This window comes from Macaca mulatta, chromosome 11 (assembly GCF_049350105.2).
Source record: "Macaca mulatta isolate MMU2019108-1 chromosome 11, T2T-MMU8v2.0, whole genome shotgun sequence".
In the NCBI taxonomy this organism is placed as follows: domain Eukaryota; kingdom Metazoa; phylum Chordata; class Mammalia; order Primates; family Cercopithecidae; genus Macaca; species Macaca mulatta.
In genome coordinates, this window is record NC_133416.1 from 45,849,129 (window position 1) to 45,993,307 (window position 144,179).

The following is a 144,179-nucleotide window of genomic DNA, read 5'->3' on the forward strand; positions in this document are numbered from 1 at the left end:
AAAAACTGGAAAAAATCATTCTGTGAAACTGCTTTGTGATAGATATGTCTATGCAGCTCACATAGATATAACTTTTTATTACGCAGTTTTGGAACTGTGTCATAAACAAATTTCTGAAGGGACATTGGGAGGCACATTCAGGTCTGTGGAGAAAGAGGAAATATCTTGTGATAAATACTGGACAGAAGTTTTCTGAGAAACTGATTAGTGATGTGTGCATTCCACTCAGAGAGTTATACCCTTTCTCTCATAAGGCAGTGTTTGAACACTGTTCCTGTAAAACTGAAAAAGTGATATTTTGCAGCGCATTGAAAACTATAAGGAAAAGTGAAATATCCGGAAATAAAACCCAGAAAGAAGCTTTCCAAGAAACTGCTCTCTGATGTCTGCATTCATTTCAGAGAGTTACAGCTTACTCTACGTTGCCCAGTTTAGAAACTCTGTCTTTGAGGAATCTGTGAAGGGATATTAAGTGGCACCTGGAGAGTTGTGGTGAGAAAGGAAATGTCTTCTGATGAAAACTGGAGAGAAGCTTTCGGAGCAAGTGCTTTGTGATGTATGTATTCATCTCATTGAGTTAAATAATTCTTTGGATTGAGTAGTTTGAAATCACCAGTTCTGGGGAACCTGAGAAAGGACATTTGGGAACACTCTTAAGAATGTGTTGAAAAAGAACTACCTCCGATAGAAACCAGAAGGAAACTTTCTCTGGAACTGCTCTAGGTCAAGAGAAGTCCACTTGCACAGTTAATCTTCTGTTTTCATTGAGCAGTATTCTAACACTGTTTTAAGTTAGTCAGCTAAGGGATACTCGGGAGAGCTTTGAGGCTTATGGTGAAAACTGAAATATCTTCAGATAGATAATGGAGGGGAGATTTCCGAGGAGCTGCTTTATGACGTGTGCATTACACTTACGGAGTTATACTTTTCTTCTCATAGAGGATTGGGGAATCCCGTTTGGAGGAATAGCTACCAGTGGACATTAGGGAGTATATAAATGGCTATGGTGAAAATGGAAATATCCTCAGACAAAACTGGAAAGAAGCTTTCTGTGAAACTGTTTTGTGATAGATATGTCTTTTCATCTCACATCAATAAAACTTTCTTTCTATTACGCAGCTTTGAAATAGCATCATGGATGAATTAGCGAAGGGACATTCGGGAGCACATTCAGGCCTGTGGGGAAATATGAGATATCTTCAGATAAAAACTGGAGAGAAGCTTTCTGAGTAACTGCTTTGTAATATGTGCATTCCACTCAGTGAGTTATACCTCTTTTCTCATAAGGCAGTGTTTGTACACTGTTGTTGTAAAAAAGAAAAAGTGATATTTTGCAGCGCATTGAAGACTATGACGAAAAGTGAAGTATCCTGAAACAAAACCCAGATAAAAGCATTAAGAGAAACTGCTTTGTGACGTGTGCATTCATTTCAGTGAGTTAAAGCTTACTCTACGTTGCCCAGTTTGGAAACTGTTTTCGAGGAATCTGTGAAGGGATATTAAGTGGTCCCCGGAGGCTTGTGGTGAGAAAGGAAAACTCTTCTGATGAAAACTGGAGAGAAGATTTTGGAGCAATTGCTTTGTGATGTGGGTATTCATGTCATAGAGTTAAATCATTCTTTAGATTGAGCAGTTTGAAAACACTCTTTCTGTGGAACCTGTGAAAGGACATTTGGGAATGTTCTTAAGAATACGCTGAAAAAGAAATACCCTCCGATAAAAATCAGAAGAAAACTTTCTGAGAAACTGCTCTAGGCCATGTGAAGTCCAATCACACAGTTAAGTTTCTGTTGTCACTGAGCAGTATTCTAACACTGTTTAAATTTAATCAGCCAAGGGATACTCGGGAGCGCTTTGAGGCTTAACGTGAAAACGGAAATACTTTCACATAGGTACTGGAGAGAAGATTTCCATGAAGCTGCTTTGTGACGTGTGCAATCCACTCAAAGAGTTATACTTTTCTTCTTATAGAGGATTGGGGAATCCCATTTGGAGAATAAGCTACCAAGGGATGTTTGGGAGTATATGGATGGGTATGGTGAAAAAGGAAAAATTCTCAGACAAAAACTGGAAAGAAGCTTTTTGTGAAACTGCTTTATGATAGATATGTCTATTCATCTCACATAGATAAAACTTTCTTTCTATTACGCAGCTTTGAAACTGCATCATGGATGGATTCATGAAGGGATATTCGGGAGCACATTCAGGATTGTGGGGAAATAGGAAATATCTTCAGATAAAAACCACAGAGAAGATTCCTGAGAAACTGCTTTGTGATATGGGTATTCCACTTGGGGAATTTTACCTCTTTTCTCATAAGGCAGTGTTTGAGCACTGTTCCTCTAAAACTGAAAAAGTGATATCTTGCAAAGCATTGAAGACTATGGTGAAAAGTGTCACATTCAGAAATAAAACCCAGAAATAAGCGTTCCAAGAAATTGCTCTCTGACGTTTTCTTTCATTTCAGAGAGTTAAGGTTTACACTACGTTGTTCAGTTTGGAAACTCTGTCTTTGAGGAATCTGTGAAGGGATATTAAATGGTGCCTGGAGGATTGTGGTGTGAAAGGAAACGACTTCCAATGAAAACTGGAGAGAAGCTTTTGGAGCTACTGCTTTCTGGGGTGTGTGTTCATCTCATGGAGTTAAACCTTTCTTTGGATTGAGGAGTTTGAAATCACTGTCTCTGTGGAACACAAAAAAAAACATTTGGGAATGGTCTTAAGAATATGATGAAAAAGAAATACCTTCTGATAAAAACCAGAAGGAAACTTTCTGTGAAACTGCTCTAGGTCAGGTGAAGTCCACTGCCACAGTTAAGCTTCTGTTATCATTGAGCGGTACTCTAATAATGTTTTATGTTAGTCAGCTAAGGGATATTTGGGAGGGCTTGGAGGCTTACGGTGAAAATGGAAATATCTTCAGATAGATACTGGAGAGAAGACTTCCGTGGAGCTGCTTTGTGACGTGTGCATTGAACTCACAGACTGAACCCTTTCTTCTCATAGAGGATTGGGGAATCACGTTTGCAGGAAAAGGTTAAAGGGGATATTCGGGAATAAATGGACGGCTATGGTGAAAAAGGAAGTATCCTCAGATATAAACTGGAAAGAAGTTTTCTGTGAAACTCCTTTGTGATAGATATGTCTATTCATCTCGCATAGATAGAACTTTCTATTACTCAGTTTTGCAACTGCGTCATGGACGGATTCGGGAAGGGACATTCGGGAGCACATTCAGGTGTGTGGGAAATGGGAAATATCTCCAGATAAAAACTGGAGAGAAGCTTTCTGAGAAACTACTTTGTGATATGTGCATTCCATTCAGGGAGTTATACCTCTTTTCTCATAAGTATGTGTTTAAACACTGTTCCTGTAAAACTGATAAAGTGATATTTTGCAATGCATTGAAGACAAGGGCAAACAGTGAAATGTCCGGAAATAAAATGCAGAAAGATGCTTTCCAGGAAACTGCTCTCTTACGTGTGCATTCATTTCAGAGGGTTAAAGCTTACACTACGTTGCCCAATTGGAAACTCTGTCTTTGAGGAAATTGTGAAGGGATATTAAGTGGCGCCCAGAGGCTTGTGGTGAGAAAGGAAATGACTTCCGAAGAAAACTGGTGAGAAAATTTTGGAGCAACTGCTTTGTGGTGTGTGTATTCATATCATAGAGTTAAATCATTCTTTGGATTGAGCAGTTTGAAATCACTGTTTCTGTGGAACCTGAGAAAGGACATTTTGGAATGCTCTTAGGAATATGCTGAGAAAAAATACCCTTCAATAAAAACCAGAAGGAAACTTTCTCTGAAACTGCTCTAGGTAACGTGAAGTCCAATCGAACAGTTAAGCTTCAGTTTTCATTGACCAGTATTCTAACACTGTTTTAGGTTAGTCAGCTAAGGGATATTCAGGGGCGCTTTGAGGCTTACAGTGAAAATGGAATTATCTTCAGATAGATACTGGAGAGAAGATTTCCGAGGACCTGCTTTGTGACATATACATTCCACTCACAGAGTGAAACCTTTCTTCTCATACAGGTTTGCGGAATCCCGTTTGAAGAAAACGCTACCAGGGGACATTCAGGAGTATATGGACGGCTATGGTGAAAAAGGAGATATCCTCAGACAAAAACTGGAAAGAAGCTTTCTGTGAAACTGCTTTGTGATAGATATGTTTATTCATCTCACAGAGATAAAACTTTCTTTCTATTACGCAGTTTTGAAACTGCGTGACGAACGTATTCGTGAAGGGACATTCGGAAGCACATTCACGCTTGTGGTTAAATAGGAGATATCTTCAGATGAAAACTGGAGAGAAGCTTTCTGAGAAACTGCTTTGTGATGTGTGCATTCCACAGGGCGTTACACCTCTTTTCTCATGAGGCAGTGTTTGACACTGTTCCTGTAACACTGAAAAAGTGATATCTTGCAGCAGGTTTAAGACTATGGCAAAAAGTGAAATATCTGGAAATAAAATCCAGAAAGAAACGTTCCAAGAAAGTGCCCTCTGACGTGTGCATTCATTTCAGAGAGTTAAAGCTTACACTATGTTGCCCTGTTAAGAAACTCTGTCTTTGATGAATCTGTGAAGGGATATTTAGACGCGCCCATAGGCTTGTGGTGAGAAAGGAAACGTCTTCCGATGAAAACTGGAGAAAATCTTTGGAGCAACTGCTTTGTGATGTGTGTATTCACCTAACGGAGTTAAATCATTCTTTGGATTGAGCAGTTTGAAGTCACTGTTTCTGTGGAACCTGAGAAAGGACATTTAGGAACACTCTTAAGAATATGCTGAAAAAGAAATACCCTCCAATAAAAACCAGAAGAAAACTTTCTGTGAAACTGCTCTAGGTCACGTGAATTCCACTCGCACAGTTAAGCTTCTGTTTTCATTGAGCAGTATTCTAACACTGTTTTAGGTTGGTCAGCTAAGGGATACTCAGGAGTGCTTTGAGGCTTAGGATGAAAACAGAAATATCTTTAGATAGATACCGGAGAGAAGATTTCCGAGGAGCTGCTTTGTGACGTGTGCACTCCACTCACAGAGTTAAACCTTTCTTCTCATAGGGGATTGGGGAATATCGTTTGGAGAAAGCGCTATCAGGGAATACTCGGTAGAATATGGATGGCTATGGTGGAAAACGGAGTATCCTCAGGCAAAAACTGGAAAGAAGCATTCTCTGAATATGCTTTGTGATAGATATGTCTATTCATCTCACATAGATAAAACTTCCTTTCTATTACGCAGTTTTGAAACTGTGTCATGGACCGATTCGTGAAGGGACATTCAGAAGCACATTCAGACCTGTGGGAAATAGGACATATCTTCAGATAAAAACTGGAGAGAAGCTTTCTGAGAACCTGCGTCATGATGTGTGCATTCCACTCAGGGAGTTATATCTCTTTTTTCGTAAGGCAGTGTTTGAACACTGTTCCTGTAAAACTGAAAGAGTGATATTTTGCAGTGCATTGAAGACTATGGCAGAAAGTGAAATATCTGGAAAGAAAACCCAGAAAGAAGCATTCCAAGAAACTGTTTTAGAGAGTTAAAGCTTACACTACGTTGCCCAGTTTGGAAACTCTTTCTTTGAGGATACTGTGAAGGGATATTAAGTGGCACCCGGAGGCTTGTGGTGAGAAAGGAAACGTTTTCGGATGGCAACTGGAGAGTAGATTTCGGAGCAACTACATTGTGATGTGTATATTTATCTCATAGAGTTAAACAATTCTTTGGATTGAACAGTTTGAAATCACTGTTTCTGTGGAACCTGAGAAAGGACTATTGGGAATGCTCTTAACAATATGTAGAAAAAGAAATATCCTGCAATAAAAACCAGAAGGAAACTTTCTGTGAAACTGCTCTAGGTCACGTGAAGTCCACTCACACAGTTAATCTTCTGTTTTCATTGAGCAGTATTCTAACACTGTTTTAGGTTAGTCAGCTAAGGGATAATCGGTAGCGCTTTGAGGCTTATGGTGAAAACAAAAATATCTTCAGATATATTCTAGAGAAAAGATTTCCGAGGAGTTGCTTTGTGACTTGTTCATGCCACTCACAGAGTTCTACTTTTCTTCATATAGAGGATTGGTGAATCCTCTTTGGATAAAAAGGTACCAGGGGACATTGGGTAGGAGATGGATGAGTATGGTGAAAAAGGAAATTACCTTAGACAAAAACTGGAAAAAAGCTTTCTGTGAAATTGCTTTGTGATAGATATGTCTATTCATCTCACCTAGATAAAACTTTCTTTCTATTACGCAGTTTTGAAACTGTGTCATGGACCGATTCATCAAGGGACATTCAGGAGCACATTCAGGCATGTGGGAAAATAGGAGATATCTTCAGATGAAAACTGGAGAAAACCTTTCTGAGAAAATGCTTTGTGATGTGTGCATTCCACTCAGGGAGTTATACCTCTTTTCTCATAAGGCAGTGTTTGAACACTGTTGCTGTAAAACTCAAAAAGTGATAATTTACAACACCTTGAAGACTGTGGTGAAACGTGAAATATCCTGAAATGAAACCCAGAAAGAAGCGTTCCATGAAGCTGCTCTCTCCCATGTGCATTCATTTCAGAGAGTTAAAGTTTACACTATGTTGCCCAGATTGGAAACTCTGTCTTTGAGGAATCTGGGAAAGGATATTAAGTGGCGCCCGGAGGCTTGTGGTGAGAAAGGGAATGTATTCCGATGAAAACTGGGGAGAAAATTTCGGAGCAACTGCTATGTGATGTGTGCATTCATCTCATAGAGTTAAATCATTCTTTGCATTGAGCCATTTGAAATCACTCTTTCTGTGGAATCTGAGAAAGGACATTTTGGAACGCTCTTAAGAATATGCTGAAAAAGAACTACCTCTGATAAAAACCAGAAGGAGACATTCTGAGAAACTACTCTTGGTCACGTGAAGTCCCCTCGCACGGTTAAGCTTCTGTTTTCATTGAACTGTATGATAATACTGTTTTAGGTTAGTCAGCTAAGGGATACTCGAGAGCGCTTTGAGGCTTATGATGAAAATGGGAATATCCTCAGATAGATACTGGAGAGAAGATTTCTGAGGAGCTGTTTGTGACGTGTGCATTCCACACAGGGAGTTGTACCTCTTTTCTCATAAGACAGTGTTTGAACACTGTTCCCGTAAAACTGAAAAAGTGATACTTTGCAGCACATTGAAAACTATGCCAAAAGTGAAATATCCTGAAATAAAACCCAGAAAATAGCATACCAAGAAATTACTCTCTGATATGTGCATTCATTTTAGAGAATTAAAGCTTACACTACGTTGCCCAGTTTGAAAACTCTGTCTTTGAGGAATCTGTGAACGGATATTAAGTGGCGCCCAGAGGCTTGTGGTGAGAAAGTAAATGTCTTTCAGTGAAAACTGGAGAGAAGCTTTCGGAGAAACCACTTTGTGATGTGTATTCATCTCATAGAGTTAAATCATTCTTTGGATTGAACAGTTTGAAATCACTGTTTCTGTGGAACCTGAGAAAGGACATTTGGGTATGCTCTAAAGAATCTGCTGAAAAACAAAACCCTCTGATAAAAAAAAGAAGGAAACTTTCTGTGCAACTGCTCTAGGTCACGTGAAGTCTTCTTGCACTGTTAAACTTATGTTTTCATTGAGCAGTATTCTAACACTGTTTTAGTTTAGTCACCTAAGGGATATCGGGAGCACTTTGAGGCTTATGCTGAAAGCAGAAATATCTTCAGATAGATACTGGAGAGAAGATTTCTGAGGAGCTGCTTTGTGAAGTGTGCATTCCACACACAGAGTTACACTTTTTTTCTCACAAAGGATTGGGGAATCCCGTTTGGAGAAAACGCTACCAGGGGACATTACAGAGTATATGCATGGTGATGGTGAAAAAGGAAGTACCCTCAGACAAAAACTGGAAAGAAGCTTTCTGTAAAACTGCTTTGTGATAGATATGTCTATTCATCTCACATTGATGAAACTTTATTTCATTACGCAGATTTGAAACTGCGTCAGGATGGATTCATGAAGGGACATTCAGAGGCACATTCAGGGCTGTGGGAAATAGAAAACATCTTCTGATAAATACTGGAGAGAAGCTTTCTGAGAAACTGCTTTGTGATGTTTGCATTCCACTCAGGGAGTTATACCTCTTTTCTCATAAGGCAGTGTGTGAACACTGTTCCTGTAAAACTGAAAAAGTGATATTTTGCAGTGCATTGAAGACTATGGTGAAAAGGGAAATATCCTGAAATAAAACCCAGAAAGAAGCATTTCAAGAAACTGCTCTCTGACGTGTTCATTCGTTTCAGAGTGTTAAAGCTTACACTACGTTGTCCAGTTTGGAAATTCTGTCTTTCATGAATCTGTGAAGCGGTATTAAGTGACACCTGGAGGCTTCTGGTGAGAAAGGAAATGACTTCCGAAGAAAACTAGAGGGAAGCATTCGGAGCAACTGGTTTGTGGTGTGTGTATTCATCTTATGGAGTTAAATCATCCTTTTGATTGAGCAGTTTGAAATCACTGTTTCTTTTAGAGTTGAATCATTCTTTGTATTGAGCCATTTGAAATCACTGTTTCTGTGGAACCTGAGAAAGGACATTTGGGAACGGTATTAAGAATATGCTGAAAAAGACATAACCTCCGATAACAACCATAGGTAAACTTTCTGTGAAACTTCTCTAAGCCACGTGTAGTCCACTTGCACAGTTTAGCTTCTGTTTTCATTGGGCAGTATTCTAACAGTCTTTTAGGTTAGTCTTGAATGGGACACTCGGGAGCACTTTGAAACTTATGGTGAAAACGGAAGTATCTTCAGATAGATACTGGAGAGAAGATTTCCGAGGAGGTGTTTTTGACGTGTACATTCCACTCACAGAGTGAAACCTTTCTATTCATAGAAAATTGGGGAATCCCATTTGGAGAAAACAGTCCCAGGGGACATTGTGGGGTATACAGACGGCTATGGTGAAAAAGGAATTATCCTCCCACAACAATTGGAATGAAGCGCTGTCTCACACTGCTTTGTAATAGATATGTCCATTCATGTCACTTAGATAAATCTTTCTTTCTATTACACCGTTTTGAAACTGCGTCATGGATGAATATGCGAAGGGACCTTCTGGAGCACATTCGCGCTTGATGTTAAATAGTAGATATCTTCAGATAAAAACTGGAGAGAAGCTTTCTGATAAACTGCATTGTAAAGTGTCCATACCACAGGGCATTATACATTTTTTCTCATAGCAGTGTTTCAGCACTCCTCCTGAAAAACTGAAAAAGTGTTATTTTGCACCACGTGGAAGACTATGGTGAAAATTTAAAGATATGGAAATAGAAACCAGAAAGAGAGGTTCCAAGAAACTGCTCTCTGGAGTGTGCATTCATTTCAGAGAGTTAAAGCTTCCAATACGTTGCCTAGTGTGGAAACTCTGACTTTGAGGAATCGGGAAGGGATATTAAGTGGCGCCCGCATTCTTCTGGTGAGAATGTAATCGTCTTCCGATGAGAAGTGGAGAGAAGCTTTCAGAGCAGGTGCTTTGTGATGTGTGTATTCATCTCATAGAGTTAAATCATTCTTTGGATTGAGCAGTTTGAAATCACTGTTTCTGTAGAACCTGAGAAATGATATTTGGGAATGCTCTTAAGAATATGCTGAAAGAGTAATAACCACTGATAAAAACCAGAAGGAAACGTTCTGTGAAGCTGCTCAAGGTCACGTGAATTGCATTCGCACAGTTAAGCTTCTGTTTGCATTGAGAAGCATTCTAACACTGTTTTAGGTGAGTCTGCTAAGGGATACTCGGGAGTGCCTTGAGGATTACGGTGTAAACGGAAATATCTTCTGATAGATACTGCAGAAGAGATATCCGAGGAGCTCCTTTGTGACGTGTGCATTCCACTCGTCATAGTGTTGAAACTGCGTCATAGACGGATTGATACTCGTCCTACACAGATTCGCGAAGGGACATTCGGAGACACATTCAGGCCTGTGGGGAACTAGGAAATATCTTCTGATAAATACTGGAGTGAAGCTTTCTGAAAGACTTCCTTGTGATGTGTGCATTCCAGTCAGGGAGTTATACCTCTTTTCTCATAAGGCAGCATTCGAAACCTGTTCCTGTAAAACTGAAAAAGTGATATTTTGCAGCGCATTGAAGACTCTGGCAAAAAGTGAAATATCTAGAAAAAAAACCCAGAAAGAAGTGTTCCAAGAAACTGCTCTCTGACGAGTGCATTCATTTAAGAGAGTAAAAGCTTCTACTATGCTGCCCAGTTTGGAATCTCTGTCTTTGAGGAATCTGTGAAGGGATATTCCGCGGTGCCCGGAGTCTTCTGGTGAGAAAGGATACGTCTTTGCATGAAAACTGGTGACAAGCTTTTGGAGCAACTGCTTTGTACTGTGTGCATTCATGTAATAGAGTTAAATCATTCTATGGATTGAGTAGATTGAAACAACTGTTTCTGTGGAAGCTAAGAGAGGACATTTGGGAATGCTCTTAAGAATATGATGAATTAACAGAACACAAAGCAGTTTCTCATTTTTATCGAAGGATATTTCCTTTAGCCCAATAGATTTCAAAGGGATTCGAATTATCACATCTCAGATTCCACAGAAATAAGGCTCGCAAACAGCTCCACGAAATACAGCTGTAACTCAGTAAGTGGAAGTCACATTTCACAAAGCAGTTTCTCAGAAAGCTTCCTTCCAGTTTTTATCTGAGCATATTTTCTTTTTCACCATAGCCTTCTATGGGCTTCCAAATATCACTGTGCAAATTCCACAAGAACCATCATAGCGAACGGCTTGCTGAGTGGAAAGCTGTAAGTCTGTGAGATGAATTAAGAGAATGTAAAGCAGTTTCTCAGAAAGCTTCTTTCCAGTTTTTATCTGAGGATATTTTCTTTTTCACCCTAGCCCTCCATAGGCTTCCAAATATCACTTTGCAAATTCCACAAGAACTGTCTTAGTGAAAGGCTTCTTGAGGGGAAAGATGTAACTCTCTGAGATGAATTCACAGATCACAAAGAAGTTTCTCAGAAAGCTTCCTTCTCATTTTTATCAGAGGATATTCCCTTTGGCCCTATAGTCTTCAAAGGGATCCGAAATATCAGTTCTCAGATTCCACAGAAATAAGGCCAGCAAACAGCTCCAGGAAATACAGCCTAACTCAGTGAGTGGAAGTCACACATCACAAAGCAGTTTCTCAGAAAGCTTCTTTCCAGTTTTTATCTGAGGACATTTTCTTTTTCACCATAGCCCTCTTTGGATTTCCAAATATGACATTGCAAATTCCACAAGAACAGTCTTAGCGAACGGCTTCCTGAATGGAAAGCTGTAACTCTGACAGATGAATTAACAGAAGACAAAGCAGATACTCAGAAAGCTTCTTTCCAGATTTTATCTGAGGATATTTTCTTTTTCACCATAGCCCTCTTTGGACTTCCAGATATGACTTTGCAAATTCCACAAGAACAGTCTTAGCGAAAGGCTTCTTGAAGGGAAAGCTGTAATTCTGTGAGATGAATTAACAGAACACTAAGCAGTTTCTCAGAAAGCTTCTTTCCAGTTTTTATCTGAGGATATTTTCTTGTTCTCTGTAGCCCTCTATGGGCTTCCAAATAGCACTTTGCAAATTCCACAAGAATAGTCTTAGCGAACGGCTTCTTGAGGGGAAAGCTGTAACTCTGTGACATAAAATCACAGATCACAAAAAAGTTTCTCAGAAAGCTTCTTTCTCATTTTTATCAGAGGATTTCTTTGGCTATTTAGTCTTCAAAGGGATCCGAAATATCAGTCTCAGATTCCACAGAAATAAGGCGAGCAAACAGTTGCACGAAATAGAGCTGTAACTCAGTGAGTGGAAGTCACACGTCACAAAGCAGTTTCTCAGAAAGCTTCTTTCTAGTTCTTATCTGAGGATATTTTCTTTTTCACCATAGCCCACTAAGGGCTTCCAATTCTCACTTTGCAAATTCCACAACAACACTCTTAGCGATCGGCTTCTTGAGGGAAAGTTGTAACTCTGTGAGATAAATTAACAGAACACAAAGCAGTTTCTCAGAAAGCATCTTTCCGGTGTTTACCTGAGGATATTTTCTTTTTCACCATAGCCCTCCATGGGCTTTATATATCACTTTGCTAAATACACAAGAACAGGTTTAGGGAAAGGCTTCTTGAGGGTAAAGCTGTAACTCTGTGAGATGAATTCACATATCACAAAGAAGTTTCTCAGAAAGCTTCTTTCTCATTTTTATCAGAGGATATTTCCTTTGGCAATATAGTCCTCAAAGTGATCCGAAATATAAGTTCTCATTTTGCACAGATATAAGGCTAGCAAAGAGCTCCTCGAAATACAGCTGTAAATCATTGAGTGGAAGTCACACATCACAAAGCAGTTTCTCAGAAAGCTTCTTTCCAGTTTTTATCTGAGGACATTTTCTTTTTCACCATAATCCTCTACGGGCTTCCAAATATCACTTTGCAAATTCCACAAGAACAGTCATGGCGAATGGCTTCCTAAAGGGAAATCTGTAACTCTGTGAGATGAATTCACAGAGCACAAACCAGTTTCTCAGAAAGCTTCTTTCCACTTTTTATCTGAGGATATTTTCTTTTTCACCATAGCCCTCCATGGGCTTCCAAATATCACTTTGCAAATTCCACAAGCACAATCTTAGCAAAAGGCTTCTTGAGGGGAAAGCTGTAACTCTGTGAGATGAATTCACAGATCACAAAGAAGTTTATCAGAAAGCTTCTTTCTCATTTTTATCGTAGGATATTTCCTTTGGCCCTATAGTCTTCAAAGGGATCAGAAATATCAGTTCTTCGATTCCACAGAAAAAAGTCTAGCAAACAGCTCCACAAAATACAGCTGTAACTCAGTGAGTGGATGTCACCCATCACAAAGCAGTTACTCAGAAACCTTCTTTCCAGTTTCTATATGAGGATATTTTCTTCTTCACCATAGCGCTCCATGGGCTTCAAAATATCACTTTGCAAATTCCGCAAGAACTGTCTTAGCGAAAGGCTTCTTGAGGGGAACGCTGTAACTCTGTGACATGAATTCACAGATCACAAAGAAGTTTCTAAGAAAGCTTCTTTCTCATTTTTATCAGAGGATATTTCTTTTGGCTATACAGTCTTCAAAGGGATCCGAAATATCAGTTCTCAGATTCCACAGAAATAAGGCAAGCAAACAGTTGCACGAAATAGAGCTGTAACTCAGTGAGTGGAAGTCACACATCACAAAGCAGTTTCTCAGAAAGCTTCTTTCTAGTTCTTATCTGAGGATATTTTCTTTTTCACCCTAGCCCACTAAGGGCATCCAATGATCACTTTGCGAATTCCACAACAACACTCTTAGCGATCGGCTTCTTGAGGGAAAGCTGTAACTCTGTGAGATAAATTAACAGAACACAAAGCAGTTTCTCAGAAAGCATCTGTCCGGTTTTTACGTGAGGATATTTTCTTTTTCACCATAGCCCTCCATGGGCTTTATATATCACTTTGCTAATTCCACAAGAACAGTTTTAGCGAAAGGCTTCTTGAGGGGAAAGCTGTAACTCTGTGAGGTGAATTCACAGATCACAAAGAAGTTTCTCAGAAAGCTTCTTTCTCATTTTTATCAGAGGATATTTCCTTTGGCCATATAGTCTTCAAAGGGATCCAAAATATCAGTTCTCAGATTCCACAGAAATAAATCTAGCAAACAGCTCCACGAAATACAGCTGTAACTCAGTGCGTGGAAGTCACAGATCACAAAGCAGTTTCTCAGAAAGCTTCTTTCAACTTTTTTATCTGAGGATATCTTCTTTTTCACCATAGCCCTCTATGGGCTTCCAAATATCACCTTGCAAATTCCACAAGAACCGTCTCAGCGAACGGCTTCTTGAAGGAAAACTGCAACTCTGTGAGATGAAATAACAGAACACAAAGCCGTTTCCCAGAAAGCTTCTTTCCAGTTTTTATCTGAGGATATTTTCTTTTTCACCATAGCCCTATATGGGATTCTGAATATCACTTTGCAGATTCTACAAGAAAAGCCTTAGTGAACGGCTTCTGGAGGCGAAAGCTGTAACTCGTGAGATGAATGAAAAGAACACCAAGCAGTTTCTCAGAAAGCTTCTTTCCAGTTTTTATCTGAGGATATTTTCGTTTTCACAAAGCCCTCCATGTGCTTCCAAATACCACTTTGCAAATTCCACAAGAACTGTCTTAGCGGAAGGCTTCTTGAGGGGAAAACTTTAACTGTGTGACATGAATTCACAGATCACGAAGATGTTTCTCTGAATGCTTCTTTCTCATTTTTATCGGAGCATATTTCCTTTGGATCAATAGTCTTCAAAGGGATCCGAAATATCAGTTCTCAGAGTCCACACAAATAAGGCTAGCAAACAGCTCCACGCAATACAGCTGTAACTCAGTGAGTGGAAGTCAAACATCACAAAGCAGTTTCTCAGAAAGCTTCTTTCCAGTATTTATCTGAGGATATTTTCCTTTTAACCTTAGTCTACTAAGGGCTTCCAAATATCCCTTTACAAATTCCACAAGAAGAGTGTTAGCAAACGGCTTCTTCTGGAGAAAGCTGCAACTCTGTAAGATGAGTTAACAGAACACAAAGCAGTTTCTTACAAAGCTTCTTTCCAGTTTTTATCTGGGGATATTTTCTTTTTAATCATAGCGCTCTAAGGGCTTTCAAATATCACTTTGCAAATTCCACAAGAGAAGTCTTAGCGAACGGTTTCCTGAGGGGAAAGATGCAACGCTGTGAGATGAATTAACAAAATCAAAGCAGTTTCTCACAAAGCTTCTTTCTCATTTTTATCCGATGATATTTCCTTTTTCACCATAGCCCTCCATGGGCTACCAAATATCCCTTTGCAAATTCCACAAGAACAGTCTTAGCGAAAGACTTCTTGAGGGGAAATCGGGAACTCTGTGAGATGAATTCACAGATCACAAAGAAGTTTCTCAGAAAGCTTCTTTCTCATTTTTATCGGAGGGTATTTCCCAGGGTCCTATAGTCTTACAAGGGATCCGTAATTTCAGTTCTCAGATTCCACAGAAATAAGGCTAGCAAACAGCTCCACGAAATACAGCTGTAACTCAGTGAGTGGAAGTCACACATCACAAAGCAGTTTCTCAGAAACCTTCTTTCCACTGTTTATCTGAGGATATTTTCTTTTTCTCTATACCTCTCTATGGGCTTTCAAATGTCACTTTGTAAATTCCACAAGAGCAATCTTAGCGAACGGCTTCTTGAGGGCAAAGCTGTACCACTGACAGATGAATTAACAGAACACAAATTAGTTTATCAGAAAGCTTCCTTCCAGTTTTTTACTGAGGATATTTTCTTTTTCACCATAGACCTGTAAGGGCTTCCAAATATCCCTTTGAAAATTGTACAAGAACCGTCTTAACGAACAGCTTCTTGAAGGGAAAGCTGTAACTTTGTGAGATGAAATAACAGAGCACAAAGCAGTTTCTCAGAACGCTTCTTTCCAATTTTTATCTGATGATATATTCTTTTTCACCATGCCCTCCATGGGCTTCCAAATATCACTTGGCAAATTCCACAAGAACTGTCTGAGCGAAAGGCTTCTTGAGGGCGAAGCTGTAACTCTGTGAGATGAATTCACAGATCACAAAGAAGTTTCGCAGAAAGCTTCTTTCTCATTTTTATCGGATGATATTTCCTTTGGCCCTATTGTCTTCAAAGAGATCCAAAATATCAGATCTAAGTTTCCACAGAAATAAGGCTAGCAAACAGCTCCATGAAATACAGCTGTAACTCAGTGAGTGGAAGTCACACATCACAAAGCAGTTTCTCAGGAATCTTCTATCCAGTTTTTATCAGAGGATATTTTCTTTTTCACCATAGGCCTCTATGGGCTTCCAAATATCACTTTGCAAATTCCACAAGAACCGTCTTAGTGAACGGCTTCTTGATGGGAAATCTGCAAGTCTGTGAGATGAAATAACTGAACACAAAGCAGTTTCTCAGAAAGCTTCTTTCCAGTTTTTATGTGAGGATATTTTCTTTTTCACCATTGCTCTCCATGGGCTTCCAAATATCCCTTTGCGAATTCCACAAGAACAGTCTTAGTGAAAGGCTTCTTGAGGGGAAAACTATAATTCTGTGAGACGAAATCACAGATCACAAAGAAGGTTCTCAGAAATCTTCTTTCTCATTTTTATCGGAGGATATTTCCTATGGAAACATAGTCTTCAAAGGATCCAAAATATCAGCTCTCAGATTCCACAGAAATAAGGCTAGCAAGGAACTCCACGAAATACAGCTGTAACTCAGTGAGTTTAAGTCACACATCACAAAGCAGTTTCTCAGAAAGGTTTTTTCCAGTTTTTATCAGAGGATATTTTCTTTTTCACCATAGCCCTCTAGGGGCTTCCAAATTTCACTTTGCAATTTCCACAAGAACCGTCATAGCAAACGGCTTCTTGAAGGGAAAGCTGTAACTCTGTGAGATGAATCAACAGTACACAAAGTAGTTTCTCAGAAAGCTTCTTTCCAGTGTTTATCTGAGGATATTTTCTTTTTCACCATAGCCCTCCATGGGCTTCCAAATATCCATTTGCAAATTCCACAAGAACCGTCATAGCAAACGGCTTCTTGAAGGGAAAGCTGTAACTCTGTGAGATGAATCAACAGTACACAAAGTAGTTTCTCAGAAAGCTTCTTTCCAGTGTTTATCTGAGGATATTTTCTTTTTCACCATAGCCCTCCATGGGCTTCCAAATATCCATTTGCAAATTCCACAAAAACACTATTAGCATAAGGCTTCTTGAGGGGATAGCTGTAACTCTGTGAGATGAATTCACAGATCACAAAGAAGTTTCTCAGAAAGCTTCTTTCTCATTTTTATTGGAAGATATTTCCTTTGGCCCTATAGTCTTCAAAGGGATTCAAAATATCAGTTTTCAGATTCCACAGAAATAAGGCTAGTAACCAGCTCCACGAAAAACAGCTGTAACTCAGTTAGTGGAAGTCACACATCACAAAGCTGTTTCTCAGAAAGCTTCCTTCCACTTTTTTATCGGAGGATATCTTCTTTTTCACCATAGCCCTCAATGTTATTCCAAATATCACTTTGCAAATTCCACAAGAACCGTCTTAGCGCACGGTTCCTTGAGGATAAAACTGTAACTCTGTGAGATGAATGAAAAGAACACAAAGCAGTTTCTCAGAAAGCTTCTTTCCAGTTTTTATCTGAGGATATTTTCTTTTTCACAATGCCCTCCATGGGCTTCCAAATATCACTTTGCAAATTCCAGAAGAACAGTCTTAGGAAAGGCTTCCGGAAGGGAAAGCTGTCATTCTGTGAGATGAATTCACAGATCACAAAGAAATTTCTCAGAATGCTTCTTTCTCATTTTTATTGGAGGATATTTCCTTTGGTCCTGTAGTCTTCAAAGGGATCGGAAATATCAGTTCTCAGATTCCACAGAAATAAGGGTAGAAAACAGCTCCACGAAATACAGCTCTAACTCAGTGAGTTGAAGTCACACATCACAAAGAAGTTTCTCAGAAAGCTTCTTTTCAGTTTTAATCTGAGGATATTTTCTTTTTCACCATAGGCCTCTATGGGCTTCCAAATATCACTTTGCAAATTCCACAAGAGCAGTCTTAGCGAACAGCTTCTTGAGGTCAAAGCTGTAACTCTGGGAGATGAATTAACAGAACACAAAGCAGTTTCTCAGAAAGCTTCTATCCAGTCTTTATCTGAGGATATTTTCTTCTTCACCTTAGCCCTCCATGGGCTTCCAAATATCCCTTTGCAAATTCCACAAGAACATTCATAGCAAAAGGGTTCTTGAGAGGAAAGCTGTAACTCTGAGGGATGAATTCACAGTTCACAAAGAAGTTTCTTAGAAAGCTCCTTTCTCACCTTTATAAGAGGATATTTCCCTTGACCCTATAGTCTTCAAAGGGATCCGAAATATCAGTTCTCAGATTCCAAAGAAATAAGGCTAGCAAACACGTCCACGAAATACAGCTGTAACTCAGTGAGTGGAAGTCACACATCACAAAGAAGTTTCTCAGAAATCTTCTTTCCAGTTTTTTTCGGAGCATATTTTCTTTTTCACCATAGACCTCTACGGGCTTCCAAATATCACTTTGCAAATTCCACAAGAACCGTCTTAGCGAACGGCTTCTTGAAGGGAAAGCTGTAGCACTGTGAGATGAAATAACAGAACACAAAGCAGTTTCTCAGAAAGCTTCTTTCCAGTTTTTATCTGAGGATATTTTCTTTTTCACTATAGCCCACTATGGGCTTCAAAATACACTTTGCAAATTCCATAAAAACAGTCTTAGCGAAAGGATTCTTGACGGGATAGCTGCAACTCTGTGAGATGAATTCACAGATCGCAAAGAACTTTCTCAGAAAGCCTCTTTCTCATTTTTATCGGAGGATATTTCCTTTGGCCCTATAGTCTTCAAAGGTATCCACAATATCAGTTTTCAGATTCCATAGAAATAAGGGAAGCATCCCAGCACTTTGGGAGGCCGAGACGGGCGGATCACGAGGTCAGGAGATCGAGACCATCCTGGCTAACACGGTGAAACCCCGTCTCTACTAAAAAAAAATACAAAAAAACTAGCCGGGCGCGGTGGCGGGCGCCTGTAGTTCCAGCTACTCGGGAGGCTGAGGCAGGAGAATGGCGTGAACCCGGGAGGCGGAGCTTGCAGTGAGCTGAGATCCGGCCACTGCACTCCAGCCTGGGCGGCAGAGCGAGACTCCGTCTCAAAAAAAAAAAAAAAAAAAAAAAAAAAAGAAATAAGGGAAGCAACCAGCTCCACGAAATACAGCTGTAACTCAGTGTGTGGAAGTCACACTTCACAAAGCAGTTTCTCAGAAAGCTTCTTTCCAGTTTTTTTTTAAATTTATTTATTATTATTATACTTTAAGTTCTAGGGTACATGTGCATAACATGCGGGTTTGTTACATATGTATACACTGTGACATGTTGATGTGCTGCTCCCATCAACTCGTCAGAACCCATCAACTCGTCATTTACATCTGGTATAACTCCCAATGCAATCCCTCCCCACTCCCCCCTTCCCATGATAGGCCCCGGTGTGTGATGTTCCCCTTCGTGAGTCCAAGTGATCTTATTGTTCAGTTCCCACCTATGAGTGAGAACATGCGGTGTTTGGTTTTCTTTTCTTGTGATAGTTTGCTAAGAATGATGGTTTCCAGCTGCATCCATGTCCCTACAAAGGACACTAACTCTTCCTTTTTTATGGTGCACGGTATTCCATGGTGTATATGTGCCACATTTTCTTAATCCAATCTGTCACTGATGGACATTTGGGTTGATTCCAAGTCTTTGCTATTGTGAATAGTGCCGCAATAAACATACGTGTGCATGTGTCTTTATAGCAGCATGATTTATAATCCTTTGGGTATATACCCAGTAATGGGATGGCTGGGTCATATGGTACATCTAGTTCTAGATTCTTGAGGAATCGCCATACTTTTTTCCATAATGGTTAAACTAGTTTACAATCCCACCAACAGTGTAAAAGTGTTCCTATTTCTCCACACCCTCTCCAGCACCTGTTGTTTCCTGACTTTTTAATGATCGCCATTCTAACTGGTGTGAGATGGTATCTCATTGTGGTTTTGATTTTCATTTCTCTGATGGCCAGTGATGATGAGCATTTTTTCATGTGTCTGTTGGCTGAATGCATGTCTTCTTTTCAGAAGTGTCTGTTCATATCCTTTGCCCACTTTTCGATGGGGTTGTTTGTTTTTTTCTTGTAAATTTGTTTGAGATCTTTGTATGTTCTGGATATTAGCCCTTTGTCAGATGAATAGATTGCAAAAATTTTCTCCCATTCGGTAGGTTGCCTGTTCACTCTGATGGTAGTTTCTTTTGCTGTGCAGAAGCTCTTTAGTTTAATGAGATCCCATTTGTCAAATTTGGCTTTTGCTGCCGTTGCTTTTGGTGTTTTAGACATGAAGTCTTTACCCATGCCTATGTCCTGAATGGTACTACCTAGGTTTTCCTCTAGGATTTTTATGGTATTAGGTCTAACATTTAAGTCTCTAATCCATCTTGAATTAATTTTCGTATAAGGAGTAAGGAAAGGATCCAGTTTCAGCTTTCTACTTATGGCTAGCCAATTTTCCCAGCACCATTTATTAAATAGGGAATCTTTTCCCCATTTCTTGTTTCTCTCAGGTTTGTCAAAGATCAGTTGGCTGTAGATGTGTGGTATTATTTCTGAGGACTCTGTTCTGTTCCATTGGTCTATATCTCTGTTTTGGTACCAGTACCATGCTGTTTTGGTTACTGTAGCCTTGTAGTATAGTTTGAAGTCAGGTAGCATGATGCCTCCAGCTTTGTTCTTTTGACTTAGGATTGTCTTGGAGATGCGGGCTCTTTTCTGGTTCCATATGAACTTTAAAACAGTTTTTTCCAATTCTGTGAAGAAACTCATTGGTAGCTTGATGGGGATGGCATTGAATCTACAAATTACCTTGGGCACTATGGCCATTTTCGTGATATTGATTCTTCCTATCCATGAGCATGGTATGTTCTTCCATTTGTTTGTGTCCTCTTTTATTTCACTGAGCAGTGGTTTGTAGTTCTCCTTGAAGAGGTCCTTTACATCTCTTGTAAGTTGGATTCCTAGGTATTTTATTCTCTTTGAAGCAATTGTGAATGGAAGTTCATTCCTGATTTGGCTCTCTGTTTGTCTGTTACTGGTGTATAAGAATGCTTGTGATTTTTGCACATTAATTTTGTATCGTGAGTCTTTGCTGAAGTTGCTTATCAGCTTAAGGAGATTTTGGGCTGAGACAATGGGGTTTTCTAAATATACAATCATGTCATCTGCTAACAGGGACAATTTGACTTCTTCTTTTCCTAACTGAATACCCTTGATTTCTTTCTCTTGCCTGATTGCCCTACCCAGAACTTCCAACACTATGTTGAATAGGAGTGGTGAGAGAGGGCATCCCTGTCTTGTGCCAGTTTTCAAAGGGAATTTTTCCAGCTTTTGCCCATTCAGTATGATATTGGCTGTGGGTTTGTCATAAATAGCTCTTATTATTTTGAGTTACGTTCCTTCAATACCAAATTTATTGGGCGTTTTTAGGATGAAGGGCTGTCGAATTTTGTCAAAAGCCTTTTCTGCATCTATTGAGATAATCATGTGGTTCTTGTCTTTTGTTCTGTTTATATGCTGGATTATGTTTATTGATTTGCGAATGTTGAACCAGCCTTGCATCCCAGGGATGAAGCCAACTTGATCATGGTGGATAAGCTTTTTGATGTGTTGCTGAATCCGGTTTTATTGAGGATTTTTGCATCGATGTTCATCAGGGATATTGGTCTAAAATTCTCTTTTTTGTTGTGTCTCTGTCAGGCTTTGGTATCAGGATGATGTTGGCCTCATAAAATGAGTTAGGGAGGATTCCCTCTTTTTCTATTGATTGGAATAGTTTCAGAAGGAATGGTACCAGCTCCTCCTTGTACCTCTGGTAGAATTCAGCTGTGAATCCATCTGGTCCTGGACTTTTTTTGGTTGGTAGGCTATTAATTGTTGCCTCAATTTCAAAGCCTGCTATTGGTCTATTCAGGGATTCAACTTCTTCCTGGTTTAGTCTTGGAAGAGTGGAAGTGTCCAGGAAATTATCCATTTCTTCTAGATTTTCCAGTTTATTTATAGTATTCTCTGATGGTAGTTTGTATATCTGTGGGGTCGGTGGTGATATCCCCTTTATCATTTTTAATTGCGTCAATTTGATTCTTCTTTCTTTTTTTCTTTTTTAGTCTTGCTAGTGGTCTGTCAATTTTGTTGATCTTTTCAAAAAACCAACTCATGGATTCATTGATTTTTTGGAGGGTTTTTTGTGTCTCTATCTCCTTCAGTTCTGCTCTGATCTTAGTTATTTCTTGCCTTCTGCTAGCTTTCGAATGTGTTTGCTCTTGCTTCTCTAGTTCTTTTAATTGCGATGTTAGAGTGTCAATTTTAGATCTTTCCTGATTTCTCTTGTGGGCATTTAGTGCTATAAATTTCCCTCTACACACTGCTTTAAATGTGCCCCAGAGATTCTGGTGTGCTGTATCTTTGTCTCTTTGGTTTCAAAGAACATCTTTCTTTCTGCCTTCATTTCGTTATGTACCCAGTAGTCATTTAGGAGCAGGTTGTTCAGTTTCCATGTAGTTGAGTGGTTTTGATTGAGTTTGTTAGTCCTGAGTTCAAGTTTGATTGCACTGTGGTCTGAGAGACAGTTTGTTATAATTTCTGTTCTTGTACATTTGCTGAATAGTGCTTTACTTCTAATTACGTGGTCGATTTTGGAGTAAGTACCATGTGGTGCTGAGAAGAATGTATATTCTGTTGATTTGGGGTGGAGAGTTCTATAGATGTCCATTAGGTCTGCTTGCTGCAGAGATGAGTTCAATTCCTGGATATCCTTGTTAACTTTCTGTCTCGTTGATCTGTCTAATGTTGACAGTGGAGTGTTGAAGTCTCCCATTATTATTGTATAGGAGTCTAAGTCTCTTTGTAAGTCTCTAAGGACTTGCTTTATTAATCTGGGTGCTCCTGTATTGGGTGCATATATATTTAGGATAGTTAGCTCTTCCTGTTGAATTGATCCCTTTACCATTATGTAATGGTCTTCTTTGTCTCTTTTGATCTTTGATGGTTTAAAGTCTGTTTTATCAGAGACTAGGATTGCAACCCCTGCTTTTTTTTTGTTCTCCATTTGCTTGGTAAATCTTCCTCCATCCCTTTATTTTGAGCCTATCTATGTCTCTACGTGTGAGATGGGTCTCCTGAATACAGCAGTTGATGGGTCTTGACTCTTTATCCATTTTGCCAGTCTGTGTCTTTTAATTGGAGCATTTAGTCCATTTACATTGAAGGTTAATATGGTTATGTGTGAACTTGATCATGCCATTATGATATTAACTGGTTATTTTGCTCGTTAGTTGATACAGTTTCTTCCTTGCCTCGATGGTCTTTACATTTTGGCATGTTTTTGCAATGGCTGGTACCGGTTGTTCCTTTCCATGTTTAGTGATTCCTTCAGGGTCTCTTGTAAGGCAGGCCTAGTGGTGACAAAATCTCTAAGCATGTGCTTATCTGTAAAGGATTTCATTTCTCCTTCACTTATGAAACTTAGTTTGGCTGGATATGAAATTCTGGGTTGAAAATTCTTTTCTTTAAGAATGTTGAATATTGGCCCCCACTCTCTTCTGGCTTGGAGAGATTCTGCCGAGAGATCTGCTGTTAGTCTGATGGGCTTCCCTTTGTGGGTAACCCGACCTTTCTCTCTGGCTGCCCTTAAGATTTTTTCCTTCATTTCAACTTTGGTGAATCTGGCAAATATGTGTCTTGGAGTTGCTCTTCTCGAGGAGTATCTTTGTGGCATTCTCTGTATTTCCTGGATTTGAATGTTGGCCTGCCCTACTAGGTTGGGGAAGTTGTCCTGGATGATATCCTGAAGAGTGTTTTCCAACTTGGTTCCATTTTCCCCCTCACTCTCCGGCACCCCAATCAGACGTAGATTTGGTCTTTTTACATAATCCCATACTTCTTACAGGCTTTGTTCATTTCTTTTTCTTCTTTTTTCTTTAGGTTTCTCTTCTCGCTTCATTTCATTCATTTGATCCTCAATCGCTGATACTCTTTCTTCCAGTTGATGGAGTCGGTTACTGAAGCTTGTGCATTTGTCACGTATTTCTCATGTCATGGTTTTCATCTCTTTCATTTCGTTTAGGACCTTCTCTGCATTAATTACTCTAGCCATCAATTCTTCCACTTTTTTTTCAAGATTTTTAGTTTCTTTGCGCTGGGTACGTAATTCCTCCTTTAGCTCTGAGAAATTTGACGGACTGAAGCCTTCTTCTCTCATCTCGTCAAAGTCATTCTCCGTCCAGCTTTGATCCGTTGCTGGTGATGAGCTGCGCTCCTTTGCCGGGGGAGATGCGCTCTTATTTTTTGAATTTCCAGCTTTTCTGCCCTGCTTTTTCCCCATCTTTGTGGTTTTATCTGCCTCTGGTCTTTGATGATGGTGATGTACTGATGGGGTTTTGGTGTACGTGTCCTTCCTGTTTGACAGTTTTCCTTCTAACCGTCAGGACCCTGAGCTGTAGTTCTGTTGGAGATTGCTTGAGGTCCACTCCAGACGCTGTTTGCCTGGGTATCAGCATCAGAGGTTGCAGAAGATAGAATATTTCTCAACAGCGAGTGTACCTGTCTGATTCTTGTTTTGGAAGCTTCCTCTGAGGGGTGCACTCCACCCTGTGAGGTGTGGGGTGTCAGACTGCCCCTAGTGGGGGATGTCTCCCAGTTAGGCTACTCAGGGGTCAGGGACCCACTTGAGCAGGGAGTCTGTCCCTTCTTAGATCTCAACCTCCGTGTTGGGAGATCCACTGCTCTCTTCAAAGCTGTCAGACAGAGTCGTTTCCGACTGCAGAGGTTTCTGCTGCTATTGTTATTGTTTACTTTGCCCTGTCCCCAGAGGTGGAGTCTACAGAGACAGGCAGGTTTCCTTGAGCTGCTGTGAGCTCCACCCAGTTCGAGCTTCCCAGAAGCTTTGTTTACCTACTTAAACCTCAGCAATGGCAGGCACCACTCCCCCAGCCTCGCTGCTGCCTTGCCAGTAGATCAGACTGCTGTGCTAGCAATGAGGGAGGCTCCTTTGGCTTGGGACCCTCCCGGCCAGGTGTGCAATATGATCTCCTGGTGTGCCTGTTTGCTTAAAGAGTACTATTGGGGTGGGAGTTATCCAATTTTCCAGGTGTTGTGTGTCTCAGTTCCCCTGGCTCAGAAAAGGGTTTCCCTTTCCCCTTGCACCTCCCAGGTGAGGCAATGCCCTGCCCTGCTTCAGCTCTCAATGGTCGGGCTGCAGCAGCTGACCAGCACCAATCGTCCAGCACTCCCCAGGGAGAGGAACCCAGTACCTCAATTGAAAATACAGAAATCACCGGTATTCTGTGTCGCTCGTGCTGGGAGTTGGAGACTGGAGCTGTTCCTTTTCGGCCATCTTGCTCCGCCACTCTTTCCAGTTTTTATCTGAGGATAATTTCTTTTTCACCTTAGCCCTCCATGGGCTTCCAAATATCCCTTTGCAAATTCCACAAGAACAGTCTTAGCGAAAGGCTTCTTGAGGGGAACGCTGTAACTATATAAGATGAATTCACAGATCACAGAGAAGTTTCTCAGAAATCTTTTTACTCATTTTTATTGGAGGGTATTTCCTTTGGCCCTATAGTCTTCAAAGGGATCCCAAATATCAGTTCTCAGGTTACACAGAAATAAGGCTAGCAAACAGTTCCATGAAATACAGCTGTAACTCAGTGAGTGGAAGTCAAACATCACAAAGAAGTTTCTCAGAAAGTTGCCTTCCAGTTTTTATCCGAGCATATTTTCTTTTTCACCATTGACCGCTACGGGCATCCAAATATCACATTGCAAATTCCACAAGAACCGTCTTAGTGAATGGATTCTTGAAGGGAAAGCTGTAACAATGGAGATGAAATAACAGAACACAAAGCAGTTTCTCAAAAGGATTCTTTCCAGTTTTTTTCTGAGATTATTTGCTTTTTCACCAGAGGCCACTATGTGCTTCCAAATACACTTTGCAAATTCCAGAAGAACAGTCTTAGTGAACGGTTTCCTGGTGGCAAAGCTGTAACTCTGTGAGTCGAATTAAGAGAACACAAGGCATTTTCTCAGAAAGATTCTTTCCTGTTTTGCACTGAGGATATTTTCTTTTTCACAACAGTCCTCCATGGGCTTCGAAATATCACTTTGCAAATTCCACAAGGACAGTCTTAGCGAAAGGCTTCTTGACGGGAAAGCTGTAACTCGGTGAGATGAATTCACTGATCACAAACAAGATACTCAAAAAGCTTCCTTCTCATTTTTATCGGAGGATATTTCCTTTGGCCCTATAGTCTACAAAGGTATCCAAAATATCAGTTTTCAGATTCCACAGAAATAAGGGAAGCAACCAGCTCCACGAAATACAGCTGTAACTCAGTGAGTGGAAGTGACACATCACAAAGCAGTTTCTCAGAAAGCTTCTTTCCAGTTTTTATCTGAGGATATTTTCTTTTTAACCATAGCCTCTACGGGCTTGCAAATATCACCTTGCAAATTCCACAAGAACAGACTTAGGGAACGGCTTCTTGTGGATAAAACTGTAAATCTGTGAGATGAATTAACGGAAAACAAAGCAGTTTCTCTGAAAGTTTCTTTCCAGGTTTGCACTGAGGATATTTTCTTTTTCACCGTGCCCTCCATGAGCTTCCAAATATCCCATTGCAAATTCCACAAGAACAGTATTAGCAAAAGGCTTCTTGACGGGAAAGCTGTAACTCTGTGAGATGAATTCACAGATCACAAAGAAGTTTCTCAGAATGCTTCTTTCTCATTTTTATCGGTGGATATTGCCTTTGGCCCTATAGTCTTCAAAGGGATCTGATATATCAGTTCTCAGATTCGACTGAAATAAGAGTAGCAAACAGCTCCACGAAATACAGCTGTAACTCAGTGAGTGGAAGTGACACATCACAAAGCAGTTTCTCAGAAAGCTTCTTTCCAGTTTTTATCTGAGGATATTTTCTTTTTAACCATAGCCTCTACGGGCTTGCAAATATCACTTTGCAAATTCCACAAGAACAGACTTAGGGAACGGCTTCTTGTGGATAAAACTGTAAATCTGTGAGATGAATTAACAGAAAACAAAGCAGTTTCTCTGAAAGTTTCTTTCCAGGTTTGCACTGAGGATATTTTCTTTTTCACCGTGCCCTCCATGAGCTTCCAAATATCCCATTGCAAATTCCACAAGAACAGTATTAGCAAAACTCTTCTTGACGGGAAAGCTGTAACTCTGAGAGATGAATTCACAGATCACAAAGAAGTTTCTCAGAATGCTTCTTTCTCATTTTTATCGGTGGATATTGCCTTTGGCCCTATAGTCTTCAAAGGGATCTGATATATCAGTTCTCAGATTCGACTGAAATAAGAGTAGCAAACAGCTCTACGAAATACAGCTGTAACTCAGGGGGTGGAAGTCACACATTACAAAGCCGTTTCTCAGAAAGCTTCTTTCCAGTTTTTATCTGAGGCTATTTTCTTTTTCACCATAGCCCTCTATGGGCTTCCAAATATCACTTTGCAAATTAAACAAGAAGAGTCTTATGCAAGGCTTCTTGAGGGGAAAGCTTTAACTCTGTGAGATGAATTCACAGATCACAAAGAAGTTTCTCAGAATGCTTCTTTCTCATTTTTATCAGAGGATATTTCCTTTGGCCCTAGTCTTCAAAGGGGTCGGAAATATCAGTTCTCAGATTCCACAGAAATAAGGGTAGAAAACAGCTCCACGAAATACAGCTGTAACTCAGTGAGTGGAAGTCACACATCACAAAGAAGGTTCTCAGAAAATTACTTTTCAGTTTTAATCTGAGGATATTTTCTTTTTCACCATAGTCCTCTATGGGCTTCCAAATATCACTTTGCAAATTCCACAAGAGCAGTCTTAGCGAGCAGCTTTTTGAGGGCAAAGCTGTAACTCTGTGAGATGAATTAACAGAACACAAAGCAGTTTCTTAGAAAGCTTCTTTCCAGTTTTTTTCTGAGGATATTTTCTTTTTCACCATAGCCCTGCATGGGCTTCCAAATATCCTTTTGCAAATTCCACAAGAAAATTCCTGGCGAAAGGGTTCTTGAGGGGAAAGCTGTAACACTGTGAGATGAATTCACAGATCACAAAGAAGTTTCTCAGAAACCTCCTTTCTCACTTTTATTGGAGGATATTTCCTTTGGCCCTAGAGTCTTCAAAGGGATCCGAAATATCTCTTCTCAGATTCCAAACAAATAAGGGTAGAAAACAGCTCCACGAAATAGAGCTGTAACTCAGTAAGAGGAAGTCACACATCCCAAAGCAGTTTCTCAGAAAGCTTCTTTCAAGTTTTTATCTGAGGATATTTCCTTTTTCCCCATAGCCCTCCATGGGCTTCCAAATATCACTTTGAAAATTCCACAAGAACTGTCTTAGTGAAAGCCTTCTTTAGGGGAAAGCTGTAACTGTGTGAGATTTATTCACATATCACAAAGACGTTTCTCAGAAAGTTTCTTTCTCATTTTTATAGGAGGATATTTCCTTTGGCCCTATAGTGTTCAAAGGGATCCGAAATATCGGTTCTCAGGTTCCACAGAAATAAGGCTAGCAAACAGCTCCAGGAAATACAGCTGTAACTCAGTGAGTGGAAGTCACACATTATTAAGCAGTTTCTCAGAAAGCTTCTTTCCAGTTTTTATCTGAGGATATTTTCTTTTTCACCATGGCGTTCCATGGGCTTCCAAATATCCCTTTGCAAATTCCACAAGAAGATTCTTAGCAAAAGTCTTCTTGAGAGGAAAGCTGTAACTCTGTGAGATGAATTCACAGATCACAAAGAAGTTTCTCAGAAAACTTCTTTCTCATTTTTATCGGAGGATATTTCCTTTGGCCTTATAGTCTTCAAAGGGATCCAAATTATCAGCTTTCATATTCCCCAGAAATAAGGGTAGAAAACAGCTCAATGAAATACAGCTGTAACTCAGTGAGTGGAAGTCACACATCACAAAGCAGTTTCACAGAAAGCTTCTTTCTACCTTTTTATCTGAGGATATCTTCTTTTTAACCCTTGCCCTCCATGGGCTCCCAAATATCACTTTCCAAATTCCACAAAAACAGTCTTAGCAAATGGCTTCTTGACCGGAAAAATGTAACTTTGCAAGATAAATTAACAGCATACAATGCAGTTTCTTAGAAAGCTTCTTTCCCGTATTTATCGGAGGATATTTTCTTTTTCACCAGAGCCCTCCATGGGCTTCCTAATATCCCTTTGAGAATTCCACAAGAACAGTCTTAGCGAACGGCTTCTTGAGGGGAAAGCTGTAACTCTGTGAGATGAACTCACTGATCACAAAGACGATACTCAGAAAGTTTCTTTCTCATTTTTATCGGATGATATTTCTTTGGCCCTACAGTCTTCAAAGGGTTCCAAAATATCAGTTCTCAGATTCCACAAAAATAAGGCTAGCAAACAGCTCCATGAAATACAGCTGTAACTCAGTGAGTGGAATTCACACATCACAAAGTTGTTTCTCAGAAAGCTTCTTTCCACTTTTTACTTGAGGATATTTTCTTCTTCACCAGAGGCTTCTATGTGCTTCCAAATATCACTTTGCAAATTCCACAAGAACAGTCTTAGCGAATGGCTTCTTGTGGATAAACCTGTAACTCTGTGAGATGAATTAACAGAACACAAAGCAGTTTCTCAGAAAGCTTCTTTCCTGTTTTTCTCTGAGGATGTTTTCTTTTTCACCATAGCCCTCCATGGGCTTCCAAATATCCCCTTGCAATTTACACAAGAACAGTCTTAGCAAAAGGCTTCTTGAGGGGAAAGCTGTAACTCGGTAAGATGAATTCAAAGAACACGAAGAAGATACTCAAAAGTTTCCTTCTCATTTTTATTGGAGGATATTTCCTTTGGCCCTGTAGTCTTCAAAGGGATCCGAAATATCATTTCTCAGATTCCACAGAAATAACGTAGCAAACAGCTCCACGAAATACAGCTGTAACTCAGTGAGTGGAAGTCACACATCACAAAGAAGTTTCTCAGAAAGCGTCTTTCCATTTTTTATCTGAGGATATTTTCTTCTTCACCATAGGCTTCTATGTGCTTCCAAGTATCAGACTGCAAATTCCACAAAAGCAGACTTAGCGTACGGTGTCTGGAGGGCAATGCTGTAACTCTGTGAGATGAATTAACAGAACACAAAGCAGTTTCTCAGAAATCTTCTTTCCAGTTTTTATCTGAGGATATTTTTCTTTTTCACCATAGCCCTCCATGGGTTTCCAAATCTCACTTTGCAAATTGCACAAGAACTGTCTTACCGAAACGCTTCTTGATGGGAACGCTGTATCTCTGTGAGATGAATTCAGAGATCACAAAGAAGTTTCCCAGAAAGCTTCTTTCTCATTTCTATCGGAGGATATTTCCTTTGGCCCTATAATCTTCAAAGGGAAACGAAATATCAGTTCTCAGATTCCAAAGAAATAAAGCTATCAAACAGCTCCACGATCTACAGCTGTACCTCAGTGAGTGGAAATCACACATCACAAAGCAGTTTCTGAGAAATCTTCTTTCCAGTTTTTATCTGATGATATTTTCTTTTTCACCATAGACCTCTAAGGGTTTCCAAATATCACTTTGCAAATTCCACAAGAACAGTCTAAGCGAACGGCTACTGGAGTGGTAAGCTGCAACTCTGTGAGATGAATGAACAGATCACAAACAGTTTCTCCGAAAGCTTCCTTCCAGTTTTTATCTGAGGATATTTTCTTTGTCACCGTAGACCTCCATGGGCTTCCAAATATCCCTTTTCAAATTCCACAAAACTGTCTTAGCGAAAGGCTTCTTGAGGGGAAAGCTGTAACTCTGTGAGATGAATTCAAAGATATCAAAGAAGTTTATCAGAAGGCTTCTTTCTCATTTTTATCGGAGGATATTTCCTTTGGCCTCATAGTCTTCAAAGGGATCGGAAATATCAGTTCTCGGTTTCCATAGAAATAAGGCTAGCAAACCTCTCCACGAAATACAGCTGTAACTCAGTGAGTGGAAGTCACACATCACAAAGCAGTTTCTCAGAAAGCTTCCTTCCAGTTTTTATCTGAGGATATTTTCTTTTTCAACATAGTCCTCCATGGGCTTCCAAATATCACTTTGCCAATTCCACAAGAACTGTCTTAGCGAAAGGCTTCTTCAGGGGAAAGCTGTAACTCTGTGAGATGATTTCACAGAACACAAAGAAGTTTCTCAGAAAGCTTCTTTCTCTTTGTTATCGGAGGATATTTCCTTTGGCCCTATAGTCTTCAAAGGGATCCAAATTATCAGTTCTCAGATTCCAAAGATATAAGAATAGAAAACAACTCCACGAAATATAGCTGTAACTCAGTAAGTGGAAGTAACACATCGCAAAGCAGTTTCTCAGAAAGCTTCTTTCCAGTTTTTATCTGAGGATATTTTCTTTTCCACCATAGCCCTCCATGGGCTTCCAAATATCACTTTGCAAACTCCACAAGTACTGTCTTAGTGAAAGGCTTCTTGAGGGGAAAGCTGTAACTGTGTGAGATTTATTCACATATCACAAAGATGTTTCTAAGAAAGTTTCTTTCTCATTTTTATTGGAGAATATTCCTTTTGGCCTTATAGTCTTAAAGGGATCCGAAATATCAGTTCTCAGATTCCACAGAAATAAGCTGAGCAAACAGCTCCATGAAACAGCTGTAACTCACTGAGTGGAATTCACACATCACAAAGCAGTTTCTCAGAATGCTCCTTTCCCCTTTCTTATCTGAGGATATCTTCTTTTTGACCAAATCCCTCCATGGGCTTCTAAATATCACTTTGAAAATTCCCAAATAACAGTCTTAGCGAACGGCTTCTTGACGGGAAAACTGTAACTCACTGAGTGCACATCACACATAACAAAGCAGTTTCTCACAAACTGCCTTCAAGTTTTTATCTGAGGATATTTTCTTTTTCACCATAGCCCTCCATGGGCTTCCAAATATCACTTTGCAAACTCCACAAGAACTGTCTTAGTGAGAGGCATCTTGAGGGGAAAGCTTTAACTGTGTGAGATTTATTAAAATATCACAAAGATGTTTCTCAGAAAGTTTCTTTCTCATTTTTATCGGAGGATATTTCCTTTGGCCCTATAGTGTTCAAATGGATCCGAAATATCGGTTCTCAGGTTCCACAGAAATAAGGCTAGCAAACAGCTCCAGGAAATACAGCTGTTACTCAGTGAGTGGAAGTCACACATTATTAAGCAGTTTCTCAGAATGCTTCTTTCCTGGTTTTATCTGAGGATATTTTCTTTTTCACCATAGACTTCAATGGGCTTCCAAATATCCCTTTGCAAATTCCACAAGAAGATTTTAGCGAAAGACTTCTTGAGGGGAAAGCTGTAACTCTGTAAGACGAATTCACTGATCTCAAGGAAGATACTCAGAAAGCTTCTTTCTCATTTTTATCGCAGGATATTCCTTTTGGCCTTATAGTCTTAAAGGGATCCGAAATATCAGTTCTCAGATTCCACAGAAATAAGGTGAGCAAACAGCTCCATGAAACTGCTGTAACTCACTGAGTGGTATTCACACATCACAAAGCAGTTTCTCAGAATGCTTCTTTCACCTTTCTTATCTGAGGATATCTTCTTTTTGACCAAATCCCTCCATGGGCTTCTAAATATCACTTTGCAAATTCCCAAATAACAGTCTTAGCGAACGGCTTCTTGATGGGAAAACACTAACTCTGTTCGATGAATTAACAGAACAGAAATCAGTATCTCAGAAAGCTTCTTTCCAGTTTCTATCTGAGGATATTCTGTTTTTCATCATAGACCTCTAAGGGCTTTCAAAAATCACTTTTCAAATTCCACAAGAACTGTCATAGCAAAAGGCTTCTTGAGGGGAAAGAAGTAACGCTGTGAGATGAATTCAAAGATAACAAAGAAGTTTCTCAGAAAGCTTCTTTCTCCTTTTTATCAGAGGATATTTCCTTTGGCCATATAGTCTTCAAAGGGATCCAAAATATCAGTTCTCAGATTCCACAGAAATAAGGCTACCAAACAGCTCCACGAAATATAGCTGTCACTCAGTGAGTTTAAGTCACACATCACATAGCAGTTTCTCAGAAAGCTTCTTTCCAGTTTTTATCTGAGGATATTCACTTTTTCACCATAGACCTCTAAGGGCTTTCAAAAATCACTTAGCAAATTCCCCAAGAACTGTCTTAACAAAAGGCTTCTTGAGGGGAAAGAAGTAACTCTGTGAGATGAATTCAAAGATAATAAATAAGTTGCTCAGAAAGCTTCTTTCTCATTTTTATCAGAGGATATTTCCTTTGGCCCTATTCTCTTCAAAGGGATCGAAAATATGAGTTCTGAGATTCCACAGACATAAGGCTAGCAAACAGCTCCACTAAATACAGCTGTCACTCAGTGAGTGGAAGTCACACATCACAAAGCAGTTTCTCAGAAAGCTTCTTTCCACTTTTTTATCTGAGGATATCTTCTTTTTAACCATAGCCCTGTATGGGCTTCCAAATATCACTTTGCAAATTCCACAAGAACAGTCTTAGCGAACGGGTTATTGAGTGGAAAACTGTAAATCTGTGAGATGAATTAACATAACATAAAGCATTTTCCCAGAAAGGTTCTTTCCAGTTTTTATCTGAGGATATTTTCTTTTTCACCATAGCCCTCTAAGGGCTTCCAAATATCCCTTTGCAAATTCCCCAAGAACAGACTTAGCGAAAGGCTTCTTGAAGCGAAAGCTGTAACTCTGTGAAATGAATTCACAGATCACAAAGAAGTTTCTCAGAAAGCTTCTTTCACATTTTTATGGGAGGATATTTCCTTTGGCCCTATAGTCTTCAAAGGGATCCTAAATATCAGTTCTCAGACTCCAGAGAAATAAGTTTTGGAAACAGCACCACGAAATACAGCTGTAACTCACTGAGTACACATCACACATCCAAAGCAGTTTCTCACAAACTGCTTTCCAGTTTTTATCTGAGGATATTTTCTTTTTCACTATAGGCCTCTATGGTCTTCCAAATATCACTTTGCAAATTCCACAAGAGCATTCTTAGTGAACGGTGACATGAGGGCAAAGCGGTAACACTGTGAGATGAACTAACAGAAAACAAAGCAGTTTTTCAGAAAGCTTCTTTCCAGGTTTTATCTGAGGATATTTTCTTTTTCATCATGCCCTTCATGGGCTTCCAAATATCCCTTTGCCAATTCCACAAAAACTGTGTTAGCGAAAGGCTTCTTGAGGGGAAAGCTGTAACTCTGTGAGATGAATTCACAGATCACAAAGAAGTTTCTTAGAAAGCTTCTTGCTCATTTTTATCAGAGGATATTTCCTTTGGCCCTATAGTCTTCAAAGGCATCCAAAATATCAGTTCTCAGATTCCAGAAAAATACGGCTAGCAAACAGCTCCACGAAATACAGCTGTAACTCTGTGAGTGGAAGTCACACATCACAAAGCAGTTTCTCAGAAAGTTTCTTTCCAGTTTCTATCGGATGATATTTTCTTTTCACCATAGCCCGCTATTGGCTTCCAACTATCCCTTTGCAAGTTCCACAGGAATAGTCTTAGCGAAAGGCTTCATGAGGATAAATCTGTAACTCTGTGAGGTGAAATACCAGAACACAAAGCAGTTTCCAGAAAGCTTCTTTCCAGTTTTTATCTGAGGATGTTTTCTTTTTCACCATAGGCCTCTCTGGGCTTCCAAATATCACTGTGCAAATTCCACTAGAGCAGTCTTAGCGATCTGCTTCTTGAGGAGAAAGTGGCAACTCTGTGAGATGATTAACAAAACACAAAGCAGTTTCTCAGAAAGCTTTTTTCCAGTTTTTATCTGAGGATATTTTCTTTTTTACCATGCCCTCCATGGGCTTCCAAATATCACTTTGCAAATTCCACAAGAACTGTCTTAGCGAAAGTCTTCTTGAGGGAAAGGCTGTAACTCTCTGAGATGAATTCACAGATCACAAAGAAGTTTCTCAGAAACCTTCTTTCTCATATTTATCGAAGAATATTTCCTTTGGCCCTATACTCTTCAAAGGGATCAGAAATATCCGTTCTCAGATTCCACAGAAATAAGCTAGCAAACATCTCCACAAAATACAGCTGTAACTCAGTGAGTGGAAGTCACACATCACAAAGCAGTTTTTCAGAAAGCTTCTTTCCAGTTGTTATCTGGGGATATTTTCTTTTTAACCGTAATCCTCTATGGACTTCCAAATATCACTTTGCGGATTCCACAAGAACTGTCTTAGCGCACGGCTTCTTGAGGATAAAACTTTAAATCTATGAGATGAATTAACAGAACACAAAGCAGTTTTTCAGAAAGATTCTTTCCAGTTTTTATCTGAGAATATTTTCTTTTTCACCAGAGCCCTCCATGGTCTTCCAAATATCCCTTTGCAAATCCAAAAGAACAGTCCTAGCGAATGGCTTCTTGAGGGGAAAGCTGTAACTCTGTGACATGAAATAAAAGAACACAGAGCAGTTTTTCAGAAAGCTTCTTTCCAGGTCTTATCTGAGGATATTTTCTTTTTCATCATAGACCTCTATGGCCTTCCAAATATCACTCTGCAAATTACACAAGAACAGTCTTAGCGAACGGCCTTTTCAGGGGAAAAATGTAACTCTGTGAGATGAAATAACAGAACACAGAGCAGTTTCACAGGAATCTTCTTTCCAGTTTTTATCTGATCATATTTTCTTTTGTGCCATAGACTTCCATGAGCTTCCAAATATCACTTTGCAAATTCCACAAGTACAGTCTTATCGAAAGGCTTCTTGAGGGGAAAGCTGTAACTCTGTGAGATGAATTCACAGATCACAAAGTAGTTTCTCAGAAAGCTCCTTTCTCACTTTTGTGGTAGTATATTTCCTTTGGCCCTACAGGGTTCAAAGGGATGCGAAACATCAGTTCTCAGAATTCACAAAAATAAGGGTAGCAAACTCCTCCACGAAATAGAGCTGTAACTCAGTGAGTGGAAGTCACACATCACAAAGCAGTTTCTCAGAAAGCTTCTTTCCAGTTTTTATCGGAGGACATTTTCTTTTTCACCATAGCCCTTCAAGGGCTTCCAAATATCACTTTACAAATTCCAGAAGAACAGTGTTAGCGAAAGGCTTCTTGAGGGGAAAGCTGAAACTCTGAGATGATTTCACAGAACACAAAGAAGTTTCTCAGAAAGTTTCTTTCTCTTTGTTATCGGAGGATATTTCCTTTGGCCCTATAGACTTCAAAGGGATCCGAAATATCATTTCTCAGATTCCACAGAAGTAAGACTAGCAAACAGCTTCACGAAGTAGTGCTGTAACTCAGTGAGTGGAAGTCACACATCACAAAGCAGTTTCTCAGAAAGCTTTTTTCCAGTTTTTATCTGAGGCTATTTTCTTTTTCTCCTTAGCCCCCTACGGACTTCCAAATATCACTTTGCAAATTCCACAAGAACCGTCCTAGTGCACGGCTTCTTGAAGGGAATGCTGTAACTCTGTGAGATGAAATACCACAACACAAAGCAGTTTCTCAGAAAGCTTCTTTCCTGTTTTTCTGTGAGGATATTTTCTTTTTCACCATAGCCCTCTATGGGCTTCCAAATATCACTTTGCAAATTCCAAAAGAACTGTCTTAGCGAAATGCTTCTTGAGGGGAAAGCTGTAACTCTGTGAGATGAATTCACAGATCACAAAGAAGATTCTCAGAAAGCTTCTTTCTCATTTTTATTGGAGAATATTTCCATTGGCCCTATAGTCTTCAAAGGGATCTGAAATATCAGTTCTCAGATTCCACAGAAATAAGGCTAGCAAAGAGCACCACGAAATACAGCTGTAACTCAGTGAGTGGAAGTCACACATCACAAACCAGTTTCTCAGAAAGCTTCTTTCCCGTTTTTAACTGAGGGTATTTTCTTTTTCACCATAGCCCTCTATGGGCTTCCCAATATCACTTTGCGAATTCCACTGGAACCGTCTTAGCGAACGGCTTCTTGAGGGGAAAGCTGTAACTCTGTGAGTTGAAATAATAGAACACAAAGCAATTTGTCAGAAAGCTTCTTTCCAGTTTTTATTGAAGGATATTTTCTTTTTGACCATAGCCAGACATGGGCTTCCAAATATCTCTATGCAAATTCAAAAAGTACTGTCTTAGCGAAAGGCTTCTTGAGGGGAAAGCTCTAACTCTCTGAGATGAATTCACAGATCACAAAGAAGTTTCTCAAAAAGCTCCTTTCTCACTTTTCTGGGAGGATATTTTCTTTGGCCCTATTGTCTTCAAAGGGATGCAATATATCCGTTGTCAAATTCCACAGAAATAAGGGTAGTAAATAGCTACACGAAATATAGCTGTAACTCAGTGAGTGGAAGTCACACATCACAAAGCAGTTTCTCAGAAAGCTTCTTTCCAGTTTTTATCAGAGGACATTTTCTTTTTCACCATAGCCTTTCAAGGGCTTCCAAATATCACTTTACAAATGCCAGAAGAACAGTGTTAGCGAAAGGCTTCTTGAGAGGAAAGCTGTAAATCTGTGAAATGAATTCACAGATCACAAAGAAGTTTCTCAGGAAGCTTCTTTCTCATTTTTATCAGAGGATAATTCCTTTGGTCCTATAGACTTCAAAGGGATCCGAAATATCATTTCTCAGATTCCACAGAAGTAAGGCTAGCAAACAGCTCCATGAAGTAGCACTGTAACACAGTGAGTGGAAGTCACCAATCATAAAGCAGTTTCTCCGAAAGCTTCTTTTCAGTTTCAATCTGAGGATGTTTCCTTTGCACCTTTGGCCTCAATGGGCTTCCAAATATCACTTTGCAAATTCCACCAGAACAGTCTTAGCAAACGGCTTCTTTGGGGCAAAGATGTAACTCTGTGAGTTGAAGTAACAGAACACAAAGCCGTTTCTCAGAAAGCTTCTTTCCAGTTTTTCTCTGAGGATATTTATTTTTCACCATAGCCCCCCATGGACTTCCAAATATCACTTTGCAAATTCCACAAGAACAGTTTTAGCCAAAGGCTTCTTGACGGGAAAGCTGCAACTCTGTGAGATGAATTCACAGATCACAAAGAAGTTTCACAGAAAGCTTCTTTCTCCTTTTTATCAGAGGATATTTCCTTTGGCCCTGTAGATTTCAAAGAGATCGGAATTACCAGTTCTCAGATACCACCGAAATAAGGCTAGCAAACAGCTCCATGAAATACAGCTGCAACTCAGTGAGTGAAAGTCACACATCACAAAACAGTTTCTCAGAAAACTTCTTTCCAGTTTTTATCTGAGTATATTTTCTTTTTCACCATAGGCCTCTACGGGCTTCCAAATATCACTTTGTAAATTCCACAAGAGCAGTCTTAGCGAACGGCATCTTGAGGGCAAAGCTGTAATTCTGTCAGATGAAAAAATAGAACACAAAGCAGTTTATCAGAAAGCTTCTTTCCAGTTTTTACCTGAGGCTATTTTCTTTTTTTCCTTAGCCCTCTATGGGCTTCCAAATATCACTTTGCAAATTCCAAAAGAACTGTCTTAGGGAAAGGCTTCTTGAGGGGAAAGCTGTAAGTCTGTGAGATGAATACACAGATCACAAGGAAGTTTCTGAGAAAGTTTATTTCTTATTTTTATCGGAGGATATTTCCTTTGGCCCTGTAGTCTTCATAGGGATCCAAATTATCAGTTGTCAGATTCCACAGAAATAATGGTAGCAAACATCTCAATGAAATACAGCTGTAACACAGTGAGTGGAAGTCACACATCACAAAGCAGTTTCTCAGAAAGCTTCTTTCCAGTTGTTATCTGGGGATATTTTCTTTTTAACCGTAATCCTCTATGGGCTTCCAAATATCACTTTGCGGATTCCACAAGAACTGTCTTAGCGCACGGCTTCTTGAGGATAAAACTTTAAATCTATGAGATGAATTAACAGAACACAAAGCAGTTTTTCAGAAAGATTCTTTCCAGTTTTTATCTGAGAATATTTTCTTTTTCACCAGAGCCCTCCATGGTCTTCCAAATATCCCTTTGCAAATCCAAAAGAACAGTCCTAACGAATGGCTTCTTGAGGGGAAAGCTGTAACTCTGTGACATGAAATAAAAGAACACAGAGCAGTTTTTCAGAAAGCTTCTTTCCAGGTCTTATCTGAGGATATTTTCTTTTTCATCATAGACCTCTATGGCCTTCCAAATATCACTCTGCAAATTACACAAGAACAGTCTTAGCGAACGGCCTTTTCAGGGGAAAAATGTAACTCTGTGAGATGAAATAACAGAACACAGAGCAGTTTCACAGGAATCTTCTTTCCAGTTTTTATCTGATCATATTTTCTTTTGCGCCATAGACTTCCATGAGCTTCCAAATATCACTTTGCAAATTCCACAAGTACAGTTTTATCGAAAGGCTTCTTGAGGGGAAAGCTGTAACTCTGTGAGATGAATTCACAGATCACAAAGTAGTTTCTCAGAAAGCTCCTTTCTCACTTTTGTGGTAGTATATTTCCTTTGGCCCTACAGGGTTCAAAGGGATGCGAAACATCAGTTCTCAGAATTCACAAAAATAAGGGTAGCAAACTCCTCCACGAAATAGAGCTGTAACTCAGTGAGTGGAAGTCACACATCACAAAGCAGTTTCTCAGAAAGCTTCTTTCCAGTTTTTATCGGAGGACATTTTCTTTTTCACCATAGCCCTTCAAGGGCTTCCAAATATCACTTTACAAATTCCAGAAGAACAGTGTTAACGAAAGGCTTCTTGAGGGGAAAGCTGAAACTCTGAGATGATTTCACAGAACACAAAGAAGTTTCTCAGAAAGCTTCTTTCTCTTTGTTATCGGAGGATATTTCCTTTGGCCCTATAGTCTTCAAAGAGATCTGAAATACCACTCTTCCTATTCCACAGAAATAAGGGTAGAAAACAGCTCCATGAAATACAGCTGTAACTCAGTGAGTGGAAGTAACACATCACAAAGCAGTTTCTCAGAAAGCTTGTTTTCAGTTTTAATCTGAGGATATTTTCTTTTTCACCATAGGCCTCTTTAGGCTTCCAAATATCACTTTGCAAATTCCACAAGAGCCGTCTTAGCAAACGGCTTCTTGCGGGCAAAGCTGTAAGTCTGTGAGATGAATTAACAGAACACAAAGCAGTTTCTCCGAAAGCTTCTTTCCAGTTTTAATCTGAGTATATTTTCTTTTTCACCAAAGCCCTCCATGGGCTTCCAAATATCCCTTTGCAAATTCCACAAGAATATTCTTAGCGTAAGGCTTCTTGATGGGAAAGCTGTAACTCTGTGAGATGAATTCACAGATCACAAAGAAGTTTCTCAGAATTCTTCTTTCTCGTTTTTATCGCAGATTATTTGCATTTGAACTTAGTCTTCTAAGGGATCCGAAATATCAGTTCTCAGATTCCAGAGAAACAAGGGTAGAAAACAGCTCCATGAAATACAGCTGTAACTCAGTGAGTGGAAGTCACACATCACAAAGTAGTTTCTCAGAAAAGTTCTTTCCAGTTTTTTTCTGAGACTATTTTCTTTTTCACCATAGGCCACTATGGGCTTCCAAATATCACTTTGCAAATTCCACAAGAACATTCTTAGCGAACGGCATCTTAAGGGCAAAGCTGTAACTCTGTGAGAGGAATTAACAGAACACAAGGTGCAGGGGCCTTTGAAAACAGTATGCTGAGAATAGATAGGACTCAAGGACAGTATCTCCAATTGAACTTTTAATGAACTCCCGTAGGTGCCAAGAAGGCGGGCAGATAAGGAAGAGCATAGAAACAAGGAACTGAGTAGAAGGTTACATGTGGGAAAAGAAAGTTTGTTTTGCATTGCATTCTTTCTGCTGACGTGGGGTTTATGGAGTATAAATAAAGTGAGGCAGAGGCTCTGAGTGCGGCCACCATGTTCTCTGTGTGTCTTTGTCTTTTGTGTGTTCTTTCATTCTCCACCACCCCTGGCACCGACCCCAACAAGTGGCGCAGCGAGCAGGTTCAGCACGGGTGAGTAGGGGAGAACACGAAGGGGAACCCCCTAGGGGCGGGTAAGGCTCGGATATTGTTAAGGGGAACTTTCTTAAGCTTTCATTATGGGGAATTCCCTCTCTGGCCTCAGAATATTTACAGCTGTTTGAAGGACTGTTTCTGTCTATAGGAGTGGAAGTAAAAGAAAAAGACTTTGAAGCGATTGTTTGCCCATGTTGAACAACATTGTTACTGGTTTCAGTATCAGACTAAAGTGCAGGTGAATCAGAGACAATGGTTACAGGTAGTAAAAGCTCTGCTTAGAGCTCCCCAGTTAGTGGATATTATGCCTCTAAGATTGTGGACCTTGTGTAACTCTATCACTCAGACATTAGAGGTACTTGAGACTTATTCAGAGGGTGGTAATGTAGCCACAGGAGGAAAGGTATCTGAGGATTTGGAAAAAAAAATAAATCTGAAATGGGGCCCGTTTGTGCTAGGATAACAGAGGATGGGGGGGTAGCAAAAGGGGGAGAAGAGAAAAAGCCAGCTCTTCCTTCTTCTAAGGGAAATTCTGACATGCAGAGTATTATGGAAATGCTTCAACAAATATTACAGATATATTCTTCTAATTCACTTTTGCGAGCTTTCCCTGTTTCTTTTCCTTCTGCCCTGTTAAAAGAGGATTTTCCAGAGCCTCCAACCCCCCGGCTTCCTTATCTTTACATTTGTTTGGCAAAGTTGAAGCCCTGTTCACATCAGACATACTTTAAATTTATACTAAACACCTGTTTAATATGTCAAAACCAGTGTATATGTATATCTTATTGTTTGTTAAAATATTATGAATATTTCAATAGTCAATAAATAAGCACATTAATATTAACTATTATTATTAATATAGTATTAACAACCTCAGCTAGGAAATTGTTATGTTAAAGGGGTGCATAGGTTCCACCAATTTACACTCCAAACAGAAGTTGAGTATTCGAGTTGCTTAACACATTAACTACCTCTTGATATTTTCTGTGTTTTTAAATGTTAACCATTGTATTGTATATGTAATGATTCTCAATTTGGTATTAATATACATATTTCCCAGTGAGTAATGATGTTAGACATATAGGTTTATTGTCATTTCTTTGTTCTGCTACTTTTGGTTGGGTTATTTACCTTTTCCTATTAATATGTTGAGATTCTTTATATTTGGGGATATGAGTATTATTATATATTATATATTATATATACTTTTAACTAAAAAAAAAATTTTTTTAAGGAGCTGATCTGTTTCCAATTATTTGTGCTTCTTTTGCTCCTAATGCTCAGTTTTCAAATGGTGGCAATAATGTCCAATTTAATGCCTTACAAATTAAATTTTTAAAAGAAATGAAAGCTGCCATTTATAACTATGGATCTCAATCTCCTTTTATCCTTGGTCTTCTTGATGTTTTTTCATCAGAAAATTTGATAATTCCTATAGACTGGAAGACTTTGAGGGAAGGCTTTTCTTGATCGTTCTCAGTGGTTACAATTGCACAGCTGGTAAATGAACAAGGCACATGTACAGGCTAGGAAAAATGTTATCTGTGATCCCCCTGGACCCACTGAGGAATAACTCACAGGCACGGGCCAGTATGCTACTCTTAATGCTCAGGCTGGTCTAGATGATGTTGCCTTTACTCAAATCAAGACTTCGTTTTTAAGGGCCTGAAATAAGGTAGAGATAACAGGAAAATCTTCCGTTTCCTCTGTGAAGATTTTACAGGACACAAATGAACCATATCCAGATTTCGTAGACCGTCTTCAGGATGCTGTCTTCAAAATTGTGGGTGCAGGCCTTGCTTCAAAAATTTTGTTACAAACATTGTCTTTTAAAAATGCTTATGCTGACTGTTAAAAATTGTTAAAATCGTTAAAGGCCAATGGGGCCAATTTAGATAAATATATTAAAACTTGTGTTAGTGTTGGAGGGGCTATTTATAATGCTCAATTATTTGCTGTAGCTTTGTCTAAAGCCTTAAAAGGAAATAACAAACAAGGTGTTTGTTTGCAGTGTGGTAAACCTAGACATTTCAAAAAAAAAAAAAAAAAAAAAATGTCATAAAAATTGAACACTTTTATCCCTCAAGGCAGAAAGCTGCCTTCAGAGGTGTAGAAATGTTGTGGTAAAGGTCGACATTGGACAAATAAATGTCATTCCAAAACTGATAAAAGTGGAAATTTACTGTCTCCTCTCCTGGGAAACGGGAGCCGGGGCCCACAGGCTTGGGGCCCCAACAATTACAATACAAGTCTACTACAATACCCAGTGAGTAATGACCTACAACATCAACGAATAAATTCAAGTCCTCCTTAAGGATCCCACACCTTACCCCAGTTTCTCAGCTTTATGCGGCAACTAAGTAGAGTGCTGCTGCTGACTTAGTTATTACTCAACCTTATACCTTGTCTCCTAATAGAGGAGTATATAAATTAGCTATTAGAGTGTGTGACCCTTTACCAAAAGGACATGTAGGACTTTTGTTAGGTCAAAACAACAGTGCTATACGGAAGTTAATGATGATTCCAGAAATCATTGATCTTGATGTTACTAATAAAATTCTTATTATGGTACAAGTTTCACAATTTATACGCCTAGAGGCAGGGGAACGTATTCTCAATAGGGAGGGTTTGGTAGCACAGAAAAAACTGTTTTTTGGGAAACTTTAGTTTCTAATCAAAAGCCCTTATGTTCATTGCATATTAATGGAATAGTTTTTAAAGGGTTAATTGATATGGGGGTGAATATGTCTATTATTTGTTTAAATTAGTGGCCTATACAATGGGAAAAAAGACAAGTTTCAGTCATACTCACTGGCTTGGGTGCTGCTTCTGTGGTTTATCAAGACGTAGAACCTTTAACCTGTGTCGGTCCTAAAGGTCAACAAGGTCAAGTTTTTTTTTTATATTATTCCTATTAATATTAATCTTTGGGGACAAAAATCTTTCATAACAATTTGGTGCTTTTTAAAACATTCTTCGTATTTCCTCAGCTGCCAAAAATATGATGTTCAAAATGGGCTACAATCCTTTAAACTCATAGCCACTGTTCACCAGCCTCAAGTTTTATAATTAAAGTGTAAAACGACCACTCCTCTTTAGGTGAAACAGCGGCCATTATCTAAAGAAATACTTAGGAATTTAAAAGAGTAAGTCAAAAAACAAATGGCTGAGAGGAATCTAAAGCCACGTACTTCTGCATGGAATTCCCGTCTTTGTCTTGTCTTAAAACTATAAATGTTTACATTCAACCTAGGGAAAGTTTACAGCCTGGTCTTCCTAATCCTGCCCTTATCCCACAAAGTTAAAAATTAATGGTCATAGATCTCAAAAATTGTTTTTTCTCTATTCCATTACAACCTCAAGATTGTAAAAAGTTTGCCTTTATTATTCCTAAATATAATAATGGACAACCTATTCAAAAATATCAGCAGAAGCTTCTTCCCCAGGGTATACTTAATAGCCCTACTATATGTCAAAAATTTGTACATAGGACTTTAAATCCTGTAAACAATCAGTTTCCAACTGTGTTAATTTATCATTGTATGGATCTTCTCTGTCCCTGTTTTTAATAATTTTCAGCCACTTTCTCGATATCAATGGAAAGTTTTACCTCAAGGTATGTTAAATAGCCCTACCTTGTGTCAAGAATTTGTCCATAGGGCCTGGGATCCTGTTCAAAAGCGTCATCCTTCTGTTCTTTTATATCATTATATGGATGATATTCTTCTTGCTGCACCCACCAGAGAAAAGCAGCAAGATGCTTTTGTATTATTACAAACTCAGCTTTCTTTCTACTCACTTAATATTGCCACAGAAAAAATTTAACTGGATTTTCCTATTCAATATTTAGGTTATACCTTGGGGGCACAAAATATTCGACCCCAAAAAATTCAAATTCGACGTGATCATTTAAAAACATTAGTCAAAAGAACAAAGCTGGAGGCATCACGCTACCTGACTTCAAACTATACTACAAGGCTACAGTAACCAAAACAGCATGGTACTGGTACCAAAACAGAGATATAGACCAATGGAACAGAACAGAGTCCTCAGAAATAATACCACACATCTACAGCCATTTGATCTTTGACAAACCTGAGAGAAACAAGAAATGGGGAAAGGATTCCCTATTTAATAAATGGTGCTGGGAAAATTGGCTAGCCATAAGTAGAAAGCTGAAACTGGATCCTTTCCTTACTCCTTATACGAAAATTAATTCAAGATGGATTAGAGACTTAAATGTTAGACCTAATACCATAAAAATCCTAGAGGAAAACCTAGGTAGTACCATTCAGGACATAGGCATGGGCAAAGATTTCATGTCTAAAACACCAAAAGCAACGGCAGCAAAAGCCAAAATTGACAAATGGGATCTCATTAAACTAAAGAGCTTCTGCACAGCAAAAGACACTACCATCAGAGTGAACAGGCAACCTACAGAATGGGAGAAAATTTTTGCAATCTACTCATCTGACAAAGGGCTAATATCCAGAACCTACAAAGAACTCAAACAAATTTACAAGAAAAAAACAAACAACCCCATCGAAAAGTGGGCAAAGGACATGAACAGACATTTCTCAAAAGAAGACATTCATACAGCCAACAGACACATGAAAAAATGCTCATCATCACTGGCCATCAGAGAAATGCAAATCAAAACCACAATGAGATACCATCTCACACCAGTTAGAATGGCAATCATTAAAAAGTCAGGAAACAACAGGTGCTGGAGAGGATGTGGAGAAATAGGAACACTTTTACACTGTTGGTGGGATTGTAAACTAGTTCAACCATTATGGAAAACAGTATGGCGATTCCTCAAGGATCTAGAACTAGATGTACCATATGACCCAGCCATCCCATTACTGGGTATATACCCAAAGGATTATAAATTATGCTGCTATAAAGACACATGCACACGTATGTTTATTGCAGCACTATTCACAATAGCAAAGACTTGGAATCAACCCAAATGTCCATCAGTGACAGATTGGATTAAGAAAATGTGGCACATATACACCATGGAATACTATGCAGCCATAAAAAAGGATGAGTTTGAGTCCTTTGTAGGGACTTGGATGCAGCTGGAATCCATCATTCTTAGCAAACTATCACAAGAACAGAAAACCAAACACCGCATGTTCTCACTCATAGGTGGGAACTGAACAATGAGATCACTCGGACTCAGGAAGGGGAACATCACACACCGGGGCCTATCATGGGGAGGGGGGAGGGGGGAGGGATTGCATTGGGAGTTATACCTGATGTAAATGACGAGTTGATGGGTGCAGCACAGCAACATGGCACAAGTATACATATGTAACAAACCTGCACGTTATGCACATGTACCCTACAACTTAAAGTATAATAATAATAAAAAAAAAAAAAAACATTACATGATTTTCAAAAGCTTCTAGGAGACATTAATTGGATGCGTCCTGTTTTAAGAATACCAACATATCAGTTATAACATCTTTTTTCTATTCTAGAAGGAGACAGTCACTTGGACAACTCACGCCATTTAACTCCTTTGGCTTTACAGGAACACCAGCTTGTTGAAGAGCAACTTCAAAAGGCCTTTCCTTTTGTTTATTTCATACTTTACCTTCTCCCACAGGAATGATTCATCAAACTAATCGACCACTAATATGGATCTTTTTGTCCAATAAAATATCTAAACTCTTGGCTAATTATATCGATTGTTTAGCTGAACTGATCATCAAAGGACGGTATCACTGTCGACAACTTTGGGGAGGAGATCCTTCCTTAATTATCTCTCAATTCACTCATAGTCAGATCACTTATCTTCTTGCAACTTCTGATTCTTGGCAAGTTGCTTGTGCTTCTTTTGTTGGACAATTTTCTACCCAATATCCTAAGTCTCCGATCTTTTCATTTTTTAGGCAACATTCTGTGTTGCCTTTCTCACCAATTTCTGTATTTCCTGTTCAAGGTCCTACCTTTTTTTACTGATGCTAGTAGCAATGATAAGGCTGGATATTGGAGTGTTCATCAATCTCGAGTTACAGTTTATCCTTATCCCTCGGTGCAACAGGGAGAATTGTTTGCTGTTCTGATGATCTTACTTGATTTCCCTACTACTGGTTGTAACATTGTTAGTGATTCTCAATACGCTGTTTATGTTACTTCTTATATTTCTCAGGCCACTTTACCTCTTTGTGCTACTTCTTCTCTTCAAAAACTCTTTTCCTTGTTATCTTCTACTTCGAGCCAACGTCGAGCTCCTTTATTCATCACTCATCTTCGTTCTCATTCTCAACTTCCTGGACTATTAGTTCATGGTGATACTCAGATTGATTCACTTTTAATAGGCCACCTACATGCTGCAGAACAAAAATATACTCTACATCACACCAATGGTTCTGGCCTTCAACGACGGTTTCATTTAACTTATAAACAAGCTCGTTCTCTTATTCGAGCTTGTCCTTCCTGTGCTCCTTTGAGCATTCCATCCTTCCATCCTGGGGTTAATCCATGAGATGTCCCTTCTTTTGGACAATTAAAGTATGTTCATTATACCATTGATACCTTTTCTCATTTTCAATGGACCACTCCATTGCCATCTGAGAAAGCTGATTCTGTTATTACACATCTCTTAGCTTGTTTCACCATCATGGGCATTCCTCTTATACTTAAAACTAATAATGCCCCTGCCTATGTCTCTCGTAAATTACAAGTTTTCTTACAGCAATACAATATTCAACATATCATCAGTATCCCGGGCAACAGTCAAGGTCAAGCCATCATTGAGCATGCAAATTTAACTTTAAAAACTCAACTATTAAAACAAAACAAAAAGGGGGAAACGAGCCCCCCAGAAACCAGATTTTGAAGGTTCTTTTTACCTTAATTTTTTTGAATCAATGGAGACAATTGCAAGACTCCGCTGTCGTAAACCATCTTTCCTCACCTCTCTCGGTGATAGTCCCCACTGACAATTTAAAGGTTTGGTATCCTAATGAAGAAGGTAAGTATGTTCAAGGGCAAATTCTAAAACAGGGACGGGGCTATGCTCTTGTCCTTACAGGGAGCGGACCTGAGTGGTTTTCTACAAGACGATTGAAACCCTGTTGAAAAGAAAACTGGATTCAGCATGCATTTCTTCCTTTGTTAGATGTGCCTCGGCGGGGGACTTATTTCTCTTAGTGAAGCTTTGTATGAATATTGGACTTATATTTCCTTTCCACCCTTGTATCAGGGAGTTGCCTGAGGGGAAGCGGAAATTAAGGTTTTTACCAATGACACTACTTGGATGCCTTCCCCCTATATAGACAAGGACAATATAGAATGGGAAACGGGAATTATAAACAACACAATTTGGAGTGGAAGGACTTCCAATATGTATGGGAAATAGTTCTCATTGTCTCTGAAAATCACATGAAGCCTGGGCTGTTCACTATAATCATAGTCATGTGGCTGCTAATACTGTTATTATTGTAACTAGAAGCTTTCAGTATAATCATACTGTATATGAAACTATTCCTAGTTCTTTACCTTTTTGTCCTATTCCAGAGGTTTCTCCTAATATTGAGGTGCTGGAGTGGCAACAATGTCGGGGAACTAAACCCCGGATTTTGTTAGAATACAGTGGAATGTAAATAACTGATTAGAGTGTGCATGGTGATTTTCAAATAAAATTTAGGGTAAATAAAAGGATTTCTGCTAACAGTAATGAAACCTTGGTGTGGCGTGAAGGAGGCCTGAAGTACAGAGTCATCTTTGGAAGTTGTTAGCTGCAGGTGATGCCATTAGCACTTTTGTGAGGATTATGTCCCTTAATCTTTCTAACCCAACTAACTCCTTTCATATTCAGTTATATCAAAATACCTCCTGATATATTATTGCTTGTGTCCATGAGCCCTACCTATTATTAGCAGGGAATTTGACATGGGATAATGATATGGGGATTGTTAATTGTACAGATACGTGTACATTTTTGTCTTGCCTCAATCATTCCTGGTGGCACAACTTTACTGGGGATATTTATATCCTCAGGGCTCGTAAGGAAATTTGACTACCTGTTAACCTTATGCAACCGTGGGGGGCATCACCTCTTGAAACTTATATTTGGACTTCTCTTCAGTGAACCCACCGTGCCCTTGGACTTATAATTGCCTCGGTGATGAGTCTTGTTGCCATCGCCTCCATTGCGACCGTAGCAGGACTCGCTCTTCATCAAAGCATACAAAATGCTGAATTTATGCAGAAATGGCATGAACAATCTCACCGGTTATGGCTTCAACAACGAAACATTGACTCTCAACTTGCTGAAAGATTGGACAACATGGAGCAAGTATTGACATGGCTTGAGGATCAGCTCACTGTACTCAGTACTCGGATGACATTACAATGTGATTGGAACTCCACTCAATTTTGTGTAATGCCTGTAACTTTTAACATCTCTCAAAATTGGACTGTAATCCGAAAATTATTAGTAGGCCATAAAAATATTAGTTTGGACATCCAAGAGCTCATTCAGAACATTTCAGAAGCATGTCGACAACAATTACATGTGTTGTCTGGAACCGTAAACCTGCAGAGCTGGGTCAGTGCCTTGCTGCCTTTAACCCACGGACCCACATGAAAAAATGGATTTCTACAATCTCTGGAAGTATATGGCTTTGGACACTTGGATTGGGTCTACTTCTTTTGGTGATTCGATGCTCCCTCCGTCACCTCCAAAAACAAAAGAAAACACAGGAACAAATATGGGCTACCTTTTTAGGATTTAGGCAAAACAAACACAAAAAGGGGGAAATGCAGGGGCTTTGAAAACAGTATGATGAGAATAGATAGGGCTCAAGGACAGTATCTCCAGTTGACCTTTTAATGAACTCCCGTAGGCGCCAAGAAGGCGGGCAGATAAGGAAGAGCATAGGAACAAGCAACTGAGTAGAAGGTTACATGGGAGGTGGAGGCTCTGAGTGCAGCTGCCATGTTCTCTGTGTGTCTTTGTCTTTTGTGTGTTCTTTCATTCTCCACCACCCCCGGCACGGACGCCATCACAAAGCAGTTTCTCAGAAAGCTTCTTTCCAGTTTTTATCTTAGGATATTTTCATTTTCACCGTAGGCCTCCATGGGTTTCCAAATATCCCTTTGCAAATTCCAAAAGAACAGTCTAGCGAAAGGTTTCTTGAGGGGAAACCAGTAACTCTGTGAGATGAATACAAAGATCACAAGGAAGCTTCTCAGAAAGCTTCTTTCTCATTTTTATTGGAGGATATTTCCTTTGGCCCTATAGAATTCAAAGGGATCCAAAATATCAGTTTTCAGATCCCACATAAATAAGGCTAGCAAACAGCTCCACGAAAGACAGCTGTAACTCATTGAGTGGAAGTCACACATCACAAAGCACTTTCTCAGAAAGCTTCTTTACAGTTTTTATCTGAGGATATTTTCTTTTTCACAATTGGCCTCTACGGGCTTCCAAATATCACTTTGCATATTCCACAAGAACAGCCTTAGCGAACGGCTTCTTGAGGGCAAATCTGTAACTCTGTGAGATGAATTGACACAACACAAAGCAGTTTCTCAGAAAGCTTCTTTCCTGTGTTTATCTGAGGACATTTTCTTTTTCACCATAGCCCTCTCTGGGCTTCCAAATATCACTTTGCAAATTCCACAGGAACAGGCTTAGCGAACGGCTTCTTGAGGTGAAAGCTGTAACTCTGTGAGATGAATTCAGAGATCACAAAGAAGTTTCTCAGAAACCTTCTGTCTCATTTTTATCAGAAGATATTTCCTTTGGCCCAATAGTCTTCAAAGGGATCCGAAATATCAGTTCTCAGATAACACAGAAATAAGGCTAGCAAACAGCTCCATGAAATACAGCTGTAACTCAGTAAGTGGAAGTCACACATCACAAAACAGTTTCTCTGAAAGCTTCTTTCCACTTTTTTCTCTGAGGATATCTTCTTTTTAAACTTTGCCCTCTATGGGCTTCCAAATATTACTTTGGAAATTCCACAAGAACAATCTTAGCGAATGGCTTCTTCAAGGGAAAACTGTAACTCTGTGAGATGAATTAACAGAACACAAAGCAGTTTCTCAGAAAGCTTCTTTCCAGTTTTTATCTGAGAATATTTTCTTTTTCAACGTAGCCCTCCATAGGCTTCCAAATATCACTTTGCAAATTCCACAAGAACAGTCTTAGCGAATGGCTTCTGGAGGGGAATGCTGTAACTCTGTTAGATGAATTCTCAGATCACAAAGAAGTTCCTCAGAAAGCTTCTTTCTCATTTTTACCGGAGGATATTTCCTTTGGCCCTATAGTCTTCAAAGGGATCCGAAATATCAGTTCTCAGATTCCACAGAAATAAGGCTAGCAAACAGCTCCACGAAATACAGCTGTAACTCAGTGAGTGGAAGTCACACATCACAAAACAGTTTCTCAGAAATCTTCTCTCTAGTTTCTATCTGAGGATATTTTCTCTTTCATCATAGGCCTCTATGGGCTTCCAAATATCACTTTGCAAATCTCACAAGAACAATCTTAGCGAACGGCTTCTTGAGAGCAAAGCTGTAACACTATGAGATGACTTAACAGAACACAAAGCAGTTTCTAAGAAAGCTTCTTTCCAGTTTTTATCTGAAGATATTTTCTTTTTCACTATAGCCCTCCATGGGCTTCCATATATTCCTTTTGCAAAATCCACAAGAACAGTCCTAGTGAAAGGCTTCTTGAGGGGAAAGCTTTAACTCTGTGAAATGAATTCACAGATCACAAAGAAGTTTCGCAGAAAGCTTCTTTCTCATTTTTATCGGAGGATATTTCCTTTAGCCCTATAGTCTTCAAATGGATCCGAAATATCAGTTCTCAGATTCCAGAGAAATAAGGAGAGCAAACAGCTCCACGAAATACAGCTGTAACTCAGTGAGCAGAAGTCACACATCACAAAGCAGTTTCTCAAAAAGCTCCTTTCCAATTTTATCGGAGGATATTTTCTTTTTCACCATAGCCCTCTAAGGGCTTCCAAATATCACATTGCAAATTCCACAAGAACAGACTTGGTGAACGGCTTCTTGAGTGGAAAGCTGCAACTCTGAGAGAAGAATTAAAAGAACACAAAGCAGTTTCTCAGAAAGCTTCTCTCCAGTTTTTATCTGAGGATATGTTGTTTTTCACAATGCCCTACATGGGCTTCCAAATATCACTTTGCAAATTCCACAAGAACAGGCTTAGCGAAAGCCTTCTTGAGGTGAAACCCATAACTATGTGAGATGAATTCACAGACCACAAAGAAGTTTCTCAGAAAGCTTCTTTCTCTTTCTTATCGGAGGATATTTCCTTTGGCCCTATAGTCTTCAAAGGCATCCGATATATCAGTTCTCAGATTCCACAGTAAAAAGGCTAGCAAACAGCTCCATGAAATACAGCTGTAACTCTGTCAGTGGAAGTCACATATCACAAAGCAATTTCTCAGAAAGCTTTTCAGTTTTAATCTGAGGATATTTTCTTTTTTAACCATAGGCTTCTATAGGCTTCCAAATATCACTTTGCAAGTTCCAAAAGAGCAGTCTTAGGGAACTGCTTCTTGAGGGTAAAGCTGTAACTCAGTGAGATGAATTAAGAGAACACAAAGCAGTTTCTCCAAAAGCGTCTCTCCAGTTTTTATCTGAGGATATTTTCTTTTTCACCAAAGCCCTCCATGGGCTTCCAAATATCCCTTTGCAAATTCCACAAGAACAGTCTCAGCAAAAGGCTTCTTGAGAGGAAAGCTGTAACTCTGTGAGATGAATTCTCAGATCACACAGAAGTTCCTCGGAAAGATTCTTTCTCATTTTTATCAGAGGATATTTCCTTTGGCCCTATAGTCTTCAAAGGGATCCGAACTATGAGTTCTCAGATTCCACAGAAATAAGGCTAGCAAACAGCTCCATGAAATACAGCTGTATCTCAGTGAGTGGAAGTCACACATCACAAAGCAGTTTCTCAAAAAGCTTCTTTCCACTTTTTTATGTGAGAATAACTTCTTTTTAACCATTGCCTCTATGGGCTTCCAAATATCACTTTGCAAATTCCACAAGAACAGTTTTAGAAAAAGCCTTCTTGAGGAGAAAACTGTAACTCTGTGATATGAATTAGCAGAACACAGAGCAGTTTCTCAGAAGGCTTCTTTCCAGTTTTTATCTGAGGATATTTGCTTTTTCACCATAGCCTTCCATGGGCCTCCAAATATCGCTTTGCAAATTCCACAAGAACAGTCTTAATGAAAGGCTTCTTGAGAGGAAAGCTGTAACTCTGTGAGATGAATTCACAGATCACAAAGAATTTTCTCAGAAAGCTTCTTTCTCGTTTTTATCGGAGGATATTTCCTTTGGCCCTATAGACTTCAAAGGGATCCAAATTTTCAGTTTTCATATTCCACAGAAATAAGGCTAGCAAGCAGCTCCACGAAATACAGCTGTAACTCAGTGAGTGGAAGTCACAGATCACAAAGCAGTTTCTCAGACAGCTTCTTTCCACTTTTTATCTGAGGATATTTTCTTTTTCACCATAGGCCTCTGTGGGCTTCCAAATATCACTTTGCAAAATCCACAAGAACAGCCTTAGTGAACAGTTTCTTGATGGCAAAGTGTAACTCTGTGAGAGGAAATAACAGAACACAGTGCAGTTTCTCAGAAAGCTTCTTTCCAGTTTGTATCTGAGGATATTTTCTTTTTCACCAAAGCCCTCCATGAGCTTCCAAATATCCCTTTGCATATTCCACAAGAACAGTTTAGCGAAAGGCTTCTTGAGGGCAAAGCTGTAACTCTGTGAGATGAATTCACAGATCACAAAGCAGTTTCTCAGAAAGCTTCTTTCCAGTTTTTATCTGAGGATATTTTGTTTTTTACCATAGCCACTATGGGGTTCCACATATCACTTTGAAAATTCCACAAGAACAGTCTTATCGAATGGCTTCTTGAGGATAAAACAGTAACTCTGTGAGATGAATTAACAGAACACAATGCAGTTTCTCGGAAAGCTTCTTTCCAGTTTCTGTCTGAGGATATTTTCTTTTTCACCTTGCCCTCCAAGGGCTTCCAAGTATCCCTTTGCAAATTCCACTAGAGCAGTCTTAGCGAAAGGCTTCTTGATGGGAAAGCTGTAACTCTGTGAGTTGAATTCACAGATCACAAAGAAGTTTCTCAGAATGCTTCTTTCCCATTTTTATTGGAGGATATTTCTTTTGGCCCTATAGTCTTCAAAGGGATCCGAAATATCAGTTGTCAGATTCCACAGAAATAAGGGTAGAAAACAGCTCCAGGAAATCCAGCTGCAACTCATTGAGTGGAAGTCACACATCATAAAGCAATTTCTCAGAAAGATTATTTCCAGTTTTTATCTGAGGATCTTTTCTTTTTCACCATAGGCCTCCATGGGCTATCAAGTATCACTTTGCAAATTCGACAAGAGCAGACTTAGCGAACGGCGTCTTGAGGACAAAGCTGTACCTCTGTGAGATGAATTAACAGAACAAAAAGCAGTTTCTCAAAAAGCTTCTTTCCAGTTTTAATCTGAGGATATTTTCTTTTTCACCGTAGCCCTCCATGGGCTTCCAAATATCACTTTTCAAATTCCACAAGAACAGTCCTAGTTAAAGGCTCCTTGAGGGGAAAGTTGTAACTCTGTGTGATGAATTCACAGATCACAAAGAATTTTCTCAGAAAGCTTCTTTCTCGTTTTTATCGGAGGATATTTCCTTTGGCCGAATAGTCTTAAAGGGATCCAAATTATCAGTTTTCATATTCCACAGAAATAAGGCTAGCAAACAGCTCCATGAAATACAGCTGTAACTCAGTGAGTGGGAGTCACACATCACAAAGCAGTTTCTTAGAAAGCTTCTTTCCAGTTTATAACTGAGGATATCTTCTTTTTCACCATAGCCCTCTAATGGCTTCCAAATATCACTTTGCGAATTCCACAAGAGCAGTCTTAATGAACGGCTTCTTGAGGGGAAAGCTGTAACTCTGTGAGATGAATTATAAGAACACAAAGCAGTTTCTCAGAAAGCTTCTCTCCAGTTTTTATCTGAGGATATTTTCTTTTTCACCAAAGCCATCCATGGTTCCAAATATCACTTTGCGAATTCCACAAGAACAGGCTTAGCGTGCGGCTTCTTGAGGGGAAAGCTGTAACTCTGTGAGATGAATTCACACATCACAAAGCAGTTTCTCAGAAAGCTTCTTTCCAGTTTTTATCTAAGGATATTTTCTTTTTTACTATCGCCTCTATGGGGTTCCAAATATCACTTTGCAAATTCCACAAGAACAGTCTTAGCGAACAGCTTCTTGTGGATAAAACTGTAACTCTGTGAGATGAATTCACAGATCACAAAGAAGTTTCTCAGAATGCTTCTTTCTCATTCTTATTGGTGGATATTTCTTTTGGCCCTATAGTCTTCAAAGGGATCCGAAATATCAGTTGTCAGATTCCATAGAAAAAAGGGTAGAAAACAGCTCCAGGAAATCCAGCTGTAACTCAATGAGTGGAAGTCACACATAACAAAGCAGTTTCTCAGAAAGCTTATTTCCAATTTTTATCTGAGGATATTTTCTTTTTCACCATAGGCCTCCATGGGATTCCAAATATCACTTTCAAATTCGACGAGCAGACTTAGCGAATGGCGTCTTGAGGGCAAAGCTGTACCTCTGTGAGATGAATTAACAGAACAAAAAGCAGTTTCTCACAAAGCTTCTTTCCAGTTTTTATCTGAGGATATTTTCTTCTTCACCGTAGCCCTCCATGGGCTTCCAAGTATCCCTTTGCAAATTCCACAAGAAGAGTCCTAGCGAAAGGCTTCTTGAGGGGAAAGCTGTAACTCGGTGAGATGAATTCACAGATCACAAAGAATTTTCTCAGAAAGCTTCTTTCTCGTTTTTATCGGAGGATATTTCCTTTGGCCCTATAGACTTCAAAGGGATCCAAATTTTCAGTTTTCATATTCCACAGAAATAAGGCTAGCAAGCAGCTCCATGAAATACAGCTGTAACTCAGTGAGTGGAAGTCACAGATCACAAAGCAGTTTCTCAGACAGCTTCTTTCCACTTTTTATCTGAGGATATTTTCTTTTTCACCATAGGCCTCTATGGGCTTCCAAATATCACTTTGCAAAATCCACAAGAACAGCCTTAGTGAACAGTTTCTTGACGGCAAAGTGTAACTCTGTGAGATGAAATAACAGAACACAATGCAGTTTCTCAGAAAGCTTCTTTCCAGTTTGTATCTGAGGATATTTTCTTTTTCACCAAAGCCCTCCATGGGCTTCCAAATATCCCTTTGCATATTCCACAAAAACAGTTTAGCGAAAGGCTTCTTGAGGGCAAAGCTGTAACTCTGTGAGATGAATTCACAGATCACAAAGCAGTTTCTCAGAAAGCTTCCTTCCAGTTTTTATCTGAAGATATTTTGTTTTTTACCATAGCCACTATGGGGTTCCACATATCACTTTGAAAATTCCACAAGAACAGTCTTATCGAACGGCTTCTTGAGGATAAAACAGTAACTCTGTGAGATGAATTAACAGAACACAATGCAGTTTCTCGGAAAGCTTCTTTCCAGTTTCTGTCTGAGGATATTTTCTTTTTCACCTTGCCCTCCAAGGGCTTCCAAGTATCCCTTTGCAAATTCCACTAGAGCAGTCTTAGCGAAAGGCTTCTTGATGGGAAAGCTGTAACTCTGTGAGTTGAATTCACAGATCACAAAGAAGTTTCTCAGAATGCTTCTTTCCCATTTTTATTGGAGGATATTTCTTTTGGCCCTATAGTCTTCAAAGGGATCCGAAATATCAGTTGTCAGATTCCACAGAAATAAGGGTAGAAAACAGCTCCAGGAAATCCAGCTGCAACTCATTGAGTGGAAGTCACACATCATAAAGCAATTTCTCAGAAAGATTATTTCCAGTTTTTATCTGAGGATCTTTTCTTTTTCACCATAGGCCTCCATGGGCTATCAAGTATCACTTTGCAAATTCGACAAGAGCAGACTTAGCGAACGGCGTCTTGAGGACAAAGCTGTACCTCTGTGAGATGAATTAACAGAACAAAAAGCAGTTTCTCAAAAAGCTTCTTTCCAGTTTTAATCTGAGGATATTTTCTTTTTCACCGTAGCCCTCCATGGGCTTCCAAATATCACTTTTCAAATTCCACAAGAACAGTCCTAGTTAAAGGCTCCTTGAGGGGAAAGTTGTAACTCTGTGTGATGAATTCACAGATCACAAAGAATTTTCTCAGAAAGCTTCTTTCTCGTTTTTATCGGAGGATATTTCCTTTGGCCGAATAGTCTTAAAGGGATCCAAATTATCAGTTTTCATATTCCACAGAAATAAGGCTAGCAAACAGCTCCATGAAATACAGCTGTAACTCAGTGAGTGGGAGTCACACATCACAAAGCAGTTTCTTAGAAAGCTTCTTTCCAGTTTATAACTGAGGATATCTTCTTTTTCACCATAGCCCTCTAATGGCTTCCAAATATCACTTTGCGAATTCCACAAGAACAGTCCTAGTTAAAGGCTCCTGAAGGGAAAACTGTAACTCTGTGTGATGAATTCACGGATCACAAAGAATTTTCTCAGAAAGCTTCTTTCTCATTTTTATCGGAGGATATTTCCTTTGGCCCCATAGTCTTAAAGGGATCCAAATTATCAGTTTTCATATTCCACAGAAATAAGTTTGCAAACAGCTCCACGAAATACAGCTGTAACTCAGTGAGTGGTAGTCACACATCACAAAGCAGTTTCACAGAAAGCTTCTTTCCACTTTTTCAACTGAGGATATCTTCTTTTTAACCATAGCCCTCCATGGGCTCTCAAATACCACTTTGCTAATTCCAGAAGAACAGTTTTATCGAATGGCTTCTTGAGGGGAAAACTGTAACTCAGTGAGATGAATTAACAGCACACAAAGGAGTTTCTCAGAAAGCTTCTTTCCAGTTTTTATCTGTGGATATTTTCTTTTTCACCATAGCCCTCCATGGGCTTCCCAGTATCCTTTTGCAAATTCCACAAGAACAGTCCTAGCGAATGGCTTTTGAGGGGCAACCTGTAACTCTGTGGAATGAATTCACTGATCACAAAAAAGACACTCAGAAAGCTTCTTTTTCATTTTTATTGGAGGATATTTCCTTTGGCCCTATAGTCTTCAAAGGGATCTGAAATATCTGTTCTCAGATTCCACAGAAATTAGGCTATCAAACAGCTCCACGAAACACAGCTGTAACTCAGTGAGTGGAAGTCACACATCACAAAGCAGTTTCTCAGAAAGCATCTTCCCAATTTTTATCTGAGGATATCTTCTTTTTAACCATAGCCCTCTATTTGCTTCCAAATATCACATTGCAAATTCCACAAGAGCAGTCTTATTGAACGGCTTTTGAGGGGAAACATGCAACTCGGTGAGATGAATTAACATAACACAAAGTAGTTTCTCAGAAAGCTTCTTTCCTGTTTTTCTCTGAGGATATTTTCTTTTTCACCATGCGCTCTATGCGCTTCCAAATATCACTTTGCAAATTCCACAAGAACAGTCTTAGCGAAAGGCTTCTTGAGGGGAAAGCTCTAACTCTGTGAGATGAAATCACAGATCACAAAGATGTTTTTCAGACTGCTTCTTTCTCCTTTTTATCGGAGGATATTTCCTTGGCCCTGTAGTCTACAAAGGCATCGGAAATATCAGTTCTTAGATTCCACAGAAATAAGGGTAGAAAACAGCTCCACAAAATACACCTGTAACTCAGGGAGTGGAAGTCACACATCACAAAGAAATTTCTCAGAAAGCTTCTTTTCAGTTTAAATCTGAGGATATTTTCTTTTTCACCATAGCCCAATATGGGCTTCCAAATACACTCTGCAAATTCCAGAAAAACAGTCTTACGGAAAGGATTCTTGAGGGGAGAGCTGTTACTCTTGAGATGAATTCACAGGTCACAAAGAAGTTTCTTAGAAAGCATTTTTGTCATTTTTATCGGAGGATATGTCCTTTGGCCCTATAGTCTTTTTTTTTTTTTTTTTTTGAGACGGAGTCTCGCTCTGTCGCCCAGGCTGGAGTGCAGTGGTGCGATCTCGGCTCACTACAACCTCCGCCTCCCGGGTTCACGCCATTCTCCTGCCTCAGCCTCCCGAGCAGCTGGGACTACAGGTGCCCACAACCGCGCCTGGCTAATTTTTTGTATTTTTAGTAGAGACGGAGTTTCACCGTGGTCTCGATCTCCTGACCTTGTGATCCACCCGCCTCGGCCTCCCAAAGTGCTGGGATTACAGGCGTGAGCCACCGCGCCCGGCCCTGGCCCTATAGTCTTAAAAGGGATCCAAATTACCAGTTTTTATGTTCCAAAGAAATAAGGGAAGAAAGCAGCTCCACGAAATATAGCTCTAACTCAGTGAGTGGAAGTCACACATAACAAAGCAGTTTCTCATAAATCTTCTTTCCAGTTTTTATCGGAGTATATTTTCTTTTTCACCATAGCCTTCTAAGGGCTTCAAATATCACTTTGCAAATTCACAAGAACCGTCTTAGCGAACGGCTTCTGGTAGGGAAAGCATTAACTCTGTGAGAAGAAATAACAGGACACAAAGCAGTTTCTTAGAAAGCTTCTTTCCAGTTTTTATTTGAGGATATTTTCTTTTTCACCATAGCCCTTTATGGGCTTCCAAATATCACTTTGCAAATTCAACAACGACAGTCTCAGCAAACGGCTTCTTTTGGATAAAACTGTAACTCATTGATATGAATTAACAGAACACAAAGCAGTTTCTCAGAAAGCTTCCTTCCAGTTTTTATCTGAGGATATTTTCTTTTTCACTGTGCCCTCCATGGGCTTCCAAATATCTCTTTGCAAATTCCACAAGAACAGCCTTAGTAAAAGGCTTCATGAGGGTAAAGATGTAACTCTGTGAGATGAATACACAGAACACAAAGAAGTTTCTCTGAATCCTTCTTTCTCATTTTTATTGAAGAATTGTTCTTTGGCCTTATAGTCTTCAAAGGGATCCGAATTATCAGTTCTCAGATTCCACAGAAATAAGGACAGAAAACAGCTCGAAGAAATACAGCTGTTACTCAATGAGTGGAAGTCACACCTCACAAAGTAGTTTCTCAGAAAGCTTCTTTTCAGTTTTTATCTATGGATACTTTCTTTTTTAATCACAGGCCTCTAAGGGCTTCCAAATATCACTTTTCAATTCCACAAGCGTAGTCTTAGCGAACGGCTTCTTGAGGGCAAAGTTGAAACTCATGTTTGAAGAATTAACAGAACCCAAAGCAGTTTCTGAGAAAGCTTCCTTCCCCTTTTTTATCTGAGGATATCTACTTTTTAACCATAGCCCTGTATGGGATTCCAAATATCACTTTGCAAATTCCACAAGAAAAGTCTTAGCAAACGACTTCTTGAGGGGGAAACTGTAAATCTCAGAGATGAATTAACAAAAAACAAAGCAGTTTCTCAGCAAGCTTCTTTCCAGTTATTATCTGAGGATATTTTCTTTTTCACCATAGCCCTCCATGGGCTTCCAAATATCACATGGCAAATTCCACAAGAACAGTCTTAGCGAAAGGCTTCTTGACGGGAAAGCTGTAACTCTGTGAGATGATTTCACAGAACACAAAGAAGTTTCTCAGAAAGCTTCTTTCTCTTTTTGTCGGAGGATATTTCCTTTGGCCCTATAGTCTTCAAAGGGATCCGAAATATCTTTTCTCAGATTCCACAGAAATAAGGCTAGCAAACAGCTCCAGGAAATACAGGAGTAACTCAGTGAGTGGAAGTCACACATCACAAAGCAGTTTCTCAGAAAGCTTCTATTTAGTTTTAATCTGAGATGTTTTCTTTTTCACCATAACCCTCCATGGGCTTCCAAATATCCCTTTGAAAAATCCACAAGAACTGTCATAGCTCACGGCTTCTTGAGGAAAAAACTGTAACTCTGTGCGGTGAATTAACAGAACACAAAGCAGTTTCTCAGAAAGCTTCTTTCCAGTTTTTATCTGAGGACGACTTCTTTTTAACTATAGCTCTCTATGGGCTTCAAATATCACTTTGCAAATCCCACAAGAACATCTTAACGAACGTCATCTTCAGGTGAAAATTGTAACTCTGTGAGATGAAGTAACAGAACACAAAACAGTTTCTCAGAAAGCTTCTTTCCAGTTAGTATCAGAGGATATTTTCTTTTTCACCGTAGCCCTCCATGGGCTTCGAAATATCCCTTTGCAAATTCCACAAGTACAGGCTTAGCGCACGGCTTCTTGACGATAAAACTGTATCTCTGTAAGAAGAATGAACAGAACACCCAGCAGTTTCTCAGAAAGCTTCTTTCCCGTTTACATCTGAGGATGTTTTCTTTTTCACCATAGCCCTCCATGTGCTTCCAAATATCCCTTTGCAAATTCCACAAGAGCAGTCCTAGCAAAAGGCTTCTTGAGGGGAAAGCTGTAACTCTGTGAGATTAATTCAGAGATCACAAAAAAGTTTCTGAGAAAGCTCCTTTCTCACTTTTATCGAGGATATTTCCTTTGGCCATATAGTCTTCAAAGGGATCCGAAATATCAGTTCTCAGATTCCACAGAAATAAGGCTAGTAAACACCTCCACGAAATACAGCTGTAACTCAGTGCGTGGAACTCACACATAACAAAGCAATTACTCAGAAAGCTTCTTTCCAGTTTTTATCTCAGGATATTTTCTTTTTCACCGTAGGCCTCTATGGGCTTCAAAATATCACTTTGCAAATTCCACAAGAACAGTCGTAGTGAACGGCTTATTGAGGGGAATGCTGTACCTCTGCGAGAAAAATTAACAGAACACAAAGCTGTTTCTCAGAATGCCTTTTTTCAGATTTTAGGTGAGGATATTTTCTTTTTCACCATAGCACTCCATGGGCTTCCAAATATCACTTTGCAAATTCCACAAGAAAAGTGTTAGTGACCGTCTTCCTGACGGAAAAGCTGTATCTCTGTTATATGTATTAAGAGAACACAAAGCAGTTTCTCAGAAAGCTTCTTTCCACTTTTTATCTGAGGATATTTTCTTTTTCACCAGAGCCCTCTATGGGCTTCCAAATATCACTTTCAAAATTCCACAAGAACAGTATTAGGGAAAGGCTTCTTGAGGCAAATCCTGTACCTCAGTGAGATGAATTAACAGAATACAAAACAGTTTCTCAGAAAGCTTCTTTCCAGTTTTTATCTGAGGGTATTTTCTTTTCATCCATAACCCAGGATGGCCTTCCAAATATCACCTCGCAAATTCCACAAGAAGACTCTTAGCGAACGGCGTCCTGAGTGGAGCAGTGTAACTCTGTGAGATGAATTCACAGAACACAAAGCTGTTTCTCACAAAGCTTCTTTCCAGTTTTTATCAGGGGATATTTTCTTTTTCTCCTTAGCCTTCCATAGGTTTCCAAATATCACTTTGAAAATGCCACAAGAACAGTCTTAGTGAAAGACTTCTCGAGGGGAAAGCTGTAACTCTTTGAAATGAATTCACAGATCACAAAGAAGTTTCTCAGAAAGCTACTTTCTCACTTTTATCGGAGGATATTTCCTTTGGCCCTATAGTCTTCAACGGGATTCGAAATATAAGTTCTCAGATTACACAAGACGGCTAGCAAACAGATCCATGAAATACAGCTGTAACTCAGTGAGTGGAAGTCACACATCACAAAGCAGTTTCTCAGAAAGCTTCTTTCCAGTTTTTATCTGAGGATATTTTCTTTTTCACCATAGCCCTCCATGGGCTTCCAAATATCACTTTGAAATTCCACAAGAACAGTCTTAGCGAAGGGGTTCTAGAGGGGAAAGCTATAACTCTGTAAGATGAATTCACAGATCACTAAGAAGTTTCTCACAAAGTTTCTTTCTCATTTTTATCAGAGGATATTTCCTTTAGCCCTAGAGTCTTCAAAGAGATTCAAAATATCAGTTCTCAGATTCCACAGAAATAAGGCTTGCAAACAGCTCCATGAAATACTGTTGTAATGCAGTGAGTGGAAGTCACACATCACAAAGCAGTTTCTCAGAAAGCTTTCTTTCCAGTTTTCATCTGAGGATATTTTCTTTTTCACCATAGCCCTCTATGGGCTTCCAAATATCACTCTGAAAATTCCACAACAACAGCCTTGGGAAAGGTTTCTTGAGGGAAAAGCTGTTCCTCCGTGAGATGAATTAACAGAACACAAAGAAGTTTCTCAGAAAGTTTCTTTCCATTTTTTTTCTGAGGATATGTTCTTTTTCACCATAGCCCTCCATTGGCTTGCAAATATCATTTTGCAAATTCCACAAGAACAGTCTTAGCGAATGGCTTCTTGTGGGGAAACAGTAACACTGTGAGAAGAATTAACAGAACACGAAGCTGTTTCTCAGAATGCTTCTTTTCAGCTTTTATCTGAGGATATTTTCTTTTTCACCATAGCACTCCATGGGCTTCCAAATATCACTTTTCAAATTCCACAAGAACAGTCTTAACAAACGGCTTCTTGAGGGGAAATCTGTAACTCTGTGAGATTAATTCACAGATCACAGAAAAGTTTCTCAGAAAGCTTCTTTCTCATTTTTATTGGAGGATATTACCTTTGGCCCTATAGTCTACAAAGGGATCCGAAATATCAGTTCTCAGATTCCAGAGAAATAAAGCTGGCAAACAACTCCATGAAACACAGCTGTAACTCAGTGAGTGGAAGTCACACATCACAAAGCAGTTTCTCAGAAACCTTCTTTCCAGTTTTTGTATGAGGATATTTTCTTTTTCACCATAGCTCTCTATAGGCTTCCAAAATATCACTTTGCAAATGCCACAAGAACACTCTTAGCAAACGGCTTCTTGAGGGGAAAGCTGTATCTCTGTGAGATGAATTAACAGAACACAAAGCAGTTTCTCAGAAAGCTTTTTTCCAGTTTTCAGCTGAGGACATTTTCTTCTTCACCCCAGCTCTCCATAGGCTTCCAAATATCTCTTTGCATATTCCAGAAGAACAGCCTTAGCGAAAGGCTTCTTGAGGGAAAAACAGTTCCCCCATGAGATCAATTAACAGATCACAAAGCAGTTTCTCAGAAAGCTTCTTTCCAGTTTTTATCTGAGGATATTTTCTTTTTCACCATAGCCCTCCATTGGCTTCCAAATATCACTTTGCAAATTCCACAGGAACAGTTGTAGCGAACGGCTTATTGAGTGGAATGCTGTACCTCTGTGAGAAGAATTAACAGAACACAAAGCTGTTTCTCAGAATGCTTCTTTTCAAGTTTTATGTGAGGATATTTTCTTTTTCACCATAGCACTCCATGGGCTTCCAAATATCACTTTGCAAATTCCACAAGAACAGTCTTAGTGAACGTCTTCTTGACGGTAAAGCTGTATCTCTGTTAGATGAATTAAGAGAACCCAAAGCAGTTTCTCAGAAAACTTCTTTCCAGTTTTTATCTGAGGATATTTTCTTTATCACCATTGCCCTATGTGGGCTTCCAAATATCCCTTTGCAAATTCCACAAGAACTGTCTTAGCAAAAGGCTTCTTGAGGTGAAAGCTGTAACTCTGTGAGATGAATTCAGAGATCACAAAGAAGTTTCTCAGAAAGCTTCTCTCTCATTTTTATCGGAGGGTATATCCTTTGGCCCTATAGTCTTCAAAGGGGTCCGAAATATCACTTTTCAGATTCCACAGAAATGAGGGAAGCAAACAGCTCCACGAAAAACAGCTGTAACTCAGTTTGAGGACGTCACACATCACAAAGCAGTTTCTCAGAAAGCTTCTTTATCATTTTTTATCAGAGGATATTTCCTTTGGCCCTATTGTGTTCAAATATATCGGAAATATCAATTCTCATATTCCACAGAAATAAGGCTAGCAAACAAATGCATGAAATATAGCTGTAACTCAGTGAGTGGAAGTCTCATATCCCAAAGCAGTTTCTCTGAAAACTTATTTCCGGTTTTCAGCTGAGGATATTTTCTTCTTCACCCTAGCTCTTCATGGGCTTCAAAATATCACTTTGCAAATTCCACAAGAACAGATTTAGCGAAAGACTCCTTGAGGGGAAAGCTGTAACTCTGTGAGATGAATTCACATATCACAAAGAATTTCTCATAAATCTTCTTTGTCATTTTTATCGGAGGATAATTTCTTTTCCCTAGAGTCTTTAAAAGGATCCGAAATATCAGTTCTCACATTCCGAGTAAAAAGGCTAGCAAACAGCTCCACGAAATACAGCTGTAATTCAGTGAGTGGAAGTCACACATCCCAAAGCAGTTTCTCAGAAAGCTTCTTTCCAGTTTTTATCTGAGGATATTTTCTTTTTCACCATAGCCTTCTATGGGCTTCCAAATATCACTTTGCAAATTCCACAAGAATAGTCTTGGCGAAAGGCTTCTAGAGTGGAAAGCTGTAACTCTGTGAGATGAATTCACAGATCAGAAAGAAGTTTCTCAGAAAGCTTCCTTCTCATTTTTATGGGAGGATACTTCCTTTGGCCCGAGAGTCTTCAAAGGAATCTGAAATATCAGTTCTCAGATTCCACAGAAATAAGGATATCAAACAGCTCCACGAAACAGAGCTGTAACTCAGTGAGTGGAAGTCACACATCACAAAGCAGTTTCTGAGAAATCTTCTTTCCAGTGTTTATCTGAGGATATTTTCTTTTTCACCATATCCCTCCATGGGCTTACAAATAACACTTTGCAAATTCCACAAGAACAGTCTTAAGGAACGGCTTCTTGAGGAGAAAGCTGTAACTCTGTGAGATGAAATTCACAGATCAGAAGGAAGTTTCTCTGTAAGCTTCTTTCTCATTTTTATCGGAGGATATTTCCTTTGACCCTATAGTCTTCAAAGGGATCCGAAATAAAAGTTCTGAGATTCCACAGAAATAAGGCTACTGAACACCCGCACGAAATACAGCTGTAACTGAGTGAGTCGAAGTCCCACATCACAAAGCAGTTTTTCAGAAAACTTCTTTCCAGTTTTTATCAGGATATTTTCTTTTTCATCGTAGCCCTCCAAGGGCTTCCAAATATTACTTTGGAAATTCCACAACAACAGTCTTAACAAAAGGCTTCTTGTGGGGAAAGCTGTAACTCTGTGAGAAGAATTCACAGATCACAAGGAAGTTTCTCAGAAAGCTTCTTTCTCATTTTTATCGGAGGATATTTCCTATGGCCCTATAGTCTTCAAAGGGTTCGGAAATATCAGTTCTCAGATTCCACAGAAATAAGGCTAGCAAACAGCTCCATGAAATACATCTGTATCTCAGTGAGTGGAAGTCATACATCACAAAGCAGTTTCTCTGAAAGGTTCTTTCCTGTTTTTATCTGAGGATGTTTTCTTTTTCACCATAGCCCTCCATAGGCTTCATATATCACTTTGCTACTTCCACAAGATCAGTCTTAGCGAAAGGCTTCTTGAGGGGGTAGCTGTAACTCTGTGAGATGAAATCACAGATCACAAAGAAGTTTCTCAGAAAGCTTCTTTCTCATTTTTATCGGAGGATATTTCCTTTCTCTCTATAGTCTTCATAGGGATCCGAAATATCAGTTCTCAGATTCCACAGAAATAAGGCTAGGAAACAGCTCCACGAAATACACAGGTGTAACACAGTGAGTGTTAGTCACGCATCACAAAGCATTTTCTCAGAAAGCTTCTTTCCAGTTTTTCTCTGAGGATATTTTCATTTTCACCATAGCCCTCTTTGGGCTTCCAAATATCACATTTCAAATTCCACAAGGACAGTCTTAGCAAACGGCTTCTTGTGGGGAAAGCTGTAACTGTGTTAGATGAATTAAGAGAACACAAACAGTTTCTCAGAAAGCTTCTTTCCAGTTTTTATCTGAGGATATTTTCTTTTTCACCATAGCCCTCCATGGGCTTCCAAATATCACTTTGAAATTCCACAAGATTTCCGTGGAACTTCTTTGTGACATGTGCATTCCACTCACAGAGTTTCACCTACCTTCTCATAGAGGACAGGAGAATCCCATTTGGAGATTAAGCTACCTCCATTCATTTGGGAGTACATTAATGGCTATGGTGAAAAAGCAAGTATCCTCAGACAAAAACTGGAAAGAAGCTTTCTGTGAAAATGCTTTGTGATAGGTATGTATATGCACCTCACATACATAAAACTTTCTTTCTATTACACAGTTTTGAGACTGCGTCATGGACGAATTTGCGAAGGGACATTCGAAAGCACATTTGCAGTTGACGTTAAATTGGAGATATCTTCAGATAAAAACTGGAGACAAGCTTCTTGAGATACTGCGTTGTGATGTGTGCATTCCACAGCGATTTATACCTTTTCCCCAGAGCAGTGTTTGAGCACTGTTCCTGTAAAACTGAAAAAGTGATATTTTGCTACCCCTTGAAGACTAAGGCACAATGTGAAATATCCGGAAATACAAACCAGAAAGAAAGGTTCCAAGAAACTGCTCTCTGGGGTGTGCATTCATTTCAGAGGGTTAAAGCTTCCACTGCATTGCCCAGATTGGAAACTCTGTCTTTAAGGAATATGGGAAGGGATATCAAGTGGCAGCTGGATTTTTCTGGTGAGAAATTAAACGTCTTCCAATGAGAAGTGGGGAGAAGCTTTCGGAGCAAGTGCTTTCTGATATGTGTATTCATCTCATAGAGTTAAATCATTCTTTGGATTGAGCAGTTTGAAATCACTGCTTCTGTGGAACCTAAGAAAGGATATTTGGGAATGCTCTTAAGAATATGCTGAGAAAGGAATACCCTCTGATAAACACCAGAAGGAAACTTTCTGTGAAACAGCTATAGGTCATGTGAATGGTATTCGCACTGTTAAGTTTCTGTTTTCATTGAGCAGTATTCTAACAGTTTTAGGTGAGTCAGCTAAGGGAAACTCGGGAGCGTCTTGAGGCTTACGGTGAAAACGAAAATGTCTTCCGATAGATACTGGAAAGAAGATTTCCGAGGAGCTCCTTTGTGACATGTGCATTCCACTCGTCATAGTATTGATGCTGCATCATAGATGGATTGATTCTCGTCATAGACGGATTCGCGAAGGGACATTCGTAGACACATTCAAGCCTGTGGGGAAATAGGAAATATCTTCTGATAAATACTGGAGTGAAGCTTTCTGAAAAACTGCTTTGTGATGTGTGCATTCCACTCAGGGAATTATACCTCTTTTCTCACAAGGCAGTATTCGAAAACTGTTCCTGTAAAACTGAAAAAGTGATATTTTGCAGCACATTGAAGACTATGGCGAAAAGTGAAATATATGGAAATAAAACCAAGAAAGAAGCATTTCAAGAAACTGCTGTCTTACGAGTGCATTCATTTCAAAGAGTAAAAGCTTCAACTACGTTGTCCAGTTTGAAAACTCTGTCTTTGAGGAATCTGTGAAGGGATATTAAGTGGCGCCCGGAGGCATCTGGTAAGTAAGGAAAAAGTTCACATGAAAACTGGTGAGAAGTTTTCTGAGCAACTGCTTTGTGCTGTGTGTATTCATCTCATAGAGTTGAATCATTCTTTGTATTGAGCAGTTTGAAATCACTGTTTCTGTGGAACCTGAGAAAGGACATTTGGGAACACCCTTAAGAATATGGTGAAAAAGACGTAATCTAGAATAATAACCAGTAGGGAACTTTCTGTGAAACTGCTCTAGGTCACGTGTAGTCCACACTCACTGTTAAGCTTCTGTTTTCATTCGGAATTATTCTAACATTGTTTTAGGTGGGTCAGCTAAGGGACACTCGGGAGCACTTTGAGGCTTGTGGGGAAAATGGAAATATCTTCAGATAGATAATGGAGAAGAGATTGCCAAGGAGGTGCTTTTGACGTTTCCATTCCCCTCACAGAGTGAAATCTTTCTTCTCATAGAGGATTGGGGAATCCCATTTCGGGAAAAGGCTACTAGGGGACATTCAGGAGTATACAGATGGCTATGGTGTAAAAGGAATTATCCTCAGACAAAAACTGGAAAGAAGCATTCTCTCACACTGCTTTGTGATATATGTGTGTATTTATCTCACTTAGATAAATCTTTCTTTCTATTATGCGGTTTTGAAACTGTGTCATGGACGGATTCCCGAAGGGACATTTGGGATCACATTAAAGCTTAAGTGGAAATAGGAAATATCACCACAGAAAAACTGGAGAGTTTTTGGAGAAACTGCTTTGTGATGTGTGCATTCCACTCAGGGAGTTATACCTCTTTTCTCATAAGACATTGTTTGAACACTGTTCCTATAAAACTGAAAAAGGGATATCTTGCAGCGCTTTGAAGAATATGGAGAAAAGTGAAATATCGGGGAATAAAACCAAGAAATCAACGATCCAAGAAACTTCCCTCTGGCGTGTGCATTCATTTCAGAGAGTTAAAGTTGACACTATGTTGCCCAGTTTGGAAAATCAGTCTCTGATTAATCTGTGAAGGGAGACTAAGTGGTGCCCGGATGCTTGTGGTGAGAAAGGAAATGCCTTTTAATGAAAACTGGAGAGAAGCTTGCAGAGAACCTGGTTTGTGATGTGTGTATCCATCTGATAGAGTTAAATCATTCTTTGTGTTGAGCAGTTTGAAATCACTGTTTCTGTGGAAACTGAGAAAGGACATTTGGGAACATTCTTAAATTATGCTGAAGAAGAAATATCCTCCAATAAACAATGGAAGGAAAGCTTCTGTGAAACTGCTCTAGGTCACAAGCATTCCATTCGCACATTTAAGCTTCTGTTTTCATTGACCAGTATTCTAACACTGTTTTAGGTGAGTCAGCTAAGGGATACTCTGGAGTGCTTCGAGGCTTACGGTGAAAAGGAAATATCTTCAGATAGATACTGGAGAGAAGATTTCAATGCAGCTGCTTTGTTACATGTGCATTCCACTCACAGAGTTATACCTTCCTTCTCATAGAGGACAGGGGAGTCCCATTTGGAGAATAAGCTACCACGGGACATTTGCGAGTATATGGATGGCTATGGTGAAAAGGCAAGTATCCTCAGACAAAAACTGGAAAGAAGCTTTCTGTGAAACTGCTTTGTGATAGATATGTCTATGCATCTCACATAGATAAAACTTTCTCTCTATTACGCAGTTTTGAAAGTGCGTCATGGACGGAGTTGAGAAGGGACTTTTGGGAGCACATTCGTGCTTGATGTTAATTAGGAGGTATCTTCAGTTAAAAACTGGAGAGATGCTTTCTGAGTAACTGTGCTGTGATGTGTGCATTCCACAGGGCGTTATACACTTTTTCTCATAGCAGTGTTTGATCACTGTTCCTGTAAAACTGAAAAAGTTGTATTTTGCAGTGCATTGGAGACTATGGGAAAGAGTGAAATATCCAGAAATCAAACCGGAAAGAAACGTTTCAAGAGCCTGATCTATGGGGTGTGCATTCATTTCCAAGAGTTAAAGCTTAGACTACATTGCCCAGTTTGGAAACTCTGTCTTTGAGGAATCTGGGAAGGGAAATTAAGTGGTGCCCTGATATCTGTGGTGAGAAAGGAGACGTCTTAGAATGAAAACTGGAGAGAAGCTTTCGGAGAACCTGGTTTGTGATGTGTGTATCCATCTCATTGAGTTAAATCATTCCTTGTATTGAGCAGTTTGAAATGGCTGTTTCTGTGGGAACTGAGAAAGGACATTTGGGAACACTCTTAAGAATATGCTGAAAAAGAAATACCTTCCAATTAAACCCATAAGGAAACCTTCTGTGAAACTGCTCTGTGTCACATGCATTCCACTCGCACATTTAAGCGTCTGTTTTCATTGACCAGTATTCTAACATTGTTTTAGGTGGGTCAGCTAAGGGATACTCGGGAGCGTCTTGAGGCTTATGGTGAAAACAGAAATATCTTCCAAAAGATACCTGAGAGAAGATTTCCGAGGAGCTGCTTTGTGACGTGTGCATTCCGCTAGTCATAGGGTTGATACTGCGTCATAGACGGATTGATACTCGTCATAGACGGACTCGCAAAGGGACATTCAGAGACACATTCAGGCCTGTGTGGAAATAGGAAATATCTTCTGATAAACACTGCAGTGAAGCTATCCGAGAGACTGCTTTGTGATGTGTGCATTCTACTCAGGGAATTATACCTCTTTTCTCATAAGGCAGTGTTCGAACACTGTTCCTGTAAAACTGAAAAAGTGATAATTTGCAGCACATTGAAGACTACGGCGAAAAGTGAAATATCTGGAAATAAAACCCAGAAAGAAGCTTTCCAAGAAACTGCTCTCTGACGAGCCCATTCATTTCAAAGAGTTAAAACTTCCACTACGTTTCCCAATTTGGAAACTTTCTCTTTGAGGAATCTGTGAAGGGATATTAAGTGGCGCCCGGAGGCTTCCGGTGAGTAAGGAATGACTTTGCATGAAAACTGGTGAGAAGCTTTCGGAGCAATTGCTTTGTGCTGTGTGTATTCATCTCATAGAGTAGAATCATTCATTAGAATGAGCAGTTTGAAATCACCGTTTCTGTGGAACCTGAGAAAGGATATTTGGGAACGGTCTTCAGAATATGCTGAAAAAGACCTACCTCCAATGAAAACCAGAAGGAAACTTTCTGTGAAACTGCTCTAGGACACGTGAAGTCCACTCGAATTGTTAAATTTCTGTTTTCATTGGGCAGTTTTCTAATACTGTTTTAGATGACTCAGCTAAGAGACACTATGGAGCGCTTTGAGGCTTATGGTGAAAACGGAAATATCTTCATATAGATATTGGAGAGAAGATTTCCTAGGAGGGTCTTTTGACGTGTACATTCCACTCACAGAATGAAATGTTTCTTCTCATAGAGGATTGGGGAATCCCGTTTAGGGAAAACGTTACCCCGAGATATTCGGAAGTATACAGATGGCTATGGTGAAAAAGAAATTATCCTCAGACAAACACTGGAAAGAAGCTTTCTGTCACACTGCTTTCTAATAGATATGTCTAATCATCTCACTTAGATAAATCTTTCTTTCTATTACGCAGTTTTGAAACTGTGTCATGGATGGATTCCCGAAGGGAAATTCGGGAGCACCTAAAGTCTTATGGGGAAATTGGAAATATCACCAGATAAAAACTGGAGAGAAGCTTTCAGAGAAACTGCTTTCTGATGTGTACATTCCACCCAGGGAGTTATACCTCTTTTGTCGTAAGAGAGTGTTTGAACACTGTGCCTGTAAAACTGAAAAAGGACTATTTTGCAGTGTTTTGAGGAATATGGCGAAAAGTGAAATATCTGGGGAAAAAATCCAGAAAGCCTCGTTCCGAGAAACTTCTCTCTGGTGTGTGCATTCATTTCAGAGAGTTAAAGTTGACACTACGTTGCCCACTTTGGAAACTGTGTCTCTGATTAATCTGTGAAGGGATATTAAGTCGCACCCAGATGCTTGCAGTGAGAAAGGAAACGTCTTAGAATGAAAACTGGAGAGAAGCTTTCAGAGAACCTTGTTTGTGATGTGTGTATCCATCTCATACAGTTATATCTTTTTTTTAATTGAGCAGTTTGAAATCACTGTTTCTGTGGAAACAGAGAAAGGACATTTGTGAACACTCTTAAGAATATGCTGAAAAAGAAATACCCTCCAATAAAAAGCAGAAGGAAACCTTCTGTGAAACTGCTCTAGGTCATGGGCATTCCAATCGCACATTTAAGCTTCTGTTTTCATTGACCAGTATTCTCACTTTGTTTTAGGTGAGTCAGCTAAAGGATACTCAGGAGCGCTTTGAGGCTTACGGTGAAAAGTGCAATATCTTCAGATAGGTACTGGAGAGAAGATTTCTGTGGAGCTGCTTTGTTACGTATGCATTCCACTGACAGAGTTACACCTTTCTTCTCATAGAGTACCGGGGAATCTCATTTGAAGAATAAACTACCACAGGATATTTGGGAGTATATGGATGGCTATGGTGAAAAAGCAAGTATCATCAGAGAAAAACTGGAAAGCAGCTTTCTGTGAAACTGCTTTGTGATAGATATGTCTATGCATCTCACATAGAGAAAACTTTATTTCTATTATGCAGTTTTGAAACTGCATCATGGACGCATTTGCGAAGGGACATTCGGGAGCACATTCACGCATGACGTTAAATAGGAGATATCTTCAGATAAAAACTGGAGATAATATTTCCGAGGAACTCCTTTGTGACGTGTGCATTCCACTTGCCATAGTGTTGATACTGCATCAGAGATGGATTGATACTCATCAAGACGGATTCACAAAAGGACATTCAGAGACACATTCAGGCCTGAGGGGAAATAGGAAATATCTTCTGATAAATACTGGAGTGAAGCTTTTTGAGAGACTGCTTTGTGATGTGTGCATTCCACTCAGGGAATCATACCTCTTTTCTCATAAGGCAGTGTTCGAACAGTGTTCCTGTGAAACTGAAAAAGTGATATTTTGCAGTGCATTGAAGACTATGGTGAAACGTGAAATATCTGGAAATAAAACCCAGAAAGAAGCGTTCCAAGAAACTGCTCTCTGATGAGCATATTCTTTTCAGAGAGTTAAAGCTTTCACTAAGTTGCCCAGATTGGAAACTCTGTCGTTGAAGAATCTGTGAAGGGAAATTAAGTGGAGCCCGGAGGATTCCATTGAGAAAGGAAACGTCTTCGCATGAAAACTGGTGAGAAGCTTTCGGAACATCTGCTTTGTGCTGTGTGTATTCATCTCATAGAGTTGAATCATTCTTTGGATTGAGCAGTTTGAAATAACTGTTTCTGTGGAACCTCAGAAAGGATATTTGGGAACGCTCTTAATAATATGCTGAAAAAGATGTAACTTCCAATATAAACCAGAAGGAAACTTTCTGTGAAATCGCTCTAGGCCACGTGAAGTCCACTCGCACTGTTAAACTTCTGTTTTCATTGGGTAGTATTCTAACACTGTTTTAGGTGAGTCAGCTAAGGGACACTCGGGAGTGCATTGAGGCTTATGGTGAAAATGGAAATATCTTCAGATAGATACTGGAGAGAAGATTTCTGAGAAGGTGCTTTTGATGTGTGCGTTCCACTCCCAGAGTTAAACCTTTCTTTTCATAGAGGATTGGGGAATCCTGTTTAGAGAAAACACTACCAGAGGACATTCGGGTTTATACAGACGGCTGTGGTGAAAAGGGAATTATCCTCAGTCAAAAACTGGAAAGAAACATTCTCTCACACTGCTTTGTAATAGATATGTCTATTCATCTCACTTAGATAAATCTTTCTTTCTTTTACACAGTTTTGAAACTGTGTCATTTTACAGATTCCCAAAGGGACATTCGAGAGCACATTGAGCCTTATGGGGAAATAAGAAATATCACCAGATAAAATCCGGAGAGAAGCTTTCAGAGAAACCGCTTTGTGATGTGTGCATTTCACCCAGGGAATTATACCTCTTTTCTCATAAGACAGTGTTTGAACACTGTTCCTGCAAAACTAAAAAAGGAATATTTTGCACAGCTTTCAATAATATGATGAACAGTGAAATATCCGTGAATAAAACCCAAAAAGCAATGTTCCAAGAAACTTCTTTCTGGCGTGTGCATTCATTTTAGAGAGTTAAAGTTGACAGTACGTTGCCCAGTTTGGAAACTCTGTCTCTGATTAATCTGTGAAGGGATATTAAGTAGCGCCCAGAATCTTGCGGTGAGAAAGGAAACATCTTACAATGAAAACTGGAGAGAAGCTTTCGGAGAACCTGGTTTGTGATGTGTGTATCCATCTCATAGAGGTAAATCATTCTTTGCATTCAGCAGTTTGAAATCACAGTTTGTGTGTAAACAGAGAAAGGACATTTGGGAACACTCTTAAGAATATGCTGAAAAAGAAATACCCTCCAATAAAAACCAGAAGTAAACCTTCTGTTAAACTGCTCTAGGTCACGTGCATTCCACTTGCATATTTAAGCTTCTGTTTTCATTGACCAGTATTCTAACACAGTTTTAGGTGAGTCAGCTAAGGGATACTCGGGAGCACTTTGAGGCTTATGGTGAAAAGGGTATTATCTTCAGATAGATACAGGAGGGAAGATTTTCGTGGAGCTGCTTTGTTACGTGTGCATTCCACTCACAGAGTTATACCTTTCTTCTCATGGAGGATGGAGGAATCCCATTTGGAGAAATAGCTACCATGGGACATTTGGGCTATATGGACGGCTATGGTGAAAAAGCAAGTATCCTCAGACAAAAACTGGAAAGAAGCTTTCTGTGAAAATGCTTTGTGATACATATGTCCATGCTTCTCACATAGAGAAAATTTTCTTTCTATTACGCAGTTTTGAAACTGTGTCATGGACGGATTTGCGAGGGACATTTGGGAGCACATTCGCGGTTGACATTAAATAGGAGATATCTTCAGATAAAAACTGGAGAGAAGCTTTCTGAGAAACTGCATTGTGATGTGTGCATTCCACAGAACATTATACCTTTTCCCTCATACCAGTGTTTGAGCATTGTTCCTGTAAAATTGAAAAAGTGATATTTTGCAGCGTGTTGAAGACTATGGCAAAAAGTGAAATATCTGGAATTCAAAACCAGAAAGAAACGTTCCAAGAAACTGCTTTCTGCAGTGTGCATTCATTTCAGAGAGATAAAGCTTCCACTACGTTGCGTAGTTTGGAAACTCTGTCTTTCAGGAATCTGGGAAGGTATATTAAGAGGCGCCCAGATTCTTGTGGTTAGAAAGGAAACGTCTTCTGATGAGAAGTGTAGAGAAGCTTTCGGAGCAAGTGCTTTGTGATGTGTGTATTCATCCCATAGAGTTAAATCATTATTTGGATAGAGCAGTTTGAAATCACTGTTTCTGTGGAAACTGTCAAAGGATATTTGGGAACGCTCTTAAGAATATGTTGAAAAAGTAATACCCTCCCTGAAAAAGAAGAAGGAAACCTTCTGTGAAACTGCTCTAGGTCACGTGAATTGCATTTGCACACTTAACTTCTGTTTTTATTGAGCAGTATTCTAACACTGCTTTAGATGAGACAGCTAAGGGATACTCGGGAGTGCCTTGAGGCTTATGGTGAAAACGGAAATATCTTCTGATACTTACTGGAGAGAAGATTTCTGAGGAGCTCCTTTCTGACGTGTGCATTCCACTCGTCATAGTGTTGATACTGCGTCATAGATGGATTGATACTCGTCATAGACGGGTTCGCAAAGAGACATTCAGAGACACATTCAGGCCTGTGGGGAAATAGGAAATATCTTCTGATAAATACTGGAGTGAAGCTTTCTGAGAGACTGCTTTGTGATGTGTGCATTCCACTCAGGGAATTATACCTCTTTTCTCATAAAGCAGTGTTTGAAGACTCTTCCTGTGAAAGTGAAAAAGTGATATTCTGCAGTGCGTTGAAGACTATACTGAAAAGTGAAATATCTAGAAATAAAACCCAGAAAGAAGTGTTCAAAGAAACTACTCTCTAACGAGTCCATTCCTTTCAGAGAGTGAAAGTTTCCACTACGTTGCCCAGTTTAGAAACTCTGTCTTTGAGGAATCTGTGAAGGGATATTAAGTGGCACCCAGAGGCTTCCGGTGAGAAAGTAAATGACTTCGCATGAAAACTGATGAGAAGCTTTCGGAGCAACTGCTTTGTGCTGTGTTTATTCACCTGATAGAGTTGAATCATTCATTGGATTGAGCTGTTTGAAATCACTGTTTCTGTGGAAACTGTGAAAGGTCATTTGGGAACAATCTTAAGAATATGCTGAAAAAGACATAATCTCCAATTAAAAGCAGAAGGAAACATTCTGTGAAACTGCTCCTGGTCAAGTGAATTCCAATGGCACTGTTAAACTTCTGTTTTCATTGGACAGTATTCTAACACTGTTTTAGGTTAGTCAGCTAAAGGACACTCGGGAACGCTTTGAGGCTTATGATGAAAACTGAAATATCTTCAGATAGATATTGGAGAGCAGATTTCTGAGGAGGTGCTTTTGACGTGTACTATCTAGTCACATTGTGTAACCTTTCCTCTCATAGAGGATTGGGGAATCGCATTTAGAGAAAACGCTACCAGGGGACATTTGGGAGTATACAGATGGCTATGTTTAAAAACGAATTATCCTCAGACAAAAAAGGGAAAGAAGCGTTCTCTCACACTGCTTTGTAATAGATATGTCTCTTCATCTCACTTAGATAAATCTTGCTTTCTATTACACAGGTTTGAAACTGCATCATGGATGGATTCCCGAAGGGACATTTGGGAGCACATTAAGGCATATGGGGAATTAGGAAATATCACCAGGGAGTTATACCTCTTTTCTCATAAGAGAGTGTTTGAACACTGTTCCTGTAAAACTGAAAAAGGGATATTTTGCAGTGTTTTGAAGAATATGGCGAAAAGTGAAATATCCGGGAATAAAACCTTGAAAGCAACATTCCAAGAAACTTCTCTCTGGCGTGTGCATTCATTTCAGAGAGTTAAAGGTGACATTACGTTGTCCAGGTTTTAAACTCTGTCTCTGATTAAGCTGTGAAGCGATATTAAGTGGCCCCCTGATGCTTTCAGTGAGAAAGTAAACCTCTTATAATGAAAACTGGAGAGAAGCTTTCTGAGAAACTGGTTTATGATATGTGTATCCATCTCATGGAGTTAAATCATTCTTTATATTGAGCAGTTTGAAATCACTGTTTCTGTGGGAACTGAAAAAGGACATTTGGAAACACTCTTAAGAATATGCTGAAAAATGAATTACCCTCCAATAAAAACCAGAAGTCAACCTGTGAAACTGTTCTAGGTCATGTGCATTCCACTCTCACATTATAGTTTCTGTTTCCATTGACCAGTATTCTAACATGGTTTTTGGTGAGTCAGCTAAGGGATGCTCGGGAGCGCTTTGAGGCTTACGGTGAAATGAGCAATATCTTCAGATATATACTGGAGAGAGGATTTCCATGGAGCTGCTTTGTTACTTGTGCATTCCACTCACAGAGTTATATCTTTCTTCTCATAGAGGACGGGAAATCCCACTTGGAGAAAAAGCTACCACAGGACATTTGGGGTATATGGACGGCTACGGTGAAAAACCTAGTATCCTCAGACAAAAACTGGTAAGAAGCTTTCGGTGAAACTGCTCTGTGATAGACATGTCTATGCATCTCACATAGATAAAACTTTCTTTCTATTATGCAGTTTTGAAACTGCGTCATGGATGGATTTGCAAAGAGACATTCGGGAGCACATTTGCGCTTTACGTGAAATAGGAGATATCTTCATATAAATACTGGAGAGAAGCCCTCTGAGAAACTGCGTTGTGACGTGTGCATTCCACTGGGCTTTATACCTTTTTTATCATAGCAGTGTTTGAGCACTGTTCATGTAAATCTGAAAAAGTAATATTTTGCAGTGCATTGAAGACGAAGGCAAAAAGTGAAATATCCGGAAATAAAAACCAGAAAGAAACGTTCCAAGAAACTGTTCTCTGGGGTGTGCATTCATTTCAGAGACTTAAAGCTTCCACTACATTGCCCAGTTTGGAAACTCTGGCTTTGAGGAATCTGGGAAAGGATATTAAGTGGTGCCCGGTTTCTTGTGGTGAGAAAGGAAACGTCTTCCAATGTGAAGTGGAGAGAAGCTTTCAGAGCAAGTGCTCTGTAATTTGTGTATTCATTTCATAGAGTTAAATCAAACTTTGGATTGAGCTGTTTGAAATCACTGTTTCTGTGGAACCTCAGAAAGGATATTTGGGAACGCTCTTAAGAATGTGCTGAAAAAGACATAACCTCTAATAAAAACCAGAAGGAAACTTTCTGTGAAACTGCTGTAGGTCACGTGAATTGCATTTGCAGTGGTAAGCTTCTGTTTTCTTTGAGCGGTATTCTAACACTCTTTTAGGTAAGTCAGCTAAGGGATACACGGGTGTGCCTTGAGGCTTACGGTGAAAACGGAAATATCTTCCGATAGATACTGGAAAGAAGATTTCCGAGGAGCTCCTTTGTGATGTGTGCATTCCACTCATCATGGTGTTGATACTGCATCATAGATGGATTGATACTCGTCATAGACAGATTCACGAAGTGATATTCGGAGACATATTCAGTCCTGTGGGGAAATAGGAAATATCTTCTGATAAATACTGGAGTGAAGCTTTCCAAGAGACTGCTTTGTGATGTGTGCATTCCACTCAAGAAATCATACCTCCCTTCTAATAAGGCAGTGTTCAAACACTGTTCCTATAAAACTGAAAATGTGATATTTTGCAGCGCATTGAAGACTATGGCGAAAAGTGAAATATCCTGAAATAAAACCCAGAAAGAAACGTTCCAAGAAACTGCTCTCTGACAAGTGCATTCATTTCAGAGAGTTAAAGCTTCCACTACTTTGCCCAGTTTGGAAACTCTGTCGCTGATTAATCTGTGAAGGGATATTAAGTGGCACCCAGATGCTTGTGGTGAGAAAGGAACATCTTAGAATGAAAACTGGAGAGAAGCTATCGGAGAACCTGGTTTGTGATGTGTGTATCCATCTCATAGTGTTAAATCATTCTTTGTATTGAGCAGTTTGAAATCACTGTTTCTGAGGAAAGTGAGAAAGGACATTTGGAAACACTCTTAAGAATATGCTGAAAAAGAAATACCCTAATATAAAAAAAAGAAGGAAACCTTCTGTGCAACTGCTCTAGGTCAGGTGCATTAAATTCGCCCATTTAAGCTTCTGTTTTCATTGACCAGTATTCTAACACTGTTTTAGGTGAGTCAGCTAAGTGATATTCGGTAGCGATTCGAGGCTTACGGTGAAAAGGCAAATATCTTCAGATAGATACTGGAGAGAAGATTTTCGTGGAGCTTCTTTGTTACGTGTGCATTCCACTCACAGAGTTATACCTTCCTTCTCATAGAGGATGGGGGAATCCCATTTGGAGAATAAGGTTACATGGGACATTTGCGAATACTTGGATGGCTACGGTGAAAAAGCAAGTATCCTCAGACAAAAACTGGAGAGAAGCTTTTTGTGAAACCACTTTGTGACAGATATGTCTATGCATCTCATATAGATAAAACATGCTTTCTATTACGCACTTTTGAATCTGCGTCATGACCGGATTTGCGAAGGGACATTCGGGAGCACATTCATGCTTGACGTTAAATAGGAGATATCTTCAGATAAAAACAGGAGAGAAGCTTTCTGAGAAAATGCGTTGTGACGTGTGAATTCCACAGGGCGTTATACCTTTTTCCTCATAGTAGTGTTTGAGCACTGTTCGTGTAAAGCTGAAAAAGTGATATTTTGCAGCACGTTGAATACTATGGTAAAAAGTGAAATATCCGAAAATAAAAAACAGAAAGAAACGTTCCAAGAAACTGCACTCTGGAGTGTGTATTCATTTCGGAGAGTGAAAGCTTCCACTACGTTGCCCAGTTTGGAAACTCTGTCTTTAAGGAATCTGGGAAGGGATATTTAGTGGCGCCCAGATTCTTGTGGTGAGAACGGAAACGTCTTCCGATGAGAAGTGGAGAGAAGCTTTCGGAGCAAGTGCTTTGTGATGTGTGTATTCATCTCATAGTGGTAAATCATTCTTTTGATTGAGCAGTTTGAAATCACTGTTTCTGTGGAACCTGGGAAAGGATATTTGGGAACGCTCTTTAGAATATGCTGAGAAAGTAATACTCTCCGATAAAAACCAGAAGGAACCATTTTGTGAAACTGCTCTAGGTCACGTGAATTGCATTCGCACTGTTAAGCTTCTGTTTTCATTGAGCAGTATTCTAACAGTGTTCTAGGTGAGTCAGATAAGGGATACTCGGGAGTGTCTTGAGGCTTATGGTGAAAACGAAAATATCTTCAGGTAGATACAGGAGAGAAGATTTCCGAGAAGCACCTTTGTGACATGTGCATTCCACTCGTCATAGTGCTGATTCTGTATCATAGATGGATTGATACTTGTCATAGACGGATTCGCAAAGGGAAATTGGTAGACACATTGAGGCCTGTGGGGAAATAGGAAACATCTTCTGATAAATACTGAAGTGAAGCTTTCCGACAGACTGTTTTGTGATGTGGATTGAGCCGTTTGAAATCACTCTTTCTGTGGAACCTCAGAAAGGATATTTAGGAATGCTCTTAAGGATATGCTTAAAAAGTAATACCCTCCAATAAAAACCAGAAGGAAACTTTCTCTGAAACTGCTCTGTCACCTGAATTGCATTCGCAAAGTTAAGCTTCTGTTTTCATTAAGCAGTATTCTCACACTGTTTTAGGTGAGTCAGCTAAGGGATACTCGGGAGCGCCTTGAGGCTAACGGTGAAAACGGAAATATCTTCTGATGGATAATGGAGAGAAGATTTCCGAGGAGCTCCATTGTGACGAGTGCATTCCACTCATTATAGTGTTGATACTGCGTCACAGACAGATTGATACTCGTCATAGATAGATTCGCGAAGGGACATTCAGAGACACATTCAGGCCTGTGGTTAAATAGGAAATATCTTCTTATAAATACTGGAGTGAAGGTTCCCGAGAGACTGCTTTGTGATGTGTGTATTCCTCTCAGGGAATTGTACCTCTTTCCTCATAAGGCAGTGTTCAAACACTGTTCCTGTAAAACTGAAAAAGTGATATTTTGCAGCGCATTGAAGACTATGGCGTAAAGTGAAATATTTGGAAATAAAATCTTTAAAGAAGCATTCCAGGATACTGCTTTCAGACGAGTGCATTGATTTTAGAGGGTTAAAATTGACACTACGTTGCCCAGTTTGGAAACTCTGTCTTTGAGGAACCTGTGAAGGGATATTAAGTGTCGCCCAGAGGCTTCCGGTGAGAATGGAAACGTCTTCTAATGAAAACTGTTGAGAAGCTTTCAGAGCAACTGATTTGTGTTGTCTCTATTCATCTCATACAGTTGAATCATTCTTTGGATTGAACAGTTTGAAATCAGTGATTCTGTGGAACCTGGGAAAGGACATTTGGGAACGTCTTAAGAATATGTGGAAAAAGACATAACCTAATAAATGAAAACAGAAGGAAACATTCAGTGAAAGTGTTCTAGGACACCTGAAGTCCACTCTCAATGTTAAGCTTCTGTTTTCATTGTGCAGTATTCTTACACAGTTTTAGGTTCATCTGCTAAAGAACACTCGGGAGCGCTTAGAGGCTTATGGTGAAAATGGAAATATCTTCAGACAGATATGGGAGAGATGATTTCTGAGGTGGTGCTTTTGATGCTTACATTCCAATCACAGAGTGAAACCTTTCTTCTTATAGAGCATTGGGGAATCCCGTTTGGAGAAAACGCTACCAGAAGATATTTGGGAGTAAAACAACAGCTATGGTGAAAAAGGACTTATCCACAGACAAAAACTGGAAAGAAGCATTCTCTCACACTACTTTGTAATAGACATGTCTATTTATCTCACTCAGATAAATCATTCTTTCTATTACGCAGTTTTGAAACTGCATCATGGACAAATTTCCGAAGTGACGTTTGGTTGAACATTAAGTCTTCTGGGGAAATAGAAAATATCACCAGATAAAAACTGGAGAGAAGCTGTCGGAGAAACCACCTTGTGATGTGTGCATTCCACCCTGGGAGTTATACCTCTTTTCTCATAAGACAGTGTTTGAACACTATTCCTGTAAAACTGAGAAAGCAGCGCTTTGAAGAATATGGTCAAAATTGAAATATCCGGGAATAAAACCCAGAAAGCAACGTTCCAAGAAACTTCTCTCTGGCGTGTGCATTCATTTCAGAGAGTTAACATTGACACTATGTTGCCCAGTTTGGAAACTCTGTCTCTGATTAATCTGTGACGGGATATTGAGTGGCACCTGGATGCTTGCGGTGAGAAAGGAAACGTCTTATAATGAAAACTGGAGAAAAGCTTTCAGAGAACCTGGTTTGTGATGTGTGTATCCATCTCATAGAGTTAAATCATTCTTCATATTGAGCAATTTGAAATCACTGTTTCTGTGGAAACTGAGAAAGGACATTTGGGAACACTCTTAAGAATATGCTGAGAAAGAAATACCCTCCAATAAAAACCAGAGGAAAACCGTCTGTGAAACTGCTGTAGGTCAAGTGCATTCCATTCGCACATTTAAGCGTCTGTTTTCATTGACCAGTATTCTAACACTGTTTTACGTTGGTCAGCTAAGGGATACTCGAGAGCACTTTGATGCTTATGGTGAAAAGGGAAATATCTTCAGATAGATACTGCAGAGAAGATTTTCGTGGAGCTGCCTTGTTACGAGTGCATTCCACTCACAGAGTTATACCTTTCTTCTCATAGAGGACGGGGGAATCCCTTTTCGTGAATAAGTTACCATGGGACATTTGGGAGTATATGGATGGCTATGGGGAAAAAACAATTATTCTCAGACAAAACCTGTAAAGAAGATTTCTGTGAATCTGCTTTGTGATAGATATGTCTATGCATCTCACCTAGATAAAACTTTCTTTCTATTACTCAGTTTTGAAACTGCGTCATGGAAAGATTTGCGAAGTGACATTTGGGAGGACATTCGCGCTTGACATTAAATAGGAGATATCTTCAGATAAAAACAGGAGAGAAGCTTTCTGAGAAACTGCGTAGTGCTGTGTGCATTACACAGGGCGTTTTACCTTTTTCCACATAGGAGTGTTTGAGCACTCTTCCTGTAAAACTGAAAAAGTGATATTTCACAGTGCATTGAAGACTAAGGCATAAATTGATATATCTGGAAATGAAAACCAGAAAGAAACGTTCCAAGAAACTGCTCTCTGGGTTGTGCATTCATTTCAGAGAGTTAAAGCTTCCACTACATTACCCAGTTTGGAAATTCCATCTTTGAGGAATCTGGGAAGGGATTTTAAGTGGTGCCCGGATTCTTGTGGTGAAAAATGAAACGTCTTCCAATGAGAAGTGGAGAGAAGCTTTCGGAGCAACTGCTTTATGATGTATGTATTCATCTCATACAGTTAAATCATTCTTTGGATTGAGCAGTTTGCAATCACTGTTTCTTTGGAAACTGAGAGAGGATATTTGGGAACGCTCTTAAGAATATGCTGAAAAAGTAATTCCCTTCGATAAAAACCAGGAGTATACTTTCTGTGAAACTGCTCTAGGTCACGTGAATTGCATTTACACAGCTAAGCTTCTGTTTTCATTAAGCAGTATTCTCACACTGTTTTATGTGAGTCAGCTAAGGGATACTCGGGAGAGCCTTGAGGATTACGGTGAAAATGGCAATATCTTCTGATAGATAATGGACAGAAGATTTCCGAGGAGCTCCTTTGTGACATGTGCATTCCACTCGTCATAGTGTTGATACTGTGTCATAGACGGATTGATACTCGTCATAGACGGATTCGTGAAGGGACAATCGGAGACATATTCAGGCCAGTGGAGAAACAGAAAATTTCTTCTAATAAATACTGGAGTGAAGGTTTCTGAGAGACTGCTTTGTGATGTGTGCATTCCACTCAGGGAATTATACCAATTTTCTCATTAGGCATTGTTTGAGCACTGTTCCTGTAAAAATGAAAAAGTGATATTTTGGAGCACGTTCAACACTATGGCAAAAAGAAATATCTGGAAATACAAACCAGAAAGAAACATTCCAAGAAACTGCTCTCTGGGGTGTGCTTTCATTTCAGAGAGTTAAAGCTTCCACTACGTTGCTCAGTTTGGAAACTCTGTCTTTCTGGAATCTGTGAAGAGATATTGAGTGGCGCCCGGAGACTTGCAGTGAGAAAGGAAACGACTTCGCATGAACACTGGTGAGAACCTTTTGGAGCAACTGCTTTGTACTGTGTGTATTCACCTCATACAGATGAATCATTCTTTGAATTGAGCAGTTTGAAATCACTGTTTTTGTGAAACCTGAGAAAGGACATTTGGGAATGCACTTAAGAACATGGTGAAAAAGACATAACCTCCAATAAAAACCAGAAGGAAAATTTCTGTGTAACTGCTGTAGGTCATGTGAAGTCCACTCGCCTGTTAAGCTCTGTTTTCATTGGGCAGTATTCTAACACTGTTTTAGGTGAGTCAGCTAAGGGACACTCGAAGCGCTTTGAGGCTTATGGTGAAAACGGATATATGTTCAGATAGATACTGGTGAGATTTCCGAGGAGGTGCTTTTGACATGTATATTCCACTCACAGAATGAAACCTTTCTTGTCATAGAGGATTAGGGATTCCGTTTGTAGAAAAGGCTCCCAGGTGACATTTGGGAGTATACCGATGGCTACGGTGAAAAAGGAATTATCCTCAGACAAAAACTGAAAAGAAGCGTTCTCTCACACTGCTTTGTAATAGATATGTGTATTCATTTAACTTAGATAAATCGTTCTTTCTATTACGCAGTTTTGAAACAGCATCATGGATGGATTCCCGAAGGGACATTCGGGAGCACCTTAAGGCTTATGGGGAAATGGGAAATACCACCAGATAAAAACTGGAGAGAAGCTTTCAGAGAAACCACTTTGTGATGTGTGCATTCCACCCAGGGAGTTATACCTCTTTTCTCGTAAGACAGTGTTTGAACACTGTTCCTGTAAAACTGAAAAAAGGATATTTGCAGTTTCTTGTACTTTCTGTGAAACTACTCTAGGCCACGTGACTTCCACTCACACTGGTAAGCTTCTGTTTTCATTGGGCAGTATTGTAACACCGTTTTAGATTAGTCAGCTAAGGGACACTCTGGAGTGCACTGAAGCTTATGGTGAAAACGGAAATATCTTCAGATGGATACTGGAGAGATTTCGGAGGAGGTGCTTTTGACGTGTACATCCCACTCACAGAATGAAACCTTTCTTCTCATAGAGGATTGGGAATCCCGTTTGGAGAAATCGCTACCAGGGGACATTCAGGACGATACAGACAGCTATGGTGAAAAAGGAATTATCCTCAGACAAAATCTGGAAAGAAGCATTGTATCACACTGCTTTGTAATAGATATCTCTATTCATCTCACTTCAATAAATGTTTCTTTCTATTACGCAGTTTTGAAACTGCGTCGTGGACGGATTTCCAAAGGTACGTTGGGTTTCACATTAAGGCTTGGGGGAAATAGGAAATATCACCAGATAAAAACTGGAGAGACGCTTCCGGAGAAACCGCTTTGTGATGTGTGCATTCCACCCAGGAAGTTATACCTCTTTTCTCGTAAGACAGTGTTTGAACACTGTTCCTGTAAAACTGAAAAAGGGATATTTTGCAGTGCTTGGAAGAATATGGCGACAAGTGAAATATCCGGGAATAAAACCCCAAAAGCAATGTTCCAGGAAACTTCTGTCTGGCACGTGCATTCACTTCAGAGAGTTAATGGTGACACTACGTTGCCCAGTTTGGAAACTCTGTCTCTGATTAATCTGTGAAGGGATATTAAGTGGCGCCCGGATGCTTGTGGTGAGAAAGGAAACGTCTTATAATGAGATCTGGAGTGAAGCTTTCAGAGAACCTGGTTTGTGATGTGTGTATCCACCTCATAGACTTAAATCATTCTTTGTACTGAGCAGTTTGAAATCACTGTTTCTGTGAAGTCTGTTACAGGATATTTGGGAAAACTCTTAAGAATATGCTGAAAAAGAAATACCCTCCAATAAAAACCAGAAGGAAATCTTCTGTGAAACTGCTCTAGGTCATGTGCATGCCACTTGCATATTTAAGCTTTTGTTTTCATTGACCAGTATTCTAACACTGTTTTAGTTGAGTCAGCTAAGGGATACTCGGGAGCACTTTGAGGCTTACGGTGAAAAGGGCAATATCTTCAGATAGATACTGGAGAAAAGATTCCTGTGGAGCTGCTTTGTTACGTTTGCATTCCACTCACAGAGTTATACCTTTCTTCTCATAGAGGACAGGGGAATCCCATTTGGATAATAAGCTACCAAGGGACATTTGGGAGTATATGAATGGCTACAGTGAAAAAGCAAGTATCCTCAGACAGAAACTGGAAAGAAGCTCTCTGTGAAACTGCTTTGTATTAGATATGTCTATGCATTTCACATAGATAAAACTTTCTTTCTTTTATGCGGTTTTGAAACTGCGTCATTGTCAGATTAGCGAAGGGACGTTCAGGAGCACATTCGCGGTTGATGTTAAATAGGAAATATCTTCAGATAAAAACTGGAGAGAAGCTTTCTGAGAAACTGCGTTGTGATGTGTGCATTCCACAGGGCGTTATGCTTTTTTCTCCTAGTAGTGTTTGAGCACTCTTCCTGTAAAACTGAAAAAGTGATATTTCGCAGTGCTTTGAAGACTATGGCAAAAAGTGAAATATTCGGGAAAAAAAAAAAAAACAGAAAGAAACGTTCTAAGAAACTGCTCTCTGGGGTGTGCATTCATTTCAGAGTGTTAAAGCTTCCATGATGTTGCCCAGTTTGGAAACTCTGTGTTTGAGGAATCTGGGAAGGGATATCAGGTGGCGCCTGGATTCTTGTGGTGAGAAAGGAAACATCTTATGTTGAGAAGTGGACAGAAGCTTTCAGAGCAATTGCTTTGTGATGTGTGTATTCATCTCATAGCGTTAAATCATTCTTTGGATTGAGCAGTTTGCAATCACTGTTTCTGTGGAACCTCAAAAAGATAATTGGGAAAGCTCTTAAGACTATGCTGAAAAAGTAATACCCTCCGATAAAGACCAGAAGGACACTTTCTGTGAAACTGCTCTAGGTCACTTGAATTGCATGTGCACAGTTAAGCTTCTGTTTTCATTGAGCAGTATTCTCACACTGTTTTAGGTGAGTCAGCTTAGGGATACTTGGGAGCGCCTTGAGGCTTATGGTGGAAACGGAAATATCATCCGAAAGTTATTGGAGAGAAGATTTCCGAGGAGCTCTTTTGTGACGTGTACATTCCACTCGTCATAGTGTTGATATGGGTCATAGATGGATAGATACTCGTCAAAGATGGATTCGCGAAGGGACATTCGGAGACACATTCAGGCCTGTGGAGAAATAGGAAATATCTTCTGATAAATACTGAGTGAAGCTGTCCGAGAGACTGCTTTGTGATGTTTGCATTCAACTCAGGGAATTATACCTATTTTCCCATAAGGCGGTGTTCGAACAGTGTTCCTGTAAAACTGAAAATGTGATATGTTCCAGTGCTTTGAAGACTATAGCAAAAAGTGAAATATCTGCAAATCAAAGGCAGAAAGAAGCGTTCCAAGAAACTGCTCTCTGACGAGCCCATTCATTTCGGAGAGTTAAAGCTTTCACTAAGTTGCCCAGTTTGGAAACTCTGTCTTTGAGAAATCTCTGAAGGAATATTAAATGGCGCCAGGAGGCTTTCGGTGAGTAAGGAAACGTCTTCACATGAAAACTGGTGAGAAGCTTTCGGAGCAACTGCTTTGTGCTGAGTGTATTCATCTCATAGAGTTGAATCATTTTTTGGATTGAGTAGTTTGAAATCACTATTTCTGTGGAACCTGAGAAAGGACATTTGGGAACGCTCTTAAGAATATGCTGAAAGAGACATAACCTATAATAAAAACCAGAAGGAAACTTTCTGTGAAACAGTTCTAAGCCACTTGCCGTCCACTCACACTGTTAATCTTCTGTTTACATTGGGTAGTATTCTAACACTGTTTTAGGTGACTCAGCTACGGGACACTCAGGAACTCTTTGAGGCTTATGGTGAAAATGGAAATATCTTCAGATAGATAATGGAGAGAGGATTTCCAAGGAGGGTCTTTTGACGTGTACATTCCACTCACAGAGTGAAACCTTTCTTCTCAATGAGGATTGGGGAATCTCGTTTGTAGAAAATGCTTCCAGGGGACATTCGGGAGTATACAGATGGCTATGGTGAAAAAGGAAAAATCCTCGGACAAAAACTGGAAAGAAGCGTTCTCTCAAACTGCTTTGTAATAGATATGTCTATTCATCTCACTTAGATAAATCTTTCTTTCTATTACGCACTGTTGAACCTGTGTCGTGGATGGATTCCCGAAGGGATATTCAGGAGCACTTTAAGGCTTATGGGGAAATAGGAAATATCAGCAGATAAAAACTGGAGAGAAGCTGTCAGACAAACCGCTTTGTGATGTGTGCATTCCACCCAGGGAGTTATACCTCTTTTCTCGTGAGGCAGTGTTTGATCAGTGTGCCTGTAAAACTGAAAAAGGACTATTTTGCAGCGTTTTGAGGAATATGGCGAAAAGTGAAATATCTGGGAATAAAATCCAGAAAGCCTCGTTCCAAGAAACTTCTATGTGGCATGTGCATTCATTTCAGAGAGTTAAAGCTGACACTACGTTTCCCAGTTTGCAAACTCTCTCTGATTAATTTGTGAAGGGATATTAAGTGGCACCTGGATGCTTGCGGTGAGAAAGGAAACATCTTATAGGTCACGTGAATTGCATTCGCACACATAGGCTTCTGTTTTCATTGAGCAGTATTCTAACACTCTTTTAGGTGAGTCAGCTAAGGGATACTCGGGAGCGCCTTGATTCTTATGGTGAAAACGGAAATATTTCCGATAGATACTAGAGAGGAGATTTCTGAGGAGCTCCTTTGTGACGTGTGCATTCCACTCGTCATAGTGTTGATATGGGTCATAGATGGATAGATACTCGTCAAAGATGGATTCACGAAGGGACGTTTGGAAACACATTCATGCTTGTGGGGAAATAAAATATATCTTCTGATAAATACTGGAATGAAGCTTTCTGAGAGACTCTTTTGTGATGTGTGCATTCCACTCAGGGAATTATACCTCTTTTCTCATAAGGCAGTGTTCGAACACTGTTCCTGTAAAACTGAAAAAGTGATATTTTGCAGCGCATTGAAGACTACAGAATACTGGAAATAAAACCCAGAAAGAAGCATTCCAAGAAACTTCTCTCTGATGAGTGCATTCACTTCAGAGTGTTAAAGCTTCCACTATGTTGCCCAGTTTGGAAACTCTGTCTTTGAGGAAGAAGGGAATGAATATTAAGTGGCGCCTGGATATCTGTGGTGAGAAAGGAAATGGCTTCCGATGAGAAGTGGAGAGAAGCTTTCAGAGAAAGTGTTTCATGGTGTGCGTATTCATCTCCTTGAGTTAAATCATTCTTTCGATTGAGCAGTGTGAAATCACTGTTTCTGTGGAACGTGAGAAAGGATGGTTGAAAAGGCTCTTAAGAATATGCTGAAAAGTAATACCCTCCGATAATAACCAGAAGGAAACTTTCTCTGAAACTACTCGAGGTCATGTAAACTACATTCATACAGTTAAGCTTCTGTTTTCATTGAGCATTATTCTAACACTCTTATAGGTGAGTCAGCTAAGGGATACTCGGGAGCACCTTGAGGCTTATGGTGAAAAGGGAAATATCTTCCAATAGATACTGGAGAGAGGATTTCCGAGGAGCTCCTTTGTGATATGTGCGTTCCACTCATCATAGTGTTGATACTGCTTCATAGAGGGATTAATACTGGTCATAGATGGATTCGAGAAGGGACATTGGGAAACACATTCAGGCCTGTTGGGAAACAGGAAATATCTTCTGATAAATACTGGAATGAAGCTTTACGAGAGACTGCTTTGTGATGCATGCATTCCACTGAGGGAAATTCACCTCTTTCGTGTAAGGCAGTGTTCGAACACTGTTCCTGTAAAACTGAAAGTGCAATATTTTGCAGCACATTGAAGACTATGACTAAAAGTGAAATATCCTGAAATAAAACCTAGAAAGAAACGTTCCAAGAAACTGCTCTCTGGGGTGTGTGCATTCATTTCAGAGAGTTAAAGCTTCCACTACATTGCCCAGTTTGGAAACTCTGTCTCAGATTAATCTGTGAAGGGATATTAAGTGGCGTCCATATTCTTGTGGTGAGAAAGGAAATGTCTTCTGATAAGAAGTGGGGAGAAGCTTTCGGAGCAAGTACTTTGTGATGTGTGTTCATCTCATAGAGTTAAATCATTCTTTGGATTGAGCAGTTTGAAATCACTGTTTCTGTTGAAACTGAGAAAGGATATTTGGGAACTCTCTTAAGAACATGCTGAAAAAGGAATAGCTTCTGATAAAAATCAGGAGGAAACTTTCTGTGAAACTGCTCTAAGTCACATGAATTGCATTCACACAGTTAAGCTTCCATTTTCATTGAACAGTATTCTAACACTGTTTTAGGTGAGTCAGCTAAGGGATACCCGGGAGCCATTTGAGGCTTATGGTGAAAATGGAAATATCTTCCGATAGATACTGGAGAGAAGAATTCCGAGGAGCTCCCTTGTGACGTGTGCATTCCACTCGTCATAGTGTTGACGCTGCAACACAGATGGATTAATACTCTTCATAGATAGATTCACGAGGCCACTATCAGAGATACATTCAGGCCATTGGGAAAATAGGAAATATCTTCTAATAAATCCTGGAGTGAAGCTTTCCGAGAGACAGCATTGTGATGTGTGCATACCACTCAGGGAAATATACCTCTTTTCTATTAAGGCAGTGTTCGTACACTGTTCCTGTAAAACTGAAAAAGTGATATTTTGCAGCACGTTGAAGACTATGGTGAAAAGTGAAATATCTGGAAATAAAACCCAGAAAGACACGTTCCAAGAAACTGCTCTCTGACGAGTGCATTCATTTCAGAAAGTGAAAGCTTCCATTACATTGCCCAGTTTGGAAACTCTGTCTTTGAGGAATCGGTGAAGGGATATTAAGTGGCGTCCAAGGCTTCCAGTGAGAAAGGAAACGTCTTAGAATGAAAACTGGAGAGAAGTTTCAGAGAACCTGGTTTGTGATGTATGTATCCATCTCATAGAGTTAAATCATTCTTTGTATTGAGCAGTTTGAAATCACTGTTTCTGTGGAAGCTGAGAAAGGACATTTGGGAACACCCTTAAGAATATGCTGAAAAAGACATAACGTCCAATTAAAAGCAGAAGGAACCTTTTTGTGAAACAGCTCTAGGCCACATGAAGTCTACTCACACTGTTAAGCTTCTGTTTTCATTGGGCAGTGTTCTAACACTGTTTTAAGTTCGTCTGCTGAGGGACACTTGGGAGCACTTTGAGGCTAATGGTGAAAACGGAAATATGTTCAGAATGATACTGGTGAGAAGATTTCCAAGGAGGTGCTTTTGACCTGTACATTCCACTCACAGAATGAAACCTTTCTTCCTATAGAGGATTGGAGGATCCCATTTGGAGAAAAGGCTACCAGGGGACATTTGGGGGTATACAGATGGCTATGGTGAAAAAGGAATTATCCTCAAACAAAAACTGGAAAGAAGCGTTCTCTCACACTGCTTTGTAATAGATATGTCTATTCATCTCACTTAGATAAATCTTTCTTTCTATTACGCAGTTTTGAAACTGGGTCACGGACAAATTTCCGAAGGACGTTTGGTTGCACATTAAGGCTTCTGGGGAAATAGGAAATATCACCAGATAAAAACTGGAGAGAAGCTGTCATAGAAACCGCCTTGTGATGTGTGCATTCCACCCTGGGAGTTATACCTCTTGTCTCATAAGACAGTGTTTGAACACTGTTCCTGTAAAACTGAGAAAGCAGTGCTTTGAAGAATATGGCCAAAAGTGAAATATCTGGGAAAAAAACCCAGAAAACAACGTACCAAGAAACTTCTCTCTGGCGTGTGCATTCATTTCAGAGAGTTAAAGGTGACACTACGTTGCCCAGTTTTGTGGCTCTGTCTCTGATTAATCTTTGAAGGGATAATAAGTGGCGCCCAGATGCTTGCAGTGAGAAAAGAAACGTCTTATAATGAAAACTGGTGAGAAGCTTTCAGAGCAACTGCTTTGTGCTGTGTGTATTCATTTCATAGAGTTGAATCATTCTTTGTACTGAGCAGTTTGAAATCACTGTTTCTGTGGAACCTGAGAAAGGTCATTTGGGAACACTCTTAAGAATATGTTGAAAAAGACATAGCCTTCAATAAAAACCAGAAGGAAACTTTCTGTGAAACTGCTCTAAGCCACGTGTAGTCCACTCACACTGTTATGCTTCTGTTTTCATTGGGCAGTATTATAACACTGTTTTAGGTTCGTCTTCTAAGGGATACTCGGGAGTGCTCTGAGGCTTATGGTGAAAACGGAAATATCTTCAGATAGATACTGGAGAGAAGATATTCGAGGAGGTGGTTTTGACCTGTACATTCCACTCACAGAGTGAAACCCTTCTCATAGAAAATTGGGGAATCCCGTTTGGAGAAAACACTCCCAGGGTACATTCTGGAGTACACAGATGGCTATGGTGAAAAAGGAATTACCCTCAGACAAAAATTGGAAAGAAGCACTGTCTCACACTGCTTTGTAATAGATATGTCTATTCATCTCACTTAGATAAATCTTTCTTTCTAATACGCAGTGTTGAAACTGCATAATGGGCGGATTCCTGAAGGGACACTCGGGAGCACCTTAAAGCTTATGGGAAAATTGGAAATATCACCAGATAAAAACTGGAGAGAAGCTTTCAGAGAAACCGCTTTCTGATGTGTGCATTCCACCTAAGGAGTTATACGTCTTTTCTCGTAAGACAGTGTTAGACCACTGTTCCTTTAAAACTGAAAAAGGGATATTTTGCAGCACTTTAGGGAATATGGCAAAAAGTGAAATATCCGGGAATAAAACCCAGAAAGCAACGTTCCAAGAAACTTCTCTCTGGCGTGTGCATTCATTTCAGAGAGTTAAAGTTGACACTACGTTGACCAGTTTGGAAACTCTGTCTCTGATTAATCTTTGAAGGGATATTAAATGACGCCTGGTTGCTTGCGGTTAGAAAGGAAATGCCTTATAATGAGATCTGGAGAGAAGCTTTTGGAGAACCTGGTTTGTGATGTGTGCATCCATGTCATAGAGTTAAATCATTCTTTGTACTGAGCAGTTTCAAATAACTGTTTCTGTGGAAACTGAGAAAGGACATTTGGGAATACTCTTAAGAGTATGCTGTAAATGATATAATCTCCAATTAAAAGCAGAAGGAAACATTCTGTGAAACTTCTCTAGGCCATGAGAAGTCCAATCGCACTGTTAAGCTTCGGTTTTCATTGGGCAGTATTCTAACACTGTTTTAGTTGAGTCAACTAGGGACACTTGGGAATGCTTTGAAGCTAATGGTGAAAACGGAAATATTTTCAGATAGATTCTGTAGAGGAGATTTCCAAGGAGGTTCTTTTGACATGTACATTCCACTCACAGAGTGAAACCTTTCTTCTCATAGAAGATTGGGGAATCTCATTTGGAGAAAAGGCTACCAGGGGACATTTGTGAGTATACAGATGGCTATGGTGAGAAAGGAATTATCCTCAGACAAAAACTGAAAAGAAGCATTCTCTCACACTGCTTTGCAATAGATATGTCTCTTCATCTCACTTAGGTAAATCTTTCATTCTATTACGCATATTTGAAACTGCGTCACGGACGGATTCTCGAAGAGACATTCGGTGGCACAATAATGCTTATGGGGAACTAGGAAATATCACCAGATAAAAACTGGACAGAAAATTTCAGAGAAATCTCTTGGTGATGTGTGCATTCCACCCAGGGAGTTATACCTCTTTTCTCGTAAGACAGTGTTTGAACACTGTTTCTGTAAAACTGAAAAAGGGATATTTTGTAGCACTTGGAAGAATATGGCGAAAAGTTAAATATTCGGGAATAAAACCCAGAAAGCAACGTTCCAAGAAACTTCTCTCTGGTGTGAGCATTCATGTCGGAAAGATAAAGTTGACACTATGTTGCCCAGTTTGGCAACTCTGTCTCTGATTAATCTGTGAAGGGATATTAAGTGGCGCCCGGATGCTTGCCTCTTAATGAGAAAGGAAACGTCTTAGAACGAAAATTGGAGAGACGCTTTTGGAGAAACTGGTTTGTGATGTGTGTATCCACCTCAGAGAGTTAAATCATTCTTTTTAATGAGCAGTTTACTGTCACTGTTTCTGTGGAAACTGAGAAAGGACATTTGGGAACACTCTTAAGAATATGCTGAAAAAGAAATACCCTACAAAAAAAACCAGAAGGAAACCATCTGTGAAACTGCTCTGGGTCACGTGCATTGCACTCGCACATTTAAGCCTCTGTTTTCATTGACCAGTATTCAAACACTGTTTTAGGTGAGTCAGCTAAGGGATATCGGGGGAGCATTGAGGCTTCTGGGAAAATGGGCAGGATCTTCAGATAGATACTGGAGAGAAGATTTCCGTGGAGCTACTTTGTTACATGTGCATTGCACTCACAGAGTTATACGTTTCTTCTCACAGAGGACGGGGGAATCCCATTTGGAGAATAAGCTACCATGGGACATTTGGGAGTATATGGATGGCTATGGTGAAAAACCAAGTATCCTCAGACAAAAACTGGAAAGAAGCTTTCTGTGAAACTGCTATGTGATACATATGTCTATGCATCTCACATAGATAAAACTTTCTTTTTATTACGCAGTTTTGAAACTGCGTCGTGGACGGATTTGCGAAGGGATATTCGGGAGCACATTCACGGTTGACGTTAAACAGGATGTATCTTCAGATAAATACTGGAAGGTAGCTTTCTGAGAAACTGTGTTGTGATGTGTGCATTCCACAGGGCGTTATACCTTTTTTCTCACAGCAGTGTTTGAGCACTGTTCCTGTAAATCTGAAAAAGAGATTTTTTCAGCACATTGAAGACTATGGCTAAAAGTGAAATATCCGCAAATTCAAACCAGAAAGAAACGTTCCAATAAAATGCTCTCTGGGGTTTGCATTCATTTCAGAGAGTTAAAGCTTCCATTACGTTGTCCTGTTTGGAAACTCTGTCTTTGAGGAATCCGGGAAGGGATATCAAGTGGCACCCCATTCTTGTGGTGAGAAAGGAAATGTCTTCCGATGAGAGGTGGAGAGAAGCTTTCAGAGCTATATGCTTTGTGACGGGTGTATTCATATCATAGAGTTAAATCTTTCTTTGGATTGAGCAGTTAGAAATTGCTGTTTCTGTGGAACCCGAAAAAGGTTTTTTTTTTTTTTTTTTTTTTTTTTTTTTTTTTTTTTTTTTTTTTTTTGAGACGGAGTCTTGCTCTGTCACCCAGGCTGGAGTGCAGGGGCCGGATCTCAGCTCACTGCAAGCTCCGCCTCCCAGGTTTACGCCGTTCTCCTGCCTCAGCCTCCCGAGTAGCTGGGACTACAGGCGCCCGCCACCTCGCCCAGCTAGTTTTTTTGTATTTTTTTTTTAGTAGAGATGGGGTTTCACCATGTTAGCCGGGATCATCTCTCGATCTCCTGGCCTCGTGATCCGCCCGTCTCGGCCTCCCAAAGTGCTGGGATTACAGGCTTGAGCCACCGCGCCCGGCCCTGAAAAAGTTTTTAGGGAATTCTCTTAAGAATATGCTGAAAAAGTAATACCCTCCGTTAAAAACCAGAAGGAAACATTCTGTGAAACTGCTCTAGGTCACGTGAATTGCATTCTCACAGTTAACCTTCTGTTTTCATTGAGCAGTATTCTAACACTGTTATAGGTGAGTCAGATAAGGGATACCCAGGAGCGCCTTGAGGCTTATGGTGAAAATGCAAATATTTTCCGACAGATACTGGAGAGAACATTTCCGAGGAGCTCTTTTGTGACATGTGCATTCCACTCGTCATAGTGTTGACACTGCATCATAGACGGATTGATACTCGTCATAGACTGATTCACGAAGTGAAATTCCAAGACACATTCAGGCCTGTGGGGAAATAGGAAATATCTTCTGATGAATACTGTAGTGAAGCTTATCGAGAGACTGCTTTGTGATGTGTGCATTCCACTGAGGTAATTGTACCTCTTTTCTCATTAGGCAGTGTTTGAGCACTTTTTGTGTAACCTGAAAAAGTGATATTTTGCAGCACGTTGAAGACTATGGCAAAAAGTGAAATATTCGGAAATACAAACCAGAAAGAAACGTTCCAAGAAACTGCTCTCTGGGGTGTGCTTTCATTTCAGAGAGTTAAAACTTCCACTTCGTTGCCCAATTTGGAAACTCTGTCTTTGAGGAATCTGGGAATGGATATTAAGTGGCGCCCGGAGGCTTCCAGTGAGAAAGGAAACGACTTGGCATGAACACTGGTGAGAAGCTTTCGGAGCAACTGCTTTGTGCTGTGTGTATTCACCTCAAAGAGCTGAATCATTCTTTGAATTTAGCAGTGTGAAATCACTGTTTCTGTGGAATGTGAGGAAGGACATTTGGGAACGTCCTTAAGAATATGGTGAAAAAAACGTAACTTCCAATAAACACCAGAAGGAATCTTTCTGTGAAACTGCTCTAGGTCACGTGAAGCCTACTCATACTGTTAAGCTTCTGTTTTCATTGGGCAGTAGTCTAACACTCTTTTAGGTGAGACAACTAAGGGACATCCGGGAGCACTTTGAGGCTTATAGTGAAAACGGAAATATCTTCAGATAGATACTGGTGAGATTTCCAAGGAGGTGACTTTGGCGTACACATTCCACTCACAGAGTGAAACCTTTCTTCTCATAGAGGATTGGGGAATCCCGTGTGGAGAAAACACTATCAGGGGACATTCAGGAGTACACAGACGGCTATGGCGAAAAAGGAATTATCCTCAGACAGAAACTGGAAACAAGCGTTCTCTCACACTGCTTGGTAATACATATGTTTATTCATTTCACTTATATACATCTTTCTTTCTATTACGCAATTTTGAAACTGTGTCATGGACAGATTCCCGAAGGGACATTCGGGAGCATATTAACCCTTATGGGAAAATAGGAAATATCACCAGATAGAAACTGGAGAGAAGCTTTCGGAGAAACCGCTTTGTGATGTGTGCATTCCACACAGGGAGTTATAACTCTTGTCTCGTAAGACAGTGTTTGAACACTGTTCCTGTAAAACTGAAAGAGGGATATTTTGCTGTGCTTTGAAGAATATGGTGAAAAGTGAAATATCCAGGAAAAAAACCCAGAAAGCAACGTTCCAAGAAACTTTTCTCTGGCGTGTGCATTCATTTCAGAGAGTTATTGTTGACACTCCGTTGCCCAGTTAGAAAACTCTGTCTCTGATTAATCTGTGAAGGGATATTAAGTGGCGCCTGGATGCTTGTGGTGAGAAATGAATTGCCTTATAATGAAAACTGGAGAGAAGCTATCTGAGAACCTGGTTTGTGATGTGTGTATCCATCCCGTAGAGTTAAATCATTCTTTGTATTGAGCAGTTTGAAATCACTGTTTTGTGGAAACTGAGAAAGGACATTTGTGAAGAATCTTAAGAATATGCTGAAAAAGATGTAATCTCCAATTAAAAGCAGAAGGAAACATTCTGTGAAACTGCTCCAGTCCATGTGAAGTCCACTCGCACTGTTAAGCTTATGTTTTCATTGGGCAGTATTCTAATGCTGTTTTAGATGAGTCAGATAAGGGACACTCGGGAGCGCTTTGAGGCTTATGATGAAAACGGAAATTTCTTCAGATAGATACTGGAGACAAGATTTCTGAGGAGGTGTTTTTGACGTGTACATTCCACTCACAGACTGTAACCTTTCTTCTCATAGAGGATTGGGGAATCCCGTTTGAGGAAACGCTACCAGGGGACATTCAGGATTATACAGACGGCTATGTTGAAAAAGGAATTATCCTCAGACAAAAAATGTAAAGAAGCGTCCTCTTACAATGCTTTGTAATAGATATGTCTATTCATCTCACTTAAGTAAATTTTGCTTTCTATTACACAGTTTTGAAACTGCATCGTGGACGAATTCCCGAAGGGACATTCGGGAGCACATTAAGGCTTATGGGGAAATAGGAAATATCACCAGATAAAAACTGGAGAGAAGCTTTCAGAGACACCGCTTTGTGATGTGTGCATTCTACGAGGGACTTATACCTCTTTTCTCTAAGACAGTGTTTGAACACTGTTTCTGTGAAACTGAAAAAGGGATATTTTGCAGCAGTTTGAAGAATATGGTGAAAACGAAATATCCAGGAATAAAACCCAGAAAGCAATGTTACAAGAAACCTCTCTCTGGTGTGTGCATTCATTTCAGAGAGTTAAAGTTGACTCTACTTTGCCCAGTTAGGAAACTCTGTCTCTGATTAATCTGTGAAGGGATATTAATTGGCGTGCGGTTGTTGGTGGTGAGAAAGGAAATGTCTTATAACAAAAACTGGAGAGAAGCTTTCGGAGAACCTGGTTTGTGATGTATGTATCCATCAAATACAGTTAAATCATTCTTTGTATTGAGCAGTTCGAATCACTGTTTCTGTGGAAACTGAGAAAGGACATTTGGGAACACTCTTAAGAATATGCTGAAAAAGAAATATCCTACAATAAACACCGGAAGGAAACCTTCTGTGAAACTGCTCTAGGTTTTCATTGAGCAGTATTCTAACACTCTTTTAGGTGAGCCTGCTATGGGATACACAGGAGCGCCTTGAGGCTTAGGTGAAAATGGAAATATCTTCAAATAGATACTGGAGAGAAGATTTCTGAGGAGCTCCTTTGTGACGTGTGCATTGACTGGTCATAGTGTTGATACTGCGTCATAGATGGATTGATACTCATCATAGACGGATTCGCGAAGTGATATTCAGAGACACATTCAAGCTGTGGGGAAATAAGAAGTATCTTCTGATAAATACTGGAGTGAAGGATTCTGAGAGATCACTTTGTAATGTGTGCATTCCACTCAGGGAATTACACCTCCCTTCTAATAAGGCAGTGTTCGAACCCTGTTCCTGTAAAACTGAAAGTGCGATATTTTGCAGCACATTGAAGACTATGGCGAAAAGTGAAATATCCTGAAATAAAACCCAAAAAGAAACTTTCCAAGAAACTGCTCTCTGAGGAGTGCATTTATTTCAGAGAGTGAAAGCTTCCACTACGTTGCCCAGTTTGGAAACTCTGTCTCTGACTAATCTGTGAAGGGATATTAAGTGGCGCCTGGATGCTTGCGGTGAAAAAGGAAACGTCTTCCGATAAAAAGTGGAGAGAAACTTTCAGAGCAACTGCTTTGTGATGTGTGTTCATCTCATAGAGTTCAATCATTCTTTGTATTGAGCAGTTTCAATTCACTGTTTCTGTGGAACCTGAGAAAGGAGATTTGCGAACGCTCTTAGGAATGTGCTGAAAGAGGAATACCTTCCGATAAAAATCAGAAGGAAACTTTCTGTGAAACTGCTCTAGGTCACGTGAATTGCAATCACACAGTTAAACTTTTGTTTTCATTGAGCAGTATTCTAACACTGTTTTAGGTGAGTCAGCTAAGGGATACTTGGGAGCCCCTTGAGGCTTACGTTGAAAACGGAAATATCTTCCAATAGATACAGGAGAGAAGAATTCCGAGGAGCTCAATTGTGACGTGTGCATTCCACTCGTCATAGTGTTGTTACTGCGTCATAGACGGATTGATACTCATCGTACACGGATTTGCGAAGGGACTATCGGAGATACATTCAGGCCTGTGGGGAAATAGGAAATATCTTCTAATAAATCCTGGAGTGAAGCTTTCCGAGAGACAGCATTGTGATGTGTGCATACCACTCAGGGAAATATACCTCTTTTCTCATAAGGCAGTGTTCGAACACTGTTCCTGTAAAACTGAAAAAGTGGTATTTTGCAGCACGTGGAAGACTATGGTGAAAAGTGGAATATCTGGAAATAAAACCCAGAAAGAAGCGTTCCAAGAAACTGCTCTCTGACGAGTGCATTCATTTCAGAGAGTGAAAGCTTCCACTACGTTGCCCAGTTTGGAAACTCTGTGTTTGAGGAATCTGTGAAGGGATATTAAGTGGCGCCCCAGGCTTCCAGTGAGAAAGGAAACGTCTTAGAATGAAAACTGGAGAGAAGCTTTTGGAGAACCTGGTTTGTGATGTATGTATCCATCTCAGAGAGTTAAATCATTCTTTGTATTGAGCAGTTTGAAATCACTATTTCTGTGGAAACTGAGAAAGGACATTTGGGAACACTATTAAGAATATGCTGAAAAAGACATAATCTCCAATTAAAAGCAGAAGGAACCTTTTTGTGAAACAGCTCTAGGCCACATGAAGTCTACTCGCACTGTTAAGCTTCTGTTTTGATTGGGGAGTATTCTGACACTGTTTTAGGTTCATCTGCTGAGAGATACTCGAGAGCCCTTGGAGGCTAACAGTGAAACGGAAATATCTTCAGAGAGATACTGGTGAGAAGATTTCCGAGGTGGTGCCTTTGACCTGTACATTCCACTTACAGAGTGAAACTTTTCTTCTTATAGAGGATTGGCTAATGCTGTTTGGAGAAACGCTACCAGGGGACATTTGGGAGTATACAGATGGCTATGGTGAAAAAGGAATTATCCTCAGACAAAAACTGGAAAGAAGCGTTCTCTCACACTGCTTTGTAATAGATATGTCTATTCATCTCACTTAGATAAATCTTTCTTTCTATTACACAGTTTTGAAACTGCGTCATGGACAAATTTCCGAAGGATGTTTGGTTGCACAATAAGGCTTCTGGGGAAATAGGAAATATCACCAGATAAAACTGGAGAGAAGCTGTTGGAGAAACTGCCGTGTGATGTGCGCATTCCACCCAGGGAGTTATACATCTTTTCTCGTGAGACAGTGTTTCAACTCTGTTCCTGTAAAACTGAAAAAGGGATATTTTACTGCGCTTTGAAGAATATGGCGAAAAGTGAAATATCCGGGAATAAAACCCAGAAAGCAACGTGCCAAGAAAATTCTCTCTGGCGTGTGCATTCATTTCAGAGAGTTAAAGGTGTCACTACATTGCCCAGTTTGGAAACTCTGTCTTTGAAGAATCTGAGAAGGGATATTAAGTGGCGCCTGGAGGCTTCCAGTGAGAAAGGAAACATCTTCACATGAAAACTGGTGAGAAGCTTTCGGAGCAACTGCTTTGAGCTGTGTGTATTCACCTCATAGAATTAAATCATTCTTTGTATTGAGCAGTTTGAAATCACTGTTTCTGTGGAACCTGAGAAAGGACACTTGGGAGCGCTCTTAAGAATATGGTGAAAAAGACATAACCACCAAAAAAAAACCAGAAGGAAGCTTTCTGTGAAACTGCTCTATGTCACGTGCATTCCACTCAAACATTTAAGCTTCTTTTTTCATTGGACAGTGCTCTAACACTGTTTTAGGTTAGTCAGCTAAGGGACACTCGGGATTGCTTTGAGGCTTATGGAGAAAACGGAAGTATCTTCAGGTAGATACTGGAGAGAAGATTTCCAAGGAGGTGCTTTTGAGGTGTACATTCCACTCACAGAGTGAAACCTTTCTTCTCCTAGACGATTGGGGAATCCCGTTTGAAGAAAAGGCTACCAGGGGACATTTGGGAGTATACAGACTTCTATGGGGAAAAAAGAATTATCCTCAGATTAAAACTGGCAGGAAGCGTTCTATCACACTGATTTGTAATAGATATATCTATTCATCTCACTTCGGTAAATCTTTAATTCTATTATGCAGTTTTGAAACTGCGTCATGGACAGATTCTCGAAATGACATTCAGGAGCACCTTGAGCTTATGCAGAAATAGGAAATATCACCAGATAAATACTGGAGAGAAGCTGTCGGAGAAACCGCTTTGTGATGTGTGCGTTCCACCTGGGAGTTACACCTCTTTTCTCTTAAGACAGTGTTTGAACACTGTTCCTGTAAAACTAAAAACGGGATATTTTGCAGCCCTTTGAGGAATATGGCAAAAAGTGAAATATCCAGGGATAAAACACAAAACCAACGTTCCAAGAAACTTCCCTCTGGCGTGTGCATTCATTTCAGAGAGTTAACGTTGACACTACGTTGCCCAGTTTGGAAACTCTGTTCCTGATTAATCTGTGAAGGGATATTAAGTGGTGCCTGGATGCTTATGGTGAGAAAGGAAACAACTTATAATGAAAACTGGAGAGACGCTTTTGGAGAACCTGGTTTTTGATGTGGGTATCCATCTAATAGAGTTAAATCATTCTTTCTGTTGAGCAGTTTGAAATCACTGTTTCTGAGGAAACTGAGAAAGGAAATTTGGGAACACTCTGAAGAATATGCTGAAAAAGGAATACCCTCCGATAAAAACCAGAAGGAAACTTTCTGTGAAACTGCTCTCAGTCACCTGAATTGCATTCCTACAGTTAAGCTTCTGTTTTCATTGAGCAGTATTCTAAAACTGTTTTAGGTGAGTCAGCTAACGGATACTTGCGAGCCCCCTCAGGCTGCTTTGTGATGTGTGCATTCTACTCAGGGAAATATACCTCTTTTCTCATAAGGCAGTGTTCGAACGCTGTTCATGTAAAACTGAAAAAGTGATATTGTGATGCGCTTTGAAAACTATGGCGAAAAGTGAAATATCTGGAAATAAAACCTAGAAAGAAGCGTTCCAAGAAACTGATGTCTGACAAGTGCATTCATTACAGAGAGTGAAAGCTTCCACTACGTTGCCCAGGTTGGAAACTCTGTCTTTGAGGAATCTGTGAAGGGATATAATGTGGCGCCCGAAGGCTTCCGGTGAGGAAGGAAACGTCTTCGTTTGAAAACTGGTGAGAAGCTTTCAGAGCAACTGCTATGTGCTCTGTGTATTCATCTCATTGAGTTGAATTATTCTTTGGATTGAGCAGTTTGAAATCACTCTTTCTGTGGAACCCGAGAAAGGACATTTGGGAGTGCTCCCAAGAATATGCTGAATATGCTGAAAAAGACATAACCTCCAAAAAAACCAGAAGGAAACTTTCTCTGAAACTACCCTTGGCCACGTGAAGTCCACTCGCACTGTTAAGCTTCTGTGTATATTGAGCAGTATTCTAAGACTGTTTTAGATTCGTCTGCTAAGGGACACTCAGGAGCACTTTGAGGCTTATGGTGAAACTGGAAATATCTTCAGAGAGATACTGGAGAGAAGATTTCCGAGGAGGTGCTTTTGATGTGTACATTCCACTCACAGAGTGAAATCTTTCTTCTCATAGAGGATTGGGGAATCCCGTTTGGAGAAATTACTAGCAGGGGACTTTGTGGAGTATACAGACGGCTATGTTGGGAAAGGAATTATCCTCAGGCAAAAACCGGAAAGAAGCGTTCTCTCACACTGCTTTGTAATAGATATGTCTATTCATCTCACTTAGATAAATCTTTCTTTCTTTTACGCAGTTTTGAAACTACGTCGTGGACGGAATCTTGAAGGACATTCGTGAGCACATGAAGGCTTTTGGGGAAATAGGAAATATCACCAGATAAAAACTGGAGAGAAGCTTTCGGAGAAACACCTTTGTGATGTGTGCAATCCTCTCAGGGAGTTATACCTCTTTTCTCCTAAGACAGTGTTTGAACACTGTTCCTGTAAAACTGAAAAAAAGGATATTTGCAGTTCTTTGAAGAATACAGTGAAAAGTGAAATATCCGGGAATAAAACCCAGAAAGCAACATTCCAGGAAACTTCTTTCTGGTGTGTGCATTCATTGTAGAGAGTTAAAGTTGACACTATGTTGTCCAGTTTGGAAACTCTGTCTCTGATTAATCTGTGAAGGGGTATTAAGTGGCGCCCGGATGCTTGCATTGAGAAAGGAAACGTCTTAAAAAGAAAACTGGAGAGAAGATTTTGGAGACCAAGGTTTCTGATGTGTGTATCAATCTCATAGAGTTAAATCATTCTTTGTCTAGAGCAGTATGAAATCACTGTTTCTGTGGAAACTGAGAAAGGACATTTGGGAACACTCTTAGGAATATGCTGAAAAAGAAATACCCTCCAGTAAAAACCAGAATGAAACCTTCTGTGAAACTGCTCTAGGTCACGTGCATTTCACTCGCACATTTAAGCTTCTGTTTTCATTGACGAGTATTCTAACACTGTTTGAGGTGGGACAGCAAAGGGATACTTGGGAGCGCTTCGAGGCTTATGGTGAAAAGGGCAATATCTTCAGATAGATAATCTTGAGAACATTTCCGTCGAGCTGCTTTGTTACGTGTGCATTCCACTCACAGAGTTATACCTCTCTTCTCATAGTGTTGGGGGGAATTCCATTTGGAGAATAAGCTACCATGGGATATTTGAGAGTATATGGACGGCTATGGTGAAAAATTAAGTATCCTCAGACCAAACTGGAAAGAAAAGTTCTGTGAAACTGCTTTGTGATAGATATGTCTATGCATCGCACAAAGGTAAAACTTTTGTTCTATTACACAGTTTTAAAACTCCATCATGGATGAATTTAAGAAGGGACATTCAGGAGCACATTTGCACTTGACCTTAAATAGGAGATCAAAACCAGAAAGAAACGTTCCAAGAAACTGCTCTCTGGGGTGTGTGCATTCATTTCAGAGAGTTAAAGCTTCCACTACATTGCCCAGTTTGGAAACTCTGTCTTTAAGGAATTTGGGAAGGGATAGTAAGTGGCGCTTGCATTCCAGTGGTGAGAAAGGAAACACCTTCTGATGAGAAGTGGAGAGAAGCTTTGTGATGTGTGTATTCATCTTATAGAGTTAAATCATTCTTTGGATTGAACAGTTTGAAATCACTGTTTCTGTGGAAGCTGAGAAAGGATATTTTGGCACGCTCTTAAAAATGTGCTGAAAAACTAATACTTTTGATAAAATCCAGAAGGAAACTTTCCATGAATCTGCTCTAAGCCACGTGAAGTCCACTCGCACTGTTAAGCTTCTGTTTTCATTGGGCAGTATTCTAACACTGCTTTAGGTGAGTCAGCTAAGGGACACTAGGGAACGCTTTGAGGGTTATGGTGAAAACGGAAATATCTTCAGATACATAGTGGAGAGAAGATATCCGAGGACGTTCTTTTGATGTGTACATTCCACTCACAGAGTGAAACCTTTCTTCTCGTAGAGGATTGGGGAATCCCCTTTGGAGAAAACGCTACCAGGGCACATTCGGTAGTATACAGATGGCTGTGGTGAAAATGGAATTATCCTCAGGCGAAACCTGGGAAGAAGTGTTCTCTTACACTGCTTTGTAATAGATATGTCTATTCATCTCACTTAGATAAATCTTTCTTTCTATTAAGCAGTTTTGAAACTGCATCATAGACAGATTCCGGAGGGGACGTTCGGGAACATCTTAAGGCTTTTGGGGCAATAGGAAATATCACTAGATAAAAACCGGAGAGAAGCTTTCAGAGAAACCGCTTTGTGATGTGGGCAACCCACCCAGGGAGTTTTACCTCTTTTCGGTTTAGACGGTGTTTGAACCCAGTTCCTGTAAAACTAAAAAGCGATATTTTGCAGCGCTTTGGAGAATACAGCAAAAAGTGAAATATCCGGGAATAAAACGAAGAATGAAGCGTTCCAAGAAACTGCTCTCTGACGAGTGCATTCATTTCGGAGAGTTAAAGCTTTCAAAACGTTGCCCAGTTTGGAAACACTGTCTTTGAGGAATCTGGGAAGGGATATTAAGTGGCTCCCAGAGGCTTCCCGTGAGAAAGGAAACGCCTTTGCATGAAAAGTGGTGAGAAGCTTTCAGAGCAATGGCTTGGTGTTGTGTGTATTCATCTCACAGAGTTGAATCAAACTTTAGATTGAGCAGTTTGAAATCACTGTTTCTGTGGAAGCTGAGAAAGGACATTTGGGAACGCTCTTAAGAATATGCGAAAAAGACAGAACCTCCAATAAAAATCAGAATGAAACTTTCTGTGAAACTACTCTAGGCCACGTGATTTTCACTCGCACTGGTAAGCTTCTGTTTTCATTGGGCAGTATTGTAACACTGTTTTAGATTAGTCAGCTAAGGGACACTCTGGAGCGCACTGAAGCTTATGGTGAAAACGGAAATATCTTCAGATGGATATTGGAGAGAATTCGGAGGAGGTGCTCTTGACGTGGACATTCCACTCACAGAATGAAACCTTTCTTCTCATAGAGGATTGGGAATCCCATTTGGAGAAATCGCTACCAGGGGACATTCGGGACTATACAGACAGCTATGGTGAAAAAGGAATTATCATCAGACAAAATCTGGAAAGAAGCATTGTATCACACTGCTTTGTAATAGATATCTCTATTCATCTCACTTCAATAAATGTTTCTTTCTATTACGCAGTTTTGAAACTGCGTCATGGATGGATTGCTGAAGGGACGTTGGGTTTCACATTAAGGCTTGGGGGAAATAGGAAATATCACCAGATAAAAACTGGAGAGAAGCTTCCGGAGAAACCGCTTTGTGATGTGTGCATTCCACCCAGGAAGTTATACCTCTTTTCTCGTAAGACGGTGTTTGAACACTCTTCCTGTAAAACTGAAAAAGGGATATTTTGCAGTGCTTGGAAGAATACGGCGTCAAGTGAAATATCCAGGAATAAAACCCCGAAAGCAATGTTCCAGGAAACTTCTGTCTGGCATGTGCATTCATTTCAGAGAGTTAAAGTTGACACTACCTTGCCCAGTTTGGATACTCTGTCTCTGATTAATCTGTGAAGGGAGATTAAGTGGTGCCCGGATGCTGGCGGTGAGAAAGGAAACATCTTATAATGAAAACTGGAGAGAAGCTTTCGGAGAACCTGGTTTGTGATGTGTGTATCCATCAAATACAGTTAAATCATTCTTTGAACTGAGCAGTTTGAAATCACTGTTTCTGTGGAAACTAGGAAAGGACATTTGGGAACACTCTTAAGAATATGTTGAAAAAGAAATACCCTCCAATAAACACAAGATGGAAACCTTCTGTGAAATTGCTCTAGGTCACATGCATTGCATTCGCACATTTAAGCTTCTGTTTTCATTGACCAGTATTCTAACACTGTGTTAGGTGAGTCAGGTAAGGGATACTCGGGAGCACATTGAGGCTTACGGTGAAAAGGGCAATGTCTTTAGATAGATATTGGAGAGAAGATTTCCTTGGAGATGCTTTGTTACCTGTGCATTCCACTCACAGAGTTATACCTTTCTTCTCAGAGAGGACAGGGGAATCCCATTTAGAGAATAAGCTACCACGGGACATTTTGGAGTATACAGACGGCTGTGGTGATAAAGCAAGTATCGTCAGACAAAAACCAGAAAAAGCTTTCTGTGAAACTGCTTTGTGATAGATACGTCTATGCATCTCACATAGATAAAACTTTCTTTCTATTACGAAGTTTTCAAACTGCATCATGGACGGATTGGTGAAGGGATATTTGGGAGCACATTCGCGCTTGATGTTAAATATGAATATCTTCAGACAAAAACGGGAGAGAAGCGTTCTGAGAAACTGCGTTGTGATGTGTGCATTCCACAGGGCGTTATACCTTTTTCCTCATAGGAGTGTTTGAGCACTGTTCCTGTAAGACTGAGAAAGTGATATTTGGCAGCACGTTGAAGACTCTGGCAAAAAGTGAAATATCCAGAAATACAAACCAGAAAGAAACGTTCCGAGATATTACGTAGCACCTGGATTCCTGTGTTGAGAAAGGAAACGTCTTCCGATTAGAAGTGGAGAGAAGCTTTCCGAGCAAGTTCTATGTGATGTTTGTGTTCATCTCATAGAGTTAAATCATTCTTTGGATTGAGCAGTTTGTAATCTCTGTTTCCATGGAACCTGAGAAAGGATATTAGGGAACGCTCTTAAGAATATGCTGAAAAAGGAATACCCTCCGATAAAAACCAGAAGGAAACTTTCTGTGAAACTGCTCTAGGTCACGTGCATTCCACTCGCACATTTAATGTTCTGTTTTCATTGACCAGTATTCTAACACTGTTTTAGGTGATTCAGCTAAGGGATACTCGGGAGCACATTGAGGCTTACGGTGAAAAGGGCAATATCTTCAGATAGACACTGGAGACATTTCCATGAAGCTGCTTTGTTACATGTCCATGCCACTCACAATGTTATACCCTTCTTCTCATAGAAAATGGGAGAATCCCATTTGGAGAATAAGCTAACGGCAGACATTTGAGAGTATTGGACGGCTATGGTGACAAAGCAAGTATCCTCTGACAAAAACTAGAAAGAAGCTTTCTGTGAAACTGCTTTGTGATAGATATGTCTCTGCATCTCACATAAATAAAACTTTCTTTCTATTAGGCAGTTTTTAAACTGCATCATGGACGGGTATGCGAAGGGATATTCGGGAGCACATTCGTGCTTGACGTTAAATAGGGGATATCTTCAGATAAAAACTGGAAAAAAGTTTCTGAGAAACTGCGTTATGATGTGTGCATTCCACAGGGCGTTATACCTTTTTTCTCATAGCAGTATTTGAGCACTGTTCCTGTAAAACTGAAAAAGTGATACGTGGCAGTGCCTTGAAGACTATGGCCAAAAGTGTAATAATCCGGAAATACAAACCAGAAAGAAACGTTCCAAGAAACTGCTCTCTGTGGTGTGCATTCATTTCAGAGAGTTAAAGCTTCTACTACGTTGTCTAGTTCGGAAAATCTGTCTTTGAGGAATCTGGGAAGGGATATCAAGTGGCGCTCTGACACCTGTGGTGAGAAACGAAAAGTCTTCCAATGAGAAGAGGAAAGAAGCTTTCGGAGCAAGTGCTTTGTGATGGGTGTATTCATCTCATAGAGGCAAATCATTCTTAGGATTGAGCAGTTCGAACTCACTGTTTCTGTGGAACCTGAGACAGGATATTTGGGAACGGTTTTAAGAATATGCTGAAAAAGGAGTACCCTCTGATAAAAACCAGAAGGAAACTTTCTGTGAAACTGTTCTAGGTCACTTGAATTGCATTCTCACAGTTCAGCTTCTGTTTGCATTGAGCAGTATTCTAACACTGTTTTAGGTGAGACAGCTAAGGGATACTTGGGAGCGCCCTGAGGCTTACAGTGAAGATGGAAATATCTTCCGATAGGTACTGGAGAGAAGATTTACGAGGAGCTCCTTCGTGACGTGTGCATTCCTCTCGTCAGAATGTTGATACTGCGTCATAGACGGATTGATACTCATCAGACACGGATTCGCGAAGGGACGTTCGGAGACACATTCAGGCCTGTGGGGAAACAGGAAATATCTTCTGATAAATACTGGGGTGCAGCTTTTGAGAGACTGCTTTGTGATGTGTGCATTACACTCAGGGAATTATACCTCTTTTCTCATAAGGCAGTGTTTGAACACTCTTCCTGTAAAACTGAAAAAGTGATATTTTGCAGCGCGTTGAAGACTATACTGAAAAGTGAAATATCTGGAAATAAAACCCAGAAAGAGGCATTCGAAGAAACTGCTCTCTGACGAGTCCATTCATTTCAGAGAGTGAAAGCTTCCACTACGTTGCCCAGTTTGGAAACTCTGTCTTTGAGCAATCTGAGAAGGGATATTAAGTGGCGCCTGGAGGCTTCCAGTGAGAAAGGAAACGTCTTCGTATGAAAACTGGTGAGAAGCTTTCGGAGCAACTGCTTTGAGCTGTGTGTATTCACCTCATAGAATTGAATCATTCTTTGTATTGAGCACTTTGAAATCACTATTTCTGTGGAACCTGAGAAAGGACACTTGGGAGCGCTCTTAAGAATATGGTGAAAAAGACATAACCACCAAAAAAAACCAGAAGGAAGTTTTCTGTGAAACTGCTCTACGTCACGTGCATTCCACTCAAACATTTAAGCTTCTTTTTTCATTGGACAGTGCTCTAACACTGTTTTAGGTTAGTCAGCTAAGGGACACTCGGGAGCACTTTGAGGATTATGGAGAAAACGGAAGTATCTTCAGGTAGATACTGGAGAGAAGATTTCCGAGGAGATGCTTATGAGGTGTACATTCCACTCACAGAGTGAAACCTTTCTTCTCCTAGACGATTGGGGAATCCCGGTTGGAGAAAAGGCTACCAGGGGACATTTGGGAGTATACAGACTTCTATGGTGAAAAAAGAATTATCCTCAGACTAAAACTGGCAGGAAGCGTTCTATCACACTGATTTGTAATAGATATGTCTATTCATCTCACTTCGGTAAATCTTTCTTTCTATTAAGCAGTTTTGAAACTGCGTCATGGACAGATTCTCGAAATGACATTCAGGAGCACCTTGAGCTTATGGGGAAATAGGAAATATCACCAGATAAATACTGGAGAGAAGCTGTGGGAGAAAGCGCTTTGTGATGTGTGCGTTCCACCTGGGAGTTACACCTCTTTTCTCTTAAGACAGTGTTTGAACACTGTTCCTGTAAAACTAAAAACGGGATATTTTGCAGCCCTTTGACGAATATGGCAAAAAGTGAAATATCCGGGGATAAAACACAGAAAACAACGTTCCAAGAAACTTCACTCTGGCGAGTGCATTCATTTCAGAGAGTTAACGTTGACACTACGTTGCCCAGTTTGGAAACTCTGTCCCTGATTAATCTGTGAAGGGATATTAAGTGGTGCCCGGATGCTTACGGTGAGAAAGGAAATGCCTTATAATGAAAACTGGAGAGACGCTTTTGGAGAACCTGGTTTTTGATGTGGGTATCCATCTCATAGAGTTAAATTATTCTTTCTGTTGAGCAGTTTGAAATCACTGTTTCTGTGGAAACTGAGAAAGGACATTGGGGAAGACTCTTAAGAATATGCTGAAAAGGAATTACCCTCCAATAAAAACCAGAAGAAAACTATCTATGAAACTGCTCTAGGTCACGTGCATTCCACTCACACATTTAAGCTTCCCTTTTCATTGACCAGTATTCTAACACTGTCTTAGGTGAGTCAGCTAAGGGATACTCGGTTGCGCTTTGAGTCTTACGGTGAAAAGGTCAATGTCTTCAGATAGATACTGGAGAGAAGATTTCCGTGTAGCTGGTATGTTATATGTGCATTCCACTCACAGAGTTATACCTTTCTTCTCATAGAGAATGGGGGAATCCCATTTGGAGAATAAGCTACCATGGGACATTTTGAGTATATGGACGGCTATGGTGAAAAAGCAAGTATCCTCAGACAAACACTGGATAGAAGCTATCTGTTAAACTGTTTTGTGATAGATATGTCTATGCGTCTCATATAGATAAAACTTCCTTTCTATTACGCAGCTTTGAAACTGCGTCATGAGCGGATTTGAATGGTGACATTCGGGAGCACATTTGGGGTTGAAGTTAAATAGGAGATATCTTCAGATAAAAACTGGAAAGAAGCTTTCTGAGAAACTGCATTGTGATGTGTGCATTCCACAGGGCGTTATACTTTTTTTCACAGAAGTGTTGGAGCACTGTTCCTGTAAGACTGAAAAAGTGATATTTGGCAGCACGTTGAAGACTATGGCGAAAAGTGAAATATCCAGAGATACAAACCAGAAAGAAACGTTCCAAGTAACTGCTATCTGGGGTGTACATTCATTTCCGAGAGTTAAATCTTCCACTACGTTGCCCAGTTTGGAAACTCGGTGTTTGAGTAATTTGTGAAGGGATATTAAGTGGCACCCGGAGACTTCCAGTAAGAAAGGAAACACCTTTGCATGAAAACTGGTGAGAAGATTTTGGAGCAACTGCTTTGTGCTGTCTTTATTCACCTCATAGATTTGAATCATTCTTTGGATTGAGCATTTTGAAATCACCATTTCTGTGGAACCTGAGGAAGGACATTTGGGAACGCACTTCCGAATAGGCTGAAAAAGACATAACCTCCAATAAAAACCAGAAGGAAACTTTCTGTGAAACTGCTCTAGCCCACGTGAAGTTCACTTGCACTGTTAAGCTTCTCTTTTCATTGGGCAGTATTCTAACACTGTTTTAGATGTGTCATCTAGGGGACACTTGCGAGCGCATTGACGCTTCTGGTGGTAATGGAGAGAAGATTTCCGAGAAGGTGCTTTTGACGTGTACATTCCACTCACAGAGTGAAACTTTTCTTCTCATAGAGGATTGGGGAATCCCGTTTGGAGAAAAGGCTACCAGGGGACATTTGGGAGTATACAGACGGCTATGGCGAAAAAGGAATTATCCTCAGACAAAAACTGGAAAGAAGCATTCTCTCACACTGCTTTGTAATAGATATGTCTATTCATCTCACTTAGATAAATCTTTCTTTCTATTACGCAGTTTTGAAACTGCATCATGGACAAATTTCCGATGGGACGTTTGGTTGCACACTAAGGCTTCTGGGGAAATAGGAAATATCACCAGAAAAATACTGGAGAGAAGCGATCGGAGAAACCGCTTTGTGATGTGTGCTTTCCACCCAGGGAGTTATTCCTCTTTTCTCATAAGATAGTGTTTGAACACTGTTCGTGTGAAATTGAAAAAGGGATATTTTGCAGCGCTTTGAAGAATATGGCGAAAAGTGAAATATCCGGGGATAAAACCCAGAAAGCAACGTTCCAAGAACTTATCTCTGGCGTGTACATTCATTTCAGAGAGTTAAGTTGACACTACATTGCCCTGTTTGGAAACTCTGTCTCTGATTAATCTGTGAAGGGATATTAGGTGGCGCCGGGATGCCTGCGGTAACAAAGGAAACATCTTACAATGAAAACTGTAGAGAAGCATTCGAGAGACCCTGGTTTGTGATGTGTGTATCCATCTCATACAGTTAAATCATTCTTTGTATTGAGCAGTTTGAAATCACTGTTTCTGTGGAAACTGAGAAAGGACATTTGGGAAGACTCTTCAGAGTATGCTGTAAAAGACATAATCTCCAATTAAAAGCAGAAAGAAACATTCTGTAAAGCTTCTCTAGGCCACATGAAGCCAAATCGCACTGTGAAGCTTCTGGTTTCATTGGGCAGTATTCTAACACTGTTTTAGTTGAGTCAGCTAGGGACACTCGGGAGTACTTTGAGACTTATGGTGAAAACGGAAATATTTTCAGATAGATACTGGAGAGGAGATTTCCAAGGAGGTGCTTTTGACGTGTACATTCCACTCACAGAGTGAAACCTTCATTCTCACAGAGGATTGGGGAATCCCATTTGGAGACAAGGCTACCAGGGGACATTTGTCAGTATACAGACGACTATGGTGAAAAAGGAATTATCCTCAGACAAAAACAGGAAAGACACTTTCTTGAAACTGCTTTGTGATAGATATGTCTATGCACATCACCTAGAAAAAGCTTTCTTTCTATTACGCAGTTTTGAAACTCGTCATGGATGGGCTTGCGAAGGGACATTCGGGAACACATTCGTGCTTGACGTTAAATGGGAGATATCTTCAGGAAAAAACTGGAGAGAAGCTTTCTGAGAAATTACGTTGTGATGTGTGCTTTCCACAGGCAGGGCGTTATTCCTTTTTTGTCATAGCAGTGTTTGAGCACTCTTCCTGTAAAACTGAAAAAGTGATATTTTGCAGCGCGTTGAATATTATGACAAAAAGTGAAATATCCGGAAAAACCAGAAAGAAACGTTCCAAGAAACTGTTCTCTGGGGTGTGCATTCATATCAGAGAGCTAGAGCTTCCACTAGGTTGCCCAGGGTGGAAACTCTGTCTTTGAGTAATCTGGGAAGGGATATTAACTGGTACCCGGATTCTTGTGGTGAGAAAGGAAACGTTTTCTGATGAGAAGTGGAGAGAAGCTTTCGGAGCAAGTGCTTTGTGATGTGTGTGTTCATCACATAGAGTTGAATCATTTTTGGATTGAGCAGTTTGAAATCACTGTTTCTGTGGAACCTGAGAAAGGATATTAGGGAACGCTCTTAAGAGTATGCTGAAAAAGTAATACCCTCCGTTAAAAACCGGAAGGACACTTTCTGTGAAACTGCCCTAGGTCACGTGAATTGCATTCGCACAGTTAAGTTTCGTTTTCATTGAGCAGTATTCTAACACTCTTTAGGTGAGCCTGCTATGGGATACACGGGAGCGCCTTGAGGCTTATGGTGAAAATGGAAATATCTTCAAATAGATACTGGAGAGAAGATTTCTGAGGAGCTCCTTTGTGACATGTGCATTGCACTGGTCATAGTGTTGATACTGCGTCCTAGATGGATTGATACTCATCATACACGGATTCGCGAAGTGATATTCAGAGACACATTCAAGCTGTGGGGAAATAGGAAGTATCTTCTGATAAATACTGGAGTGAAGGATTCCAAGAGACCGCTTTGTGATGTGTGCATTCCACTCAGGGAATTACACCTCCCTTCTAATAAGGCAGTGTTCGTACCCTGTTCCTGTAAAACTGAAAGTGCGATATTTTGCAGCACATTGAAGACTATGGCGAAAAGTGAAATTTCCTGAAATAAAACCCAAAAAGAAACGTTCCAAGAAACTGCTCTCTGAGGAGTGCATTCATTTCAGAGGGTGAAAGCTTCCACTACGTTGCCCAGTTTGGAAACTCTGTCTCTGACTAATCTGTGAAGGGATATTAAGTGGCACCTGGATGCTTGCGGTGAAAAAGGAAACGTCTTCCGATAAAAAGTGGAGAGAAGCTTTCAGAGCAACTGCTTTGTGATGTGTGTTCATCTCATAGAGTTCAACCATTCTTTGTATTGAGCAGTTTCAAATCACTGTTTCTGTGGAACCTGAGAAAGGAGATTTGCGAACGCTCTTAAGAATGTGCTGAAAAAGGAATACCTTCCGATAAAAATCAGAAGGAAATTCTATGTGAAACTTCTCTAGGTCACTTGAATTGCATTCACACAGTTAAACTTCTGTTTTCATTGAGCAGTATTCTAACACTGTTTTAGGTGAGTCAGCTAAGGGATACTCGGGAGCCCCTTGAGGCTTACGGTGAAAACGGAAATATCTTCCAATAGATACAGGAGAGAAGAATTCCGAGGAGCTCCCTTGTGACGTGTGCATTCCACTCGTCATAGTGTTGTTACTGCGTCATAGACGGATTGATACTCATCGTACACGGATTTGCGAAGAGACTATCGGAGATACATTCAGGCCTGTGGGGAAATAGGAAATATCTTCTAATAAATCCTGGAGTGAAGCTTTCCGAGAGACAGCATTGTGATGTGTGCATACCACTCAGGGAAATATACCTCTTTTCTCATAAGACAGTGTTCGAACACTGTTCCTGTAAAACTGAAAAAGTGGTATTTTGCAGCACGTGGAAGACTATGGCGAAAAGTGAAATATCTGGAAATAAAACCCAGAAAGAAGCATTCCGAGAAACTGCTCTCTGAGGAGTGCATTCATTTCAGAGAGTGAAAGCTTCCATTACGTTGCCCAGTTTGGAAACTCTGTGTTTGAGGAATCTGTGAAGGGATATTAAGTGGCGCCCTAGGCTTCCAGTGAGAAAGGAAACGTCTTAGAATGAAAAGTGGAGAGAAGCTTTTGGAGAACCTGGTTTGTGATGTGTGTATCCATCTCATAGTGTTAAATCATTCTTTGTATTGAGCAGTTTGAAATCACTGTTTCTGTGGAACCTGAGAAAGAACATTTGGGAACACTCTTATGAATATGCTGAAAAAGACATAATCTCCAATTAAAAGCAGAAGGAAACATTTTGTGAAACAGCTCTAGGCCACATGAAGTCTACTCGCACTGTTAAGCTTCTGTTTTGATTGGGCAATATTCTGACACTGTTTTAGGTTCGTCTGCTGAGGGATACTCGACAGCACTTTGAGGCTAACAGTGAAACGGAAATATCTTCAGAGAGATACTGGTGAGAAGATTTCTGAGGAGGTGCCTTGACCTGTACATTCCACTTAGAGAGTGAAACTTTTCTTCTTATAGAGGATTGGAGAATCCTGTTTGGAGAAACGCTACCAGGGGACATTTGGGAGTATACAGAAGGCTATGGTGAAAAAGGAATTATCCTCAGACAAAAACTGGAAAGAAGCATTCTCTCACACTGCTTTGTAATAGATATTTCTATTCATCTCACTGAGATAAATCTTTCCTTCTATTACACAGTTTTGAAACTGCGTCATGGACAAATTTCCGAAGGATGTTTGGTTGCACACTAAGGCTTCTGGGGAAATAGGAAATATCACCAGATAAAACTGGAGAGAAGCTGTTGGAGAAACTGCCTTGTGATGTGTGCATTCCACCCAGGGTGTTATACCTCTTTTCTCATGAGAGAGTGTTTCAACTCTGTTCCTGTAAAACTGAGAAAGGGATACTTTACCGCGCTTTGAAGAATATGGCGAAAAGTGGAATATCCAGGAATAAAACCCAGAAAGCAACGTACCAAGAAAATTCTCTCCGGCATGTGCATTCATTTCAGAGAGTTAATGGTGACACTACGTTGTCCATTTTTTTGTCTCTGTCTCTGATTAATCTGTGAAGGGATATTAAGTTGCGCCTGGATGTTTCCGGTGAGAAAAGAAACGTCTTAGAATGAATACTGGACAGAAGCTTTCGGAGAACCTGGTTTGTGATGTGTGTATCCATCTCACAGAGTTAAATCATTCTTTGTATTGAGCAGTCTGAAATCACTGTTTCTGTGGAAACTGAGAGAGGACATTTGGGAACACTCTTAAGAATATGCTGAGAAAAAAATACCCTCCAATAAAAACCAGAGGAAAACCTTCTGTGAAACTGCTCTATGTCAAGTGCATTCCACTCGCACATTTAAGCTTCTGCTTCATTGACAAGTATTCTAACACTGTTTTACGTTGGTCAGCTAAGGGATCCTCGGGAGCATTTTGATGCTTATGGTGAAAAGGGAAATATCTTCAGATAGATACTGGAGAGAAGATTTCCATGGAGCTGGATTCTTACGTGTGCATTCCACTGACAGAGTTATACCTTTCTTCTCATAGAGGACTGGGAAATCCCATTTGGAGAATAAGCTACCATGGGACATTTGGGAGTACATGGATGGCTATGGTGAAAAAGCAAGTATCCTCAGAAAGCAAGTGGAAAGAAGCTTTCTGTGAAACTGCTTTGTGATAGATAAGTCTATGCGTCTCACATAGATAAAACTTTCTTTCTCTTACGCTGTTTTGAAAGTGCATCATGTACGGATTTGAGAAGGGACATTCGGGAGCACATTCGCGCTTGACGTTAAGTAGGAGATATCTTCAGATAAAAACTGGAGAGAAGGTTTCTGAGAAAGTGCGTTGTGATGTGTTCATTCCACAGGGCGTTATACCTTTTTTCCATAGCAGTGTTCAAACACTGTTCCTGTAAAACTGAAAAAGTGTTATTTGGCAGTGCGTTGGAGAGTATGGCATAAAGTGAAATATGCGGAAATCAAAACCAGAGAGCAACGTTCCAAGAACCTGCTCTCTGGGGTGTGCATTCATTTCAGAGAGTTAAAGCTTTGACTACGTTGCCCAGTTTGGAAACTCTGTCTTTGAGGGATCTGGGAAGGGATATTAAGTGGCGCCCAGATATCTGTGGTGAGAAAGTATTCCTGTGGTGAGAAAGGAAATGTCATACTGTTGATACTGCGTCATAGAGAGATAGATACTCGTCATAGATGGATTCGCAAAGGGACATTCGGAGACACATTGATGCCTGTGGGGAAATAGGAAATATCTTCTGATTAATACTGGAGTGAAGCTTTACGAGAGATGGCTTTGTGATGTGTGCATTCCACTAAGAGAATGACACCTCTTTCCTCATAAGGCAGTGTTCGAGCACTGTTCCTTTAAAACTGAAAAAGTGATATTTTGCCGTGATTGAACACTGTGGCGTAAAGTTAAATGCTTGGAAATAAAACCCAGAAAGAAACGTTCCAAGAAACTGATCTCTGACAGGTGCATTCATTTCAGAGAGTGAAAGCTTCCACTACGTTGCCCAGTTGGAAAAATGTCTCTGAGGAATCTGTGAAGGGATATTAAGTGGTGCCTGGAGGCTCGCAGTCAGAAACGAAACGTGTTCACATGAAAACTAGTGAGAAGCTTTCGGGGCAACTGCTTTGACCTGTGTGTATTCATTGCATAGATTTGAATCATTCTTTGTTTGAGCAGTATGAAGAATATGGCGAGAAGTGAAATATCCGGGAATAAAACCCAGAAAGCAACATTCCACGAAACTTCTCTCTGGCGTGTGCATTCATTTCAGAGAGTTAAAGTTGACAGTATGTTGAAATACCCTCCAATAAAAACCAGAAGGAAACCTGTGAAACTGCTCTAGGTCGTGTGCATTCCACTTGCACACTTAAGCTTCTGTTTTCATTGACCAGTATTCTAACACTGTTTGAGGTGAGTCAGCTAAGGGATACTCGGGAGTGCTTTGAGGCTTACAGTGAAGAACGAAATATCGTCAGATATATACTGGAGAGAAGATTTCCGTGGAGCTACTTTGTTACATGTGCATTGCACTCACAGAGTTATAGGTTTCCTCTTCACACAGGGCGGGGGAATCCCATTTGGAGAATAAGCTACCATGGGACATTTGGGAGTATATGGATGGCTATGGTGAAAAACCAAGTATCCTCAGACAAAAACTGGAAAGAAGCTTTCTGTGAAACTGCTTTGTGATAGATATGTCTATGCATCTCACATAGATAAAACTTTCTTTCTATTACGCAGTTTTGAAACTGCGTCGTGGACGGATTTGCGAAGGGATATTCGGGAGCACATTCACGGTTGACGTTAAACAGGATATATCTTCAGATAAAAACTGGAAGGTAGCTTTCTGAGAAACTGCGTTGTGATGTGCGCATTCCACAGGTCGTTATACCTTTTTTCTCACAGCAGTGTTTGACCACTGTTCCTGTAAAACTGACAAAGTGATACGTGGCAGCGCATTGAAGACTATGGCTAAAAGTGAAATATCCGCAAATTCAAACCAGAAAGAAACGTTCCAATAAACGGATCTCTGGGGTTTGCATTCATTTCAGAGAGTTAAAACTTCCATTACGTTGTTCTGTTTGGAAACTCTGTCTTTGAGGAATCCGGGAAGGGATATCAAGTGGCGCCCAATTCTTGTGGTGAGAAAGGAAACGTCTTCTGATGAGAAGTGGAGAGAAGCTTTCAGAGCTATATGCTTTGTGATGTTTGTATTCATATCATAGAGTTAAATCTTTCTTTGGATTGAGCAGTTAGGAATTGCTGTTTCTGTGGAACATGAAAAAGGTTTTTAGGGAACGCTCTTAAGAATATGCTGAAAAAGTAACACCCTCCATTAAAAACCAGAAGGAAACTTTCTGTGAAACTGCTCTAGGTCACGTGAATTGCATTCTCACAGTTAACCTTCTGTTTTCATTGAACAGTATTCTAAAACTCTTTTAGGAGAGTCAGCTAAGGGATACTCGGGAACGCCTTGAGGCTTACGGTGAAAACGGAAATATCTTCCAATAGATACTGCAGAGAGATTTCCAAGGGGCTCCTTTGTGACCTGTGCATTCCACTCTTCATAGTGTTGATACTGCATCATAGACAGATTGATATTCGTCATAGACGGATTCAGGAAGAGACATTCGGAGACACTTTCAGGCTTGAGGGGAAATAGAAATTATTTTCTGTTAAATACTGGATTGAAGCTTATCGAGAGACTGCTTTCTGATGTCTGCATTCCACTGAGGTAATTATACCTCTTTTCTCATAAGGCAGTGTTCGAACACTGTTCCTGTAAAACTGAAAAAGTGATATTTTGCAGGGCATTGAAGACTATGGCAAAAAGTGAAATATCGGGAAATAAAATCCAGAAAGAAGCGTTCCAAGAGACTGCTCTCTGAGGAGTGCATTCATTTCAGAGAGTGAAAGCTTCCACTACGTTGCCCAGTTTAGAAATTCTGTCTTTTAGGAATCTGGGAAGGGATAGTAAGTGACTCCCGGATATCTGTGGTGAGAAAAGAAACGTCCTCCGATGAGAAGTGGAGAGAAGCATTCAGAGCAAGTTCTTTGGGATATTTCTACTCATCTCATAGAGTTAAACCATTGTTTTGATTGAACAGTTTGAAATCACTGTTTCTCTGGAACCTGAGAAAGGATATTTGTGAACGCTCTTAAGAATATGCTTAAAAAGTAATACCCTCCATCAAAACCAGAAGGAAACTTTCAGTGAAACTGCTCTAGGTCACGAGAATTGAATTCGCACAGTTAACCTTCTGTTTTCATTGAGCTGTATTCAAACACTCTTTCAGTGAGTCAGCTAAGGGATACTTGGGAGCGCCTTGAGGCTTACGGTGAAAACGGAAATGTCTTCAGATAGATACTGGAGAGAAGATTTCTGAGGAGCTCCTTTGTGATGTGTGCATTCCACTCGTCATAGGGTTGATTCTGCATCATAGATGGATTAATACTCGTCATAGATGGATTCGCGAAGGGACATTTGGAGACACATTCAGGCCTGTGGGGAAATAGGATATATCTTCTGATAAATACTAGAATGAAGCTTTCCGAGAGACTGCTTTGTGATGTGTGCATTCTACTCAGGGAATTATACCTCTTTTCTCATACGTCAGTGTTCGAATGCTGTTCCTGTAAAACTGAAAAAGTGATATCTTGCTGCACTTTGAAGACTATGGCCAAAAGTGAAATATCTGGAAATAAAATCCTGAAAGAAGCGTTCCAAGAAACTGCTCTCTGAGGAGTGCATTCATTTCAGAGACTGAAAGCTTCCACTACGTTGCCCAGTTTGGGAATTCTGTGTTTGAGGAATCTGTGAAGGGATATTTAGTGATGCCCAGATATCTGTGTTGAGAAAAGAAATGTCTTCCGATGAGAAGTGGAGAGAAGATTTGGGGCAAATTCTTTGGGATGTGTGTATTCATCTCATAGAGTTAAAGCATTGTTTTTATTGAACAGTTTGAAATCATTGTTTCTGTGGAACCTGAGAAAGGATATTTGGGAACGCTCTTAAGAATATGCTGAAAAAGGAATACCCTCCGATAAAAAGGAAACTTTCTGTGAAACTGCTCTCAGTCACCTGAATTGCATTTGTATAGTTAAGCTTCTGTTTTCATTGAGCAGTATTCTAACACTGTTTTAGGTGAGTCAGCTAAGGGATACTTGTGAGCCCCTTGAGGCTGCTTTGTGATGTGTGCATTCTACTCAGGGAGTTATACCTCTTTTCTCATAAGGCAGTGTTCGAACGCTGTTCATGTAAAACTGAAAAAGTGATATTGTGCAGCGCATTGAAAACTATGGCGAAAAGTGAAAAATCTGGAAATAAAACCCAGAAAGAAGTGTTCCAAGAAACGGATCTCTGACGAGTGCATTCATTATAGAGAGTGAAAGCTTCCACTACATTACCCAGTTTAGAAATTCTGTCTTTGAGGAATCTGTGAAGGGATATAATGTGGTGCCCGGAGGCTTCCGGTGAGGAAGGAAACGTCTTCGTATGAAAACTGGTGAGAAGCTTTCAGAGCAACTGCTATGTGCTCTGTGTATTCATCTCATTGAGTTGAATTATTCTTTGGATTGAGCAGTTAGAAATCACTCTTTCTGTGGAACCCGAGAAAGGACATTTGGGAGCGCTCCCAAGAATATGCTGAATATCCTGAAAAAGGCATAACCTCCAATAAAAACCAGAAGGAAACTTTCTCTGAAACTACCCTTGGCCACGTTAAGTCCACTCGCACTGTTAAAGGTCGGTGTATATTGAGCAGTATTCTAAGACTATTTTAGATTCGTCTCCTAAGGGACACTCAGGAGCTCTTTGAGGCGTATGGAGAAAACGGAAGTATCTTCAGGTAGATACTGGAGAGAAGATTTCCGAGGAGGTGCTTTTGAGGCGTACATTCCACTCACAGAGTGAAACCTTTCTTCTCCTAGACGATTGGGGAATCCCGGTTGGAGAAAAGGCTACCCAGGTACATTTGGGAGTATACAGACCTTTATGGAGAAAAAAGAATTATCCTCAGACTAAAACTGGCAGGAAGCGTTATATCACACGGATTTGTAATAGATATGTCTATTCATCTCACTTCGGTAAATCTTTCTTTCTATTAATCAGTTTTGAAACTGCGTCATGGACAGATTCTCGAAATGACATTCAGGAGCACCTTGAGCTTATGGGGAAATAGGAAATATCACCAGTTAAATACTGGAGAGAAGCTGTCGGAGAAACCGCTTTGTGATGTGTGCTTTCCACCAGGGAGTTACACCTCTTTCCTCTTAAGACAGTGTTTGAACACTGTTCCTGTAAAACTGAAAACGGGATATTTTGCAGCCCTTTGAAGAATATGGCAAAAAGTGAAATATCAGGGGATAAAACACAGAAAACAACATTCCAAGAAACTTCCCTCTGGCGTGTGCATTCATTTCAGAGAGTTAACATTGACATTACGTTGCCCAGTTTGGAAACTCTGTCCATGATTAATCTGTGAAGGGATATTAAGTGGTGCCCGGATGCTTACGGTGAGAAAGGAAACACCTTATAATGAAAACTGGAGAGACGCTTTTGGAGAACCTGGATTTTGATGTGGGTATCCATCTCATGGAGTTATATCATTCTTTCTGTTGAGCAGTTTGAAATCACTGTTTCTGTGGAAACTGAGAAAGGACATTTGGGAAGACTCTTAAGAATATGCTGAAAAGTAATTACCCTCCAATAAAAACCAGAAGAAAACTATCTGTGAAACTGCTCTAGGTCACCTGCATTTCACTCACACATTTAAGCTTCCCTTTTCATTGACCAGTATTCTAACACTGTCTTAGGTGAGTCAGCTATGTGATACTAGGTTGTGCTTTGAGTCTTACGGTGAAAAGGTCAATGTCTTCAGATAGATACTGGAGAGAAGATTTCCGTGTAGCTGGTATGTTACATGTGCATTCCACTCATAGAGTTATACCTTTCTTCTCATAGAGAACGGGGGAATCCCATTTGGAGAATAACCTACCACGGGACATTTGGGAATATATGGACGGCTATGGTGAAAAAGCAAAAGCAAGTATCCTCAGACAAAAACTGGAAAGAAGTTTCTCTGAAACTGCTTTGTGATAGATATGTCTATGCGTCTCACATAGATAAAACTTTCTTTCTATTACGCAGCTTTGAAACTGCGTCATGAGTGGATTTGAATGGTGAAATTCGGGAGCACATTCGGGGTTGAAGTTAAATAGGAGATATCTTCAGATAAAAACTGGAAAGAAGCTTTCTGAGAAACTACGTTGTGATGTGTGCATTCCACAGGGCGTTATACTTTTTTTTCACAGAAGTGTTGGAGCACTGTTCCTGTAAGACTGAAAAAGTAATATTTGGCAGCGCGTTGAAGACTATGGTGAAAAGTGAAATATCCAGAGATACAAACCAGAAAGAAACGTTCCAAGTAACTGCTCTCTGGGGTGTACATTCATTTCCGAGAGTTAAATCTTCCACTACGTTGCCCAGTTTGGAAACTCGGTCTTTGAGAAATTTGTGAAGGGATATTATGTGGCGCCCGGAGTCTTCCAGTGAAAAAGGAAACCCCTTCACATGAAAACTGGTGAGAAGATTTTGGAGCAACTGCTTTGTGCTGTCTTAATTCACCTCATAGATTTGAATCATTCTTTGGATTGAGCATTTTGAAATCACCATTTCTGTGGAACCTGAGGAAGGACATTTGGGGACGCTCTTCCGAATAGGCTGAAAAAGACATAACCTCCAATAAAAACCAGAAGGAAACTTTCTGTGAAACTGCTCTAGCCCACGTGAAGTTCACTCGCACCGTTAAGCTTCTCTTTTCATAGGTCAGTATTCTAACACTGTTTTAGATGTGTCATCCAGGGGACACTTGCGAGCGCATTGACGCTTCTGGTGGTAACGGAGAGAAGATTTCCGAGAAGGTGCTTTTGACGTGTACATTCCACTCACAGAGTGAAACTTTTCTTCTCATAGAGGATTGGGGAATCCCGTTTGGAGAAAAGGCTACCAGGGGACATTTGGGAGTATACAGACGGCTATGGTGAAAAAGGAATTATCCTCAGACAAATACTGGAAAGAAGCATTCTCTCACACTGCTTTGTAATAGATATGTCTATTCATTTCACTTAGATAAATCTTTCTTTCTATTACACAGTTTTGAAACTGCATCATGGACAAATTTCCGATGGGACGTTTGGTTGCACACTAAGGCTTCTGGGGAAATAGGAAATATCACCAGATAAAAACTGGAGAGAAGCGTTCGGAGAAACCGCTTTGTGATGTGTGCTTTCCACCCAGGGAGTTATTCCTCTTTTCTCATAAGACAGTGTTCGAACACTGTTCATGTAAAATTGAAAAAGGGATATTTTGCAGCGCTTTGAAGAATATGGCGAAAAGTGAACTATCCGGGAATAAAACCCAGAAAGCAACGTTCCAAGAACTTATCTCTGGCGTGTACATTCATTTCAGAAAGTTAAGTTGTCACTACATTGCCCTGTTTGGAAACTCTGTCTCTGATTAATCTGTGAAGGGATATTAGTTGGCGCCGAGATGCTTGCGGTAACAAATTAGACATCTTACAATGAACACTGTAGAGAAGCGTTCAAGAGACCCTGGTTTGTGATGTGTGTATCCATCTCATAGAGTTAAATCATTCTTTGTATTGAGCAGTTTGAAATCACTGTTTCTGTGGAAACTGAGAAAGGATATTTGGGAAGATTCTTCAGAGTATGCTGTAAAAGACATAATCTCCAACTAAAAGCAGAAGGAAACATTCTGTAAAGCTTCTCTAGGCCACATGAAGTCCAATCGCACTGTGAAGCTTCTGGTTTCATTGGGCAGTATTCTAACACTGTTTTAGTTGAGTCAGCTAGGGACACTCGGGAGTACTTTGAGACTTATGGTGAAAACGGAAATATTTTCAGATAGATACTGGAGAGGAGATTTCCAAGGAGGTCTTTTTGACGTGTACATTCCACTCACAGAGTGAAACCTTCATTCTCACAGAGGACTGGGGAATCCCATTTGGAGACAAGGCTACCAGGGGACATTTGTGAGTATACAGACGACTATGGTGAAAAAGGAATTATCCTCAGACAAAAACCGGAAAGAAGCTTTCTTGAAACTGCTTTGTGATAGATATGTCTATGCACATCACCTAGATAAAGCTTTCTTTCTATTACGCAGTTTTGAAACTCGTAATGGATGGGCTTGCGAAGGGACATTCGGGATCACATTCTTGCTTGACGTTAAATGGGAGATATCTTCAGGTAAAAACTGAAGAGAAGCTTTCTGAGAAATTACGTTGTGATGCGTGCTTTCCACAGGCAGGGCGTTATTCCTTTTTTGTCATAGCAATGTTTAAGCACTCTTCCTGTAAAACTGAAAAAGTGATATTTTGCAGCACGTTGAATATTATGACAAAAAGTGAAATATCCGGAGAAACCAGAAAGAAAAGTTCCAAGAAACTGTTCTCTGGGTTGTGCATTCATATCAGGGACCTAGAGCTTCCACTAGGTTGCCCAGGGTGGAAACTCTGTCTTTGAGTAATCTGGGAAGGGATATTAACTGGTACCCGGATTCTTGTGGTGAGAAAGAAAACGTTTTCTGATGAGAAGTGGAGAGAAGCTTTCGGAGCAAGTGCTTTGTGATGTGTGTGTTCATCACATAGAGTTGAATCATTGACGGTTGACGTTAAACAGGGTGTATCTTCAGATAAAAACTGGAAGGTAGCTTTCTGAGAAACTGCGTTGTGATGTGTGCATTCCACAGGGCGTTACACCTTTTTTCTCATAGCAGAATTTGAGCACTGTTCCTCTAAAACTGAAAAAGTGATACGTGGCAGCGCATTGAAGACTATGGCTAAAAGTGAAATATCCGCAAATTCAAACCAGAAAGAAACGTTCCAATAAACTGCTCTCTGGGGTTTGCATTCATTTGAGAAAGTTAAAGCTTCCATTACGTTGTCCTGTTTGGAAACTCTGTCTTTGAGGAATCCGGGATGGGATATCAAGTGGCGCCCGATTCTTGTGGTGAGAAAGGAAACGTCTTCCGATGAGAAATGGAGAGAACCTTTCAGAGCTATATGCTTTGTGATGTGTGTATTCATATCATAGAGTTAAATCTTTCTTTGGATTGAGCAGTTAGAAATTGCTGTTTCTGTGGAACCTGAAAAAGGTTTTTAGGGAACGCTCTTAAGAATATACTGAAAAAGTAATACCCTGCGCTAAAAACCAGAAGGAAACTTTCTGTGAAACTGCTCTAGGTCACGTGAATTGCATTCTCACAGTTAACATTCTGTTTTCATTGAACAGTATTCTAAAACTCTTTTAGGAGAGTCAGCTAAGGGATACTCGGGAACGCCTTGAGGCTTACGGTGAAAACAGAAATATCTTCCGATAGATACTGGAGAGAAGATTTCCGAGGGGCTCCTTTGTGACCTGTGCATTCCACTCTTCATAGTGTTGATACTGCATCATAGACGGATTGATATTCGTCATAGACGGATTCAGGAAGAGACATTCGGAGACACTTTCAGGCTTGAGGGGAAATAGAAATTATTTTCTGTTAAATACTGGATTGAAGCTTATCGAGAGACTGCTTTCTGATGTCTGCATTCCACTGAGGTAATTATACCTCTTTTCTCATAAGGCTGTGTTCGAACACTGTTCCTGTAAAACTGAAAAAGTGATATTTTGCAGGGCATTGAAGACTATGGCAAAAAGTGAAATATCGGGAAATAAAATCCAGAAAGAAGCGTTCCAAGAGACTGCTCTCTGAGGAGTGCATTCATTTCAGAGAGTGAAAGCTTCCACTACGTTGCCCAGTTTAGAAATTCTGTCTTTTAGGAATCTGGGAAGGGATATTAAGTGGCTCCCGGATATCTGTGGTGAGAAAAGAAACGTCCTCCGATGAGAAGTGGAGAGAAGCATTCAGAGCAAGTTCTTTGGGATGTTTGTACTCATCTCATAGAGTTAAACCATTGTTTTGATTGAACAGTTTGAAATCACTGTTTCTCTGGAACCTGAGAAAGGATATTTGGGAACGCTCTTAAGAATATGCTTAAAAAGTAATACCCTCCAATCAAAACCAGAAGGAAACTTTCTGTGAAACTGCTCTAGGTCACGTGAATTGAATTCACACAGTTAACTTTCTGTTTTCATTGAGATGTATTGGAACACTCTTTTAGTGATTCAGCTAAGGTATACTTGGGAGCGCCTTGAGGCTTACAGTGAAAACGGAAATGTCTTCAGATAGACACTGGAGAGAAGATTTCTGAGGAGCTCCTTTGTGACGTGTGCATTCCACTCGTCATAGGATTGATTCTGCATCATAGATGGATTAATGCTCGTCATAGATGGATTCGCGAAGGGGCATTCGGAGACACATTCAGGCCTGTGGGGAAATAGGACATATCTTCTGATAAATACTAGAATGAAGCTTTCTGAGAGACTGCTTTGTGATGTGTGCAATCTACTCAGGGAATTATACCTCTTTTCTCATACGTCAGTGTTCGAACGCTGTTCCTGTAAAACTGACAAAGTGATATTTTGCTGCGCTTTGAAGACTATGGCGAAAAGTGAAATATCTGGAAATAAAATCCTGAAAGAAGCGTTCCAAGAAACTGCTCTCTGAGTAGTGCATTCATTTCAGAGAGTGAAAGCTTCCACTACGTTGCCCAGTTTGGAAATTCTGTGTTTGAGGAATCTGTGAAGGGATATTAAGTGATGCCCAGATATCTGTGGTGAGAAAAGAAATGTCTTCCGATGAGAAGTGGAGAGAAGATTTGGGAGCAAATTCTTTGGGATGTGTGTATTCATCTCATAGAGTTAAAGCATTGTTTTTATTGAACAGTTTGAAATCATTGTTTCTGTGGAACCTGAGAAAGGATATTTGGGAACGCTCTTAAGAATATGCTGAAAAAGGAATACCCTCCGATAAAAACCAGAAGGAAACTTTCTGTGAAACTGCTCTCGGTCACCTGAATTGCATTCGTACAGTTATGCTTCTGTTTTCATTGAGCAGCATTCTAACACTGTTTTAGGTGTGTCAGCTAAGGGATACTTGCGAGCCCCTTGAGGCTGCTTTGTGATGTGTGCATTCTACTCAGGGAATTATACCTCTTTTCTCATAAGGCAGTGTTCGAACGCTGTTCATGTAAAACTGAAAAAGTGATATTGTGCAGCGCATTGAAAACTATGGCGAAAAGTGAAATATCTGGAAATAAAACCCAGAAAGAAGCGTTCCAAGAAAGTGAGCTCTGACGAGTGCATTCATTACAGAGAGTGAAAGCTTCCACTACGTTGCCCAGTTTGGAAATTCTGTCTTTGAGGAATCTGTGAAGGGATATAATGTGGTGCCTGGAGGCTTCCGGTGAGGAAGGAAACGTCTTCGTTTGAAAACTGGTGAGAAGCTTTCGGAGCAACTGCTATGTGTAAATAAAATACTGAAAGAAGCGTTTCAAGAAACTGCTCTCTGAGGAGTGCATTCATTTCAGAGAGTGAAAGCTTCCACTACGTTGCCCAGTTTGGAAATTCTGTGTTTGAGGAATCTGTGAAGGGATATTAAGTGATGCCTAGATATCTGTGGTGAGAAAAGAAATGTCTTCCGATGAGAAGTGGAGAGAAGATTTGGGAGCAAATTCTTTGGGATGTGTGTATTCATCTCATAGAGTTAAAGAATTGTTTTTATTGAACAGCTTGAAATCATTGTTTCTGTGGAAACTGAGAAAGGATATTTGGGAACGCTCTTAAGAATATGCTGAAAAAGGAATACCCTCCGATAAAAACCAGAAGGAAACTTTCTGTGAAACTGCTCTCGGTCACCTGAATTGCATTCGTACAGTTATGCTTCTGTTTTCATTGAGCAGTATTCTAACACTGTTTTAGGTGTGTCAGCTAAGGGATACTTGCGAGCCCCTTGAGGCTGCTTTGTGATGTGTGCATTCTACTCATGGAATTATACCTCTTTTCTCATAAGGCAGTGTTCGAACGTTGTTCATGTAAAACTGAAAAAGTGATATTGTGCAGCGCATTGAAAACTATGGCGAAAAGTGAAATATCTGGAAATAAAACCCAGAAAGAAGCGTTCCAAGAAAGTGAGCTCTGACGAATGCATTCATTACAGAGAGTGAAAGCTTCCACTACGTTGCCCAGTTTGGAAATTCTGTCTTTGAGGAATCTGTGAAGGGATATAATGTGGCGCCCGGAGGCTTCCGGTGAGGAAGGAAACGTCTTCATTTGAAAACTGGTGAGAAGCTTTCGGAGCAACTGCTATGTGCTCTGTGTATTCATCTCATTGAGTTGAATTATTCTTTGGATTGAGCAGTTTGAAATCACTCTTTCTATGGAACCCGAGAAAGGACATTTGGGAGTGCTCCCAAAAATATGCTGAATATGCTGAAAAAGACATAACCTCCAATAAAAACCAGAAGGAAACTTTCTCTGAAACTACCCTTGGCCACGTGAAGTCCACTCGCGCTGTTAAGCTTCTGTTTTCATTGGGCAGTATTCTAACACTGCTTTAGGTGAGTCAGCTAAGGGACACTAGGGAACGCTTTGAGGGTTACGGTGAAAACGAAATATCTTCAGATAGTTAGTGGAGAGAAGATATCCGAGGACGTTCTTTTGATGTGTACATTCCACTCACAGAGTGAAACCTTTCTTCTCATAGAGGATTGGGGAATCCCCTTTGGAGAAATCGCTAGCAGGGGACATTGTGGAGTATACAGACGGCTATGGTGAGAAAGGAATTATCCTCAGGCAAAAACTGGAAAGAAGCGTTATCTCACACTGCTTTCTAATAGATATGTCTATTCATCTCACTTAGATAAATCTTTCTTTCTATTACGCAGTTTTGAAACTATTTCATGGACGGAATCCTGAAGGACATTCGTGAGCATATGAAGGCTTCTGGGGAAATAGGAAATATTACCAGATAAAAACTGGAGAGAAGCTTTCGGAGAAACCCCTTCATGATGTGTGCAATCCACTCAGGGAATTTTACCTCTTTTCTCATAAGACAGTGTTTGAAACTGTTCCTGTAAAAGTGAAAAAAGGATATTTGCAGTTCTTTGAAGAATATGGCGAAAAGTGAAATATCTGGGAATAAAACCCAGAAAGCAATTCCAGGAAACTTCTTTCTGGCGTGTGCATTCATTTTAGAGAGTTAAAGTTGACACTACGTTGTCCAGTTTGGAAACTCTGTCTCTGATTAATCTGTGAAGGGATATTAAGTGGCACCCGGATACTTGCGTTGAGAAAGGAAACGTCTTAAAAAGAAAAATGGAGAGAAGATTTTGGAGAACAAGGTTTCTGATGTGTGTATCAATCTCATAGAGTTGAATCATTCTTTGTCTAGAGCAGTATGAAATCACTGTTTCTGTGGAAACTGAGAAAGGACATTTGGGAACACTCTTAGGAATATGCTGAAAAAGAAATACCCTCCAGTAAAAACGAGAAGGAAACCTTTTGTGAAACTGCTGTAGGTCACGTGCATTTCACTCGTACATTTAAGCTTCTGTTTTCATTGACGAGTATTTTAACACTGTTTGAGGTGGGACAGCAAAGGGATACTTGGGAGCGCTTTGAGGCTTATGGTGAAAAGGGTAATATCTTCAGATAGATAATCTTGAGAACATTTCCGTGGAGCTGCTTTGTTACGTGTGTGTTCCACTCACAGAGTTATACCTTTCTTCTCATAGAGGAGGGGGGAATCCCATTTGGAGAATAAGCTACCATGGGATATTTGGGAGTATATGGACGGCTATGGTGAAAAATTAAGTATCCTCAGACCAAACTGGAAAGAAAGGTTCTGTGAAACTGCTTTGTGATAGATATGTCTATGCATCGCACAAAGGTAAAACTTTTGTTCTATTAAGCAGTTTTGAAACTCCATCATGGATGAATTTAAGAAGGGACATTCGGGAGCACATATGCGCTTGACCTTAAATAGGAGATACCTTCAGATAAAAACAGGCGAGATGCTTTCTGAGAAAGTGCGTTGTGATGTGTGCACTCCACAGGGCGTTATACCTTTTTTCTCATACAAGTGTTTGAGTACTGTTCCTGTGAAACTGAAAAAGTGATATTTGGCAGCACGTTGACGACTGTGGCAACAAGTTAAATATCTGGAAATCAAAACCAGAAAGAAACGTTCCAAGAAACTGCTCTCTGGGGTGTGTGCATTCATTTCAGAGAGTTAAAGCTTCCACTACATTGCCCAGTTTGGAAACTCTGTCTTTAAGGAATCTGGGAAGGGATAGTAAGTGGCGCTCGGATTCCAGTGGTGAGAAAGGAAACACCTTCCGATGAGAAGTGGAGAGAAGCTTTTGGAGCCAGTGCTTTGTGATGTGTGTATTCATCTCATAGAGTTAAATCATTCTTTGGATTGAGCAGTTGAAATCACTGTTTCTGTGGAAGCTGAGAAAGGATATTTTGGAACGCTCTTAAAAAATGTGCTGAAAAACTAATACTTTTGATAAAATCCAGAAGGAAACTTTCCGTGAATCTGCTCTAAGCCACGTAAAGTCCACTCGCACTGTTAAGCTTCTGTTTTCATTGGGCAGTATTCTAACACTGCTTTAGGTGAGTCAGCTAAGGGACACTAGGGAACGCTTTGAGGGTTACGGTGAAAACGAAATATCTTCAGATAGTTAGTGGAGAGAAGATATCCGAGGACGTTCTTTTGATGTGTACATTCCACTCACAGAGTGAAACCTTTCTTCTCATAGAGGATTGGGGAATCCCCTTTGGAGAAAACGCTACCAGGGCACATTCGGTAGTATACAGATGGCTGTGGTGAAAATGGAATTATCCTCAGGCAAAACCTGGGAAGAAGTGTTCTCTTACACTGCTTTGTAATAGATATGTCTATTCATCTCACTTAGATAAATCTTTCTTTCTATTAAGCAGTTTTGAAACTGCGTCATAGACAGATTCTGGAGGGGACGTTCGGGAACATCTTAAGGCTTTTGTGGTAATAGGAAATATCACTAGATAAAAACTGGAGAGAAGCTTTCAGAAAAACTGCTTTGTGATGTGGGCATCCCACCCAGGGAGTTATACCTGTTTTCTGTTTAGACAGTGTTTGAACCCAGTTCCTGTGAAACTAAAAAGCGATATTTTGCAGCGCTTTGGAGAGTGCAGCAAAAAGTGAAATATCCGTGAATAAAACGAAGAATGAAGCGTTCCAAGAAACTGCTCTCTGACGAGTGCATTCATTTCGGAGAGTTAAAGCTTCCAAAACGTTGCCCAGTTTGGAAACACTGTCTTTGAGGAATCTGGGAAGGGATATTATGTGGCTCCCAGAGGCTTCCCGTGAGAAAGGAAACGCCTTTGCATGAAAAGTGGTGAGAAGCTTTCAGAGCAATGGCTTGGTGTTGTGTGTATTCATCTCATAGAGTTGAATCAAACTTTAGTTTGAGCAGTTTGAAATCACTGTTTCTGTGGAAGCTGAGAAAGGACATTTGGGAACGCTCTTAAGAATATGTGGAAAAAGACATAACCTCCAAAAAAAACCAGAATGAAACTTTCTGTGAAACTACTCTAGGCCACGTGATTTCCACTCGCACTGGTAAGCTTCTGTTTTCATTGGGCAGTATTGTAACACCATTTTAGATTAGTCAGCTACGGGACACTCTGGAGCGCACTGAAGCTTATGGTGAAAACGGAAATATCTTCAGATGGATACTGGAGAGATTTCGGAGGAGGTGCTTTTGACGTGTACATTCCACTCACAGATTGAAACCTTTCTTCTCATAGAGGATTGGGAATCCCATTTGGAGAAATCGCTACCAGGGGACATTCGGGACTATACAGACAGCTATGGTGAAAAAGGAATTATCCTCAGACAAAATCTGGAAAGAAGCATTGTATCACACTGCTTTGTAATAGATATCTCTATTCATCTCACTTCAATAAATGTTTCTTTCTATTACGCAGTTTTGAAACTGCGTCATGGACGGATTTCCAAAGGGACGTTGGGTTTCACATTAAGGCTTGGGGGAAATAGGAAATATCACCAGATAAAAACTGGAGAGAAGCTTCCGGAGAACCGCTTTGTGATGTGTGCATTCCACCCAGGAAGTTATACATCTTTTCTCATAAGACAGTGTTTGAACACTGTTCCTGTAAAACTGAAAAAGGGATATTCTGCAGCGCTTGGAAGAATATGGCATCAAGTGAAATATCCGGGAATAAAACCCCAAAAGCCATGTTCCAGGAAACTTCTGTCTGGCATGTGCATTCATTTCAGAGAGTTAAAGTTGACACTACCTTTCCCAGTTTGGAAACTCTGTCTCTGATTAATCTGTGAAGGGAGATTAAGTGGTGCCCAGATGCTTGCAATGAGAAAGGAAACATCTTATAATGAAAACTGGAGAGAAGCTTTCGGAGAACCTGGTTTGTGATGTGTGTATCCATCAAATACAGTTAAATCATTCTTTGAACTGAGCAGTTTGAAATCACTGTTTCTGTGGAAACTGAGAAAGGACATTTGGGAACACTCTTAAGAATATGTTGAAAAAGAAATACCCTCCAATAAACACAAGATGGAAACCTTCTGTGAAACTGCTCTAGGTCACATGCATTGCATTCGCACATTTAAGCTTCTGTTTTCATTGACCAGTATTCTAACACTGTGTTAGGTGAGTCAGCTAAGGGATGCTCGGGAGCGCATTGAGGCTTACGGTGAAAAGGGCAATGTCTTTAGATAGATACTGGAGAGAAGATTTCCTTGGCAATTCTTTGTTACCTCTGCATTCCACTCACAGAGTTATACCTTTCTTCTCAGAGAGGACAGGGGAATCCCATTTAGAGAATAAGCTACCTCGGGACATTTTGGAGTATATGGACGGCTATGGTGATAAAGCAAGTATCGTCAGACAAAAACCGGAAAAAGCTTTCTGTGAAACTGCTTTGTGATAGATATGTCTATGTATCTCACATAGATAAAACTTTCTTTCTATTACGCAGTTTTCAAACAGCATCATGGACGGATTGGTGAAGGGATATTTGGGAGCACATTCACACTTGACATTAAATATGAGATATCTTCAGATAAAAACGGGAGAGAAGCGTTCTGAGAAACTGCGTTGTGATGTGTGCATTCCACAGGGCGTTATACCTTTTTCCTCATAGGAGTGTTTGAGCACTGTTCCTGTAAGACTGAGAAAGTGATATTTGGCAGCGTGTTGAAGAGTCTCGTAAAAAGTGAAATATCCAGAAATACAAACCAGAAAGAAACGTTCCGAGATATTACGTAGCACCTGGATTCCTGTGTTGAGAAAGGAAACGTCTTCCGATTAGAAGTGGAGAGGAGCTTTCCGAGCAAGTTCTATATGATGTTTGTGTTCATCTCATAGAGTTAAATCATTCTTTGCATAGAGCAGTTTGAAATCACTGTTTCCATGGAACCTGAAAAAGGATATTTGGGAACGCTCTTAAGAATATGCTGAAAAAGGAATGCCCTCCGATAAAAACGTGAAGGAAACTTTCTGTGAAACTGCTCTAGGTCACGTGCATTCCACTCGCACATTTAATGTTCTGTTTTCATTGACCAGTATTCTAACACTGTTTTAGGTGATTCAGCTAAGGGATACTCGGGAGCACATTGAGGCTTATGGTGAAAAGGGCAATATCTTCAGATAGACACTGGAGACATTTCCACGGAGCTGCTTTGCTACGTGTGCATGCCACTCACAATGTTATACCCTTCTTCTCATAGAAAATGGGAGAATCCCATTTGGAGAATAAGCTAACGGCAGACATTTGAGAGTATTGGACGGCTATGGTGACAAAGCAAGTATCCTCTGACAAAAACTAGAAAGAAGCTTTCTGTGAAACTGCTTTGTGATAGATATGTCTCTGCATCTCACATAAATAAAACTTTCTTTCTATTAGGCAGTTTTTAAACTGCGTCATGGACGGGTATGCGAAGGGATATTCGGGAGCACATTCGCGCTTGATGTTAAATAGGGGATATCTTCAGATAAAAACTGGAAAAAAGTTTCTGAGAAACTGCGTTGTGATGTGTGCATTCCACAGGGCGTTATACCTTTTTTCTCATAGCAGTATTTGAGCACTGTTCCTGTAAAACTGAAAAAGTGATACGTGGCAGCGCATTGAAGACTATGGCCAAAAGTGTAATAATCCGGAAATACAAACCAGAAAGAAACGTTCCAAGAAACTGCTCTCTGGGGTGTGCATTCATTTCACAGAGTTATAGCTTCTACTACGTTGTCCAGTTTGGAAAATCTGTCTTTGAGGAATCTGGGAAGGGAAATCAAGTGGTGCCTGGACACCTGTGGTGAGAAAGGAAACGTCTTCCGATGAGAACAGGAAAGAAGCTTTCGGAGCAAGTGCTTTGTGAGAAGTGTATTCATCTCATAGAGGTAAATCATTCTTAGGATTGAGCAGTTTGAAATCACTGTTTCTGTGGAACCTGAGACAGGATATTTGTGAACGGTTTTAAGAATATGCTGGAAAAGGAATACACTCTGATAAAAACCACATGGAAACTTTCTGTGAAACTGTTCTAGGTCACGTGAATTGCATTCTCACAGTTAAGCTTCTGTTTGCATTGAGTAGTATTCTAACACTGTTTTAGGTGAAACAGCTAAGGGATACTTGGGAGCGCGTGAGGCTTACGGTGAAGACGGAAATATCTTCCGATAGGTACTGGAGAGAAAATTTACGAGGAGCTCCTTCGTGACGCGTGCATTCCACTCGTCAGAGTGTTGATACTGCGTCATAGACGGATTGATACTCGTCATACACGGATTCGCGAACGGACGTTCGGAGACACATTCAGTCCTGTGGGGAAACAGGAAATATCTTCTGATAAATGCTGGGGTGCAGCTTTCCGAGAGACTACTTTGTGATTTGTGCATTACACTCAGGGAATTATACCTCTTTTCTCATAAGGCAGTGTTTGAACACTCTTCCTGTAAAACTGAAAAAGTGATATTTTGCAGCGCATTGAATATTATGACAAAAAGTGAAATATCCGGAAAAACCAGAAAGAAACGTTCCATGAAACTGTTCTCTTGCGTGTGCATTCATATCAGAGAGCTAGAGCTTCCCCTACGTTGCCCAGGGTGGAAACTCTGTCTTTGAATAATCTGGGAAGGGATATTAACTGGTACCCGGATTCTTGTGGTGAGAAAGGAAACGTTTTCTGATGAGAAGTGGAGAGAAGCTTTCGGAGCAAGTACTTTGTGATGTGTGTGTTCATCACATAGAGTTGAATCATTTTTGGATTGAGCAGTTTGAAATCACTGTTTCTGTGGAACCTGAGAAAGATATTAGGGAACGCTCTTAAGAATATGCTGAAGAAGTAATACCCTCCATTAAAAACCAGAAGGACACTTTCTGTGAAACTGCTCTAGGTCACGTGAATTGAATGCGCACAGTTAAGCTTCTGTTTTCATTGAGCAGTATTCTAACACTCTTTTAGTTGAGCCTGCTATGGGATACACGGGAGCGCCTTGAGGCTTACGGTGAAAATGGAAATATCTTCAAATAGATACTGGAGAGAAGATTTCTGAGGAGCTCCTTTGTGACGTGTGCATTGCACTGGTCATAGTGTTGATACTGCGTCCTAGATGGATTGATACTCATCATAGACGGATTTGCGAAGTGATATTCAGAGACACATTCAAGCCGTGGGGAAATAGGAAGTATCTTCTGATAAATACTGGAGTGAAGGATTCCAAGAGACCGCTTTGTGATGTGTGCATTCCACTCAGGGAATTACACCTCCCTTCTAATAAGGCAGTGTTCGAACCCTGTTCCTGTAAAACTGAAAGTGCGATATTTTGCAGCACATTGAAGACTATGGCGAAAAGTGAAATAACCTTATAAAACCCAAAAAGAAACGTTCCAAGAAACTGCTCTCTGAGGAGTGCATTCATTTCAGAGAGTGAAAGCTTCCACTACGTTGCCCAGTTTGGAAACTCTGTCTCTGACTAATCTGTGAAGGGATATTAAGTGGCTCCTGGATGCTTGCGGTGAAAAAGGAAACGTCTTCTGATAAAAAGTGGAGAGAAGCTTTCAGAGCAACTGCTTTGTGATGTGTGTTCATCTCATAGAGTTCAATCATTCTTTGTATTGAGCAGTTTCAATTCACTGTTTCTGTGGAACATGAGAAAGGAGATTTGCGAATGCTCTTAAGAATGTGTGGAAAAAGGAATACCTTCCGATAAAAATCAGAAGGAAACTTTCTGTGAAACTGCTCTAGGTCACGTGAATTGCATTCACACAGTTAAACTTCTGTTTTCATTGAGCAGTATTCTAACACTGTTTTAGGTGAGTCAGCTAAGGGATACTCGGGAGCCCCTTGAGGCTTATGGTGAAAACGGAAATATCTTCCAATAGATACGGCAGAGAAGAATTCCGAGGAGCTCCCTTGTGACGTGTGCATTCCACTCGTCATAGTGTTGTTACTGCATCATTGACGGATTGATACTCATCGTACACGGATTTGCGAAGGGACTATCGGAGATACATTCAGGCCTGTGGGGAAATAGGAAATATCTTCTAATAAATCCTGGAGTGAAACTTTCTGAGAGACAGCATTGTGATGTGTGCATACCACTCAGGGAAATATACCTCTTTTCTCATAAGGCAGTGTTTGAACACTGTTCCTTTAAACTGAAAAAGTGGTATTTTGCAGCACGTGGAAGACTATGGCGAAAAGCGAAATATCTGGAAATAAAACCCAGAAAGAAGCGTTCCAAGAAACTGCTCTCTGACGAGTGCATTCATTTCAGAGAGTGAAAGCTTCCACTACGTTGCCCAGTTTGGAAACTCTGTGTTTGAGGAATCAGTGAAGGGATATTAAGTGGCGCCCTAGGCTTCCAGTGAGAAAGGAAACGTCTTAGAAAAAAAACTGGAGAGAAGCTTTCAGAGAACCTGGTTTGTGATGTATGTATCCATCTCAGAGAGTTAAATCATTCTTTGTATTGAGCAGTTTGAAATCACTGTTTCTGTGGAACCTGAGAAAGGACATTTGGGAACACTCTTAAAAATATGCTGAAAAAGACATAATCTCCAATTAAAAGCAGAAGGAAACTTTTTGTGAAACAGCTCTAGGCCACATGAAGTCTACTAGCACTGTGAAGCTTCTGTTTTGATTGGGCAGTATTCTGACACTGTTTTAGGTTCGTCTGCTGAGGGATACTCGAGAGCACTTTGAGGCTAACAGTGAAACGGAAATATCTTCAGAAAGATACTGGTTAGAAGATTTCCGAGGAGGTGCCTTTGACCTGCACATTCCACTCACAGAGTGAAACTTTTCTTCTTATAGAGGATTGGAGAATCCTGTTTGGACAAACGCTACCAGGGGACATTTGGGAGTATACAGAAGGCTATGGTGAAAAAGGAATTATCCTCAGACAAAAACTGGAAAGAAGCTTTCTCTCACACTGCTTGGTAATAGATATATCTATTCATCTCACTTAGATAAATCTTTCTTTCTATTACACAGTTTTGAAAGTGCATCATGGACAAATTTCCGAAGGATGTTTGGTTGCACATTAAGGCTTCTGGGGAAATAGGAAATATCACCAGATAAAAACTGGAGAGAAGCTGTCGGAGAAACCGCCGTGTAATGTAAGCCTTCCACCCAGGGAGTTATACCTCTTTTCTCATGAGACAGTGTTTCAACTCTGTTCCTATAAAACTGAGAAAGGGATATTTTACCGCGCTTTGAAGAATATGGTGACAAGTGGAATATCCGGGAATAAAACCCAGAAAGCAACGTACCAAGAAAATTCTCCTGGCGTGTGCATTCATTTCAGAGAGTTAATGGTGACACTACATTGCCTAGTTTTTTGTCTCTGTCTCTGGTTAATCTGTGAAGGGATATAGAGTTGCGCCCAGATGCTTCCGGTGAGAAAAGAAACGTCTTAGAATGAATACTGGACAGAAGCTTTCGGAGAACCTGGTTTGTGATGTGTGTATCCATCTCACAGAGTTAAATCATTCTTTGTATTGAGCAGTCTGAAATCACTGTTTCTGTGGAAACTGAGAGAGGACATTTGGGAACACTCTTAAGAATATGCTGAGAAAAAAATACCCTCCAATAAAAACCAGAGGAAAACCTTCTGTGAAACTGCTCTATTTCAAGTGCATTCCACTCGCACATTTAAGCTTCTGCTTCATTGACAAGTATTCTAACACTGTTTTACGTTGGTCAGCTAAGGGATTCTCGGGAGTGTTTTGATGCTTACGGAGAAAAGGGAAATATCTTCAGATAGATACTGGAGAGAAGATTTCCATGGAGCTGGATTCTTACGTGTGCATTCCACTGACAGAGTTATACCTTTCTTCTCATAGAGGACCGGGAAATCCCATTTGGAGAATAAGCTACCATGGGACATTTGGGAGTACATGGACGGCTATGGTGAAAAAGCAAGAATCCTCAGAAAAAAAGTGGAAAGAAGCGTTCTGTGAAACTGCTTTGTGATAGATATGTCCATGCGTCTCACATAGATAAAACGTTCTTTCTCTTACGCTGTTTTGAAAGTGCGTCATGGACGGATTTGAGAAGGGACATTCGGGAGCACATTAGCGCTTGATGTTAAGTAGGAGATATCTTCAGATAAAAATTGGAGAGAAGCTTTCTGAGAAAGTGCGTTGTGATGTGTTCATTCCACAGGGCATTATACCTTTCTTCTCATAGCAGTGTTCAAAAACTGTTCCTGTAAAACTGAAAAAGTGATATTTGGCAGTGCATTGAAGACTATGGCAAAAAGTGAAATATGCGGAAATCAAAACCAGAGAGAAACGTTCCATAAAACTGATCTCTGATGAGTGCATTCATTTCAGAGAGTGAAAGCTTCCACTACGTTGCCCAGTTGGGAAAATGTCTCTGAGGAATCTGTGAAGGGATATTAAATGGTGCCCGGAGGCTTGCGGTGAGAAAGGAAACGTGTTCACATGAAAACTTGTGAGAAGCTTTCGGGGCAACTGCTTTGTCCTGTGTGTATTCATTGCATAGAGTTGAATCATTCTTTGTTTTAGCAGTTTGAAGAATATTGCGAGAAGTGAAATATCCGGGAATAAAACCCAGAAAGCAACGTTCCACGAAACTTCTCTCTGGCGTGTGCATTCATTTCAGAGAGTTAAAGTTGACAGTATGTTGAAATACCCTCCAATAAAAACCAGAAGGAAGCCTTCTGTGAAACTGCTCTAGGTCGCGTGCATTCCACTCGCACACGTAAGCTTCTGTTTTCATTGACCAGTATTCTAACACAGTTTGTGGTAAGTCAGCTAAGGGATACTCGGGAGCGCTTTGAGGCTTACAGTGAAGAATGAAATATCTTCAGATATATACTGGAGAGAAGATTTCCGTGGGGCTACTTTGTTACATGTGCATTACACCCACAGAGTTATACGTTTCTTCTCACAGAGGACGGGGGAAATCCCATTTGGAGAATAAGCTACCATGGGACATTTGGGAGTATATGGATGGCTATGGTGAAAAACCAAGTATCCTCAGACAAAAACTGGAAAGAAGCTTTCTGTGAAACTGCTTTGTGATAGATATGTCTATGCATCTCACATAGATAAAACTTTCTTTCTATTACGCAGTTTTGAAACTGCGTCGTGGACGGATTTGCGAAGGGATATTCGGGAGCACATTCACGGTTGACGTTAAACAGGATGTATCTTCAGATAAATACTGGAAGGTAGCTTTCTGAGAAACTGCGTTGTGATGTGTGCATTCCACAGGGCGTTATACCTTTTTTCTCATAGCAGTATTTGAGCACTGTTCCTGTAAAACTAAAAAAGTTTTACGTGGCAGCGCATTGAAGACTATGGCTAAAAGTGAAATATCCGCAAATTCAAACCAGAAAGAAACGTTCCAATAAACTGCTCTCTGGGGTTTGCATTCATTTCAGAAAGCTAAAGCTTCCATTACGTTGTCCTGTTTGGAAACTCTGTCTTTGAGGAATCCGGGAGGGGATATCAAGTGGCGCCCGATTCTTGTGATGAGAAAGGAAACGTCTTCCGATGAGAAATGGAGAGAAGCTTTCAGACCTATATACTTTGTGATGTGTGTATTCATATCATAGAGTTAAATCTTTCTTTGGATTGAGCAGTTAGAAATCGCTGTTTCTGTGGAACATGAAAAAGGTTTTCAGGTAAAGCTCTTAAGAATATGCTGAAAAAGTAATACCCTCCGTTAAAAACCAGAAGGAAACTTTCTGTGAAACTGCTCTAGGTCACGTGAATTGCATTCTCACAGTTAACTTCTGTTTTCATTGAGCAGTATTCTAAAACTGTTTTAGGAGAGTCAGCTAAGGGATACTCGGGAACGCCTTGAGGCTTCCGGTGAAAATGGAAATATCTTCCGATAGATACTGGAGAGAAGATTTCCGAGGGTCTCCTTTGTGACGTGTGCATTCCACTCTTCATAGTGTTGATACTGCATCATAGACGGATTGATATTCGTCATAGACGGATTCAGGAAGAGACATTCGGAGACACTTTCAGGCTTGAGGGGAAATAGAAATCATTTTCTGTTAAATACTGGATTGAAGCTTATCGAGAGACTGCTTTGTGATGTGTGTATTCCACTGAGGTAATTATACCTCTTTTCTCATAAGGCAGTGTTCGAACACTGTCCCTGTAAAACTGAAAAAGTGATATTTTGCAGGGCATTGAAGACTACGGCAAAAAGTGAAATATCTAGAAATAAAATCTAGAAAGAAGCGTTCCAAGAGACTGCTCTCTGAGGAGTGCATTCATTTCAGAGAGTGAAAGCTTCCACTACGTTGCCCAGTTTAGAAATTCTGTCTTTGAGGAATTTGGGAAGGGATAGTAAGTGGCTCCCGGATATCTGTGGTGAGAAAAGAAACGTCCTCTGATGAGAAGTGGAGAGAAGCATTCGGAGCAAGTTCTTTGGTATGTTTGTACTCATCTGATAGAGTTAAACCATTGTTTTGATTGAACAGTTTGAAATCACCATTTCTCTGGAACCTGAGAAAGGATATTTGTGAACGCTCTTAAGAATATGCTTAAAAAGTAATACCCTCCAATCAAAACCGGAAGGAAACTTTCTGTGAAACTGCTCTAGGTCACGTGAATTGAATTCCCACAGTTAAACCTCTGTTTTCATTGAGCTGTATTGGAACACTCTTTTATTGAGTCAGCTAAGGGATACTTGGGAGCGCCTTGAGGCTTACGGTGAAAACGGAAATGTCTTCAGATAGACACTGGAGAGAAGATTTCTGAGGAGCTCCTTTGTGACGTGTGCATTCCACTCGTCATAGGGTTGATTCTGCATCATAGATGGATTAATGCTCGTCATAGATGGATTCGGAAAGGGACATTCGGAGACACATTCAGGCCTGTGGGGAAATAGGACATATCTTCTGATAAATACTAGAATGAAGCTTTCCGAGAGACTGCTTTGTGATGTGTGCATTCTACTCAGGGAATTATACCTCTTTTCTCATACGTCAGTGTTCGAACGCTGTTCCTGTAAAACTGAAAAAGTGATATTTTGCAGCGCAGTGAAAACTATGGCGTAAAGTACAATATCTGGAAATAAAACCCAGAAAGAAGCGTTCCAAGAAACTGCTCTCTGAGGAGTGCATTCATTACAGAGAGTGAAAGCTTCCACTGCGTTGCCCAGTTGGAAATTCTGTCTTTGAGGAATCTGTGAAGGGATATAATGTGGCGCCCGGAGGCTTCCGGTGAGGAAGGAAACGTCTTCGTATGAAAACTGCTGAGAAGGTTTCGGAGCAACTGCTATGTGTAAATAAAATACTGAAAGAAGCATTTCAAGAAACTGCTCTCTGAGGAGTGCATTCATTTCAGAGAGTGAAAGCTTCCACTACGTTGTCCTGTTTGGAAATTCTGTGTTTGAGGAATCTGTGAAGGGATATTAAGTGATGCCCAGATATCTGTGGTGAGAAAAGAAATATCTTCCAATGAGAAGTGGAGAGAAGATTTGGGAGCAAATTCTTTGGGATGTGTGTATTCATCTCATAGAGTTAAAGAATTGTTTTTATTGAACAGTTTGAAATCATTGTTTCTGTGGAACCTGAGAAAGGATATTTGGGAACGCTCTTAAGAATATGCTGAAAAAGGAATACCCTCCGATAAAAAGGAAACTTTCTGTGAAACTGCTCTCGGTCACCTGAATTGCATTCGTACAGTTAAGCTTCTGTTTTTATTGAGCAGTATTCTAACACTGTTTTAGGTGAGTCAGCTAAGGGATACTTGTGAGCCCCTTGAGGCTGCTTTGTGATGTGTGCATTCTACTCAGGGAATTATACCTCTTTTCTCATAAGGCAGTGTTCGAACGCTGTTCATGTAAAACTGAAAAAGTGATATTGTGCAGCGCATTGAAAACTATGGCGAAAAGTGAAATATCTGGAAATAAAACCCAGAAAGAAGCGTTCCAAGAAAGTGATCTCTAACGAGTGCATTCATTACAGAGAGTGAAAGCTTCCACTACGTTACCCAGTTTAGAAATTCTGTCTTTGAGGAATCTGGGAAGGGATAGTAAGTGGCTCCCAGATATCTGTGGTGAGAAAAGAAACGTCCTCTGATGAGAAGTGGAGAGAAGCATTCGGAGCAAGTTCTTTGGGATGTTTGTACTCATCTCATAGAGTTAAGCCATTGTTTTGATTGAACAGTTTGAAATCACTGTTTCTCTGGAACCTGAGAAAGGATATTTGTGAACGCTCTTAAGAATATGCTTAAAAAGTAATACCCTCCATCAAAACCAGAAGGAAACTTTCTGTGAAACTGCTCTAGGTCACGTGAATTGAATTCGCACAGTTAACCTTCTGTTTTCATTGAGCTGTATTCGAACACTCTTTTAGTGAGTCAGCTAAGGGATACTTGGGAGCACCTTGAGGCTTACGGTGAAAACGGAAATGTCTTCAGATAGATACTGGAGAGAAGATTTCTGAGGAGCTCCTTTGTGATGTGTGCATTCCACTCGTCATAGGGTTGATTCTGCATCATAGATGGATTAATACTCGTCATAGATGGATTCGCAAAGGGACATTCGGAGACACATTCAGGCCTCATGGTCTTACTTGATTTCCCTACTACTGGTTGTAACATTGTTAGTGATTCTCAATACGCCGTTTATGTTACTTCTTATATTTCTCAGGCCACTTTACCTCTTTGTGCTACTTCTTCTCTTCAGAAATTCTTTTCTTTGTTATCCTTTACTTTGAGCCAACGTCGAGCTCCTTTATTCATCACTCATCTTCGTTCTCATTCTCAACTTTCGGGACCATTAGTTCATGGTAATACTCAGATTGATTTGCTTTTAATCGGCCACCTACATGCTGCAGA

General features: G+C 40.1%; 2 pseudogenes; both read right to left on the minus strand.

Annotated features, from left to right (window-relative positions):
* Window positions 1-17,480: 17,480 nt before the first annotated feature.
* LOC144332652 (uncharacterized) lies at window positions 17,481-48,794 on the minus strand (annotated as a pseudogene).
* A 3,284-nt stretch (window positions 48,795-52,078) lies between these two features.
* Window positions 52,079-66,735, minus strand: LOC144332653 (uncharacterized; annotated as a pseudogene).
* Window positions 66,736-144,179: the final 77,444 nt, after the last annotated feature.